The following is a 144179-nucleotide window of genomic DNA, read 5'->3' on the forward strand; positions in this document are numbered from 1 at the left end:
TTGGACCTTGTCGCATCCTGCCCAAGAACCAAATCAGTGTGTGGTTTGAGGACAGAAAAAGCTTTTTCTCATACTTCTTCGTATTGTTTCTGAGCGGTGGTGTTTGACTCTGAGGAACACGCACCTGGCAGGATTTCTGGGGGCTTGTGGTATATCCATCTGCATCTCCCAAGACTTCCAGAAAGGAAAGGGAGAGTGACAGAGCTTCAGGGAGTGCTGGGCTGTGGTATTGCATGTGCACAGTGAGGCCCTATATGACAGAAAAAGAGCCTTTTGTGGAAACTTGGAGAGTCTGCCGGCTAGGTCTGGTGAAATGTGGCAAAATGTGAGTCCTTTTGGGTATTTTGTTAGTGCCTAAACTAGCAGCAAATATGCTTAGTGTTGTTGCTTCCTAAGGAAGAAGAAAATAGAAACTAATAAAGTCTGCTGCAGTTGCTTGTTGTGGTTAGAAGATGTTCACTCTCCACCGTACTAATTCCCCTGACACCCTTCCATGTTAGATCTGCCAAAATAAAAAATATATTTTAAAATTCAGTTTTATCTTGATACAAGCCCTGAATTCTTGTTGTTCCCATCACACCGATACTGAGTCATTGATATTTTACATGGTACGCAGAATGGCTGAGATAGCAGAGGAGCTGATGATTTGCATAAGGATCCTGAAGGCATTTTTGGCTTTCCAGCATGCAAAAGATCTAGCCTGTTGCCTTTACCCTGAGTCTGCTGTAATACTGCATGCCAGGGATGATAATTCATTTTGTGAAACATGATCAGAAGAATCTTTATGGAGGCACGACAGATGCAGCTGTAGCCATCACTTGAAGTACTTTACGGTAACCTGAAAAATACATCTCCTGATTTTCTTTCTTGATGACTCTTTAGGTATCATTGAATTGTAACTGTTGCACACAACAACATGCCTAAAAGAGGAAGGAGATAAAAAGGCTAAAGCGCCCGCAGCCAGAGTTTCAGGACTTAATTGGACACTAACTCCTCCACTGTGAGCATTCCTCCAAAGAATGGCGGAGTTCTTGTAGGCTTCAAACAATGGAGATGCGTGGGTTGATGCCATCTGCAGCCTAGGGCTTGTGGAACAAAAAGATGTTTGAAGAAGAAGGAAATTCTCAGAGATATGGTAGAATGGGAATGATCTGAAAGTAATCAATCATTACGGTGACATAAATCACAACACACAACAGCCCACAGCCAGAAGATGTCAACTACCGCCCGCAGCGCTTCAGTCTCTCTGGCATCATCACTTTTGTGTGTTGTGCCACTGCTCTTTTGTGGGCCATCAATTTTGCTGGGCGGTGAAATGCAAGAATGCCGCTGTTCCTCCTTCCCCTCTAATGTGAGCTTTATGATTGCGCACCCTAACGTGCACTTAAGGCGCATTCATCCTTTGACCCGAACTAACAATCGATTGTGAGCTGGGTGCCAAATCCACCAGATGTTGCTTGATCTCATAATTACGTTAGTGCTATTGCTCCAGCGCAACAGCATCAAAACAATACCAGCCAATCTGGGGCACAAAGCGAGTCTGCAACTCTCATGTGGTCATCTGGTCCACGCCTGACATTTTTGCCTAAAGCTCTCAGATGTTAAACTTAATTTTCCTTCCTTGATTATAAGCAAAATGATCTGTGCACAATATTAAAAAAACATTTATCAGCTGGAAAACAGTAAAAGCCATGGCATAAACTCATATAAATGTTAATGAAAGGCAGACAAAATTAAGCAATGTTATTGTGTTCTTCAGGCTCCTACACACTTTAACTTAAAAGAGGATTTGGTAGGGGAGATCAGAACAGGGTTGGAGGATAAGCACAAAAAGCATTGTTTTGAAATTTACTCTGATTCTCCTTGTGGTTAAAAACGCTGGTCACAAGTTCTGCTAAATGGAGTAAGCACAGCTCTTCTTTAACTTATTCCAATATTGATCATCAGGTCGGTATAAATCATAAGTCCCTTCATCTCGACAGAAAGGCTCCATCTTTCTGCTCTTGCCTATAAAAAGAAATGTGACCTAGCCACTGCATACATCCTACCAAGAAGCTCTGTGGAGTATTAAAGCAAGGAGTGTGGCAGCTGTTTAATGGGGTTTCTTCCCCGGGGCTGAGCAGTGCCATATCACAGGTCTGCAGGGCATTTGGAGCACAGGGCTCCAAACCCCAGCGCAAACGCATCTGAATGCAAAGGGCTCAAGCTCAGTTATTCTCCACCTTGTGAAGCTGAGCTGCAGTTTGCTAAGCTGATGCTGAAATATAACGAGGATGTTTTTGTCCCATTTTTTCCAGCTCTCCCACCCCCAGAATTGTTGGTGGGCCTGGTGCCCTATTCACCAGCCTCCCAGTTTCCAGATCCTGCAGACGAATCCTGAGCACTGGTGGTGTACATGGGCGCAGGATGATGTGTGGGACCAGAAGTTCAGGGGGCCCTGACCACTGCATAGGCTGCTGTAAATTTTGACTTTTTTAAAAGAAAAAAACACATAGGTGACTGTGAAATTGCAGCATTTTCCTTCCCTCTTGGTTGTGACCTATAACACATCTCAAACTAGGCAGAAGGAAAACTGAAGCACAGGACAGTAACTATCAGCTAAAAAGAATTTATAAACAATACAATTTGGCTTCAGCACACCCTTCTTGTATTCTCCGTTTTACATTATTTTCATTTCAAATAAGAATATATAGTCCTACCACATATAAGAGAAATTTTATTTCCTGCCCTGCTACAGTTTTTAAGCATAATGGCCAATGTAGACCAGTGGGCAAATATTATATCCTAAAGTTTCAAATAATTGCCATCTTTATGCTTCATATCTGATCTTTAACAAATGTTATTTTACACAGCGCAATTATACTCCAGGACATAAAACTCTGCGAGTAATCCTGAACCTTTTAGCAGAGCTAGGTATTTTCAGGGTGCATGGACTTCTAGATTCTGATCTAAGTAATGGCACAAATCTGAAGCAATTTCCTTGAAATCAGTACGATTACATCAGCACAAGCCCCATAAAAGTGGGATGAGAGTCAGGCCTTTATTTCTTTTCCAGTCAGCTCTAAAGATATAGTATTTTCCATTTAGTCAAATGAAAAGAACTGTAAAGGGATAGAAAGAAATGATAGAACTAAATTTTATTATTTAACATATGGGAAACTTGGTTATTTTTTTACCATGAGCATATGCAGGAAAAAGAGCTGAAGTAAAATGGAAAAAATTCCTCTCAGGTGTTGTGTCATGAAATCCAAGGAAGTGACATCAAAGATTAAATCTGGTCCATTTATTTTTAAGCTATGTTCTTTAAGTATCAGATTTTATGTCTGGGGTTTAACGTGAATTTCAAAATACCCTTTTTCTTTTGGTAAACATAAAACTGAATGAGGATCCAGAAAACCTTATTCTGTTGCCTTGGTACCAGCGTAAGATCCTGGCAGTGGGCACTGACATTCTATTGAAGGTTTTGGGCCTTGAGCATGGAAAAATGGCAGCGGGGGTCGGGTCACGGAGCACACCAGCCGTGGTACGTCGGCAGTTTTAGCCAAGCAGAAGGCTCTCATTTGCCCACGGACAACCCATGGCTTGCTGACCATCAGAGAAGGCTTGCCAGTCAAAGGAAAGTCATCTGGTGTGCTGGGTCACACTGGGGTGATCGTAATTGTCTGTTGGGAATGGCCAAGAGGCCGTGTAACTTGTTCCTCGAGCGAAGGAGAGGCAGTGTGCTCCCTGCCAGCTATGGCAACCTGTTCTCCAGCTCAGGTGAGCAATAGAAGGCTGCTTCAGCCACAGGAAGACTTCCCAAATTTATGGGAAAAAGAACTAAAGGCCTTGTTCGGGTTAACAGGAGCTAAGAGAGGAAACATGTCAAGCAGAGGCAAGGTGGGCACAGTGGGAGAGGTGCTTCCAAGCTGCTTCATTCCCTGCGGGCCCCAGTGAGGTGCCCTGGAGGTCCTTGGGGCATTGAGGTGTCCCTTTGGGGCACCCTGATGCGGGTGAGCCCTCCTGCAGGCCTGGTGTGCTCTGGAGAATTTACCTTGACCTTTCAGAGCCTGGGCAATTTGGAGGAGTGTGGGAGGCTCAGTACGAGTGAGACGTGTATCCGTCATGCCAGACCTTGTTCCCAGTCCAAAACTGAAAACCTTTCTGTGGGAAGAAGTTAACTGGAACTGCTGAAGTTTCTTTTCATGGGTTATTTAAGCAGTACAAGATGTTGTCAATTCTGAGTTTCTTCCATGTTATTCAGGAAAGTATGTCTGATTATGTAAATTAAAAGTTGCTGCTTAAAAATATTTTGCTTGAGAGATTGCAAAGGCAACACAGTAAATGAATTAAGATCAGAGAGTCTTGCTCAAGTGAGAAGATCGCGTAAGCAACCACATGTGTTATTGAAAAATGCATATTGTTTACAACGTAGTCTTACAAGATCCTTAAATATTTCACTTTGAGGTTTGCTTGATATAAAATATTGCATTTCTTCAAGTTTGTCACACAGGCTGGGCTCTAAGCTGATTTGCAACTACATGCAGAATAAAACCACTATGCCATCCCACTGTAATTTTGGATTTAATTTGGTTACTTTCCGTCTTTTTAAGAGAAACAAGAGAGTTTTCAAACCAAAAGGCATTGACTGCTTACCTAATTAAAAATGTATCCATCTGCTGGTTTGGTGGCTGACTTGTTATTCAAAGCATGCGGATCTAAGTAGGTTGATTTATTTATGAAGACCTTATGACACTGAGAGATATGCGCTCAAAAACATGTAAAAATAAATGCGGCTGCAGATGGGTAGATACACATAGATCTTTATGGGGTTCTAAATAACAGATAGATTTTGGAAAATAGGCTTTACAGGGAAGCTCCTTTTATGATCCTTCCACGTGTTTAACATTTAAAGCTGAAATAACAAAGCAGCCAGCTAACATGTTGTGAGATAGCTCCAGACTAAATATCCTATAATGCCTTCTAAAGTGCAGTGCTGGGTTCTGAAGGCTTTGCGCAAGTGATACTCTTCAGAATATCAGCAATTTTTTATTTAGAGAACACTTTAAAGTAAATTTTAATTAAAGGAGAAAATCATTAGTGCTCACAAGCATCATGGGTTGGAATCAGGGTAAATGCCATCTTCGTATATTTAATTTCATTGGTGTATTGGTAAATCTCTACCAACCTAAGTTTCTTAGTAACTCTGCTCAGTTCTGATGGACTCGTTCTCAGTGCTACGAATATCGCTGCAATCCTCAGGTAAGTAAAGTTTGCTCATCTGTTTACGGGCGCTGGGAAGTTCCCAGTGTAATGAAACCATCATGGGATTTGCACGTGGGGTGTAGAGCTGCTGGTATTAAATCTCACATCATTACTGCTGCAATTCCACTGGCATGAGCTGGCTTCCTTAACATAAATGGAATAATGCCCACATTTTGTATATGACGGTGCAGTGAAGCTGAATTTGTAGGTGGTCTGCATCGGCCACCTGAGAGGTAGGAGGAAAACGGAGAATGACGTGGCCGGGAACAATGCTGGAGTAGCTTTACAGCCTCTCCCTCTGCTTACAGCACAGTTTCAGATGGGTCCTTCTCAGTTTTTCTTCTGTCCATGTGCCTGGCTACACGTTTATTTGGGTTTTGTACATGTTTGCATGTGTGTTCACGTTCATAGGTAGAGCAAGTCCAGAAGCGACATGCGGTAATCCTTTACAGACCACCTGGTCACACTGGTATCCCCTCAAATTGAAACCATCTTGCATCAAGCAACGAAGCTGCTTTCAGCAGAAATGTATTTTGTATTGTACCATGCATTGACAATCGTGCGCAGCTTCACAAAAATGTACTTCTCTAAGCCCAAGGTCAGTTTAAACTAGTTCCCCAGCATATACATTTTTAAATTCCCTGGCAATCTCTTTTTATTTCCATGTCCAGACAAGCATGTGGGTTTCTTAGTGCCAACAAAATACAGAAATACGGTTTGTATGTAGATTTAGCCAGGGAAGGATATTAGACTGAGCTGGCTTTTGGTAGGAAGCCATTCTGGCTTTTTTTTTTTTTTTTTTTTTTTGTTAAGGAAAACTCTAGAGATGTTTGAATAATCCTTACACTAACAGATGTCACCACTGGGAATCTGTTTTACTTTTACAGCTCTTTATTGGAGTGGCTTGCTGGCATTTTGGGATATTTTTGAACAGTGGGTGAAGCTCAAACAAGCCTGCATTGTCTTGTGCTTTGATCTGTCCCACAGATATATTATGATGAAAGTTTCTGATAGAAATCAAGAAAAGAAAAAACATACATTTCACCACGCATGCTCCTTCCGTGCAGAAGCATTGTCTTCTGCTTCTATAAGGAACAGACAAAAAAATTTACCAAGGGCCCTTGGCTTTTGTTTCCAACACGCTGCAAACGGCTCTTTTCCTGGTCCTGGGCAAGCCCCTGAAATGGGGGACAAGGGATCGCAACGGGTCAGGGCAAGCAGTTAGTCACATTCCTCCTTAGAACCGAGCCCGTTGTTCCTGCAGGCTGGGCGAGTTTTCCGCTGCTGATCTTAGCTGACGTGAGGAAATTGTGGCCAGTGTGGCAATGCGAGTGAGGATCGGTGGTGGTGGTGGGCACGGGAGGCTGCTGAGGGGAAGGGTGGCAGCTTTGTGCCTACCAGCCACAGCAGTTGCACATTTCTCCCCAGAGGTGATGTTTTTGCTGTTTTCCTCAGGGTACCGCGCGAGAAAATATTTTGGAAAAAAAAAAAAAAAAGTTGTTGGAAATAGCAGCTACATATGTATTAGGAAAGTGTGACAGCAGAGTGACTCAGTAAAGCAACACCCGTGAGTGATTTCTGATGGAAACCCAGCCTCGGGGTGAGTCCAGAGACGTGCTCCTGCACCCTGCTGCCGATGTGGACCTGTGCGCAGGAGAATCAGCTCGGGTCTGGGGCTGGCTTCCACTGACGGAATGAGGTGCTTGCTGCTAAGGAAAGCTCGGGGCAGAATGGGGCTTGGCAAACAGTGTTGCAACCAAAGAGAAATTGTTGGATGGTGCCAGTGGCGTAGGAAGTCAGAGGGACTGATTTGTATGTCATAAATTAGAAAAATTCCTCAAATGAGGTTCATGCCCGTGTAACACAGGATGCAGGTACAAACCTGAGCGTGTCTGTGTTCTGGTGCTACAGGGATGCTCAGCTCCCCAGGAGCAGGCTTGGGATGTGGTTGTGCTAGAAGCTGTACAAGAGTAGCTCCGTATATGACAAGAGCCAGCAGATAGGTATAAATAAAAAGAAAACAAGGAAATGTAGTGGCTGTGCTGCCAGCATGACAAACTTGTTCTCTGAGCACTTCCAAAGTCTGAGGAAAATAATGGTTGCCATTTTTTAAATGTAAAATCAATTTGTTTTTCCTTTTCATTGTCCTTCTCACAGGTTTTCATTTCTGTATCTTGCTTCATATGAAGTTAATTTAGAATTTGCAATATTCTGCCATAAAATCAGTGTAAATACTGAGCTAGAACACATGCGTATGCACGTACTCACTTTCCCCAGCTAGTGGTTCCCCTGGAATACAACAAATCACTTCTTAGCTAATAAATGACCACTCTTTGGTACCTGCAGCTTCTCCATAACCAGGACAGAGAAATGCAAGCCATGGGTCAGACTGAGCTGAGCTCAGCATTATTGCTTTCAGGTTGGCCAGCCTACAGACCACGGGTATAAGGTCCCGTAGTGCCTTATAGACATTACTGAATGAAGCTGTGCTTCTCCATCTTCTTCACAAGAGTGGAGTGATGCCTGCAGATCTCTCTGACCTGATACTTATTTAGCATCTCTGTTTTAAGGCAGGCATTTGAGGTGATCATCTCCATCCAGCCTCCAAGGTTTTGCTGTAATGGCTGCTTACGATCTCTCAGGGAATGTGTGCAAAAGTCAGAGTGCAGCCCTCCTCCTGGGTGCAAACTCCCAACCTTTATCTACCCCTGTCCTGGGAATGTATCAGTCACTCCTGCATTCATGGCAGAAATGCACACATGCTTTCCACTTTTTAGAACAAAAATCAAGGTGTTTATATTTCGTTCTACAGCAAGACAAAGACTCTGCTCTACTACTAAAGAAGAACACAGTAAATAAACAATCAAAAAAACAGCAGTTGTTTTTATTTCTTACTTTACACACAGAAAAAGTTTTCTTCTATATGGTTGCAAAAAAAAATTTGTTCCTCATAATGGGTGGACTTTTTGAGAGAGCGTGGTTTACTTTGAGTTAATTAGGATTTACACTCTCTTAGAAGTGCCAGAAATCTTCAGGGCTCTGTAGGGAACCTGTCTCTGGTACAACTTGATTGGTACCATTATTGCATAAATAAGCTCTGAAAAGATTGCTGTCTACAAACACACGGAATAACCATGAATTAGAGCTCTGACATGCTGTTCTTTAGAATATTTTACCAAAAAGATGATTCAGAGACTTTGCACTAAAACTATCTTTACATCTGAAGGCATGTGTGTGGAATGTTTATTGGTACAATAGAAGTTACCCTGTACTTTTTTTTTTCTTTTTTTAATAATGCCTGCAGTAAAAATTGTTTAAAAAAAATAAAAGAGATCTCAGTATGATAACAAATCCAGAACATAGTTGTTTTTCATTAATATTAATTTTAGATTTATTATGTTCCACACAAAGGGCCCAATTCTCCCTACCTATGAAAGTTTCATATCCAAACTACTACAAAAATTTGACTTCACCTTAGAACAGGCCAGAATCCAGTTCAGAAATCTTAAACAGTGACCTTGTTCTTGTCAGAGGAAGACTATGTCTGTCTGACTCAGTCCTCTTCCCGCTGCAAAAAATGGGTGCGAGCTTTTAAACAGCTCTGGATGTAGTTTGCAATTCCCTGTGCTTAGCCTCCAGCTTTACCCTTCACGTGCAACCCAGGCTCCTCTGAAATGGCTGCAGACAGATGCCCTGCGCTGCTTGGCCCGGGCTGTTGGGCTCAGCCTTGTTCTGCACGCCCCGAGCAGCTCTTTCAGCCGCCCCACGGCGCCGTGCGAGCAGCCCACCCTGCTGCCACCAGCCCTGCGCCTTCATCCCGCTGTTGGTGCTGCGCCCAGATGGGTGAAGATGAGTACGGAGCACAGCTGCCGGGGGCTGGCAGCACAAAGCTGGGGATATTCGAAAGCATTTTGTAACAATTAAGGTATCTGCAAACCGCCACAGCTTTCAATAACCTTCCAATGAAACGTGCGTGCGCGCATTCCTCTCCGGGTTGCCGAGCATCTGTGCCAGCACAGCAAACAACCGGCAGGGCCGTGTAGTTATTTGCACGGCTTTATTGGTGACACTTTTCCATGAAAAAACTGCAGAGTGCTGCCTGCCTCCTGGTCTTAGTGAGGCTGGCAGCCGAAAGGAGCCAAGCCAAGCCTTACCTTGCAGAGCTGAGCACTTGTATTTATGGTGTTTGTTCTGCTTATTAGGTGAAAAGCTGGAATACCTGCTTTGACATTCTGGGGCATTTCTTTTCTCTCTCTCTTTTTTTTTTTTTTTTTTTTTTTTTTTTTTTTTTTTCTTTTCTTTGTTAGGTCTCTGCTCCTTTTCAGGTTTTACGTTTTGCCAGTGCCCTTTAGTGCTTGTTTATGTTCAGAAGCATGAACTGCATCATAAACACTCCTGTTTTGTAAATATTTTTGGTGACGGGATTTCCTTTCAGGGACCCATAATGGCATAGTGTAAATTTTAGACTAACCGGGAGACTTTTTTGTTTTGTTGTAAGGAGCAGTGTAACAGCAGCTCCTACTTCAATTGTCATTAAAATCCTTTCACTTATGTTTATCTGGCTTTCCTTGGCAGTGCTGGTTAGAAAAGGCAAAAAATCTATGTGTCTGTCTGTCTTGATATTGTCAGGTCGTCACACGGTGCCTTGTCAGAATAAATACGCTGTCACAGTCCCTGTAATCAGCATAAAGGCAGTAATAAATAGCAAACTATTGTGATGATGATCGTGGTTAATGAAAGGAAGTGTACGTAATTTGCAGTGCCTAAAGCTCACTTTTTGCAGAGTGGATTTGCAAATGAACTACAAACCTGATCCTTTCCTTACTGGGGTCAGCTGCAGAACTCCTGGTAATCCCACCCGAAACAAAATCGTTCGGCCAGCCCGACGCGTGTAGAAAGGCGTGCTGCCTTCCTCGAGCTGTCTCCTGCTGCGGCTTTTTGCATTACAGACCGCGGCTCCAGCTAACGCAAACATCACCTGAGTGAGGAACCAACCCTCGCTCACGTCGGGTAACCAGCTGTTAGCTCTGAATTTTGCTAAGCAATTTATCTGCAGATATTTTACCCTCACAGGCGCTAAGAATCGCTAGCTCCGGGCAGGGAAAGGCTGCCCCACCTGCAGGGCCCAGCCGCGGCCGCTGCTCGCGGTGCCCAGGGGGTGCGGTGCCCTTGGGTGCCCAGGCCGAGCGCCTCACTGCCCACCCCGCTCACCCTCTTGTCCACAGAGCCGTGTGGGAGCAGAGTCAGTGGGCTCGCATTTTTTTGTGGGAAAACGCTTTTCAGAGAAGCCAGGTGAATTTTTCCCCACAGGCTGTGGAGTTGCATGCTAAAGGAAGATTGCGCGCTGCCTCCCCCCGCTGCTTCTTTGTCCTCCTTTTTTTTCCCCCATCTCAATGTAGTGCTGGGCCCCAGGAGGCCCACGAGCACACAGAGCTTCCTACTGAGGTTGTCACTTGACTGACAGCAGAAAGCTTCTGGGGAGATGGACGAGCACGAGTGGGTGGACATAGGAAAATGCAGAAAGAAAGGAGAGAAAGGAGCGGTGTCCGGCAGGACCCCGGCCCCTCTGGGCAGCGAGGCATCGTGGTCTGCATGCTGGGTCGGCCACTGGGCCCAATGTGAACCAGCTAACGATACACAACGTGTGTGCGAATCATCTGTCTGGCAGAAAGCACTGCTAGAAATGCTGTGGGGATGTGCTTGGGACAAACCGCGCGTGCCAGCGGCCAACTTTTGGTGCACTCCTCTGGTCCCTGGGTGCTCAGGGATCCAGCAGGACCTGGCGCGAGCTGCAGGCGCAGATAGGTGCACGCAGGCTCCGGGGTGGCAAAGAAATGAATTTCTCTCCCCACGGCAGCTCTCTCTGCCCTTCGGGGCCGCTAACCGAGTGTGAGGGGTGCGGCGGCTGAAGGAGCGATTCGAGGAGGAATTTCAATGCCGCAGCGGGGTTGCTCGGTGGGGCTGAGTTTAGGCTGATGGCATCTGTCGAAACCAAGCTGCGCTTTTACGATCCGCTGGAGTGACGGGGAGTATGGAAACTGTGCTTGTTTTGGCAGGGCGCCTGAAAGACCCTTTTTGTAGAGCCAGAACGCAGTGGGGGTAGAACTGTGGGTAAAAGTGGGTTTGGTAGAACTGCGAGCGTTTCGTTTCTGAGAGTTGTGATTTACTTTGCGTTTGTTTGACGTGAATTCTTCTAATCAGTTAAGGTTAAAGACACACCAGCGATGTCGCACAAAGTGCCAAGCACCTCGAGTCTCCCGGCGGGGGACTCCCCCGGCTCGGCGGCCAGGTCAACCCGGCCCCAGGGCTGCCACTCGGCGGGGGGGGGCGGCCCTCGCAAGATGGCGGTGGGGCGGGCGGCCCGGCAGGTGGCGCTGCTGCCAAGCGGTGGGGCCGGGCGGGGCGGGGCGGGGCGCGGGGCGTGGCGAGAGGCGTGGCTCCCGGCGCGGGGCGGGCGGCGATTGGCGGCGGGGCGTGACGGGCGGGCGGGGCCCCGCCCCCCCGGGCCATGCCGTGCCTATGCCCGGCGCGCGGCCCGCGGGCGGCGATTCCGCTGGGAGGGAGCGGGCGGCGGCAGCGGCAGCGGCATGGCGGGGCTGCGGGGCTGCGCCCTGCTCCCGCTGCTCGTCGGCGTCTGCGGCGCCGTCACCGGCTCCCGGGTGTACCCCGCCAACGAAGGTGAGGCGGCGGGGACCCGGCGGGGAGTTGGGGGCGCTGCTTTGGGGTCTCCTTGCGGGGTTTTGGGGGTCCCGGGGCGCTGTTTTGGGGTCTCCGGGTGCTGTTTTGGGGTCTCCGGGCGGTGTTTTGGGGTCCGGGACTGACCGTGCTGTGTTTGTGCCTCTCCTCCCCGCAGTGACCCTGCTGGACTCCCGCTCGGTGCAGGGCGAGCTGGGCTGGATAGCGAGCCCGCTGGAAGGAGGGGTAAGTGCCGTGCGGGGGGTTTGGGGTGCCAGCTCCGCGGAGGGGCGGAGAAGGGGTTTGGGGTCAGGCACGGCTGTAGGAGCCGCTCGGGACCCCCCGGGCTCGCTCCCGTCGCGTAGGGTCTGCAGGAGGCTGCCGGGACCCGGTGCCGGTGCGGGTCGCTGCTCGCTGCCCCTGCCCCGTCCCGGGGCGCCGCCGGGCTCGGAAGGGGCTGGGGGGCCCGGGGGAGCCCCTGCTGCATGGGCTCTCCCGGGGCTTCCTAATAGGCAATTAGGAAGCTTCCTCAAAGTGAATGATTTAAGGAAAATGCCAGCGAAGCACCCTAAACGGCAATTTAAAAACAAACAAACAAACAAAAAACAAACAAAAAAAAAAACAACAAACAAAAAAAACCCACCCAGCCAAAAACTCAAAAACAAACAAACAAAAAAACAAAAAACTCAAATCCTTTTAATGTGAGATGAGTAGAGCAGCTTGGTATGCTCAGGGGAAAAGTAACGAAGTGAAGCTGATTGGAAAATAAGTGCTGAGAGATCAGGACCCGTGCACAGCAAAGCCCTGGGTTCTTGGGGAAACCTGCACACTGAGAGGTGTGTGTGTGTGTGCACACTGAGTTCTGTGTCTGTCTGTCTGTCTGTCTGTGTGTGTGTCCCACTTGCAATCAGACGGGGAGTGAAGGAAACAGCAGCGGGTGGAAGGAACCCGAGGCTGCGTTGGCTGGCGATGCATTATGCATAAGCTGTGAATAGCCATAACACGGGAGAAAGGGGGATTGTTCTGCGCCCCCATTGTCGCTCTGCATGAACTTGATACAGCCCTGGCTCGGCAGCCCTGTCCCCAAACCTCGGCGCTTGGCAGGGCTGCTGCTGGCGGCAGGCGCTTGTCCTCCTCCTCGGACAGGGTGGGAAGGTGCAGCCCTGCCCTAAGGAGAGCATCCTTAATCCTCTGCCCCCCAAAGGGCAGGCATGAGGACGGGCTCTGCCGTGCGGCTCTCCAAGGGATGCCTGTCCTGTACGTCAACACAGGACCCGGCGTATAAGTTTTATTAAGTCAGTAGCGAATAGATGACCGGGGACAGCTGTATTTTATTAATAGCTCTTGGTTTCTCCCTCTTCCCCCCCCCCCCCAATGTTTCCTCTGGAAGCTCCATGCAAGCTGGAGAAGGAAATGTGTGCTCTTCTTGTGGACGTGACTCGTTTCACTAAACCTACATACGTGTGTTCTATTTTTAAGCCCGTAGTGAAAAATTTAAGAGTACATGGTCTGTCTCTGAGATGCAGTGCTTGGAAAGCATTTGCTTTGACTTCATATGCTGCAGATTTATTTCAAGCAGCAGCAGTGAACTCTTTTCTTCATCTTCCTAGGAAGGCTCTGTCCTTCGGAGCCAGTTTTTCTTGAGCTGTGTGCACCTTTTTGTCTCCTACAAAAGATATTTTTCTAGATCTATATATACCAGGTGGTTCCTGCGGTGCGAGGCTTGTGTGAATGAGAAGGGCTACAGATAAACGTAGTCATTTAGCAGTGACTAACTGTAATCAAATATATAGGAGCCCTGGAGGAATTTGTGAATTGCATTATAAATATAATTAATGATTTACTCCTGCATTTCATAGTTGAAAAGCAGGTTTTGTGCCCAGAATGTTTCACTCTGCATCATTAAACCGTGGGAAGAGTTGAATTATAAAAGTTAACTTTTTCTTTCAAGCTGAAATTACAGCTCTGACCACATACTTAGTTACAAATCATTAGCAGTGGCTGGAAATTTTGGGGCTGTGGTCACTTTCAGCTCTGGCTGTACGATGCGCTCGGGTTTGGTTTGTGGATGTGTGCTGCTGAAATGAGAAACGCTTCTGCTGGGAGCCGGGCGTGTTGAGAACCCGATCCCAGACTTGCTGAATTCAGTCGTAGCCTGCCCGTTGACCTCAGCGGTCTCTATTGAATCCTAGAGCGGCATCCTCCATTGTCTGAGCGGGGCAAAGGAAATCCCATCAACAAGTATTGTTTCCCTCTGCTTCTTCCTTTCCCTTGTACCGCACACAGCACAGGTAGCGTGGGCAGCCCGAGGGTAGCGGGATGGGAGGTGATGGCCCGTCAGGACAGCGCCGTAACAGGGAGCTCTGCTGCGGCAGCTGCAAATTAAACAGCGCCGTCCTCTTACCACAATGTGCTGCGCTTTACATTGATAGATGGCTTTTTAAGGTTTGTTTTTTCCCCTTTTTCTGTGAAAAGGAGTGACACGCTGAGTATTGAGCCCCCCCTGCTTTTGCTTTAATTTGCAGTTATCTCAAGGCAGTAAATAAAATATTGTTCTTTCTGCTCCCAGTGACTCATGGTGCTAACTACTGTCACCCTATAAATGGATTCAGCTAAGCTGGAATCTTTTTAAGTAAAAATCACTTGCATAAGAGCAGTCCTTGCGAGAAGAATGCAGGATATTATACAAGAAGCCCCTTAATGTTAAGAAGGCTTCTGTTTATCAAAGCCACGGCTTCAGTAGCTTTGAAAAGCACTTCTGGGAAGACTCTGAAGTTACTGCTGTTTTTTTCAAGGATAATTTTTACATGCTTTATTGTATAGCTTGCAAACCCAGGCAGTATGTAGACATTCTCTAATACACTTTTTTTTTTTTTAATTAATAGGTGTTTTTGTTTTTTTAATACCAAAGCACTGTGGGGGTTTTGCTGGAAAGCTCTGTCTCTCTTGCTAATGCCCCCACTGCCTCCTTTCTTCCCACTCCAGGAAAGCATTGTAGTAAACTTTGCTTGATAATACTAAATACAAATAAAAATAATTAAACGAATCAAAGCTTTTGTTTTTGTTTTCTTTCCCTTTATAAGTTCATCATCTTGAAATGCTGATTTAGGGCCAGATATCTTCTTTGCATATCTTCCCTGGATTGCTGTATTTTTGTTGTGAATTTCCTGTTAGTTTCACGCTTCTGAAGAAGGTGCCTGAACTTGATCGAGAGGTGCAAGAGTTTGAAAGCGTGCTGCTGTCTTTGAACCTTCTGGTTTATTTCAAGCATCTAAATTTAATGGTACTTCCTGAGACTTCTGGAGGACAAAGGTGTATAGTACACCTTCTCTTCCCACCTTGCAGCTTTGTTTGGGTGGCAGTGCTGTGGCAGCATGCTGGTAGAGCAGTGGTGTGGTCTCCTTGCCTGTCCTTCCACCCACAAGTGCCACCCAGGCCAAGGACCCGGTTCTGCAGAGAGCTGCTCTGCCCAGCTCCACAGCAGAGGCTGCTCCATCTGCGTGCCTGGGACGTTGCTAGCCCAGCTTTGGAAGCTTTCAGAACTAATAAGGGGTGGCTTAGCAGCTTAAGGTCCGTGGTAGTGACACCAGAAATGTGGACATTAATTTTGCTGCGAAGTTCTGCTACTCCATTTAATCCTGATGTGTTTTTCTTCTCCTTTCCCTCTTGGCAGTGGGAGGAAGTGAGCATTATGGATGAGAAAAACACTCCAATCCGCACCTATCAAGTCTGCAATGTGATGGAGCCCAGTCAGAATAATTGGTTACGAACTGATTGGATTCCCCGTGAGGGGGCTCAGAGGGTATATATCGAAATCAAGTTCACACTGAGAGACTGCAACAGCCTGCCAGGTGTCATGGGAACTTGCAAAGAGACTTTCAACCTCTATTACTATGAATCAAACAACGATAAGGAGCGTTTTATTCGAGAGAGCCAGTTTGCCAAGATCGACACCATCGCCGCTGATGAGAGCTTCACCCAGGTGGACATTGGCGACAGGATCATGAAGCTGAACACAGAGATACGGGACGTGGGACCTCTCAGCAAGAAAGGGTTTTACTTGGCTTTTCAGGACGTCGGAGCCTGCATTGCTTTGGTGTCCGTCCGTGTTTTCTATAAGAAGTGCCCGCTGACAGTTCGAAACCTGGCACAGTTTCCAGACACCATTACCGGGGCTGATACATCCTCTCTGGTGGAGGTTCGCGGCTCCTGTGTCAACAACTCGGAAGAGAAGGATGTGCCAAAAATGTACTGCGGGGCAGATGGTGAATGGCTGGTGCCCATTGGCAACTGTCTGTGCAACGCTGGCTATGAAGAGCGTAACGGCGAGTGCCAAGGTAAGATGAGCCATATTGTACTTTTCATTAGGGCTTAGGAGAATGCATAATTGAATCGGAGATGAGAGTAAATGGAATCAAGCCAGTAATTAGCAGCCCCTATGGGATGCAGTGGGACAGAGGGGTTTAATGAAGAAGTCCAGTAGCTCCAGGTGGCAAGGCTAAGAATCATACAATGCAAAGCAAATGATACTGCTGATAGGCAGAAGGCAAAATGCTCTTTCTAGCAGGCACCTCAATTTGAATTGGCTCACAGCGGTCACCAAAATGTGAATGACTGCAGAAACAGCTCAGCTGAGCTGCCGTCCTTTAAAGAGAGAACTCTTAAGTTTTATCTGGAGTGAGCTTTGTTAAGCACAGGAAATTCTGACAAAGTTTCCCTTGGATAATGCAGTGGGGTGAGAACAGAGTCGGGATGGGGGAGTAGAACAGGGAGTTTTAGCTGGATTACTTTCCCCCTTTAGGAAGGGGAAGTCTTTGGTGTTTTACTTGTTGCAAATTTTTTGAGTGCTAAATAACCTTTTGATATTTGACACCGCTGCCTTTGTTAAATATTTTAATTTCTCAGAGGGTCTCCATTGTTAGCTTAATAATGGAGGTGCTAGGATACTCTTAGAAATGCTAAAAGCCGCCCTCCCTCCCCCTATCCTGTGTCCTGCTGAATTGGGGATTAAAGTTTGTAGAAAACACAGATTATCCTAAAAAAAAGAAGGGGAGGCAGAACAACACCTTAAAACCTGTGTTCTATTCACTTCCCCTTCCTGGAAAAATAAATAGTAGACGGTTAAGGTAGGAGAGAAGAGTTTATAAATAAAATATCTTTGTCCTCAGTGACTGAACTCTTGCTCGTGTAAGCATAAATTAATATCAAACTGGGATGGCTTCTTGCACAGTTCAGTGGCCTTTAACTTTCCTGGGTACCAAATTGGAGGTACTCAGCTCCTTAATGGGTTGGAGCCTGTTTTTTGTTGTTGTTGCTTGTTTTTTTGTTTGTTTGTTTTTTGGTAAAGGTGTTTTGGATCCTAGTGTTCCAAATGTATTGGCTTCGCATCCTCTTGGTGCATTTTTCACAGGTCAATGAGTCAGAGAACAAGGTAGCAGAGCAAGCAACTGACCGCCTTTGTGCTAGACTCCCAAGAGAACAGAGCCTTTTGAATGTTCTGCTTGGTTTCTTTTAAATGATAATTTACAGTCAATATGAAGTTCCCTATTACGCCTTGAAACTAAGCTTTGGCAGGAAAAAAGCACCAAGGATAAACCTCAGCCTCCGTTTGAGCAGGATTGCCATGGGCTGCAGGGAGAGCTGAAAAATGAGCAGCGCGATGAGGGGGCACCCTGTTTGGCTTAAATCATTACCCATGGAGTCCCGCGAGACAGAAGCCTGGAAAGAAAAGCTGTGTACGATGAAAGATGCAAATCCACGGACGTGGTACTGAATGGGTGCTGCTTAGGAGAGCCACGGGTGGCTGAGGAGGTGTTGCTAGCTTCAAATAGATCCGTAACTTCCAGCAAAGCTTCCCCACACATTTACAGCCTGGGAAGTGAGAGGAGGAAGTGAATGGGGGGATGTGCTTTGGTTTATTGCTCGGAAATTGTCCTGCCTTCTCCTGAAGGCTTGCTGGGTCAGCCCTGGGCACACTGGCTGACACAGATCTAACACTTCTCCTCGTCAGTGGCCTGAACGTGATGAGCTGATGGCGCACACGGGGTTTGCTAGTGGGCAGAGGTGCTAGCGGGCTGCTTTTTCACTCATCCTTTTCTGTTGTTGGACTGAGAAGTGAGCGTGTCAGGTCAGGTTACCTGCTGGCCCGTAGCTGCAGCCCGGCGGTCGGGTTCCCAGGCTGGAGGCAGATCAGGTGGCGTGGCTCCTGGAGCAGGGGAAGAAACTTTGTCTCTTGGATCCATTCTCCGGAGCGGAGCCGGCCTGTGCCAGCTCTGCTCAGAGGATTCGAGCCAGCAAGTAATTGCAAAGCGCTAAGCCCATTTCATCAGCGGTTACTTGTGGTTTCCTTTCCCTAACATCTGCCGTTCTCCAGCCAGGACGGCTCCCCAGGAAGCTCCTTGAGCTCCTCAAGCCAAGCAGGCTTGCTCGGGCCTCCAGCACGGAGGTGATGGCGGGGCGGCCTCCGACACCGTGGGGTGAGCCTCCCCACGCCCTGCCCCGTGTCACGGCGGGCGGCTGGAGTGAAGCAAGGAGGATTCCTGTGGGTTTGGAGCACGGACGGGGTGGAGGAAAGGGGCCGAGCCTGTGAAAGGCTGTAGAAGGGTGCCGGGCTGAGACCCGGGGCTGGTGGGCAGGTTCCACCCCAATTGTTTTTCAATAGGCTGACTGCGGCAGGATGAACACAAGGGAAGGTCAGAGGTTGTCCGTTCCCTCATCCATCTTCCCCTGTGATCCCCGGGTGGGAGTTAGGATTTATTAAGATCTTAAAAGTTTGACAAGAGCTTGGTGGGCAGGAGTGGCAGGGGCCGAGGGAGCAGGGACTGTGCACCCGCGGCTCCCCTGGGAGCAGCCTCCAGCCCCGCAGGCCCCGGTGGGCTCCTTCCACCCCCCGAGTGCTGCGTCAGGCGCTGCCCCTGGAGCTGCTGTTGCTTAATTTCTGCTGCGTGTGGGAGAAAAATAATGGGAAGCACTTCACTTCTGAAGTGGCTCCTGTAGTGGGCATTAATGACTCTCTGACCTTGGCGAGGATTTATTTAAAATAAAAAAAAAAATGCGTGGTATGGAGGTGTTTGATTACACACAGCCTGTCCTTCATTCAAACAGCTGCTGTTTTTTTTTCCATCAGACTTTGATCATCTTACTGAACATCCATGTATCTACGTCTATATGCATGCGCATATATGTATGTGTGCAGAAAAGCAGAGCAGGAAGGGAAGGAAGCAAAGTATTTAATTCATGTTTATTTGAGAAACTTCACAGGAGTAACAGGGATGGTTCTGTAACATTGTCTCGATCAGTAAAAATGCTAAACGAGCACTGATTCTTTTCTTACAGCTGCATTTGTAGCTGTGAACTCAGTGCAAAAAGAGAACTAGAGAACTTCCTATTGTTCTCTTTTTTCTGTATTTTTTTTCCCCAAAGTTCTCGTGCTCATGGCTGTCCATTCAGGAGAGCATAAATGTGGGATAGCGTTGATGGAATGAGAAACTATCCTGACTAGTGACACATCTCCAGGCTAAGGCAATTAGTGCTTTAGGGTAAAGTTGAGACATGAAGTTATTCTAAAATTTGCTTGTATGTATCATTGTTATGCAGATCATTTTGTTACACGTTAATATATTGTGGTTTGCATTTAGTTATGATTTCCTCATGATAAACTGCGTATCTTTTTATCTCAAACAGTGAAGGGGGAAACAAGCAGGAAGGGAGAAAAGACAGATTAAAGAAGCAATAGACTGTAGCCATCTGTGATGATTTTGATGCTGTGAAATTACAAATCTCAATTTTAGAGCTGCCATTTAGTATAAATATGTGAGACAGTTGAGATTTTTACTGTGATATTGTAAAGGTTATGAGAGCCAACAGCTTTGTCTTCATCTACATTTGCTTTTTTGAGTTGTGAATTGGCCAATTGGCAGAAAATCCAGTGTCATTTAAAATATGGCTCAATCCCGTTCTCATATCGCTGCTGTTTTTAGAATTTTCCTTCTAACTTCGATAAAAGCATCCCTAAGAAGTAATAATTTGAATGATAAGATGCTTTTTATCTCAGAGGCTTTGAAGAGTGACTGTGATCATTGAGAGCAGCAGTTCAGTTTATATCAGAAGACTCCGGTCTAATTATATTCTTTTCTGTGATAAGATTTTTGGATGGTGGGTTTTGTCAGGGTGGGGAAGTGAAGCAATTTGTGTGTGCTTTCCCATTTTAGTCATAGACAACTTTTTTTGTCAGAATAACACTGATGAACAGTCTGGCTGCACAAAAGGGTAATCAGAAGGGTGACTAAAACTGCACAGATTTGAGATTCCAGAAAGATTGTTGGTTTTTTTTTTTTTTTTTTTTTTTGGTTGATTTTTTTTTTTGGCAGGGGGAAAAAAAATGCACAGACTCAACATCTGAAGCTTTAAAAGGAGCTGAGAAGAAGGAAGCTACCAGGAGGGGCATGAGAGCAATACTGAAACACAGTCTGTCTGAAACAAATTTAGCTGGTGCTTATCTCCTCAAGAAGTGATTTGGTTATATTATGTTCTGGTGGAGCTCAACAGATCTTCCAAGGGTTGCTCTCTGTGATTTATTTTTTATTTTTTTGTTACCAACTAGGGTGTTTTAAGATCCTTCATTTAAATGTTATGCAGGTTCTGTAATGCTTTTCTTCCTCGCTGGCCCCTTCAGAAGTCAAGCCACTGCTGTTGTCAAGCAATTGTTCCTTTAGATATTCCTTGGAGAAAAGCTCATGCTTCTTAGCTCTGAATTGCTGACAAAATTGCTGCTGCTACGTAGGAGAGCAACACCTGCTCATTATTCTGCACATTTTTGGTGAAGAGGCAGCTCAGTCCTCACTGTGGAAGGCAGGTGAGCTGTTGTACTATGAATTTCATGGTAGCTCTGGGTAGTCCTTGATGGGGCATGTGACAAGGTTCCTTTTGGTTGGTGTTGGATTTAAAAACAAAACAAACTTTCCAGACAACTTGTCTTGTGTGTGATGACTTCAGGATTTAGATCTTGGCTGCGTAAGGGTGATTATCTGTCTAATAACATGCTCCACTGAGCTTGGTCTTTATTGCATTAGTGAGAAATGATTAAAGAAATGCTCAGCAGTACACTTCAGTCTTTGGAGGCTGCATCAAAAAGCCCCCCAAACTCGTGAGATGGGTGTCTTATCAGGTTTCATTCCATTATGCCACATCCTTTTGATATGTTTTGGGGAGCAGGTGAGGTCACCCAGTTTTGTGAATCAGAGACAATTACCACTCCCACGACTAAATGGACACTTCATGAATATTCAGGGCCTGTTTCACCTCCCTGGGAAGCAAACACTTGGGTTCCCTTCTCTTTCCTCTGGCTGGAGACTGAGGAAGCTCTCCCTGTGAAGGGGGATTGGCAGCTGTCAGGCCACTTCGTCTTTTGCATGCAAGCAAACTCCTCATTTACATCTTTTGTATACACCCTCATGCAAAGTAGCACACCCATTTCCCCATTTCACAAAGGAGATAAGAGCTTCCTTTGGAAACGCCAGCCAAAATCTCCTTCTGTTTATGCAAAGCTCTGAGATCTGGATTTTATGCAAACGCATCCCGTTTTGATTTAAATTCTTTGTTTAAGAGATAGTGTAATATTTGCACAGCGTGCTCCTTGTGTCCCGGTCTCCTCCTGACGAGGACTGATTGTGGCTCTTCCCCCAGTCTCTGCAGCCCACTTCCAGCCAGCCTGTGGGAAAGTGCTGTGCTCCAGTGCCCTGGGCTTGTTTGGGAAACGCTTGCTGGAGGTGCTGGCAGCACTGTCTGTCGTGGCTGGTGGGGCCACGGGCTCCTGGCTGTGATCCCCTCTAGCTACTTGCCAGGAGCCACAGGACCCTTTTGTAGCTACAGCCTCAGCCTGGGGAATGACCTGCATCAGGCAGCGGCATCCCCCCTGCCCCAGCAGTGTGCACACACACACATGTATGTCCCAAAAACATGCTTCATGGCCTTTTCTGTGCCGTGGGTTGAGGCTGGGCTCAGCCCTGGTGTGGTGCTGTTCTCGTGGCCAGCCTGGCTACAGGAGTGGGCTCGGCCTTTGGTGGTGCAGAGGGGACGAGGCGGCTGGTAGCACTCGGGTAAACATGCACAAAGGGAGCTGCTGTCTTTATTTATCGCACAAAAATAATCTGTGAGAAAAGTTCTGCTTTCCTAAGCCTCACGATTACACAAGAACCCATGTTTTGTTTTATTTTTGGTTTTAGTGGCTTTCTGTTCTTTTTAACTTTTCTTTATTTCAACTTTACTGAAAATTGCCTTTGGCTTGAAATAAAGCTGAGGCTCATTAAATGCTCCCAAAACACAGGCTTGTTCAGAACAGATTTGTTGAAAGGTTTATTGATATAAGCTAGAACACATGCTGCATGAATGTACTGTATTTCTTTAAAGGACTAGTTCTCATTTTGTGTCTTTATAAATCAGTGGTATGAAATTAGGACCCTGATTGTGTTGGGGCTACATCCTATAACAAACCAAAGGGAAAAAGAAGGTTTGGGGGGTGGTGGTGTTCTTTCTTTCCTTTTTTTTTGATGCCCCATTAGTGTTTAACTTGAAGGTAATTTCACAGGGGTAGTAAAGTGCGCAGTGTGAAACCTGGTGGCATAATTAAATGGAGGAAAGGCTCTTTAAAACAACAAAGGAACGTGCAAAAACTTTGGTTTTGCCCTAATAGTCACCCAGAAGGGGAGACCATGCTGTTTAAAGTACAATATGGATGGGCTATTAAGGTTTTTAAAAAAAAAAAAAAAAAAGCCAGACTGTACAGTTGTTATTTGCTTTAGTTCCATTAGTCGTGGGTGCCTAGAGAAAGCCCAGCTCTCTGGTCTGTTTTTGCTTTTGTGTTTTTGGGGGTGGGTTTAGATCTCAGTGTGTGTATGTAGACCAACTTAATCTCTCAGAGTGTAGTGGAGGGGGTGTATTTACTGGGGGCCTGCTGCAGGAGGGCATGTTGCAGAGGTTGTGCTTTCAGCAGGCTGGGCAGGGGTGGCACTCCTGGGGAGGAGGAGGAAGAGGATGACTGATGGTCTCCTGCTGGATGGAGGTCTCCTGCTGGAGGATGGAGGGAGGAAGGTGAGGTGCCTTCCCCAGAGGCACACAGGGTGGCTGTGGCTGAGACAAGGCCAAAGGGAAGGTTATCTGGTTCTGCCTATACACAAGAAAGCTTTTTTTTTATTATTATTTTCTTCCCCCCCCCCCCTCACTCATCAAAAGGATTTGGTCACCTTCTCCTCATAAGTTGCCAGTCTTGCATGCTGGAACTCCTTAAAGTGCTGTTTAAATAAGGCAATCGATAACTATCATTTTTCCTTGTATATGTGGATACTTTGTACAGCCACAGTTCAAAGCTGCAGTACAGTGTCTTAATTACCCAGATAATCCTGTTTGCTTGTATTTTTAAACTATGAAGCGCTGGGTAATTATTCAATTCTTAATAGAAGGCAAATGGCAATGTAAACAATAATTAGGATGTTAGACTAATGCGCTTCAAAGCAAATTGGATTTTTTTTTCATACCGTTCAGCATGAAGTCCCATAAAGCTAACAATTTAGTGGCAAGGAAACAAGTTCCATTTTGTTCATATTTTATGGCGTTATCTCTCCGCGCCGCGTTCCTGTGAGTAACTGTCTGAGCCAGCACGGGCCGGCCTCCTGCTGCTGTGTGCGGGCCCCATGGGCCAAGGCCCGGCATCCCGGCGACCTGACATCAAGCTGGAGCTTTTTGAGCTTTGGGGGCAGGATCGTGTGCCATGGGTAGAGCTACAGCCTCTTGCCTCCAACTTGGAGGGCTCTCCTAGCTGTCACGGCTCGTCTCCAGTTTTACTTGGAGAGTAATGCGGGCTGCAAATGCTGACAGAAAATACTTGAGTACTTGAATACTTGTCTGTAAGTCTTGTGGGTGGAACATGTCTGGCTTGGTGTATCCACAGACTGCTGATTAAATCCTGTTGTATCCACACCTGGCACTACACGTAGCTAGTGATCGAAGCCTGTGTGACGGTAGCAGAGGCCTCGGTCAATACAGCTGCTGCTTTTCTGAATATTTCCCTTCAGACTTCACGAATGCCCCTGTCACGCAGAGGGCTTTGTCTGGCCTCCGCTGTGCCTCCTCATTGCTCCAAATGGCTTCAACAATCAGCTTTATTTTCTTCATTATCAACATTAAGAGAGGCCAAAATGTTCTTCAGCACTGATGCTGGAGGAATTGAATTACAGAAACTTAATTTTTCAGTAGCCTTCATTTTTATTCTGAGAAGTGAGCATGTGGGGGGGAAATCAGTGGAGTACTTGAAGAGGTTTTGGTTGTGTTTTTTTTGATACTAATGCAGGCTATCTTTATAATAAAGTGTTTACTTAAAGGGTGTGGATTTCTTTATTTTAAGTCCCAGAGGCCTCTTGCCAGGCCACATTGTAATAGCGTTAATTAACGAGTCTGTCTTTCCGTACATAAAACATCTCTGTCTGGGGAGCAGAGGAGCACTGTCAACCAAGGCTTCTGTGAACTTGGTGCTTGAATTCATTTGTTTTTGGGTTTAAGTGTTTTCTGTAGTTGAAAAAGACATCGCTGCTTTGAAAACAGTTTGCTTTTGAAGCTCCTGGCCTGGCAGCACCTGGAGCAGCCGGTAGGCAGGGTTGTGTGTTGAAAGGACTGGATCAATACCTTCCTCTCCAGCTCCTGGGCTGGGCCGCGCTGGTGGCTCTGGGCCCCAACCCCAGCCTGTTTTGGGCCACCATCCGTCACAGGGACACCCAGCTGGGACAGCGTGAGCCAGTGCCTGGGCTCTTTTGAGGGTGGCCATTGGAAAATGGATCTGAGGAACTGACAGCTTCGGAAAAATCAATTTTTATTTTTATTTTTTTTACTTTTTTTTTTCTTTCACTGCTCATGTAATTATGGAGAGGATTAGAGGAGGAATGGAGGGCTAGGAGATCAATAGGAGGGCACAAGTTGCCTGAACTCCTCTTCAGATGTTGGAGTACTGCGTTTTGTTGTACTTAGCCAGAGCATGTAGAAGATATCTTTTGGGCTTTCTCAAGAGACAAGTAAACAGAAATTAAGAAGGTGTGTGGGTAGTCCCTACTGTTTCAGAGAGATGCTTGGGGGCAGCGGCTGCTGGATAATTACAGCAGGAGGTGCTTAGATGCACCGTGTTTGCTGACAAGCTGAAGAAGATGGTTCTGGCTTCCCCAGCCTGGTGTGTGTGTGCCTTAAAACCCATGCTGGTACCTGCCGGTCAGCTCCTCTACCCCTGCCCTTGGCTTTCTGCTCCCCAAACTTCTGTGTGCTGACAAAAGCCCTTCCAAAGCCTTTGGGCATTGCCCCAAGACTGTGACCTAAGTGCCCTCCTGCTGGTAGAGACAGCCCCTCCTTGGGAGCTGTGGTGAGAGTCCAAGACTCCTCCTGTATCCAACAGTTGTTCAAGCAATGAACAAACAATTGCAGTGCCCCCAAATTGCACCTGAGCTATTCTGAAGAGGAGACAATTTCTTGGGAGGCTTCCTGTGGTCTTGTGCAGCAGAGATGCTAGGAGATTAGCTAAACTCTGTTGCTGTTTCTTTTTAGTGGCTTTGGTATTTGCATTTTGCACACCTGCCAACCTCCTCTTAATCTCTGAAGTACCATAACACAGTTATTAGGTTGACACATTTTGTCCACTCGTAATTAGTTCTTGGATTTCCTCGTTTATTTTTGTGGTGATCAGAAGTGTCCAGGGTAGAGCTAACAAGACAGTTGAAATCAGGACAAGGTCCCTGTACACGCTCCACCTGCTCGTTAATCAAGGATTCTGCAGTTAATGAGTACTTTCCAGGTAATATTTAATCTCAGAGTAGCAATAGTTACATTTAATGCAAAGTAACTTATTTTTTTGCAGTTTGCTACTGAAGTCATTCCCATGGCACGCTAGAAACCATCTCCTGCACTGATCCCAGATACCCGCTTCTGTCACACTGACTCAAGTTTAGATGACGTCTGAAAATGCATGCCTAACTGTTGGTTCCAGTACTGAAGGCTGGACACAACGTTTTTGTGAGTGCTGGGTGAATGTGCATACACATAGACATGGCTGATAAAGTACATTGTGCAGTAACACTTTGAGGTTCAAAGGCCTGTCTAGGTAGGGGAAAAGCTGAAAGGAATCAACAAAGATGTGAAGGCAGCATGGATAACTTCAGGAGCGTCATTAATCACCCGTGAGAGTATTTCCATTCTTCTGGCTGAATCTGCCTGTGTGCAGATGCTTTATCCATCTAGGTGATTCACCTTAAAGTTCTCAGTGCCTCTTTGAAGATGAGCGCTTGGTACCTGGTTTTAATGTACCCAGAATTAATGTACACAGTGACCTTGAATTCAGTGCACCTAATAGCTTGGGAAATTGAGCTCAAAGGGATTTGGGCACTATGAAAGCACCCATTCATAGCTTTAGGGTGGATAAAGAACTTTGATTTATGAGAGAAAGGAGAACAAAATCCTGAATGTCACCTGCAGCGGAGCTCGGAGCAACAGTAGAAGGGACAGGAGCGTTGAGCAAGCAAGAGGCACTGAGGGTTGGGAGCAGAGAGCAGTGCTGGCTCCCAACGGAGGCTGAAGCAGGTGCACGGCAGGTCTGATCCAGCACTGCAGGGCCACAACCGTGGGGACCTGCTCTTGTTTTAACATGACTGGTGCAGTCCCAGAAGCAGTATGTGGCCTTACTAAGCATCATGTCTCCTTCCTGCAAGGCTGCACTAGATCAGTGACTGTGCAGAGCTGGTCTTGTGGGTTCAGGATGAGCTGTAATTGGTGTATGGAAGTGTGAAGGAAGGTCCCCTCTCCATCTTGCCTGTTTCGTTGGAGTTTGGTTTGTTCTTCCAAGCAGTCAGAGGAGCTCTGTAGCCCTAACTTGCACCGAGTTTTTTAGCTGCTGCCTGCTCACTGTGGGTATGTTCAGGAGGTGGAGCTCTGCCCACCATGTTGCTTTGCTTCTTCAAAGGTCACTATTAACTCCTTTCTTGTGGTTGTGCATTTAGCTAACCTTCTGCAGGGATCATGGTAATGTGACCTCTCTGTATACCTGTATTAAAGTTGTTTGAGTTAAAAATGCACTGTAGCAGAGCAAAGAAGAGACGTTTTTCCGTGGGATTGTTGAGCTCTTTGCGAATGCCAAATGGCTAAGTTAACTCTTGGGCAAACACTGCCTTTTATTTGACTTTGTAGTTCGCCCTTTGAAATACATATTTGTGTCAATCAGCAAGTCTCCCTTCCGGACTTCTGGTTGACCCTGCACAAAGAAATGTGACTGTGCAATTATTAAAGGTGAGGCCTTCTTTTTAACAAATGCTGAGTAATTGCTATTCAGTTGTCTCTGTGCATCCGTCACAAATGACAGCAAACTGCCCTTCAGCCAGCTGAATAACAAGGAAGATAGGTGTTTGGAAGGAACAACTCTTCAGAAATTTGCAATATGTCTTAAGTATTGTGTCACAGTAACTTGTGGGTAGGGCAAAGAAGAAACTTGCCTGTCTCAGCGTAGAGTGTGAGAGCCTTATTTGGGCTTTAAAATGCAATTGGGTCAAATACTATACCTTCATCTCTTGGACGGAGTCATTGGGGGTCATCAAAGTGCAATGGAGGGCGGGCAGAGTTTGCCCATTATAACACAATCTGAAGCAAACACGTGAATATAATACCCTAACGCTCCTTACGATAAAAGAGGCAAAATCTTGCTGTGCTCCCCTGCCACAACATTGGAGCATTAGCAGCTATTGGGGAGAAGAAAGCTAAATATTTCCCAGTTGTTCTGCGGTCTGTAGACTTGGAGCTGGCTGGTGCTAGCACCTTGATGGATTCTGTACAGGGAAGTTGTCAGCTGCAGCGGTGGGGATATGGATGAGCTGCATGAAGCAAGCGCTCAAATCACACATCACAACCATGTTTGGAGAATATCCTCTATTCTTTTACAAGGTTTTTAGTCAAGATCCTTTGAAGAAACACAAGCTTGGTATAAAATTAATTCTGGTGTGTATGCACTACTGACACTCTGTAGACCTACTGCCAAGATTGTCCAGTGTTGCTGTGACCTGCCTTTTCTTTCTGTGTTAGCTGTTAATTCCTGTATCCTTCTTTCAGCCTGTATGTGATTTCTCAAAAGAAACTGTTTAATGCCATGAATTCATCAGTCATGGGTCTTGCAAGTAGACCTTTGATAACAGACAAATACACTTGATACGGGGAACCTAATTTTCTTTAAGGAACACTATCCTTTTTGCTACTCAAGAAGTTTTTTTTCTGAAGGTCGTGAATTCTGATTTTCTTATTCACATCACCTAGAATGTTTTTGGCTTTATTCCAGGAGGAAATACTTTAAATACTAGGCGGTGTCTTTTTAGTTAGTTCAGACCTTGATTCCTGGATACACGGGCAGAAGGGCCATGAAGGCTATGTTAGCACTTACTGTTCAGATCTCTTCAAGGAGTTGGAAGTTCATACTTGCTTAGAGCTGAAGAGATCTTGAAATGCCTCTTTCCTTTAAGCAGAGGTGTGTATGAATTGGCTGTGAAGAGAGCTGGTAATAGGGCAGGAAATAATGGGCTTAAATTGCAAAAAGGGCAGGTTAAGCTAGACCTGAGGAGAAAAAAAAATCACAATTGTAGAAGATCGTATTGCCAACACATGTTGCCCTGGGACATGGAGGGATATCTGCACTGGAGAATTTTCAGAACAAGACAGTGGAAATCTGGTGGCATGGTTTAGATACATGTTATCCTCCTGTGGGGCAGGAGAACAGACTAACTGGGGGGCTCACCCGACTTCTGCAGTAAATGCTCTTGGAGGGTTGCTGTGGGATCACCATCTTCTTGTAGCTGGCATGTAGCCCCCAAGCTTTGACCTGGAAATAGAGACCTGGTCTCACTCTCTCGCGGCTTCTTCCCTCCAAGAGAAGCTGTTTCAGTCTGATGAGGTCTCTGGGCTCAGAGAGCTCAGTCCCCACACTTCAGTTTCCAAGTTTGCCAACGTGGTGGTTCCAGCTAACCAGGGCCTCGTCAGGCACCTGGCAGTGCCCATGCCTCCCTCAGGTTATTCAGAGGTGGGGCCGTGTGCCTTGCTGTGTGAGGCTGGGCTGTGTTTTGGCTTCATTTCCCATTCCCTCCCACGCAGCTCAGGTATTTGGCAAATTCCTCTCAGCTTGTTGAAAGATGGCCTCCTGCGCGCAAATGGCGACCTTTTCTTTGCATCCAGGTTGGTTTTAATGGGCAGCACGTGCTCACGTACAAGCTGAGTAAACAGGTACCTCCTAAGGAGATACTGGCTGCTCAGGTGCAGCCCTGTATCTGTTGGGGTATGGAGAAGGGCGTTAAAATTGTTTACGAGGTCAGAGCTATAGCGATCTTTACACCACCTTTGAATTACGATATCATTACCTGAGCTGTGGGAACCAAGAAATAAAACCTCTTACCGTGAAATATGAGGAGTGCTTATGACTTTGAAGTATAGAGAAGAAGAAAAATGCACACTACATTCTAGTGCATTTTTTGTTCTCTTGCGATGGGGTTGATTTTTTTTACAGGTGACATGTATAGGATAGATATGGCATTCGTTAATAGCATTTTTCCTAGAGAAATGCTCCTCTTACTAGTTCATTTCATTTTGGGTCATGCCAGGAAAAATGTTCCTTTCTAACATGAATAAATTATTCAAGCTTATTTAAATAAACATGGCATTATTTATCTTCCTGGTACCTGCATTTGTGCAAGCTCAGTCCCTTGTTTTATTTTACCACATTCTGCTTCCCATCCTTCACTTGAACAGTATTTCTGCCCTGTTGTAGAGGGCATTGTTATGTTTAAGCCAAATGAGAAGATGCACTAAAACATCGATCGAATGGGACATAGATCACAGAAGCAATATTAAGCTGATTATTCTCAAATAAACTGCTAGCTGTTCTTGTCTATTTTTGTCAGGTAAGCCACTAGTAGTTTTTCAAAGATGGAAAGCAGTTGATATCTGTATGCTCTATAGTTAGTGATCTATCAAAACATATTTTGGCAGTTTTAATGTTGTCCTTTATAGGTACTTGTCTCATAAGTCACTTTTGTGGAATTAGATAACGCTATTAGAAAGTTAGGTATATGTAGAGGGAGAAAGAATGTAAAAGCCATTAACAACAGAGAAAAGTGTGTAGGTGTAAAAACCGGAATGAATGTGGGGTATCCAGATAGAAAGAAGCATTGCAGGCAGCAGGAGATGCAGCAAGGATTGTCCCAGATGAAGCTGGGAGACAACTGCCATGACAAAAACCAGTAAATCAGCATTTATCGATGTTAATGTTGAGTTTCTTCAGAAAATGGATTTTGTGGTCTTGCTGGTCTACTGTTATGTCAATAACTTGCATCAAAACTTCCTCGAGTCAGAACATCTGTTGCGGCCAATGGAAAGACTCCCCTTGACTTTAATGTGCTTTGGATCAATCCCAAAATGCAAATAGTTTTTCTCTCATCCTTTGAAGTCTTTAACATTTCATGGACTCCCTTATGTTATTGGTAATTTGCACCAGAGGTATTTTGCATGCAAATGAAATTTCAGCAGTAGCAACAACTGCATTTGTGAATATGCATGTAAGCACGCGCACACAAGTATCAGTAAAGCAGATTTTACTTTTCAGCACACCAAACTAGAAATTTCTTTGTAGTAGTGGATTGTACATAGTAACTAGAACTGCACTATAATGTGTTGACAAATACATATAAAAGACTGCATAAAAGTGCCAAAGTACTTTTTGATAAACCTGCATAGAACCAGTTGACTTTCCTTGTAGCTTGTGCATGTTAATGCATGTTTTCTCTATGAAAGTGGCATTTGTTGCTAACTTGTTGCAGTACTGTGGCTGTCATACGTTTAAACGCTATAATTGAACCTGAATTCACTATGGATTTATTTCCCAGATCAAAGAGTAACTTCATTCTACAGCACTCATTTGGTTTGGTAGCATAAACTCATGAGCTTAGTGAAGTGCCAGAGAAAGATTATTCTTTTGAATTAAGTGAGTTCTAGCAAATGATAGGGCTTTAGTTTTAAATGTGCTGGCAGTGTATTTTGCAGCCGGCAGATCATACTGATTTTACTATGAACATTTTAAAGTTTCTTAACTCTTAAAGACTATTCTAGAGTTCTGAACAGGCTCAATGTGTTATTTTGCAATACCAGAGCAATGATAGATGACACATTTGCAGTGACCCTGTTTGCCTGACAGTAAAACCTCACTGTTCTGTGTAAATGTGAAGGGCTGAAGGTGCTGTGTGCTGAGTACCTCTCCCATTAGTGCTGCCTGAAAACCCCCAGACACTGGGGGACAGCATGTGGACCTCTCAAGCTTTCTCCTGTCCTGCCTGCTGCAATGTTCTTCCTTGCATAAGCCCTCCTCCTTCAACTAGCCCTCCTGCCCCAGCTCCCACGTGCTGGTTAATGCCAGCAGATCCTGCAGGCTTTTTCCCCACTTTCTCTGGGGACTCCTAAGGTGTCCCTCAGCCCCTCACATCTGTGGCTGCCCCAGCCAGCCTGGGGCTGCAGGAGGGGAAAGGGGAAAGCAACTTAGGTTTCTAATTGCCCAAAGACACTGCTAGAAACACCTTCCAGAGAAAAACGTCAGCGATGCAGCAATGCAGAGTATTGCGGGAAGGGATTGCAAGCGCTGTTGCGTGTTAGGGGATCTCCGTGTACAACATGAAACGTCAAGAATTAGTCACTGTTCTGTACCCGAGGCTGTTCTTGGGAGCTCTTGCTGGGAATCTTATTCCTACAAGGAGGTAGTAGCAGGAATCGAGGGCTGGGGTTAGCACCTGCAGCAGCACAGAGGGCCTGGCATGGCAGTGCTGGGCCTGGCATGGTGGTGCCGGGCCTGGGCCTTGGCCGTGAGGCGGGCATAAGCAGAAAGTCTGTAAAGGAAAGAAATGTCTTTCTGGTTCTTTGCGTTTATTTTGCAGTGACTAAAAATTTCTTGTTGAGGAGGGAGGACGAGGTCTGGCTGTGAACACACGAGGGGTAAGGTTGCAAGCCCTGCATGTAGCTGCTGGCTGTGCTGGGGCAGCACCAGCTGAGCAAATCATTATAGATAGCAAAGGTATTTGGCTAATACTGGTTTGGTCCAAAAATCCTGAAAGGGAGGGATGGAGGGAGTAGGGCTAAGGACCAGATTTTGATAAACACTAGGTCTGGCAGCACTGTAAGACTGTGTGTCTACCACAGGGCTGTCCCCCACACGCAGCCCCGAGCGCCGCAGGGCCAGCACCTGCAGCCCCAAGGCTCGCAGGCTGCCACTGCCCTCAGCAGGTTTTCTGGTCTGAGAAGCCAGTGCAGATGAGCAGAGACCAGGAGGAGCCTGAGGCCGCTTCCTTTAATGCCTGGAGCCTGGGGCTCCTTGAGCAGCCCCTGACTTCAGAGGTACCGTGCTCCCTCCTGCTTGGCTCAACTCTGCTTCCTCGGCTCGGGGCGCAGCCTCGGGGAGGGCAGGTTGGAGCTGCTCGCCTCAAACCCCAGCTCTGGAGGCTTTCTGATTCACGGGCTGCAACATTTGCTTAAACATCCTGCCTGCCTTCTCTGAAGGCAAGCGGTGCCCCAAATTACTGCGTAGCATAGACTCTTTAATAGCATGAGTTTGAGGGCTAACTTTGATATGGGCTGTGTAAGTGATGAATAATAGCTGCTTCATTCCTGGCAGAGGCTTTGGTGACAGGTATTGACGGAGCATTTAGTTAATTTTTGAACTCTCTTCCTCCATCCAAAGTTAAAAGCTGATCTCAGGCGGTCAGTGACATCCAGCAGGTAAACTAGATTGTTAAATCTCAACCCAACAGCTTGCTTTATGGTTCAGGAGCGCTGCTCAAACCATGCTGTGGCAACTAAGCGTGCTTGAAATTCACCCTGCAAACGCCTCATTATGTTCCTCCTTCACTGAGAGTTAGCAAATGGCTGGTCAGTGCAGTGAGAGGCAGGGCCTTTCCAAATTAAAAACAAACCAAAACCCACATAATTGCGAGGCATTGCCCAATTAATATACCCTGTCCCCAATTAATATACCCTGTCTTATCTAAGATCATGAAGAGCCTCTCTTGTGAGGGCCAAGGTTGTCTTCATAAAGAAGCATTATATAGATGTGCTTAAATATGCATAGAATGTTTATTGATTATTTGAAACACCTGAAAAAAGCCTTGCTTTTGTTATCTGGGAGACGAGGACAGATGTATTGTGTTCAGACTTGCAACATCTTTGAATCTTTAAGTCTAGAAGTAGAATTATTTTTCAAGTCTGAGTTGCATATAGCAAGGTTTAAGCAATGTCACTTGCCAAATGCTGAAAGGGGGCAGAGCAGGGGAGGGCTCTCCTCCCTAGTAATGAGACAGATCTAAAGTACAAAAATAGGAAGTTTACATGCTGTTCTGTCCCTCCTGGCCTTGTATCTTCCTGTTGTTTTTTTATTTTTAACCCCCCTGGAGAATATTTAGGCCGTCATTCCAGGCTTTTTTTTTTTCCTCACTGCCGGGGAGGATGTGCATGGGCTCTTAAATGAGAGTGACAGTGCCCACTTAATTGCCTTCAGACAGATTTCGATAATGCAGCACCTGCTGCACAGACCTTGCAGCAGGCTCCTGATAGCTGGCCCCATACCCGTGCGGTGCCATGTAGCACAGCCGTTCTCCGATATAGCGCCTTGCACAAATCTGATTTCATGTCAGTCTTCTCTGTGCACAGCCCTTGAGTCTGATTCTCCTGTCTTACAGCTTTTACATCAGTGAAACTCCATTAATTACGAGAATTTCAATTTGCTACTTAAATTTATGTTGGTGTCGATGTGGAGAGACTCAGACCGTATGTTATTAAGCTGGTTTTATGAGAGTAGTGATCAGGCTGTTGAGTCATTACATCCATTTTACATTTTGAATTTTAATTGGTTTATGGAGCTTGTTAATTTTTGTTTAGTTTGTTAGTAGCTTATAAATGATTATCTTCTCTATCAAAAAAAGCTGCCAGTTCTTTCATCACTGCTTCTGCATGGTGCGACATCTTGCAAATATTCAGGAAGGATTTTATTCTAGATAACTAGATATTGTAGCTTCAAAAATACCGTCAGGTTTGTTTTGGTTTGTTTTCTTCTCCTTGTTACTAGGAACAGATATAATGCTCAAACAATGTGAGTAATGATCAAAACTTCTCAAACATCAGCTAATGTGGGAGATAAAACTACCCAGGTGACGAATTTATAAGCACAAGCATATAAAGCCATATGAGAAGTCATTATGGCCACCTTTTAAAATCATTTGTTGAGAGGGGTTTTAAAGTTTGTTTAAAATATCCTTAGCGTAAAGCTCCTGGGAATACGCAGCCACGGCGTGGTATGCAAGTGACTCTGCGTGGGGTTTTCCATAGGCAGCTGTTCTGTGACCTTGCCCTACATGAGAAGTTGAAGACTTTCATTTCTGGATTACTCATTGCCCCCTCTGTATCACACGTTCACCTCAGCTTTCTAAAAATGCTGTGGCAAATCGCATTGCACTAATGGAAAGCGCTGTGGCCTAGAAAACAGCTTTTACTGCTGACAGAATGGGCTGACGAAGGCTGGGCTGGTAAGGTATGCTATTTTTGACTGTGAAAAGTGGCATATTCTAAAGGTTTGCTGAATGCGGTAATGTGATTTCATGTTCTTCTTTGTTAGTCATCGCTGGCTGCTGGTGATGGTAATGGATGTTGTTAATGTTAAACATTTAATCAGCTAAAGGATGTCTTGCTTTTCTTTCTCAGAATTTGAGAGGATTGTTATCAGTTCCGTATATTTTCTAAAAAGTCAGCTCAGAGAAGGTGACAAGAGATCTGCTAAATCCATTTGAGAAACTGTGAGTGCAAATGAATGATTATGTGAAAAGAATTCAGTCTTTTCACCAGCTAAGGAAGGAGATGCCTGCAGTAACCACTGGCTTGTACTCTCTTTCTCCAACCTTGCTGTGACCATTTAATGAGGTCTGATTCAGACTAATTCCCACAATCTGTAGGTTTTATTCCCTGCTGAGGCTGGAATATTTGGATGTCTGCTCAGACATATATTTTTCTTTTTAATTAGCACATCTGATTTTTTTTTCCAAGGCCACAACCTCTGTCCCAATCCAGGCAGGTGAAATTTCACAAGCACTTTATCATTGCTCATACCTCAAGCATCCGGACACACCTTTATAATTGTCATTTGTATCCGCCTGTCATTGCCTCTGGCATTTGCTGAGTTCACATTTCCATGTGATTTACTGCAAAACATTTTGTTTAACAAGTCGCTAACACACACTGACAGGGAAGTCCCCCTCAAGAAGCTGAAATAATGCTCGCCTTCATAGCTGCTTTCCTGAGAGAGATGGTAAAAAAAAAAAAAAAAAAAAATAATAATAAGTCATCAATCTGTTGGGATTGGTGCTTTAGACTCTGCACGTATGAAGAATTCTTGAGACTGGAAAACCCTGACCTTGAGCCTGTGAGTGCTTTGACTTGCAGATGCTTTCTGTCGTCGGCTTCACGTGTAAGGAGGGGGACGAGCTCGGAGGCAGCGCTCCTAATCCCCGATTGCAGAACGCGGAGCGCAGCTGGGTCCTGAGTCAGTGTCAGCTCCGCCAGTGCTCGGTAACTATCGGTGGATGCTGAGGCTGCTCCTTCGCAGCAGTTCTGGGAAGGCTCTTGGTGCAGCAGGCAGCTCTTCTGCCCTGTGCACTCAGTGTCTTTGGTCGCTGTCTGGGTGTCCTGTGCGTTACAGGGGTAGAAACTGCCCTGGGTCACCCTTGCCCATGGGACGGGGACATCATGAGCTGGTTTTTAAGGCCAGGGATGAGCCCAGCGTGACTGCTCCCACATGGGAGCAACTTTCCCTGTTGCTTGAAGGCAATCTGGGGTAGGGGACTTCTAGTTTAGGTGTGTCATTTCCTCTCCTTCAGTTATATGTTCAAACGTCATGCCCTTCTGAAGCCCTAAAATGACTGCGCCGGGGAAAAGGCGTGTTTGTGTGTTTCTGAGTAATGTCACCAAGCATTCGCAATGTCAAAACCCACTTACTGTTGACAAAGGTGATTCATATGGGTCTTTCAAAAGATTGCTTATGTACCATGATGAGTTGGGCACAACTTAAAAAATAGCTCTCTTTAAGTGGCACATCTACAAAATGTAAGCAAATGCATAAAAATAAAATATGGGGGAATATCCATCTCCCCCCTCCCCCAGCTAGTGGCTGATCTCATGCAGCCGGAGCTCTGCCTGGCACCGTGCAAATTTACTGGCCCATTAGTGGCTGCTGTTTGACTGCACCTTCACAAAGGAAAAATACATCTAGGGAATAAACCTGACACATCAGACACGCCATAACCAATGCATTGCAGCCCCTGCTTTTCTTCACTCTGCGCTGCTCAACTGCCCCAATTTTTCATTATGAACAAATTTCTCCGTTTGGTTCTGTTAGCAAACCCCGGGTTTGTGTGTTTGAGTGTATATCTCTTAACAAAAGAATGCAGGCAAGAAAAAGTTTGAAGTAATTGCATATAATGAACAAGGAAAATCAATACACTGGTCTGAGCACTAGCATCCAAAAGTACAGATTCTCCTGTGTTTTCCTGATAGGCTAAGACAGATTTTGGTAATCTCATGATGCTGTGTTTGAAAATTCAAGCAAAGGGCAGTCCTCAAAGGAGTTCTGCCTGGGAAAGCCTGACAGATTTGGCAGTGACTAGCTGTTGGGGTCAGAGGCAAAGTGCAGGTCGTGCTGTTGTGGGGTGGGCAGGGGGGAGAAGTCCCTGGTGGCCATCGGTAGCCATGGGGCTCTTCTCGAGGGTTGTTCATGGAAGGTGCACGCATGAAGCCCGACAGGCACAGGCATACTGGGAAGGCAGTGAAGCTTTGCACGGGGTTCTCTCGTTTGAGATGTGCTGACTAATAGCTGACAGAGGGAGAGGGAAAAAGGGGAATGTTTCTGCTCAGCTGGGGTTTGGAAGCAGAGGTTACTCGGTGTGATTTTGGGACCTCAAAGGAAAGTGAGATGTGTGCGCTGAAAAGAGGCGGCAGGTGTGCGGTCCCCTTACTGACCGTATTTTTAAAACCTCGCTCTCTTAGACTATCCCAAATGCAGCTGGGACACCACCGGTAGCACCCTGTGTTAACTGCCGAGGCACAATTAAGCCTCGATATGGTGTGGTGCGTGAGATAAGTCGTGCTCAGAAGAGCCGCGCGCTGATAGCGCTTATCGCAGCGGGAGGAGCGCGGGCGATGGGCGAGGATGTGAGTCACGCGCCAGGCCTCGCAGAGACTCGGGGCCAAATTCCTTTCCTAGGGTGAATTTTTGTGGCCTGGATTGAAGTCAGTGGTGCTTTTGGCCATTTCTAACTAGCTGTTGCTTACCACAATGAATTTCTTTGTTTATTATCTTGCGCTAATTTATGTATCGTGTGGATATTTGAATAAATAGATCCGTCATGTCAGCTACGAGGGCTTTTGAGCCAAAAATGTGATGTTATTGTCAGGTTTATTTGCCAATAGTTTCATAGGAGATGCTTTTCCAGATTACAAGCAAAATGATGTTTGTTTTGCCACTTTCTCCTAACCAGCAGCCACATGACATCATGCAGGAATGGGAAAGGAAGCTTTCCTCTTACCCCACTGCCAGGTAGAGGACTGCTCACCCAGGGCCAATCGCAGCAATCATTGTTCATGTCAAACATCAGCTTCTGCAGCTTGCTTCCCTGAGATTTTGTTTAATTTCATTTATTTATATGCCTTCTTATGCAAAACGAAGCTTCTCTCATCCCAGAACTCTTGAAGAAAAGCTTGGCTTAAAACGTTCATCAAATGGCTGCCTCCATCTCAACAAACAAACAAGCTTTCAGATATTACCAAGCAATATGCATGCTGAACACCTGGGCCAAATCCCGTGCTCTTAGAGCAGCAGCTGTGCTGTAAGTCTGTGGGTTATCTGGACCCCGAAGATGGACGGGCTGCGTCGCGATATGAAGATGCCGTACATCAGCTAAAATGAGTTAGTGCCTGGTGTGTCTCAGGAGTTCATGATAGGAGAGGATTTAAAAGCTCAGTTCGGCTCATGCTGTAATTTCCCCTATCCAAAACTCCTGTCAGCCACCCATGAAACCAGAGTAAGCCTGGTTGGTTATTCTCTTTCTGAACTTCATTTCTGCTGGGGCTACTTAAGCAGGTCCTGCAGGCCAGCCCGAGACGTGCAGCACCCATCTCAGTGGTGGCGAGCTGGGAGCTGTCCTGCAGCGCCTGCCCATCGCTCCATCGCTCTTCCTCGCTGATCCCTCGGGGCGTCGCGATAGGCAGCCCTGCACTGCCAGCCGGCACCTAACCCTGGGCACCTGTGCTCCGAGGGATGTCTTTCTCCGCAGATAATTCCCTCTCTTGCTTTTATTTATTGGTGATAAAAGACTGTCACAGATAAATAAGCATGTTCTCACTTGACTTGATAATTTACATGGCATTGCTGAAGGTGATTTATAATTTATACATGGAAAGGATTTGCTGATCTCATTAATAACTTTCCAAACGCCCAGATAAACGTGCTATCGCTCTAAATCAAGTCAGCTTGAAACAGCCAAGGTATTCACCTGCAAGGGCTTTTGGCGCTCCGCTCTTTCCCAGACAAGAGATGTTTGACAAAAGAATGTGGGAACTGCCAAGATGCGTTTCCCCTCGCAGCCACCCAGATCACCCTAAGGTGGGAGATTTCATCTATTCCCGCTAAATTATGCACTCTCTGTTGAAAGGCTTGTTGACAGGAGCAGATTCCCGGCTCTTTTGATTTTTAAATAGGGACAGCGTTTCACAGCTCGGAGCATCCAGCCCATGCTGGCATTTCTCTGCTTTCCCTCCGACCATCCTGCCAAAGCCAGTGATGCAAAAGAGCAGGTAAACAACCTCCGTGAGGCTCCTCTGCCGAGGCTGGAAGAGGGGAGCTGAGACAGCCCTGGATATTCCCCGCTGAGGCTGCCAGGCTGTTGCCATGAGATTTTGTTTCATCAGAAGTAATCACCTCCTCTCTCGTGCGGGCGCCTCGTTATCTGGAGATCTCCGAGTGCTCTGTACGCACTTACTGCTTAATTAAACCTCACAACAGCTTTTCAACGCATCTATTGTGAATTTTATTGCCACTTTGTAAGTGGATAAACTGAGGCAGGGATGCTGAAGTTTACGCTCTGGGTGTCAGTGCAGTTGCTCCCTTCAAATAAGGGGCCCCGAGGAACAGCCCTGCTTTCCCTTCCCTGCTCTCTGCTGCTCTCCTGCCCCTAACTCTGGTGAGAAGGAGTTGTCCTCACCGACACCCTCAGGGAGATGGCCTGGAGGTTACTGAGCAGAGGCTGAGGCCAGACAAGCTGGAAAGAGAAGATCTTACCTTGCTGCGAGGCACCAGGCTGCAGTGAGAGCAAGCGCAGAAGGACGGCTTCCAGATGCCTCCCTGAGTATTTTTGTGAATTGGACCAGTGTGGAGCAAATCCCCAGCCTCGCTGTCACATCTAGGCTAGAGTTGTGGAAAAAAGAGAAGCAGTGGGCGGTTTTAGTCACTCTCCTCCGCGTTCAGAACATCTTTGGTGGAGAATGCCAAATCTGAACAAATCTGCACGGCACCATGTCGGGCACCTCCTCAGAAAGGTGCGATCTGCATAGGATAAAGAAACGTACAGCTTGGGACGTAGAAGGAGAAAAGGACAAACAATCGAGCTGCTGTTTTCCTCGCTTGTTGAAATTAAGCTCCGTGATGATCTTTGCATCAGTAATGAACTAAAAGTGGTCGTGCACTCCAAATAGCAAAGGGCAAAGAAGAGAGAAGCAACTCATCAGTGTATGACCCTCTCTAAAATGTCAGGGGTAATCAAGTGTGAAGTACTTAATGGATCATGATTTGCACGCCACCATTTTGATTGATGTACTACTTAGGAGAGGATTGATAGTTTTTTACAGTGATGTTGATGGGAGGCTCCCAGAAGTACCTCTGCCTATTTTCTCTGAAGCGGGGCAGAGCCACGCATCCAGGGTCCGTGTGAGACAGTCAAAAATAGTGCAGTTGTTATCTGGTTGCATACACCCTGATCTCACCAGAACTGTCTATATTTAGGCATCTTCCAAAACCTTTGTGTCAAACAGTTCTCTGGGGAGATAAAAATAGCTTTTCGTTCTTTTTTAAGTCGTGTGGCACAGCCATGGAGAGAGGATGTGACGATTACACCATATTAAGGCATCTTGCTGGAGCTGCAGAGGGATCGGCTCAAACTTTGTTCCGGATGGTCCCCAGTTAACCCAAGTATGAAAAGGAAGAAGCCGCGTGTGTATGTGGATGTGTGCGTGTGCACTTGCAGAAGCAGCTGGTTTCTGGTTTGCTGGCAGGACCTGGCTCCGTGGCAGTGGTGGTACAAGTTCAAACAGTAGCCGAAAACATCCCAGCTCTGCTGCAGCGAGCGGCATTCCTCCCGCACAAAGGAAACAGCATTAAAGGATTTATAGGCAGGATGAATCCACAAATTCTTGTCAATAGACAATTCCTTAGAGGGGATTAATGTAATAATTACTCGCGGCAAATTGCAATTCCTCATTAGCATATATAAAGTAAAGGCACCTTTAAAATAACTGAAAATAACACGTTGGATGCGCGTTAGCACCTTGGCAGCACTCGTTCTTTTTTAGCACAAGGCTTCAGCTGATGACAGCTGATGCCCGGGTTGGGAGCAAACAGATGCATGAAACAGTAATGCTGGGGCTCCGTGTTAATAGTGTTAGGTCTTTCCATTTCAAGCTGCTACTACGCTGTGTCGCAGGCTTTATCTAATTTAGGAAATTTAATTGCCTTTTTACGGAGCTGTTAAAATTCAGGAGATGAGAGGTAATCCCAGGCTGGCCGGACAGTGCTCTGAGATACAGATCTCTGCTCCCTTCAGTGCTGGCAGGGCTGGGGAGAGGCGCTTGTAAGCAGGTCTCCTGACAAGGGGATTAGGGTTTGTTAATGTGGAGATTTAGGACAATTAATCAGCTTTCACTAGAGCAGATTGTAAAACCTTAGTAATAATGTGATTTTTTCTGTAAAATTTAGTTTCTTAACAGAACAAGAAACCCATTATTTTTCTGTTTCTTAAAAAAAATAGATCTTAGATTGGCTTAAAAATCTGTTAGAAATTCTCCTCTTGCTGCTTCTGTTCGGGGGAAACTGTCAAATTGTTTTTCTAATTGAGTAATTATTTGAAACTGATTAGTTGACTCATCCCCTAAACCTCACAGCTTGGAGAAAGGTGATTAAACTTTCAAAGTTGGATGAAGTCTGCGCCAGAGCACGGCGACAGCTCGAGCAGAGGCGCAGAGCGTCCAAGGGCTGGGCTCGGCAGCCTCCCAGCGCTGCTCGCAGTGAGGACCAGCAGCCCGATGCCACCTTCTGGGGCGAGGGGACTCACCTCACCAGGGCTTATTGCTTGAATACACTTTTAAGCAATGCCTGAACTCTGTTTTTGTCGGATTAATGAATGAATGAGAGTATTAATTCTTGCCAACACCGTGGAGGTGGTGAGTGCCTGGTTCAGCAGTGCGTCCCTATTCGCTGAGCTGTGTGAAGGTGCTGAAGTTGTGCGTGCTGCACGGCCTCTGCCGAGCCGCAGAGGACACCTGCGGGTGGCTGGGGTGTCCTTCTGCCTTTTTGTTTTAATTTCAGACAAAAAAAAAAAATAAAATAAAATGTGGCAGATATTAAGTCCAGGGGCTGCTTTTCCTTTTGCAATGTCTTGATGCTGGAGCCGAGCCTCCCAGCGTGGAGCTGGGAGCAGCTCGTGTGGGCGGTGTTGGCGGTGCTGATGGAAGATCAGGGCAGCATCAGAGATCGGCAGCGATCATGGTGTGGAAAACATCCAACTGACAAAGCAGAGCGAGTAGCATACAGCAAGAGCAAAGATGGGCACTGCATATGTAGGCTGTTTTTGCTAATTCATAGAAATATGATATTTTCGGTGTGTGTATTTTTGGAGAGTTTTTTTCGCAGTTGATCTATCAACTGCATGGCAAGCTTAAGAATAATTCTTAATAGTTTTTAGAATAAAAGCTAACTGAGGTTCGCTGGATGCTTTGTTTGGCCTTGGTTTTACCCATCGTGTTGGCTGCGCGGCCCTCCGGGTGCAGCAGGGTCTGCGAGCGGGGTGCTACAGGAGGCTGAGTGGGGGGGCACCCGCGGAAGTTAGCGGGACGTGGGCAGGTCTGTGGGACCTGGTGGGACGGTGGGACCTGAGGGTGCTGAGGGGTTTGGCTGGTGTCAGTGCAGGGCTTTGGAAGGCCGTGGCAGTCAGTGGCTTGCAGATAGCAGCCAGCACCTCATCCTTTGATCTGCTGGAGGCTTCCACGTGCTGCTGTGACCCTACAGCCACTGCGCCTTCTGTGCTCGGGACACTGCCTTCTTCCTCATTCCCGCGTGGCAGTGCCACAGGGATACGGGCTCAGCTTTTCCCCTTGGAGATAGACAGGAGTTAAAGCCATGGAGCTCATTTTAATTTGTAGAGATCATACAGTCATTATTAATAGGAGGCAAAATAGGAGGTAAAGATCTTTCAGTATGAACATCAAAGGAATCTGACTTTACTTGGGAACAGCGTTTGGTGCCTCGCATCTAATTCTGCAACCTGACTTTTAAGAAATAGAAGCCACTTTTTTTTTTTCTTTTTTTTTTTTTTTCCTTTTCACCCGCTGGCTTCTAAGGATCTTTATTTATCACCCTCAGGGGCATTACAGTGAGTAATTAGATTGGACCAGGAGAACGACTTAATTTTACAAGAAACTCATTAATTCATCCTATTTAAAATCTTCTCATTTCACCCAAAAACCAATTATGCTTGTAGTGGCAATGATCTGGAAAGGCATTGTCTCGCAGGCATGAGGGGGGCCACTGGGACTCCCATGGTATTCATGTCGGGGAGACAAGGGTGACTCCCTTTCTTTGACTTTTAGGTCAAAAGAACTAGTCACTGGGACAGCTTGACAATTAGAAAACCCTGATGAGCATTTGGAACTAAAACAGCTGTACAATAACAGAGGGGTTCATGGTTCGGGGCAGAAAGCTCATCAAAAGAGGCTATCCAAACAATTGAGTTCTATAATTAACACACAAAAATCTGCTCAGAAATGGTAATAACAGTAAAAGAGAGCTGAGAAGATGCTGCCTACTTATGTGGCAGATGTGGTTTTGTTACAATCTGAGAGAGAAAATCCATCCTTTTAAAGAATAGGAAGAACATTAGAGGGGGAAAATAAAACTAACTTTTTATTCCTAAGGGCGCAATTAAAGCAAGAGCTTAAAATACTTTCACACGGGCAGGAGCTGTAGAAAAAGTAACCACTGATGAAAAACATGTAATGTGCTATCAAAGCATTTGATGCACAAATTTCTTTTCTCGATGAAATTTAGGAGCTCGACACTGACGTATCTGTTCTTACGTTATTTGCGCTGTCCTTCAGTTAACCAAGAATATTATTCCAGGATTTTTCATCAAAGTCGGCTACCCTCGTTGACTTTAACCCCCCAGATTGTTAGCTGTGTTACTCACTTGCCTGCCATAATAAATGTTGCTGGTGGTGCGCCGGTGCCTTCTGGGCAGGGGGGCGCGGCGGGAGCCCATTTCTCATTCAGCTCTGCTCCCACCCTGGGCTCCGTCCAGGCTGCGGGCGCCCCCCTTGCAGAGAACGCGCTTGGAGGTCGCAGATTCGGCACCGTGATTTACAAGGGGGCGGCTCTGCAGCCCGGGTTTCCTGTGCCCAATTTATTTTTTTTGAACAATTTTAAATATGCAAGAAGAATGCTTTTTAAAGATTTTTTTATTCCCCCAAATCAGAGAAAAATCAAAGCCTATTTAAAAAAGGGTTTACGATTTATTTAATACTTAGATTTTATTGTAGCTGTGACTAAAAAGATATTACTGGGACCACATCCATTAGGAGATAGGTTTTTAAATTCTGAAATTGCTGGCTGAAATTTTCTAATGGAAAATTCAGCATTTGGCGAGAGCAAGCAAGCAGACTTTCCAGCCCACACATGCATTCTTTTTTTTTTTTTTCTTCTTTTTTAAAGAAAACCATAGGAGTCAGAAAATCAGCTTTTAATGAGAAAACGGGGTTTGAAAAACAGCTTGAGAAAAATTTGCATAGAGATTTGACTGAAGCTCCATGATTCTTTGGAACAGTTTTTGCAATTTTAACATGTATCACTGGTAAATTAAAAAAATAAATAAAAAATCACCCAGCAATGTTTGGTAAATCCTGTCTCACTTTCAGAGAAATATAAATTAAATAGATTTATACGTTGGAACTCAAAGATATCAGCGTAATTACTTCATGCTGGTGTCCATTTAGAATCAATGTGATTTGTTCTGAGAAAAAGCCGAGAGCTTTCTCATATTGAAAATATTTTTGTTTGACAATTTTCCTTGGAAATAGTGCAGATGGTTGTAACCTTGTTATGGTTGTGGGTGATCTGAATGTGAGAAAAGATTTCTCCGTGGGTTTTTTTTTTTTTTTTTTTTAAGCTAACAGAAAGAACTAATTAAGGCAAAGCTAAGGAATTGAACTCAAAGTTTGTATTGCACATGTGAACTAATCTTTTTACAATGGTATCTTTCGAAAGCTGTGTAAGGACGCCATTCATGCCCTGTCTCACCCGGCAAATCCTTCCCAGAAAAGCAGCAGAATGGAGATTTGTCCTGAGCGAGCCGTAAGGAATTTCAGGGACAGGTTGTGTCCAGGCTGCTTGTTTGCCTGCTGAGCCAGTAACCTACCCAAACGCCCGGCCGCAGCCTGAGCAGAGCGAAGCTCTTCATGCGAGGAGCTGCTCCTCCAGGATTAGTTTCAAGTTTTTAGGTGACGGTACCACGGAGATGTCTTGGTTTAGCGCAGTGTTTTCCAATCCTGTTTTGTGCCACGTGCTGCCATGGGCACACTAAAATGAAGAGGGCAGCCGCTGATTTTGTGCAGCTGAAGCAAAATGGCTGTGTGCGCTTTAGGAGCAGCCCCTGCCTTCAGAGAGCTTTCTTCAGGTCCTGAAATATTAATGATCTTGGCTTAATATAGTAGAAAACAAAATACAGCGCATGAAACAAAGGGGAAAAAATCCTTGGATTAGAGTCTGTTGACCTTGCAGTACCCACTGTATCCGTTTGGTCCCTGTAAAGAAGAGGGGGAGGAATGGTCCCAAAAACCTCTGACATTTCTCTACCTTTCCAATAACACATTACAGCTGGTGCAGGGTTGTTTGTCTCTGAGTACTCGAATACTGTGAAAAAGCAAAAGGCAGCTCATCATTTAATAATTTCTGTGAACTGTCATGCTCATGTTCAAAGTAATGTTAGTTTGCGTGTTTTATTTTAAAAACCTTGAATAATGGATGGGAGCAGTTAGCTTGCTCTCCTCTTGTACTGTTTTTTTTTCCCCATCCCTTCTCTTTATGTGTGGCCGTAGGGTCCCATCCATGGGTACCTGCTCTGGCTGTGCACGGGCCTGGCCATGTTTCTGATCTGAGCTGCAACCACAAAACCTGGGAGTGAGATCTCAGATCAGATCCTGCCACTCGGCTGGGCCATGCAGCGGTAGCACAGCTCCCTCTCCACATATTGCAGTCGTAGGATGAAAGGAAAGGTAATTGTCCTCCCTGCGAATCCTCCCTCCAGAGCTCCCCTTGCTTTTTTCATGGGATCCCCAAGGCCATTGGAAGCGTGGCCAAAAAGCACCTTGCATGTTGAACCTGATCTGCTTGTGGGATGTATATAAACTCTGGGAGCATGTCCTAGTCGTTCGGGCGATGTGTTTTGGTACGATCCTCTGGTCCAGGGGCAGCCAAAGCGGGTTGATGTCCCAGCGCTTTCACGGGTGGCGCACGGCACGTCCTAAAATCAGGGCTCGGTAAGGAAGTGCCAGAAATGGCTTTGGTTAGCGTGCGAAGGAACTTGCCTCTTCATAAATGTGTTCCTCAAATCCCTTCCCGTTCCCAATTTGGACAGCTTCTTAAAAGAAAGAGGGAAGAAGGAGAGGGGCTGGTGGAAGGCAAAGCAGGAGAGGTGGCCCAGGGTGGGCTTGGGGCAGGTGGGAGCTGCACCTGGTGAGCCCTAAAGGTACTGTAGGTGATAAGTGGCAAGAGTGAGTCACGCAGCAAGTGCTGGGACCACCTTTCCTTTTTGCACGATTGCGTGCTCACGTCTTCCCTCGTCTCCATAGCGCTGAACGCCAGTGGTGACGGTGGGCTTTTATCTGTAGCCAAGGGAGTTGTTTCTGGGATGCCATACCTGTTAGCCGCTATTAAAAATGTGTTATTAGTGATACTAATGAGTTTTTTTCCAAGTGATGTAGAAGCAGCCACCCGTGTAAGCATTGCATTTGTGAAGATGATGTCACGGAAAGCTTGCCAAGCTGCACATGGGTCCTCGTGCCAGCGGTGCAGTCACTGATGGGCCCTGGCTTCGGGGAGGGAGAGCATCACTGATTTCCTCCCCGGGGGGGGAAGGAGCCAAACGAATCCTGCCTTGCCAGGAGGGAGATGAGCTGTTTCCGGGCATGGCAGGCTGAGGGCCTCGCTGCCAGTCGCAGTGGATTCCTCTCCCACTCCCTCTTCAAAATTGGCAGTGTCTGGCTGTCAGCTGCCATTCCTTAAGTGGTCACAGAATAAACCAATCGCACCCCTTTTGTTGTGCTCCGTGTGTGTGTGTGAATGCAGGTGGACATGGGTTAAGTGATGTGTTAACTCCGTGGTAAGCACAAAGAGGCAGCTGATTTTCTGGCAGTGTCAACACAAGACCATAATTTTTTTTTTTTTTTTTTTTTTACCATCTCCAAGCCAGCTTTTAGAATGGCTCTTGTTGGAATTAGAAATCAGTATATCCTGACATAGGAGTACTCATTAAGAGTGTGATGATTGTTAATTCTTCACCTGGGGCTAAGAGGACATCATTAGATCTTTTTGAAATGTCTCCTTCCTCGATTTTGAATAAGTAAGCCAGCAATTTATGATCACATCCTGGGCAAGTAACACTCTCCCTTCCTGTTCCTCCATGTAGCTTGCAAAATCGGATACTACAAGGCGCTCTCGACAGATGCTGCGTGTGCCAAATGCCCGCCTCACAGCTACTCCATCTGGGAAGGCTCTACCTCCTGCACCTGCGACCGGGGCTTTTTCCGAGCTGAAAATGATGCAGCATCCATGCCCTGCACTCGTAAGTTGGTCTTTAAACAGTCTCTTTCCCTTTCAGCATCTATTTCCTCTGTCTTTCTCCAAATGTGCATAGGTGGCATGTTGCCTGGAGAGCTGTGTCCAGGAAGTGTCCGATTTCTGACAGCAGTGGTCGGTAGCTCCTGCAGTCCTTTGCAGTTGCAGTCTGCATTTTGGATCATCTTCTGGGAGAGAAAACGTTTAGTTTTCAGCCCAGAATTCCTAACAGTGGCACAATTGCGCTGACCCTTGAGAGCTTACAGTCTAAATAAATGAGGAGCTGCAAGAGGAGTGACTTGCAGACGTCTGTAACAGAGTTGGGTCTAATTACGGGTCTAATTTCCAGTCTGAGCACCTGTCCCATAGATCACATCACCTTTCATGGTCTTAAATGTTGATATTTCTAGAAATTGTTTCAGGTTTTCTTATAATTATGTTACATAGGGTAAATACATAGTATTTAATGGAATTGTAAATATTAAGTTTGCTCAAAATGTTGCTGGTGATCCTTAGGAGCATAAAAACGTTCCTCTGAAAAGAATGGTAATAATAAATCTGAAACCGTAATGAAACAAACCCAACAAAATAGGGTTTATTTTATCCTTTGTATATAAATACATCATGCACAGCAAATGGAATTATGCTTTAGTTCCACCAGAACGTTTTCAGCATGGGGAATAAGAGGCGTAGCGCGCTGAGCGCACCCGCAGAGTTACTGGAACAGCTCCTTCTCCTCTGTGTCAGCTAATGGTTTAGGCAGCCAAAGACCTGGGATTCTAGACATGCCCTGGTGTTAAATCGTGATCATCTAGAGCTTTGGTTTTCGTTTCTATAGGAGCAGAGCAGTTTGAAACAATAAGTGAAAGGGTTGTGTTTTGCTAGGGGATATCCATGTGTGGCTTTCCCTGAAAGCCATTGGAAATGCTTCCAGATTTTTGGAGCTCAGCTGTATATTTATGTAGTGTGTGTGTGTCTGTGAGGGAAGGCTGAGATATTTCTTTTGTAACGTTTTAATATATTCCAAATTCATTTTAGAGAGATGACTCACATTTGTTTAAATCTTAATTTCTCCCTTACAAGGCAGAAACAAAGCATGTCCATAACTCAGCAGCACTCATCCTTTCCCCACACCCCCTTGATTTGAGCTCTTCCTCAGCAATCTCCTTCCTTTCAGCTGTAAGCTCTGCTGGGTGGTGGTTAAGCAGGTCTGGGCATAGGCAGGAGCAGCTGCTTTTGCTTAGCAAGAAAGCAGAGAGGTCCCTGTGACCCTTGCCAAACATTGACTGGGGATGGAGGTCTAGCTGTGTTGTGAAACCTCGCTGAAGTGGGTAAGATCATGCTTTTTATAACACAATTTACAGTGGAAGATGTAAAGCCTGACAATTTTGTTAGGGAAAATGTCTTTTTGCAAAAATAAAACTGTTGTCACAAGATACATCCTAAATAACATTATAGCAGCAAAAGTTTCTCATAAAGCCCTGGTTGCAGTGAGTGATATCCTGACCAAACCGAAATCAAATTAGTAATCAGCTGGTTGAATTTAACTAGGCATGTGCAGGGACCGAAGTCTGAAGGGAGAGCAAAACACTTCCAGATGGGGGAATTGTGAACAAATGATATGTATGTTTGCTTGCAGCATGCTCTCCTGCAAGCTTAGCCCTTTTTTGTCAAGTCTTGGGCCTGCTGCTGGCAGCCTTCCCCACTCTGGTCTTTGGAGGTCAGTCAAAGTTGAAGTCCCCGATCTCGGTCTTTTACACTGCAAATATGAAGAGTGAAAAAGAGAGGGCAAGGGCCACGGTGCTGCTCTCAGTCTTCATCTCTGCAGCATCTAGGAGGACTTGGCACGCAGAGGCAGGCCGACAGCACGATCCCACGGCCGTCTGGCCCTGGGAAACAGGCCTGTCTCTGGAGATCCCATTTCAGAGCTTGGAATTCACCAGCAGCTTAAAAGCTGTTTTTGCTGTGATCCAAGGTGAAGGAAGTTATTTCTGAGCTGGCTCTTGGGGCGGCTTTGTTTGCTGCCACCTTCTCTTTGAGGTTGCCTCAGCAGAGCTTGAACATGGCTATGGTGGTGCTACCTGCACGGGCACGACACAGCCCATGTGGCGCAGGCCCGCGGCACACGGGGGCGGTGGGGCCGCTGCTTGCCGTGGTCCCGGACCAAGTGGCCATCTCCCTGGTGTCTGAGGCAAGTGACAGAAGCCGTTTAAAGGGCTCCTGCTGAAGGAAGCCCCTCCGGAAGAAACTCCCTGTTTGTCCGCCCTTCCTGACAAGATGCGGAGACGGAAGGGAGCATAAACATCAAAGGTTCGTTCAGACGGATTCAGACTCTAATCAGTTCTTACCAGTTGGTTAAACCAGGTGACAAACCCAATTCCCTTGTGCTGACAGCCATAATAATCAGGCACCTTCTTTGTTCATTATGGTCTCTTTAACCCTGGTATTCTCATTCAGCCCAGCATTTAGTAATCACTCAGTGTGACGGCACACTAATGAAGAAATAAAACGCAGTATCTGAGATCCATTCTTCTAGCAAAAAGATAGACTCTGCTCCACTGGCCTGTAAAATCAGGTTTCTGTTCACTTGGAGAACTATTAGACCAGGTGAATATAAGTAACATCAGGTAATTTGGAGAGAACACCTGGAATAGACTGAGGATTGATACTTTCTTTATTATTTCTAAACAATTTTTGAGATGAAGAACTTCAGGCTTCTTAGGATGTGTTTTTGTAGAGCTTTGACCCTTGGCTATTGATTTCCTTTAGTAATAGACTGGCTGGCCTCGTCACTTATCTAGCCTTGTGGGTTGAGGGAGGAGGATTGTTAGGGCTTTCCATTAGCCTGACTGTGCTGGTGGATGAAGGGGAATTGGAGAATTCCCCTTCCTTTCCCTTCTCACAAATCCCATGGTAAGTACTGAGCAATACCCACATCCTGATGCGCTGGTCAGAAGAGGTGCTCCAGCGTTTTCCTGCTCCTTAACACCACGATCTGACATCTCTGTCCCTTGCTGAGTTGTAATAACTGTGCCTAACCTTCAGTTAAGCCAGGCATACAACCTCAACAAATAACTTGTGCTCCGTTTTTAGCATTCTGCTCTATTTATCTCTGCTGAAGTGAGTGGTTATGTTTGCCTTAAATCTCCTACGAGAAAGGGCAGAAGATGGCTGGATGTGAACATAGGAGACAGTGGGCTGTGTCGGAAGGCCGGGCATAGAAACCCTGACATACACATTTACCGATGCCTCTTTTCCCTCACTCTTGCCTCATGGGGATATTCATCATTGTGTCTGTCACCACCGAGGAGCAGAGCCGCCCTGGGTCTGCCTCCTTGACCTAACTCGGGAATTTAGACTGAGTTTTGAGGCACAGTGGGCTTGTCAGCTGTGTGCTTGGGCATGGAGGTGGTATGATTGACCTGTGGTACACTCGAGCATAAACTTAGGAAAACACAGACGTTTTTCCCTTCTGGAAGCACTGCAAAAGTTGCATTAAGACAAATACTCAGACCATCATTACGCTTCAGTGCTTGCTGAGGGGATGGGCTTTTCATAGGGTTAGCAATCTAATGGGGAATAAATTGCCTTACCAGCACACACATCCTCAAGACTGACGAACAATCAGTCTCAATCATGAGCCTCGTTCCCAAGTTTCCTTCTCCATAAGGATGTGGGTAGGAGACCGAATTGCAGCCTGGTGCAGGCAGGTGCAGCTCCTGCCCAAGCTAATGGGCGTTGGTCCCACGTCCCCACCATTAATGAGTCGGGTTCTCAGACTGTGTCTTACCAAACAATGCTCACATTATGAGCAAGTACGGGATGGTTTTGTATTGTTTATATTGTCCGTTTGGTTCCGATTATTAATGATTTTTAATTGGAAGCCCTTTACAAAAGAGAGATTACCAGCACAGGCTGTCCAGCTTGAAATTTGTCTCAGTAAATGACCCTGAAAAATTTAGTCCGTTGTTGCCACCCAAACAGTGACTGGTTGATTGGTATTTTGGCGTGGCCTGAAATATTTCTGAAACGGTTGCATTTAAGACAGTTTATACCAGAGAAGCTTAGAGATAATGAGGGCAAATTCAGTGAGATGCAAGAGAAAAGTGCCTGCTTTGAAAGGTCTTTCTCCAGTTTAGGTTATCAAGAAATCGAAGAGCCTGACTTGAAACAGCAAACGTCACTTAGTTGTCTTTACATTCGCCTCTTCTAATTGAATTTAGTGCACTGCTGTATTTCCTCCAGAAAGTATATTGTTTTTAAATTACCATTTCAGTGCTATTACTCAAGGCCCCTGCTTCTAATGCTTTCTGACAGTTATCAGCATAATGAACCATAATGAAATGATGAGCAATCTACAGTGGAAACTCGATGTGGATTCCACTAGAGCTGTGTGACTGTGTTGTTAAAATTTGAATGCACATTAAAATAACACTGTCCTTATTTGTTTCCAAGGTCAAGGTTTTAAAAGAGGTCTGAAAGGTCTAAACACTTCAATTTGGTAAATATTGCACTCTAATATATGCCCTTAGCTCAATCTTGTGTTGAATTTAATGTATCTCAGAGATAAATATTTGACCTGCATTTCCAAAAAAGACTGAATTTACCTACCTAATAACTATGCCTGCAAATGAGTAATTACACGGAGCTGATTATTTGAGCATATGTTTATTATGATTGCTTAGACTTCTAAATAAACAAGTGTGCTCTTTTTCCTTCAACTTAACTTGTGCCTCTTCTGAATTTCCAGACAGACGCTGATTATTAGTGCTGTGCCTTTTAGAAGAGTAAGAAAGTAGGATACAGCACAAGGTCATATAATGGCTGGTAGGTTGTAGGTAGCTTTGCACTGGCTTTGCCTTGCTTCCTTCACAGAGCTTTGCACGCTTGCTCTGGCCCTGGTTCTGTAGGAGCCCCCTGTATCTGCCAGCACAGCCCCTCATCTTCAGAAGTCAAATGTACTGCGTCATAATTCTTCTGCACCTTTCTGTATGTTCATGCCTCCAGTAAATGATTTTGTTCTTAAAACATCCTGGAAGGTTGTTCATTGTGTAAACAGTGTGTCCGAGTGCCTCGTCAGGTGCAGTATGGCAGTTGCAACGTGAGAGAGCAGTGGGTGAGCGGTATGGAAAGAACAATTCTTCCAGGCAGGTTGGGAAAATAAATCCTCCATCGCTGCCAGACCCAGGGGAAGGGCTGGGACTGTGACTGACGGGGATCTCAGAGGAGAAGGCTCTGTCCCGTCGTCTGTGGAGACAGTCTGAAGGAGCTGAGGAAGCACTGAATAAGAAGGGGAGTGGTTATGGCTTTAAGAGAGGAGACGGGCGTAATTTGACCATGTGTGTTTATAATCAGTAGATTTAAAATCGTCATTCCTTTAAATACAGCAACTGTTTATTAGCTGTCTTCTGATTTTCTCTGTTCAGAGCCTTAAATTAACTGAGACATTTACTCAATTAAGTGGGGGCTTTGATTTGGTTAGTCAGGCCCTAGTTCTGCAGAGTCACTGGAATAAATTAGAGGACTAACAATAAGAAATCCAGCAGTCGGGCCAGTGACAGAATGACATGTTTCTCTGGTTGGATTTCGTTCTTGTCAAGCTGTCAGATAACCTTCTGGTATTCACAGTGGAATTTTTCTTTTTATCTTGCAAGAATGAGTGGACACAGCACAGCATATTAGAGAAGATGTAACGTGTCTTAGCATATGGGGCAATGCAAAGTGTTCCTTTTTGGCAGTTCTGGGGAGAGAAACACAGAGCCCACGGAGCAGCACCTGCAAGCATCAGTTTTCCCATGCCTCTGCCAGCAGTAACTGGACCTCTCTGCTTAACTCCCTTTGCCTGGAGAGAAGAGGAAATATCAATTGCATTGTTCTCCATGTAAAGGAAACAAAGCCCATTGTGAAGCTGGTAACCAGGGTTCTTTGGCAACTAAATAGGAAATCGTACATGCCAGTGAAATGGGCATTTTATCATTGGCATCGGCCCAAGATCCCTAGCTTGGCAGAACTCCTGCTGAAGTCAAAGGAGTCTTGCCCGAGTAAATAAATTAAGAATTGTTTACCAAATCAGATGCCTTATTAAAACCCCATTGCAATGCTAACCATGCACAGAAAGGAGGGAGGGGGAAGCAGATGACTGATATTTCAAGTGGCTGCTGCGCCTTGCAGGCTGTTGACTTTAGTCTCACCAGTTGTAAAAACACATGATCTGTAATGATAAATGGTCAGGGGTAGCCAGCCAGACGAGAAGCGAGGGTTTCCCCAACTGTCAGCACTTGTGTAAACCAGCCCACAGCAACAGGAGAACTGTCCACAACTGCTGAAAGAAGCAATTAGTGGCCACGAGATACACAACTGTCACGGGAGAGCGTGGGCTTTACTTCTGAGACCAAACTGCACAGCCCGGGATTTTGCTCTGCTTTATAACTTGTCTTTCAGATGGGTAGAGATCAACAAGAAAGGTTTATCCGAAGGGCTTCACGTCTCACCTGCTGAAGCTTTATTGACTGCACCACAGTTGTCCGTGTTTAATGAAGCTTTATGAAATGGAAAGAGGAGGCTGAGGTGCTTTTTCTTAGAGGCTGTGCCTGGCACCGCTTTGCCAGACATTTCAGTAAGGCAACTTAAAGAGTTTAATTGATTATTTAATAATTACTTTCTTTGTGTCCACTCCAAAAATAGTAAACTCTTTATTTCACACTCAGCCTTGCCTCCGGGGAGACAAATGTTCGGCTCATGATTGAGTTACCGTATTGATTGGAATTGTTCAAGGCTCGCCCTGCAGTGACGGCATGGTGAGCTCCATGGAGAGAGCCGCAGTGTGGTCACACTGACGAGGCTGACAGGACAGCAGAAAGCCCTCGTGCAGCCCTGTTGTCTCTTGGAGCCCCAGCTCACCCCTGCAAAGGGCCGTGATGTACTTCACGTCACATTTCATTGCTCTCTGTAGATATGCTCCAGAGATCTTTGGAGTTGTTTGCTGTATGGGTCCTTTCTGCTGCACACCTCTGTATCTGCTCTCCTTGTTCTTGCTGCACACTTTTGTATCTGCTCTCCTTGCTCTTGCTGTGTTGTACACAGCTGCTGGCTTTCAGATCTTGTATAGCAGAAGATGGGCTGAACTTCTCACTGTTTCTGATCCTGCATTTACCAGTTAGGTTTTCCTGCTATTAGGCAGTTGGAAGCTTACTTCCAGGTTACTGCTGTTCCTGTAACTTATCGAAGACTTAACTTTTGACTGCATGTCTGTAGTATAGCCAGAGCCAAAGTTGCTGATTCAAATCAGTCCTGTTCATACTAGGCTGCTTCTTCAGTACAGTGAGTCATATCAGTCTTCCCTGTTGTACGAATCTTGTTTATTATATAGCAAATTAGCTCAAGATTTCTGAATACCCTGAGTTCCCTTTGAAATTATTGCAGATGAAGAGGGTCAGCTTCTCTCTGCTGCAGGCTTGTAAAGAGGATCCTTTTGTCAGTCCTGGTCTGAGGCCCATTGAAGCTTACTTGTCCGTCTGATTGATTAACAAACGTATAATTGGCACTCTGCTGCACTTAACAGTACATTTATAGAGTTTTCTCTGTTTGAGGGTGAAGTTAAAAAGCTTCCAACTGCAGCAGGCTATCTTATTATTTTAGTTTTAGAGTAATTTTTAATCCTTATCAAGCTAAGGTCTGCTTTTTCTGCCTCAAAAAAGAGCTGATATTTTCCTCAAGGAGAGTGCGGGAATGGTTAAAGAAGATTAAAGTCTTTTCTACATGCTTGAGGTTTTCTGATGTCTGGTGGGAATTGCCAATGAAGCTTCCTTCCGATTTCACACTGTCAGGCAAACGCAGGCTGAATGCAGGGTGACAACCCACTTGAAAATAATTATCCATTGCCCTGGCTGCAGAGGCATCCGTTACCTGATAGAGAAATATGCTTTTACACATATGCACATACAGACTAAATTATTTTTTTTAATCATTTTCTCCTTCCAGGGCTGAAAAACCTCATCTTGCTTGTTACTCAGCTGCATACGTAGGTTTTGAAAGCATCTTCCTTTTTTTAAAAGAGACTGCACTTTAAATGCACTGATCTGGTGACTGACAGGATGCTCGTAACGAAGTCTTGGCTTCTTGAGGGTATATATTTGAAATATCTCCATTAGCACTTCCGTGGAGAGTGTGGGTTTCAGCATGTGTTTTTAATAGATGTCCTCCCACAGATCTATCTTTCAAGGTAATAAATATTAACCATAACACAGGTTAATAGTAAACAGATGTGGTTACAGTCCAAATACTGATAATATCTACGTAGTCCTTAATGGATAATGTTTCTGCCAAAGTAATCCACCACCACCATCAGTGGTTGAGGACGCAGTCAGCACAAAGAAAGGAGTCCCCTCTGCCAGGGGCCGGGCCGGGACAGCTGTGGGTAGCTGGAGAGAGCCTTACTTTCAGTGCCAACACAGTGGGTTTCTCAAAGTTCTGAATTCACTTTAAGTCAGAAAGTGACAGAACCTTCTGCTGAAATGCTTTTTTGTTTGTTTTGTGATGTTTCTGGTTTTCAACCTGAGAAAATAGCTTGTAAGGTTACTCAGGTCCATTAAAATTGGCTAGGCCAAAGCCCTGCAGCTTTGTTGTCTTCAGTGCTTTGTCTATGGGACCTCTGGGAAAAGAAAAAAGAAAAACAAACATTTTTTTTAGTCACATACAGCTTTGGTGAACAAAAGTTGTTTGTCACCATTGCACTTCACAGGGGATGAAATCTGCTCTGGCTGCTCTAAAGGCCTGACCAAAATCTGGGGCTGCTGGTTGTCAGCGTTGGGGTTCAGACTTGTGTCAGCCTGGGCCAGCACAGGGCCCAGCTGCAAGTTCTTCCTCATGCCTTGTCGTTTTGTGGGACAGCGAAGTCACTTGGGAGGTGTTTTGCCTGGAATCATTTATTTCTCGTCTCCTCTTGCTGCCCTTTAATCCACGCCTTCTAACCATACACTGCTGCTGAACTAAATGAACTGGTTTAGTGAAGACAGTATTCTCTGTGTCAAACAAGTCTGTCTGGTCTGGTTGTAGAAAACTGTAATTGAATTTACTGCATACACCCACAGAGGCTTTCAGAGAAGCACAGTGCTGGGCAGATCAGTAAGAAAAAAATAAAAAAGCAAGATGCAAAACCAGTGATATTAAAACCTTTGTTCCAGCCATTTAAATGCAGTCACACAGCACATTTACAGGTCTGCCCTCAGATGCCAGGGCAGTTCTTTCCACAGGTATTTGCCAGCTGCCCATGTTTGCAGCTGCAGGAGGGGCAGGTTGTGCCTGGCTGGGGGCCCAGCTCCAGCACCCCCTTCCCCACAGCTCTGTGGTACACCCAATCTGCTCAGGGGAAGGTTTTCTCCTTCGGGCTCAATGCTCACCAAGATTTAGTGAGTGCTGGGGTGCCTGTGGCTGCTGTGTCCTGGGGCACACTGAGGGTCCTGGTGTTCCCTTTGGCACGCTTGGAGGTCTGGGCGAGACGGATCCCCGAGGGCAGGAGGAGCTTTCACTTGGTTGCTGCTAATCTTGTTTGTGCTGTTTGCCTCTTGAAATTGTTCGCTGCATTGAGGATGGGCTTTCTTCTTCCTGCTACCTCCACTGGGTTGAACCTCCCGTGGCTGTTTGGTGGCAGGAAGAAAGGGACTTAGGGATGGCTTCCTCGGCAGGCTGCTGTCTGAACAACGGGCACACTTTGAGCCTGCAACCTCCAGTGGTCCTGCAACGTATAGGGCAGCTGTCTTAAAGGCTGAACATTATTCTCATGCGAACAAACAGCGTAATGAGATGGCCTCATGTCTGCACCCTGCTTCACTTGACAGCAGTTTCCGTGCTGCAGAGGGGCTCCCTTAGTCCTGCAGAGCTGCCAGTCCCTGGCACAAGGCAGAGGGGGCTCCTCAGGTGTGCTCAGGGAGACCTGTAATCCTCAGAGATGGCTCGGATAAGGTAGGAGGGAGCTGGTCAGGTGATGATTCCTGTCTTTGTCATGGATTTCAACAGCCTCATATCAGCCTTGCAGTGGCTTGCAGGAGGCCTCTGCCTGGGAGTGGGACCTGAGTACCTTGTAGGAACGGGGGGAGAGAAATAGTGGTGGATAGAAAAGTTAAAATGCAGGTAAGACTGCGAAAATATATCCTTAGTGCAAGTCAGTGCTGATGCTGTTAACTCCTTAAAGACTCTAGTCTTCCTGAATATTCATTTGAGATGGGGTACGTGTCCTTAAGACAGACAGATCTGTCTATCTGTGGATGAAAGGGAGATAAAAAGATATAAAGCCTGTAGCTTATTGCAGCAAGGGAAAGACATACACAATCTGCATTGCCCAATACATTTAAGTAAATCTAATAGGAGGGTTGAGGAAGATAGCAAGATTAGCTTGACAAAGATTATTTGTTGCTAAACAGACTCTTCGGTGTTTCCCTGAGCTCAGACACACACAGCGAAGTTGCTCCACCCAAGGCCTTTCCATTTGCTTCATGGCTCAGTTGATTTCGATGGGTTTATTGTGAAGCAAGATTTATGGAGTCTCAAGAAGGAATAAAATTAAAAACTTCCGTTCCCCCGTGTCTGCTCGTGGTGCTGCTGAATAGGTGGGCGAGGGATCCTGCTCTCAGGCCCCGTGGTCAACCCGGGGCCTCTTTGGGGTCCCCCCAGTGCCAGAGTGGGACAGCTCCGCAGGTCCCTGTCTGGGTGCCCCCATGCTGGCGTTTCCAGCCTCCCACGGCCATGAAAGGGTTTTCCTCTCCTCTAGCAGCAGTGGCTCTGTTGTCAGAAACAAAGCAAATCCTGATCACCATTGAAGGAGCAGATACGCCCCGTGTTTCAACATCTGAAACCAGGCCCATCAATCTGAAACTATTCCCCACTCCCGGTGCCAACAGCTCCATTAACAACTATGCTCCAGAAAGAAAGGAAATTGCTTTTCCCCTCACTGCAATGTCAGCCCACCATTTGGAAACTCCCCCGCATCTTCCTTTTCATGCTGGAGGTGGTGCGCTCATCTCTGTGACCTGCAAGCATCTGCTTCCCTGGTTTTCCGCTTCGGTGCGTCTCTGTTTAGACACTGCTCTGCCCTGTCCCACATACTAATTACTGACTTTTTGCTTCTGAGGAGCTTGATTCATTCTGGCACATTTTCCCACGTGAAACTGGACCTAGAGCCTTGGAAAATATCTTAATGGACGTCAGAGCAAGTCTGAGATTAACCCCAACCCGGCTGCTGTCTGTGAGCTAACGGGCACGCCAGGGCCGCCCTGGCAGGGGGCATTGGCCCCGTGCTGTCCCAGCCCTGGGCAGTGCAATGCAGCCATGTAGCACTCTGCAAGAAAAAGCTGCTTGCTTTTTCCTCTCAGGGTCTCGCTGTGCACTAGCTGACCCTTGGGTAAAAGGGTTTTGTCCCTGGGAGTCCCGTGTGCTGCCAGTGCATAAACCAAAGTGCAGGCTTGCAGCCCCGTGGTGTGGCAGGCAGGAGGAGTCCCTGTGGCAGGGCCTCCCTGTGCTCTGTCTTCTCGTGGCACTAATTCTGCCTGCCAGCTCTGCTTAGCCCAGAGACTGTGCTTCAAAGGTTTGGCAGGAAGGGAGGATTTCCCTCCTCTCAAAATGAATATATTAATTTTGTATTTGTGAAGTTGAGCACAGAGACACAGTCCTTGCTCAGCCACTTTTGCAGCAGAAGCCTTTCATCTAGGTGCTGAAGATAAGTAGGTACATTTGACCTCTGTGTCTTTTCAGACTTTTTCCTTACGTATCTGCTTCTTAAAAAATCCAAATACTCTGTGTCCTGCTGAACGTCTGTTACGTCCTGGCAGCTTCAAGCACAGACCCCAGGACATGATGCAGCCCTCAAAACCTCCACCTCCGCAGCGTGCTCGGATCTCAGCCTTCCATGTTGTTGGTGGAGTCACCATCCTTGGAAGTCTTCAAAAGACGTTTAGATGTAGAGCTTAGGGATATGGTTTAGTGGAGGGCTGTTAGCGTTAGGTTGGAGGTTGGACTCGATGACCTTGAGGTCTCTTCCAACCTAGAAAATTCTGTGATTCTGTGATTCATGTTGAGGCCCTGATGAATCCAGGCAGCCAAAATTCATCTTCACCACAGTCACCTTTAGACAGCTTAACATCTTTGGTGGTATACTTGAATCACTTCATGGTTTCAGCAGAGTTTCACCACAATTTATTCAGTTCCCAGCTTAGCCTGGTGGGTGCTGTTGTACCTTTGGCATACGAGAGATTAAGATTAATTTATTTATACGCTTAATGAAACTATTGGTGCTGGCTGAATTGTTTTCGAATTTCACAACATTTAACAAATAACAAGAACGAAAAACCTGGAATGAAAGTAGTAAGAACATTATCTTCCCTTCCTTTCTGCCTGCAGATCTAGTTGAATGTTTTTGAATTCCAACCATCAAATATATTTTGGGAAATTTAAGGAGCTCTCCTGTGTCTTGAATAAAAATTGAATTTATGGCTTCCTACAAAATCATTTCCAGTGTTTTGCCAGTAATAACATCTGTATTTAAAGCTCTAGCCATGCGTGATTACTAAGGACTGCCATTTTCACTGCATTCTGGTTGGGATCATTACATTTTGCATGCTCCATTCTCACTCTGCTTCATTTCTGTTCGGGACAGGACACAAGGTAAAATATCATACCTCAGTATTGTGCATGTAGTCAGAGAGCCATTGTGCTCAGCCCCAGAAGTGGCTGCATTTTGATGATCAGCGAAGCTTTTGTGTTGTATAAAATCCTTCATCTATTTCATGGGGTTGCTCTGAATCATTCCTGTTAAATTTAAGGATGGAAAAAGTGTGTCTCACCTCAACTGTATTGAAATTAGATTAAGGATCAGAGGATTAGCTCTTCTGCATTTTTGATGTGCATATTGGGCTGGTGCCTGCGGGGACTGAAGCATGTCAATAAGGTTTCTGCTTGTGCTTTGGCTGTGGAGTGGGCAGGGTGGTGCTGGAGGCAGTGTGCAGGGCCGGGCAGAGCCGACCCTGAACGTGGCAGCAGGTTCCTGACGGGCAGCGTGGGGCTGCCCTGTTGCAACCTCCTCCCTCCTTCTGCCCAAGAGCTGTAGCTCTCCTTCTGCCCAAGTCTTCCTCCTGCGCCCCACAGGTTGTATCTTCTCAGAGCGCCACGTCCAGCCCTTTGCTTGATTGGCTTCACGATTTGCTGAAGGTGATCTGACATCAATTTGTCTGGAAAATATTGCACTTCTATTGTTAAGAAAATAAAAATATTGGGAGATCAAGATTTTGAGTGGGTGTATGCCTGTATGTAATGGAGGACCCTGAAAATTTCAAATAAAGCAGGAGTTTTGTGCATTTAATGCTTTGCTTGAGAGATCATGAAAAATGAATGTAAAGTAGACCAAATACGTATTTAAGATTTCCTAAGGAGTATAAAGAGCGCAAGTGAAGAATACAGTTCTTGTTTGATTGCAGTACTGGACTTGCAGGTTAATTTTGAGCTGGAAAATACTGTAACTTCATGAAGAGGTTAGAGTTTGACTTGCTAGTTAATTTTTCATCTTCATGAAGAACACAGAAATAAAATTCTGCATAGTCTCCGCTGACATTGACTTCACTGGGATTGTACACACAGTCTTTCCAGTTACTAATGATGTGGATGTTTTCTTTCTAGGCCCTCCGTCTGCTCCCCAGAACCTGATTTCCAACGTCAATGAGACATCGGTGAACTTGGAGTGGAGCCCCCCGCAGAACAAAGGTGGTCGGGAGGACATCTCCTACAACGTGGTGTGCAAGAGGTGCGGTGCGGGTGACCTCAGCCGTTGCCGGTCGTGTGGCAGTGGTGTGCACTTCAGCCCGCAGCAGAACGGCTTGAAAACCACCAAGGTCTCCATCACCGACCTCCTGGCGCACACGAACTACACCTTTGAAGTCTGGGCAGTGAATGGAGTGTCCAAGCACAATCCCAGCCAGGACCAAGCTGTGTCAGTCACTGTGACAACGAACCAAGCAGGTAGGAGCCTAAATACAAACTTTATTCCTGTCCATTTTGCCTGTTTTTAGGAAAGCTGTGGTTTCCATTAAATTTAGCACGAGCAAATGAACACAAGGATGCATAACTGGGTCAAACCCGTATTTTCTGGGTTATTTATATGGATAGTTTAAATTCTGTAGAGCTAGAAAAACCGAGGAGGGTTTGACTAGCGTAGCTGGTTGCAGAGCTGCGCTGCAGCACACTGCGAGGACACTGGGAGGCATTCTGCAGAAGCAGAACAGCACAGCTGCCGTGGGCGACGCGGAGGGGACAGAGCCAGAGCCACTCAGCAGCTCTGCCCTTTGTCAGGGAGACACCGCACGTGGACGTGGACGTGCCCTTGGAGTTTGCAGAGGGACAAATACGTGGCTGGGGAGCGCAGCATTGTGCTTCTGCCTGCTCCCAAAGAGCTCTGTACCGTTCAGAAAGAAGAATGAGTCCGCTCTCGCTTGCCTTCATGCTAGCGCTCTTCTCCTTGCAAAGTCAATTAGATTCTGTCCTGTTGTTAAATAAATACCTCTTTAACCTGCTGCTAACAACATTTCAATTGATCAGACCTGGCATTACTTGAGAAATCCCATATGAGCTTTCATCTTCATGCTGCCTGATTTTTACATTTCGCTCGTCTGGGAGAGTGAAACACTATTTGTGTCTATACCTGATTATTTCAGATATCCTAAATGCTTCCATTTTTTTCAGTTCCCTGTGTTTGTCCTAGCAAAAGCTGCAGCAGAATGGGGTTTAGTGCTGATGATAATTTCTTTTTTTTTTTTTCTTTAATTACATGAAAACTTTTATTGTTTGCAGATAGGTAGGATTTCAAGCACAGGGTTCCAGTTCAATTTTTAATTTAATGCACAAAATTATGTACATTTGAATATGACACTCTTCTATATGCAAATTAGATATCCAGACTGTCAGACTGGCTACAAGACTGTCAAACCTGTTATCTAATCACTTGCAGCACTGATTGCCTTCAAGTCCCGTAAACATTGCAGGCATTCAGCACCTTAAAGCCTAGCTTGTGGGGTTATCTTTTATCTGTGGAGTTCTGGTGTATGGGACAATGTGAATATTGTATGTTCTGAGAGTACTGGACTACATAAATATTGTGAGTTCTGTTTCCTAGTAGAAGCATGTGAAAAATAGGTACGCGTAATCAAAACTTGCAAATCCTAGCTCTAGTCCACTGCACTTCAATATTAACCGTGAGAGGTGTGTTTATTTTTGCAGTCACAGTTGAAAGTAAAATTGTCAAGTCCACACTGAAGCTCCTTTGCAAATCTGGTCCTTTTTTCATTTGTATTTTTGTTCTTTATACATAAAGATGACAGTAAAGTGATACAGAATCCCTTTTAAATTATAATTCAAAAATCCAAACTATTGTTTTGTCCAGTGAAAAGATGATTAATAGAGAACAGGAGCTATTACAGAGATGTAGGAGAAAGCTCCGGGAGAATGCTGTCATATGCTATATGAAAAGAGAAAAGGTTGAGAACAGCAGCAGGGACAGTGTTTTTGTGCTACGAATGCCTAGCAAAGAGAGTATTTCTGACTGATTTTGGCATGTGTAGGGATTAGTGGATGCATATATGCATGAATAAGTGAGTGGGATCCATCTACTGTGTGAAAATTCTACCATCTTACGCTTTAATATGCAAACCGAAATCTGATTGAATATGCAAATAAGAATTGATTTTGTTTATTATCCATGAGTAGCAGTTCTTCACATCAGGAAATTTGTATTTTTGCCAGCATTTCCAATTATGAGACATGCCCAGTCTATCAAATGCTTCAGAGGGCTGGAGAGAGCTGTACCGGTACACATGAAAATTAACTCCAAGGTGCTGCTGTTCTCCTGTTCTTCATACATCTTTGTGCATTCTGCTGCATAGAAGATCTAAATAGAAATGTGTGATCTAAACGTATAGATCTCAACTAAGATAAATAGCCCTTACATATGCAAATAATCCTATTGATTTCAGTGGAACTGCTTGGCTTGAGTATAGGTTTATAAAGTTGGACCCTTGGGTTTTACAAGTACTGATCGGTTTAATCATTGTAAATGTGTGTCTGGGGTGCAGTAGAATTCCAGTGCCACTCATTTTCTTTCACTATATTTCATTACAAAGAAATCATGTCATGACAGAGCACTGCCATAGGTATGATTTCGATCTTGCACCTTTCTCATACTAATGTAAAGCTACCTTGGTTTCATTGCAGCAGTTTTTAATTTAAGAAAGATTAGAGCCAAACTCCTCCTTTAATAAAATTCTTTCCCTCTTTTGCTAATAAAAACAAGTCTACCAACACTGAAAATCTATAAACTGCTCTACTGTTTTTGCTATCTATGGTTGTGCTTTCCAACATTTGATAGAAATGAAATGTTGTTAGCATGGTTCTTTAGTGATGTGAGCAGTGCTTGTGGGTCATATCCCAGGGAATTGCTTGCAAGAGGTGCATTCTAGAGATAAAATCAATAGGGATGATTGGGACTAAAAATGCTTCATTTTACGTACAGTCTCAAGCTGACCTCCCAAATATGCAACCATGTAATCTGAAGAAAATCTGTGGACATTTTAGAACACAGTTTTTTAATGTTGGAATCAGAAATCCTATTTTTTGTATGTTTGCACGCATTGGTGCCAGCCCCTAAAGAAGGCATGCGCTTGGAGGCAGACAGAAAACAATGAGAAACCAGGCACTGGTGTATTCAGCACGAAATTGAAGAAATGTGTTGCAGTGACATAAAAGGTGCAGTTGAAAAGCACAGGTGTTTTTGTGTTTGCTTTTGCTGCTTTACTCCTGGAGATAATGAAATGAGGCTGTTTACTTTCCACCTTTGTTTAGAAACTCTTTTCAGTTTCCAATTCTGTAGAAAAATGTTTAAATGAAAATAAGCTTTTGCCATTCAAAGTGGAATCAAAAAGCATTTGAAAAAGTATTTTTCCTGCTTGCTTCGAAAAGGTCCTGGTTTTTATGTGTACGTGTATATATATATATGTATGTATATATATTTAAGAGAGAATCTAAATTTCAGGCTTTGAACCAAGTAAAAATTTCTATCTCCTAGTGAAACACTTCAGTGTTGTGACATTTTAAGAATTTTAAATGGTGAATTCAGCTCGCTATTATTATGCATGTTTATTAGAATAATTTTTTGATTTTTTTGAGACGGGAGCTGCCGTTCTTTTCCCATATAAGATTAAAACAAAATTAAAAAAGCAAAGGATGAAGCCCTGAGCTGTAGAAACTTGCAGCCAGCACCTCATCACAGCGAGGACTGGGAAATACTGATACTGAGGGTCCCTGCTAGCAGTGGTGGCTTTTGTGGCTGGCTCTTTTTGCTCAAATGAAATCAGCACTTTGCCCATCCCTTAAAAATGTGAAACGACTTGTGGAAGAGCTGCAAACCAGCAGTTCTCATATGGTGCTGAGAAGAGGCTGGTTTCAGTGCGAATCCCTGCCAGGCAGCTGACTGAACACTTCAAAAATCTCCAGGCTCTTTTTTTTTTCCCCCCAGTAAGGATAATGCTGCGAAGCTGTTCAAAATTAAAAGTAAATCTCTCAATAAAGAGACCTTGTTCACAGCAAGCAGGAAGCTTTTTTTTTTTTTTTTCTCTCCTTTTTTTTTTTTTTTTTTTTTCTTGAAGAGTCACTGCACACTTTATATTTTAATAAAGACTACAGCCTGACTTCTTAGGTATCTTCACGGGTTCACTGTCCAGTGAGCCACACAGCTGGGACCGCGTCTTTGTACGGGTGCTAAAGGAGCTCATAAGGCAGGGGAGCAATGGTGGGGGGAAACCTAAGCAAGCTCTGAAAAAGATTTAAAATCCCAACTCATTCTTCAGCTTTCTTTCCTCCCTTGTTTTTGTTTGTGTTTTGTGAGGGATGGGCTTCCTTCTTGCTCCCTTCGTGCGGGAGTTAAACGCTTGATGTTTCTGAGTAGGCAGGCTGCCTGGTGATTTGTTGCCTTGTTAGGTACCTGGGGCTCGGTGCATCTTTAAGGAGACCATCTCAGCTCGGTAGAGGAAGGATGTGCCAATTCAGATGAAAAAAAGAGGATAAATAAAGAAACTTCCTCTTTCTCCCCCTGCATAAAACTAGAAATCTACGCTGCCTGTGCTCAGGTTCAAGAAGGGATCTTCCTTATGAATATCTCAGGCTCCCCGTCCCATTTTTTCCTCTTTCTCTTCTCGCTTCCCTCCCCGCTCCTTTGTCTCTGATCCCCCACACCTTGCCTGTCTAGCTGTCTGTTCGCCTGTCTCCCAGCCGCTTCATCTCGGCGCGGCTGGCGGTGCCGCAGTCCTTCCCCCTCTTTTGTATGCTCCCCTGGTCCCTCACCGTCACTCAGAGCCCTGCAGTTGTTCAGCTGCCACTTCCAGGCAGGGCTAAAATGGGTCACGGTGCCAGCAGGACCCGCTGAGAGGACCCACGTGAATCCTGTGTTCTTCTGGGACAGGCGGCGCTTGCGATGACCGAGCTGCGGTGAACCCGAAATTCAGTGCGGGGAAGGGAAATGTCAGCTGCTGCTCGGCTTTATTCGGCCTTTAGGCGTGCTTGTTTGTGGATGTTCTTAATTCCACCGGCAAAAACAACAAATCCGAAACCCCCTTGGTGCAGATCATGTTTTAGGTTAGAAATGAAGGGGCGAAAAGTGGGAGCTGCGTGCTTCCAGGTGACCCGCCAGCTCCGCTGGGCCCGGTGGTGGGGGAATATGTTCCCATTTGGCCTTTCGGTGGGTCTTTGAAAGCCCACGTTCCCTTTCAAATGTCGATTAGCATTCCTCACGTGTTGTGCCGAACGGCACGGAAAATGCATATAAGGTCTTGCATGCTGCCAGCGTGGTTTAGCCCGTGCAGAACTGGATTTGCAGTCAGTAAAAATTCATGGCCGTACATTGCCCTTGGTCAGTGCGCGCTGCGTATATCGACAAAGTAATAGTTGCTCAGGCAGATCAAAAGCAAAACATGCCAAAGCCAGTAAACCTCAGGCTTTCAGTATTTTTTTTTTAAATGTGTTACTTTCCTGGATATTTATAGCTTATCTATGAAGAACTGCTATAGAGCAAAACATCAAAAGCCATTGTTAACTAGATTTCAATTGCAGAGTTCTCTTTATGTGGCTGCATGAATACCATTAAAACTGCTACTAGAAAAGAGAAATTAGCAGATAGTCTGAAGATCAATCCGTCCATCTGATTCTGGAAGCTCCATCGTGTTCTTTGAGTACAGTCCTGGTTTCAGTAGAAATAACAGCAAATAATTTCTTTACCTGGAGAGTGAATATAACATTTTTTGACTTTTTTACAGAGGAGGACAGAGATGAAGCAGAGTCGAGCTATTGATACCTATGTGCACCTTGAGAATCTTACCAACAGGGAGGTGGTCCAAGAAATTAATTTTGCTTGCAGGAACAGCAAGCTCTCTGCTTGTTCAGAGTCCTGCAGTTTTACGCTTAGCCCTCGCAAACCTTTTCCCTTTTTCCTAAGAAATCCTGGGCGCTGCCACGGGTGGCCGAGGGCCCCCACTGCTGGTCCCGGAGTTGATGTAATTTTCCTCAAAGGACTTGCATCCAGCACGGTCCCACCCTTCCCCGTTCCTTGTTCCCTGCGGCCAGAGGACACAAACAGCCTGTTCCAGGAGGCCTCTCCCCGGGCACACCCCCTGGGGGGGCTCCTGGTGCTGCTGTCTGTGGGTGTGCAAACACTCGCAGTGCCCTGGCTCCCTCCGTTCCCCCAAAGCCTGATTTAAAATAATCTCTTGGCAAACAGCGGCGTCTGTGCCAGATGTCCAGAGCTCTGGATGTGTTCAGCACTTCTGGCTGCTGTGGTTTTTTTTTGCCCGCAAAATGCCAGGGTGATGGAAAAGGGGAGTTGCAAAGGGGTGTTTTTATTTTGCTTTAAAGGTGTTTGTACTGAGGATGATGGATCAGCAGTCACCTTGTTCCTCAAGTGGAGCTGTGTCAAGCATCTATTCAATAGGGAAAGAGATTCAAAACTCACAAGCAGAGACTTAAAAAAAGGGGTGATACGTGAGCGTGACACTCCGGGTGATTTCTTGCAGCATCTTGCCGAATTCCGGGCTAATGGTATGCAACTTTCTCAGTTTGAATCTAAACCAGTGTGCCTACTAAGGCTTTGCGCTGGTCTGCTAGGCAGAATTAGCAACCCCTCCCCTGCTTTTCCAGCAGAAGGGCTGGGGCGAGCTGTCAGCTGCGGTGGGGTCTCGCCTGCTGTGGCCAGCGAGGCGAGGTGCCACGGTGCAGGACGAGCCGTGTCCGGGGGAGCCGAGCTGTGCCTGCCCCCTGCAGATCTCCATCCAAGGGAGTTACCGCAAGGGCTTCTGAAGCAAACCAAACCACGTCTTTTGGGAAACCACAGACCTTTCAAACAGAGCCGTGGTGGGAGGGAGATCCACAAGGAAGATAAGTGATCCCAGCACAGGAAACTTGGGAATTGCGTGGAAGCGAACGGTCGGGAACACTTCCAAGTTGGAAGTTTTCCGTGTTTAGCGTGAGATTTCTTCGCGTCTCGGGGATGTCAAGAGCTGGCCATTTCAGATCTGTCCTCCTGCACGTTTAATGCTGTGTGTAAGGTAATGTTTCTGAGTAAGGAGCTTCTGCAAGCTGGCAGATGCAAGTGGGAGTTTCTTATGAACGACTCCGTGTTCTTGGGCAGGCTTTAGCTGATGGCCTGTAATAAATGCCTAGCTGTAAGTATACGTGCTGCTGTCTTCAAAACAAAACCGGGAAAGCTATTGTTGGGAGGGATTACATTATTATTTTAAGGTAACTGCAGCTTTCCACAAAGAAATAATAATTAAAATAACAACTGCCTGCTTGCTGGCAAAGCCACCTGCACCACCCATTTCCATGAATTTGTATTCAAGGTGGGGAATACAAGTCTTGCTCGGAAGGAAAAAAAAAAAAAAAGTGCTTTCTAAAGATCCTTAGTAAATAACCAGCTTCAGGGTTCAGCGAGCAGCTTAGACAAGTTGCGTGTCAGATAGTGCCAAGAAGTAATTGCAGCATTTAAATAAAAGTTGGTCACATTTTTAAAAGGATCTCATGGTTTGCTGTGGAAAATAGGGCTTGTTACCTCAGGAAAAAGGTGTTTAATTTCAGGACTGGTTAGCACTGAACATGCTTGTAATTATATGAATTAACTTTTAAGAGGCATCAAATCTGATCAAATTCTGGTCTCGGGTCTGTAGGTACAGATGAGTAGTTACTAACCTGACAGAGATCAAGGCACGGTCCTGGAGCGTTCATTTGCAGAGGATGATTTAACTGCTCGTTTCCTTCCCCCGGCAGCACGCTGACATGCCGCGTTCCCCCAGCTTGCCGCGCAGCCCGGGCGCTCCCCGTCAGCAGTGTGCAAGGAAGGACTTTCACATGGAAGGAGGCTTCGCCTCGCAGTATTCGAGGCTACCAAATGTTTATCTGGGCTTCTAACTCTTCTCGTTCTTTTTGCAGCTGACTAAATTAATTAGTTGGAAAGCAGCCAGAAAGACAGCAGAGTCCAGTCTGTAGTTGAGCAACAAGAAAAGGCCTCGGAGAACTTTATCAAAGCTTCCATTAACCCCCTGCTGATGTCCTCAAACAGGATTTTTTGTGAGAGAGTGGAAACACAAAAGCTAGGCTGCACAACTGTCCCTGTGCGTCCATTCAAAGGTTTTAAGTCCGCACAGTTACTAATTAAAATGCCACGCAGAGGAGCACAAATAAACACAGCTCGTCCCCGAGCGCCCAAGTTTCTGCCCCGGCGCACGGTTTGAAGGGCAGGACGCTGAGCTGGCCTGGCAAGGGTGGTACAGCAGCCCAGGGCGCTTCAGATATTCCGTCCTTGTTCGAGGAGTTGCAAAAAGTGTGTCAAGGCCATCCATATGCATGAAGCCCTATTCCCAGAGTGCCATCCCAAGGCAGCCTGTGATTTTTTATTTATTTTCTGCGTGGCGTTGCGTTGAGCTGTGAGGACTAAATAGAGCTGTGGCACGGCTGCCGGATCTCTGTAATCATGTTTGCCAGGTTGGGGCGGACATCAAAATGCTGAGCACACGAGTGAATACTGCTCCTTTCATCGGGAAATGTCACTTCAGATTTAGCCCCACGTGTGAACTGGCATGCAGGGAGCACTTTATTATTGCGGCAAGGCTCCGCTGGGCTTCCCCTCCCAAACAAAGCAGGCAAATGTCTAGGCTCTATCTGCAGCTACTTGAAGGATTTCATGGCGTCTCCTTAGATTAACGTAATCTGCCCTCATTACTAAATTCAAGAGCCGGGATCCCAGCAGTCTTACAGCGCACTCGAAAAACAGGTTCAGGGTCTATGGAAGCTGTAATTTGTGAACTGCTAATAACAAAAGTTACGCGGTTTTAGATTTTTTTAATACAGTCTGGAGAGGCATAGGAAGCTACAGCATCTGTATTTTTATCCCCATGGTCATTTACATTTTAAACCATCCCTTATAGAAAAGTCCCTTATGAACTTAAAAGGAAATTGTAAGCTCTTTCTCAGCTCTCTGAACTGTTCCTCTAGAATTTATTAGGACTTTTATCACCGCTATTGAATTCTATCACCTGGTCTTAAAAAGAAGATTGACTGATTCTGATTTTTTATTAAATGCTTTTCTTGTGCATGAAAATCTCTCTGGTTTTTTCTACATTAAAATCCATTGAAAGTATCCGTGGATTATGACAGAGAGAAAACCCCTTAAATTGTAATGTGCTGTGGATATAAATGTCTTGCAGTTCAGAAGATTTCTGAAGGCTAAAAGGAAAGCACTGAAGTTTTTAATTAGCTTTTTATTATTTTTAATTTTCTATATGCTATTAAATGGTCACATCAATAAATAATAAGACAAGACAGTTCTGGCTAAGTAAAATAGGAAGGAATAGCGGGCTGGAAAGGATGCCTCCTCTATGAATTGAATTTTGTGCGGTGTCCATTTATTTTAGCTAACAAATAAAGGCATGATCTCGAGACAACCACTACAACAGCTCCCTGGGAAGATTGCACTTGTCTAGATAACATAGTGCGTTCTTTAAATCTGTCCTCTGAATCAGCCTCCATTTATCTTTCTTAGCATAAAAGGGAATGCAGATGGAATGGCTGCATCCTCCCCTCTCCTCTATCAGGCTCCCGTGCGTGTACATCAGTAAGGCAGGAGGTGAGAGCAGCATGTGAGGGGCTGGGTGCTCAGTCCCACGGTTTTGGAGCTCGGGGACAAGGTGGCCAAGCGCGGGCCTGGGGAGCTGCAGAGACCTGGGGGCTCTGCGTCGTACCTGAGGCAGGGCGTGCAGACCCAGCAGTGTGTTTCCAAGAGCATTTCAGCCTCTTAATTACACGGCTGCTGGTGCTGGAAGTTAAAGCTGTGACCATGCACGTGCTGGGAAGGACTGGTGTTGAAAGGAGTGGACTGGGCTTGGAGGGAGGCTTCGTTAGCTCTGCTTGCACGCGCACAGTTTGTCTTTAAGCGGAGGGTGTTCTTGTACACGGAGCTGCAAGCGTCACTGGCAAGAGGGGCTCTGCAGCACAGGAGTTGCCCAGCTTATTTAGAGCCAGAATGGGCCTTGCTGGAGGTTATCAGCTTGGCTTCACCTGGATCGAGTACGAAGATAATCAAATTTGTGGGCCTGTAGATGATGAAACAGACCAGAAAGGAAAAGGATGAGCCTTGCAGGGAGGGCACAAGTAACGCTGCAAAGTGCTTTGCATGCTGTCAGCAGAAGAAATTCCTTCTGAATTGAAGATTTGGGCTGAAGATTGTACTTCTCACTGCAATCCCCATCCCGACCACCTCTCAGTCGCACCCTGTGAGAACCCTCCGAGGCCCTGCCTGCCCCAGCAGCACCCCGGGGCTCTTCTGGCCAGGAGCCGGGCAGGGCTCTTGGGGTCCTGCTCCCATTGTACCACGGCTTTGGCACTAAAAATTAGTGTTTTCACAGGCTTTTATTTGCCTGGCGTACTCAGTACCCCTCTAGGAAATAAGCGTGGCAGATCTCTTTGTGCAGCCCCAAATCTTCATAACCTCCCGAGGTTGATTATTTTTTTATTCCCTTTTTTTCGGGATTGAAACTGTTCAGACTTTGTAATGGCACTTGCATTGCACAGGAAGTTTTACCAGCCGTCTTTCTGACCATTTTCCACTGAGGCAGCCACTTTTAATATTTAATTGCTTACTCCATTTGGGGTTTTTCCAATTGACACAAGTTCTAAATGAATAATGCACTAGTTTTCAGTATCCGGCATAAACCCAAAATAATGAAACCCCTATGTAAGTTTAATTATGTGCCACCTATGATGTAATCAGTTACTGACATCATGAGCTAAGATTTTAATTTCAAGGCTTGTGTGTTTCAGGAAGCTGAAGGCTCTTCCCCAGTTTGTCCCTCATCACATTATTTGTTTTACCTGCACAACAACCTTCAGGTAGCTCCGCTTTTCCAGCAGCACCGTGTGCAGGATGTAGTTCTCTCTCTCAGCAGCTCTATTTCGGATTTTTAATTTCCTGAAGAAATCTGCCTGTCGCAGATGAAGGAAAATGGGCTTAATTCACTTTCGATGAGAGGACCTGTGGTTGGGAATGCCCGGGAGAGCTTGGTGTGCTGCTCACTAATTCTGATGCTTTTCCAACAGCACAAAGGATCTTCTTTTTCCCACTCAAGAAGAGAGGCAGTTTGGTGGCACAGAAGGGTTTGTTGCTGCATGGAGAAGAGCTGTGGGTCTCCAAGTGCTGTCAGAGCAGTGTCCTTCACAAAGTGCTACCAATGTGAGCACAGAAAACCTGAACCTTGAGAGTCAGCAGCCCAGAGACAGAGGTTATATCGTGTTGAATCCATCTAACTTTTGTACTGACGGTGCTTTACCGGAGTTCCCGTGAACTCCCTGAATGTCAGGTATAATTAAAGCGTTAAGGTCATCCAGCAAAACGTTAGCGCATAAATGCTTGGTGCTTCTGCACCGGCTTCTTCTGCGTGATGGACCCTAAAATGCGGTTCCTTATATTGGGTGACTTCAAAACAAGTTATACTCAAGCATTAAAATGGGAATTACGGTTTTTGTTGTCAGGTGAGCCCTGGGTTTTGGCTCTTTCAGGTGCCACAGGCTCAGGAGGGCACATTTGAAACCCAGCCTGCAGTTGCCACTAGAGCCTGTCACTGAGGTGTATCACCGTGGGAGGAAAATGTTTCTGATTTTATTATCTTTTCTTCCGTGGCATTTCTGATGTTGGGTGATTGATCTGAGAAACCCAAATGGCAAAGTCAAACTCTCTGCTATCACCAAAGCACTTCAGCAGCCAGGATGAGACAACACGGCCAAATCTATTTATTAAAATAGCAAATGCTGCTTTGGGAAAATGAGTCATAGCTTTTATTTATTTATTTTGTTTAGAAGGTACTTCAATATTTCCAAAGCATGTAAGTGAGTAGGGACAGAGGCTTTTATTTGTCTGGGTTTCAAAGAGGCTTTTGAGCAGTTCTTTTTACACAGTCTCATATTCTCAATGCTGTGAGGAAGTGACAGAGGAAGTTATTTGACAGCTGTATATCTAGACATTTCACGTTTCCAGTACATAAAAAGGAACTGTGTGGGAATGAAGGAGATGTGTTGCCTTAGGTACCGAACCCCCCATCTGCCCCTCGGTGGATTAAGCTTGATGCCGTGACTGCTGAGCTAACCTCCTGCTCAGGTGGCTTGGGGTGAGAGCAGGGAGTGGAGTAGCCGGATGCTTGCTTGACCTGGGGAAGGGCTGGGGACATGGGCATCATTCCAGGGCACCCAGTGCATCCTCAAGGGTAGCTCTGGTTTCCTTGTGGAAGGAGCTGGAGAGGAGCTTGTTCTGCAAAGGCAGCTCAGCAGTCCCCTCCTCTGCAGCACTGTTGCCCTGTAAGGATGGTGGTAAGTGGGTCAGATTGCTCCGGACCGCTTACTTTGAGAGGCTGGGGAGTGCCCTGCTTCCAACAGCACAATCTGTTTTAGTAACGGGAGGTTGTGGTCTCCAGTCCTCCTCCTGCTTCCCCCAGCGCCGCTGCACCCCGGGGCCGTGCATGCTGTAGCCCTGCCAGAGGCTTCTGGAGGTGCCTGTGGGGGGATCAGCCTCTGGGAAGTAGCCAGGTGATGGCACTGTGTGCTTCCCAGAAGTTCTCAACCCAAATTTGGGTTGTGGGACCCTGCCTCCAGCTGCAACTGCTCCGGGCCCTAAAGGAGGGCTCTGAGAGCTGCAGCACGCCCCGACCGGACTGCGTGGCTCTCCATCCAGCGTAAGGCAGCGGAGCATCGCTGTTAGCTTCTCTGGGCTAAGGGATTTATTTTTGTTTATGCTGGGTCAGGCTCTAACCTCAGCTGCAGGGAAGGCTAACGGCACCGTGACCTGCTTTGTGGCCAGCGGCTCTCAACCTGCTCAGGTCAGAGCACTGCTGACTAATTCCAAATCCTAACAAATTGCTTACAGCAGTAGAATTTCTTAGGGCAATTTACGGCACTAAGTACGTTCACGCTCCTTGTGTTAATCATTCTGGTTTAAGCATTTAGAAATGCTTCTATGCTGATTTGTAAGTGATTGTAATGTTCAGACAGATTTTTATAAATTGCCTTCCAACTGAAAGCCTTGTTTTCCTGTTTGTTTTAAACTGGCATTCATACATACAGGAAATACACACACAGTATTATGCCATGTTTCTGTTGGCAACTATTAAGTTATCCTTGTCAGAACATGCCAACAGGATTTCTTAGCAAGCTAGCAGAAAGAAAACAAGCAGTTCTCAGACTAAACAGACCCCATGCTTGAGCTGCAATACGGATCTCTTGCTAAATACTATGTAGATTCTTCTGCTTTAAGGCAATCTTTGGGGTTGTGGGTTGCAGATTCAGATCTCTGGAGCTGCTCCAGACCTGCATTGCACTAGCTGACATCACGAGGTGGCCTCCACAATCGGAGGGCCGGTACCTGAAAGCGATGCATGGGTGGGTGTCAAGAGCTGGTCCCCAGAAATGGACTGCCAGGGTGAGCCATCTCCTGGGTGTGCAAAAGCTTCTTTGTCACCCCTGTCTCACTGCAGTTCCTGATGTGAGCCGTGGGGAGCTGTGCCCAGACCTCAGGATTGGGTTCGGTCTAAATGAGGGCACTTCTGGTATGCTGAAGTGCTAACAGTGACACGCTCAGCCCAGAAGATGCCCTGGCTGTTTGTGAATCCTCAGCAGTTGCTGCATGTCTCCAGGAGCTAAAGCTGGAGTAAGATGGTAAATATAAAGTACTCTAATAATCCTCAACTACTACTATTTGTTGCTGCTAACAGCCTGCTTTTTTCTGCGAGCTTTTGATTTGATGCAAGTCAGAGCCAGCTTTTGTGGTTTGGCAAGATTTGCAGTGCAGGTTCTTTTGGGAGAGGCAAGAAATGAAAACTTTAAAACAGAGGAAATGTTTAAAACATAATAATGCAGTGTTAACAGTCTTTAAAATCTCATTTTCAAGCCCCTTCCTTTATGAACACATCATTATAAACATAACTGATGAGGGCTGGTCCCTGGATTTGAGAGCTTGTCCCTTGTTTTTCTTAGAGCTCCTAGGCTCTGGGTTGTGGGCCTGGAAAGAAAGGAAGGATGATGTGTGCTGTTCGTTTGGGGATGGAGATGTCGTGTGAGAGTGGTTGAGCTGAGCTGGATCTGTTCCTCAGCAGTCCAATTTCTAGTAAAAAGGAAAGCAAGTGGAGTAGAGAAGTGTTATGGCTGACTGGGAGGGCTGGGAGAGGCAGACCATGCTCGGCTGTCACACCGCTCCGCGTGGCGTTGCCAGGACTTTCCAATGCGGGTGAATAACCTTAGGCGTTTTTCTCCAGTGGTGCAGACTTAAAGTCTGTGCTTTAAATGCTAAAGCTTGAAAACGCTGGCCTGAGTCCTGGCGCATCTCCATTTCCAAGCTGGGAGGTGTTCCTCGCCAGTTGTCCCTCCCTGGGGAGGGAGAGGCAGACGGTGGGAAGACAGCGGGCTGGGGAATGTCTTGGGAAGCTTCCAGGGGCTCGGCTGAGCAATCAGGCTTCTGCCTCCTTGGCCAAGTCCTGTCCCGGTCCAGTTATCACTGGGAGAAATGTTTGCTCCGCTTGTTCACAAGGATTAATGACAAAAATCGAGGTGTGTGCGCGGTTACTCGCTGAATGCACGGCCGGTCTGCAGGCTCCTGCCGGCCCCTGGGAGAAAGCCGCAGCTGGCGGCGAGGAGCAGGAGCACCAGGATCTAGCTGCGATCCTCAGATGCGTGTCTGCACCTCAACTCTGTGTGCAGATAGGTTCAGAAACGCCAAACCCTTCCGTGTGCTTGTCCTTGGGCGCCTGTATGGGTTACACGCATGCTGTGCATATGCTTGGGAATTTGGTCATGGCAAAACGCATCCCTCTTCGTTTGCAAAGGGGATTGCTGGGAGTACTTGGGGCTTGGGGTGGTGGTACCCCAAAACAGGGCTCCTTGAGCAGTTCGACTCTGCCTGGGCAAGAGAGAGGAGTGGGTGTACGGCCCCGGGGACTGAGAGGCTGGTCCGTGTGGCGCCGTGGGAGTGGGTGCTTTGCCCTTCACTTGAACTCGGCACAGCACTCACTGGGGTAGGTTGCTCTCCTGCGTGAATAATATTATCAGGATCTGGCCTGGAGAATGTTGCCTTTAGAAATTATTAAAAGCATATTTGATTCCCTGTGTTGTATATCCTTTTCCTGCTGTGAGATTATTTGATAATATAATTTACAAAATGCCACGTAAAAAACCCACAATATTACAAGGTAAATATTTAAAGAGAAAACTTGAAATGTGCCAGGTTTCCCTAAATGTGTTTTGTTCCAGTTAATAGAAGATCTTTCATTTTCTTGTTTGGATTTCCAAAAGGACTTTTTTTTTCAGTGTTAGATTCCCAGAAATCTTTTTTTTTTTCTTTCTTTCTTTTTTTTTTTAAAAGTAATTAATAATGGAGCAAGCTTTTAGTATCTACCCTGGAAGGTAAAAACCCTTAATCACAGTAACATCATTAGTGCTTTCAAGCATTTAATTTTGATGCTTGACAAAACGCATAGCCATTGATAAGAACAAATAAGTGTTGTTGTGTGCAATTGAGGGAAAAAAGAAAAGCATGAAAACCCCTAAGCTTCAAGTAATTAAATTTAAATATGTTATTTGAATTTAGCTGAGATAATGTACAAACTGTGGGTATATTTTTCAATCAGCGGAAGACCCCTTGAGTAAACATGATCCATTTAAATTCAAATCATGGGGAGTGGAAAGTAAACCCTGCTGTGGTTAAGAAGGCATCTTCCCTAAAACACGGGGCATTGTGTATCTTCCAGAGCACTGATGTTCCCTGCTTTTATAAAGGGCTGTTTTCACTCATGGCTGCCTACATGCCAGAGACTTTATTGCATCTATTTATTTCCTGTTTTTTTCTTTCTCCCCCCCTTCTTAATTTGAACCAGTAATGAAAAACTGACACTCTGCCTCTGCCATCCTTTAAAGTGCCTCAAAACTGTTATAATTCAGCACTTATTAGCCTTGGGATATGGCTTTATGGCATTTGGGTGAAGTTTTTGTAGTACATCTGTGCTCCTTCTCTCTCTGTACGCCACAAGCTCAGAACTGCAGTAATAAAACTACTAGTAGGTGTTTAATGGTGGGTTATTGAGGAAGTAGATAAAAGAAAATTGCAACGTTCACATCAGTAGGGAGTGAAGTTTTCTGAGGGAGAGGAACTGCTGAGCTTTGAACTAAGGAAAGTTACACTCGGTGCTTTTGTTCAAGGGGACCACTTTTTCAACACCAAGAGGCCTCGTCCTTCTCACCTGTGCAATGGGCTGTGCTGGTGGGACGTGGTGCGTGGACCTGTGTGCGTGGGGCAGAACGTGGGATGCTCAGCTGGGCACACTGCTTCGGGTCGAGCCATGCTCAGGATGTTTCCTGCAGTGTGTAGCAACCAGCTAGCCCCCGCGTGTATGAGGGACGTTCCTGCCTTTTGTTCTGCTCGTGATCAGAGAGTCATTTTACAGTCTGCTACATGTTTATCTTCATGTCATCTCTGAGGCAATAGAAAGGCAAAAGGCAGGAGAAAAAAGAAGGTAAATGCTGTGCGCACGGTGCTGCCCTGTCTGTCCAGCACTCTCCTGCCTGGCTTCTTCGTCCTCCTGCGTGCGGATGACCAAGGAGACCCAGAGCTGATGTTCTCCCAGCAGCTCTGCGCCCTTCAGAAGTAATTTTTACTGGTCACCTGGTAGATCTTGGAAAACACACACACACACACACAAACGTGAGTTGCAGGGCTATTTGCAGGTGTCAGAGTTGGTTAAGGAGGGTTTTATCTGCGCAGTGGGATAGCTGTAGTACTCCCTGTGGCTGACAGTCCCGTTCCTTGAGGTCCACAGAGGTGTGGGTGATCATCCTGTTGCATAGACCCCTCTAGGTTTGTGCTGCAGAAATGCTAAGGAGCCCCCAGACTGCTTCACGTCCTTTTGGTACTTTGTCCTGCCCTTGGCCTTCAGCACTCTGAGGATTTCTGTAATGCGTGTGGAGAGGCAGGATATTCAGCCAAAACTAAAAAATAGGCAGCACGTCTTCATCCACACAATGAGAGGCAAATGAATAGATTGAAAGTTAAGCAGCACAGAGTTGCATAATAGTTAGTATTTGACAGGAGGGGTAAAACTAGGGCTGTTCTTACAACTCTAATAGTAAGAATTAACGAAGGAATTGATGTACAAGTCCTTTTCTGTCCTGGAGGCAAGGAGCAGGTGGTTTATTCTGGTTTGGAGCACTGCCTGAGATCAACTGTCCATTTTTGAGAGACCTGAGAAAGCACTTCTGAAACGGTATAAAACCGAGCATCTTCCACAAGGGCTGGAAGTTAATGCATATTCTGCTGCAGCAAGTAGCCACTTTGCAACGGAGGAGAAATGCCTTTCCATCCAGCACTCACCAGCCCAGCATCGAAGGACTCAGTAAATTCCAATATAAATGCCTGAAGAAATGAAATGGGAAACTGAGGAGGTTAAAAAGAGGATGAAGCAAGGAAAGTGAACTTTCTCTCTGCAATTCTTGAGGTCAGACCAGCATAAGTGAAAGATTCTTGGTAATATGAATTGCCTGTCTGCCTGGCATGAGGCATGGATTAACTAAGCAGATTTCTCTCTGGTTGGTTTATCAGTAACGTCATGTATGTTTTAGGGTAACAAATCTGATCTGTAATTTATGATCTGTGTGGCATTCTTACTGCAGAGGGGGAAAAAAAAGTCCTGTTCTCTGTTGAGGAACGGTGAGGTTATTAAGCAGGTTTGCAGTCGTGCCGCAGATACAACTTGATGGAGCACACCTGGATCCTCCCCGTTGGCTGTGTTTATAGTCTCCTCTGTCAGCCAGCGTTTGCCTTTGCATGAGACAGACAGGGAAAAAGAGAGAGGTTCTGGAGGCATTTCTAACAGAGATGCCAAACTGTCAGATAGTAAATCAGGAAGCAGCTCCCTGATGGTTTCACATCAAGAGGAGACACCCTTTTGTGACTTTGTGGCGTCTACTGGTTATTTTCACTTCCATCAGAGCTGTCTGATATGGTCAAGTAGGTTTGAGGCTTTCAACATTCAATTTTCCTTTCATTTATTGTGACTGTTTTATTTATTTGTCTTTCTTGGTAGTTTTCAAGGATATGTTTCAAGGATACTTTTTTCTCTCTTTCACGCTTTCATGGATCGTCATCCCAACGTTAAGGGTAGAAAAAAGCAGCAAAAAGAAAGGGAAGGAGGCAAAAAAGAGCAACGTGTCTACAGCTTCAGGGGACAAAAGAAGAAATATATTCAATTTAGGAAGACCTCTAATCTCTGGTTATACAGGACAGCTTTGTTAGATAAGATTAAAAATTTCATGAATGTCCCTTTTTATCCCTGGAGACTCCACCATTTATTCCAGCTATTGTCAGCATCAAAAGAGCTTGATAACAGCTGGCTAGAGACGTGACCACACAGCAACACAACGGCAAGAAAGGGGCAGCCAGGTTCATAAATCTTCAGAAACCCCGTTCCTCCTGCACTGCCATGGATCTGCTGCGATCACAGTCAAAGGGAGAACGCATTGTCCTCCGGCCAGGCAAAAACCTGAACTTCAGCATTAGCAGGGGCTCTATTGAGCAGGGCGCACAATGAGATGCTTCCCATTATCTTCTGCATGGCAGCCCTTATTACTGCACATGGATACAGTTTAAAGGGTCTTGGCGTGCAGCTTGTTGCTCGGTTGGGTTTTTCCCCAAGCCAGGCAGCCCTTACCCACGTCCTGCTTTTTCTGCTCCTCGCATCTGTACAGCGCCACGTGGGACAGGGTCTGGTTGTGCCAGCTGTCTCTGCTATCTCCTGGCTGGGAAGGAGCTATCAAAGGCCGAATCTGGTCCCCGGGCGCTGAGCTTCCTCATTCTCCAGGCACTGCTCACAGACATGGGCGGGTGTAAGCAGGGCAAGCTAGGAAGCACAGGTTGGCTCTGACTCCTGAAATACAAGTTTTCTGGTTTTCATGGGAGGGTCCCAGTTCATATGTATTCAGCTTTATTCTGCTCTTACTTAATTCAGTGGCAAAGTTTTCTCAGCTTTAGAGAAAACCAGATTGGTCTGTCAGGAATTTCATAGTTCCTGTAGAGTGAATAGCTAATGAAGTAACACCAGTTAATTTTAGGACACGGAAGAAGAGAATCATTATGGACCAAAACACAGGGACAAGTCTGTGTGCTGTGTCTAACAAAGGTTAAAAAAAAAAAGCAGAATCTTTCATTGTCAGCTTGTTGTGAAGGTTTGTACCTACGAATTAAGAACATTATGGTGTTTAGGAAACTGCAGTGTTACTCCAAATCTTACCTGTCCAGTATGGCCCAGCATCTAAGAACAACCTTTATTACAGAGAAATTAAATGCAAATTTGTTAGAGAAAACAGGAAAAACACTTAATACTTCTAACCCCCACACAAGAAAAACACAATTTCTGAAAGTGCATATGTTATGCTGTCTTATTAAAACTAAATTATTGCTTATATCTTTTTTTTTTTTTTCTTTTTTTTTCTGGCAGCTCCATCCCCAATTGCATTGATCCAGGCTAAAGAGATAACGAGGCACAGCGTTGCCTTGGCCTGGCTAGAACCCGACAGGCCAAATGGAGTCATTCTGGAGTACGAAGTCAAATACTATGAAAAGGTACTGCTCAAAAATAGACAAGCGAGGAGCTTTGTTTGAATTTGGGAAGAGTTTTTTTTACTTCATTCCATTTGGTTTATTTCCAGGTAGGATTCCATCATTTGAAACTGAATAGATTCAGGTTAATAATATCCAATTAAGGATTTCATGCACTTGAACGGTTGCTTGAAATAGTAAGACTTATAGGCTGTTCCAGCTGCATGGTAGGAATTTATTCTGCTATTTTTTTCTTACCTTGGAACTGAGCTTTTGTAGCAAGCATATTTATAATGAGAATCAATAATGTTGGGCAGAAGTGAGACATTAGCTTTACATCATAGACAGAAGTATAATAATGAAGTATATAATACGGTAATCAGATCTGTTTGCCAATAGCTTCTGCTTAGAGTGATGGTGTGGGCTGGATGGCTTTTAATAGAGAATAAGGAAAGAAAATTACATTCTTCATACTTCCCAAGTTACACAGAGATGTTATTCCTGCAAATAACTTCTCAACTATGGAACTATGAAACTATGAAGAAAGCTATTTTCCTTGAAGGTCCTCTCTAGAAATGGACAATTACGTGGTCTTGCTTGCACTCTCTCTCATGTATATGTGTACTTTTCTTTTTTTTTTTTCAATAAAGATAATTGTGTATTTGCTTCCCCAACACATACAGAAGAAGGCAACCGATTTTTCAGGGAAACTTGATTAATGCATTTTCTGATGCATTTTCCAGCCAAAAATAGAAAAATTTTAAAGATCGGATTTGTGGAAGACATTTTCAGAACATTTTCTTTTTTGAAATACATTACCATTTTTTTTTTGATACAGCTTCTGGCTGGTAGGAAGAAAAAGAGTGCCAGGATGTATGAGTAAAATGTTTGTTCATCAGGAGGATCATATTTGAAGGCTTGGCTATTTTCCAAAGGATTTCATTGTGTGATTTCTTAAGTAATCAGTGATATATGAGCATCATACCTACTGTCTCACCACCCTTATTTGGCTTGCTCAAATAAGGGTGTTCAGAGCCCCATGCAGCACTCAGCGCTAGGGGTATTGAGCAAGGCAGACAGCAGAAGCCCTCGGGACGTATTTTGAGAATTCCATCAGTGTTACTCATCTTCTTTCATCATAACAGTTTTGGCAAGGAAGTGGGATTCCATGGTTCATGGTGCAGTGAGGCATTTTTACTTGATCACTGCAGTGTTCTTTTCTTGTTAGGACCAAAACGAGCGCAGCTATCGCATTGTGAAGACAGCCTCCAGGAATACTGACATCAAAGGTTTGAACCCTCTGACTTCATATGTGTTTCATGTGCGGGCCAGGACAGCAGCAGGATACGGAGACTTCAGCGGACCGTTTGAGTTCACAACTAACACAGGTAGTAACATGCCCGCTGATATCTTTCTTTTCTTTGAGTGAGGAGTGAAAATGTAACTGAGCTGTGTGTTGGGAGTCTCCTGTTGGTTAATTGGACTGTGGTGTATCTATTCTGGGAAAACGTTCCTCCGTGGCTGCATGACTATTAGTGGTGTGATAAATCTGACCTTAGACACCTATGTTATATCCTAGACACTAACAATGAAAACGCTTCAGAATGGCCCAAGGAGACATACAGCTTACAAATGCTTGGAAGCCACTGATGCTTCAGAGATACATGCACCTATTTTGTTTAATGTATGCAGATGTTTTTCGGAGCATGTCATTTGCAGGGGAATGGAACCCTGTTGCTCTCCTTTGCAAGCTATTGACAAAGATCACTTAGGTGTCCTATATCAGCTCAGATATTTGCACTTTCCCTTACATAGTCATATAAAGACAGAATGTTTGAACTATGTTGTTAGTACGGCTTCTCCCTTTGTTCAGGGTAACATGCAAATTTGCCCCCCAAAATGTTTGCTTCTCAGTGGTAGGAAGGTGGTGTGACCAAGCCTGTTTTATTTTGGACATAAAAGTCTGTTTAAATCAATTTAAGGTCATGCCAGTCAGTGGCAACATCCTTCAGGATGTTAACAGCTGAAAATAATCAATCCAGCAGGAAGACGGAAGACATTTTAAAATGACTTACTCTTTGTGTCAGTTGGGGAGTGATCATCTGGCCCCACTGAGGGAAAATGAAAGAGGAAAGAAGAGTGGAGAGCAATTAGGAAGGTGAAAGAAATAGCCATTATACCCTCTGAGGGGAACACTGAAGGGGAGAAGGAGAGGGAGTCCTTGTTCCCAGTGAACTGAAGTTCCCCAAATCATTATCAAACATCACGTCTTCAGCTAATTAGGGCCCTCTTGGAAAATTGTGTGAAATGACTATATAATAAAGGCCTGAAAGTAGATTTGAGCCCTACTCTAAACTACCTTCACAAGCCAGAAAGCCTCATTGAGTGCTGCCCAGGTTGATATTTTGAGGGTGTCTGACGCTAATGCTCTCTTTTCTGTTTCCAGTTCCTTCCCCCATCATTGGCGATGGTACCAATCCCACAGTGCTGCTTGTTTCAGTGGCTGGCAGTGTTGTTCTTGTGGTCATTCTCATTGCAGCCTTTGTCATCAGCAGGAGGTAAGAACTTAAGCTTCTCTCCCCCCTTCTCTCTTTCATGAGGGAGCTTTTTGTCTCCTCCAAACAAAGCTAAATTCTTTGATTAGCATCATAAACAGTGCATTTGCATTACAAGCCTTCTCCCATGTAGCTTTGATCTTCTCAACATTAGTACCACAGCAGCATGTGATGTAATGGCAATAGTTCCAGCTCTATTTGCCCTTGAAATGCAAAGCTGGTTCCAATAACTGGCACTGAGAATCAAGCCAACTAGAGATTTGTGGTTAGTGTAATTTGAAGTTAAGTTTAATGGGTATGGGTACAGTAGACTTTCTTGGACTGACTCCTGATACACAGGGAATAAACAACCACACTGTTATGAACTAAGCTATCAGACTGCTGTGCTTGTGATTTTGTCTTAGGCTGTATGAGTCTCCATTAGTCTTTGGGTTAGTCCTTCCACTGTGTGTGGAAATGACTGTAAAGTAGAAGCTGCAGTCATTCAGCATCATACGCAGTAACACAGCAGAATGGGTTGATGGTTATTCGATCAGAGCAGAACCGTAATCTTCTACCAAGTACTTGTTCATTCCCAAGTTCAACCAGTGCATCAGGAGCAATCCTGCAAATGGGAGGACAGTGTAGCAGAAACACAGTGTGAGTGTTTGTCTCCAAGTTTATGTTCAGTCTCATTTAAAAAGATCAGCATGATTTTGCCTCAATGTAATTCAGAGATAAAATTGGACATATCGTTACTGCATCTGAAGCGTGGGATCTGAGGGATGCAAATTTTGTCAACCTCTGTTGATCAGTTTAATGGCATCAGCCATAAATGCACACAAATTTTCTTGATTTACTTTCTCACTTCAAATTGTCTTAAAGAGCAGTTAAGTCACTATAGCTGTAATATCTAGAAAGTAGTCAAGCATTGTTACAGCTTTCTGTGGGTGTTCACCTCAAAGCCTGCATGCTGGCAATAAGAAAGAACAGGCCATATGAAAATGTAATGTGGAGAGACAGGTTTATTAAAAGCCATTGCAACAGAAAATAGCATCACTGAGCTTGATGACTTAATCTCCTCTCCACTTTTATTGATCACTTTATTATTTAAGGCAGGATTGATAGCAGGATGCATTGGATTTCTAATTATGAGTCGCCACCTTGGAGAATTGAGCCTGTCGAGTTGCTTTGAGATGATTCCTTCCCCTCCTCCCCCTATAAAAAAAATGTCACTTCCCAAGGCTGATAAACATTGCTTGGTGATTGGCCCTCAATGGATCACTTTTTAGAAAATGAAATGTCAGCCCCTTGCCCTCATATTGATTCTCTTTAGTATCAGCCATAAAGCTGTCAAAGGAAAGGCTGCCTGGAGCCAGGTAGCTGATAGACAAGCTGGTGTGGGTGCCTGCTCAGCCAGGTCTGCTCCCTGCTCAGGTTGTCTGTTCAGTTATCTCTGCCCACAAGTGTTTAACTTGGACCGAGTAAAAAAAAAAAAAAAAAAAAAAAAAATTGCAGGTGGGCTTTATAGACAAGAGGTTGGTCCAAGCACTGGTCAAGCACTGGTGGGAATGGGGGTGGAAGTAGTTTGGTGGCAGTGGGTTCAGAGATGCCCCGCAGTTCCATACCAGTAGGTCTTAGGGAAGCTGTGGAAGGGGAAAGATATAATAGCAAGATGAATGAAATACCAGGACAGTGAAACTGCTCTGTGCATACTAATGCATGTGCCTTGTTAATTAGCAGCCTTCCTCAATACACAGCTCTCCAGTAGCTGGAAGTAGTTCTCAATAAACAGAACCGACTTTAATATTCACTATTACACAAATGATTTTAACTACATCACCAATGTCATTTAGAGGTGTGGGCTTTGGGGATATTTCATGATGTTCCTATACCAGCTGAAGTTAATAGCAAAATAATTATACTTTGTTCCAAAATTACTTCAGCTGAGGAAATGCTTCTTTGTCCATAGAGTCCCCACGAGGAGGTTTTGTAATATAGCTGTGACCTAGTAAGTCATATTTGTACAATCAAAACTGTGCTTTGGCCTGCGGACATGGCCTCTCTGCATCCATGAGCCAAGTGTGGGAACTGGACATATGCTGGAGGTGCCCAGTTTTGAACTCTAGGTTGTTATTACTAATGTAGCATTATGTTTTTTCAAGTCATTACTCAAATCCCCAAATTCATCTTCTCAACAGAATTTGTCAACAGACTTTGCCTTCAGGCAGCTCAAGCTGTTTGGGTCTGTCCTGCGACCACGGTGTTTGTGTCAACGTGAGAAGTAATCTGCCTAAATGTTAGTTTAAATTTACTGAGGTTAGGACAGCAGGATGCAGGAGAGGTAGCAGGAGCATTTCTAAACCCTACCCTGTAGGAGCACAGAGTAAAATTACAGTGACAGAGTTTAAAAAGATTTGGGAAAGTGTAAAGCAGTAAGCTGCTTTCTGAAGGGGTTTGGCTGCAGTAAGTTGGCCCTACAGATTCCTTTGGTCATCCAAGAGTTACCATCAGAAATTTTTCTGGCAGATAGATTGCTTTACCTTCTGCACTGCAGCACCCCCAGCCCTCTTCTTTGGGGTGGAGAAAGGGGCAGCATGGGCTGTGGGGGCGTGGGCTCCATGCTGCTTCACCTCAGTGCGTGCTAATACCCTCTGCTGCTACCTCCGGCTGGGCAGAGACCTTCCCCTCCTTATCTCCAGGCCCCACCTGTGGATTTCCCTATGTCTCTGACCCCTGCAGCTTCTGAAAGCTTCTGTGTTCTTTTCCTGAATACGGCTATTTAATCACTCTTGCCCAAATCCCTGTAATTACGGAATTCAAGCCTGTGACAAAGGCTCCCTTCTGCCATTCAGGTGAGGTGCCCCGAGCAGCCAGGGGACAATGGCAGGCAGGAGTGGCCTGCCCCAAGCCAGGCAGGAAAGGTCAGCAGGTGACAGGGGCAGAGGTGGAAGCAGGTAGTTAGTTTGGAAGGTATTATTTAACGTTAATAAGCTACAATTATATTGCTTGAACAGCAATCCCTTTGTTTCCCTCTGCTTTTTGCATGTCTTTGGGTTTTAGTGGGGGAAGGTTATTTGTATCTGTTGTTAGGGTGATTTTACTTTTTAGAAATAAGATTTAAAGCATTTTTACGTACTTAAAATGCATTCATGCAAAGCCATTTGTGTTTCATTTTTCCCATCTGTATCTGAAGACTAATAATATGAATTTGAAGGGGTCCTGCTTAAATTGCAGGATCTTTTTTTCTTCTTTTTTTCCTTCTTTTTTTCTTTCCTCTGAGAGAAGTTACGTTGTACCTGAAACCCCCTAAGCTGACTTAGCCCTGCATGGCACTGGGTGAGATTTCTCCTCCTGATTCAGGTCAGGCACCGGGAGCAGAATGTAGTCCCTCAGTTTCACTCAGCTCTTTTATACCAGAGCCATAAGTCCTCAGGCAAAAAAATGGTTTAAATTGGTGTTTGGATCCAGTGTGGTTTTTAATAAGGGTCTTGTTATGATTTGGTGCCATTTGTGTTTAATTGACTTTCATCAAGAAAAAAAGCTCCCAGCCACTTATGGTTGGGTATGTACCTGCTTCTTGTGTCTGAACACAAGTCCTGTTGGTGATGCTGGGAGCTGCGAGGCTTGGTTCAAAGATCAGGTAGTCTTCACATGTTAAACTGGATTTTTTTCCTTCTGTTCATGTGCAATTTATAGCTTTCATTACTAGAATAGTATATTTAATCCCCAACACTAAAGGGTTGCAAAGACAAAAGCTAGGACATGGCCTTTCAGCTGGGAGTGACGGGAAGCTGCTGTTCCCTGCAGGCCGGGCAGAAGGGAAGGGAAACCAAGGCTCTCAAAGTCATATGTTTTCTCCAAATTTTAACCTCTTCATCTTGCATCTGCTGGTAGGTCTTTCTCTCACCCATTCTCATTTATCTCCTCTGCCTATTCACTGTTTTCAGAGATCTAACCCAGTCTCGGCCTGGTGCCCCAGTAGGCCTGGTCAGCTCCTGCCCCGCTCCAGGCAGTGGCTTGCACGTTGCAGGCACCACCAGTCTCACCACCCTTCCTCTGGGCTTGGTTTCTCTTCCTTCCCTCTTCCTCACTCCAATTCAGACTCTTGACAGTGACTAACTGGGGTCTGATGTGTTGGGAGATTTGCTGCTGACTTCCATAGGGACAAGGAAGCTGAAGAGTAAACAACAACAAGCCCTTCTCTTTGGCAATGTCTGCTTTTGTGCCTGGTTCTGAATTTTCCATGAATACTCGAAATCAAATCTCTACATCTACATACCGTTAGATTTTGGGGAACTTCAAATCCCAATGCACATTTGGGATTTACATATCCTCTCTATTGGATTAACCTCTTGCATTAACTTTTCTGAATACAGCTTGTCCATTGAAGTTTAAAGCTGGACTAATTAAATTTGGAACTGGATACAAAATCATGTGTGTACTTGTAGAAATAATAATCTATAGAATTAACATACTAAACTGTATTATTGTGTCCAACTCGGGCTTAGTAGAGGACCTCTGACATCAGGAGTTCTTTACTCCCCTCAGTTGTACAGTGATTAAAAGAATAAACAAAATCCTCAGGATCTGCATTTTTGATGGTCAGGTCTTTTTTTTGCTACCACCCTGATTTATGCATTAATAGACTGCTTCCACCTTTAAATTTGTAGTTGAAGAAGAGTGTTGGTATTGGCATTTGCCTAATTGGGTTTGAAAATCAATCTACCGAAACACCTCTGTTGTAGCATCTAAATCTATAGAAGTTCATGCTAAAAAGCAATTTAGTCCTTTTTTTTTTTTTGCACACTATTGCAAATGTGCATTTGAAGAAAAAGTAGCTAGAACACAAGCTTTCTTTTCTTTGTTTAAATGCCGAGATGCAAATACGGAGATCTGTGTTTCCCCTAATGCTTTGTTGATGCCAATAACACTTAGAGCAGTTTGAGGAGAGGAGTCTCCTACCCTTCTGGAAAGTGTAAGTTGTGTCACGGGCTGTTGTAGGGGAGCTGCCAAGCACAGGTCGTGGCAGGTGCAAACAGCTCGAGTCTCGGCAGGTTAAGAAGACAGAGCTTGTCTCAAAGTAAGATATTTATTTTGAACTGTAATGTTCTTTTTTTTTGTCTGACAGGCGCAGTAAATACAGTAAGGCTAAGCAAGAGGCAGATGAGGAGAAACATTTGAACCAAGGTAAAAGGCAGTTGTGCTTGGTGCTTTTTTTTTTTTGGTTCAGTTCACAAAACATGTTCCATGTTCAGATGCTTGGCAAATAAGAGATGACATTCCTCATGAGATGAATATGTTTCTGTTTTCCTTGCTTCCCACCATCCTCCTTCCAAACTAGGCACTTTAGTAACAGGGGCAATAAAAGCATCTGGGTAAAATTTTTGAGTTGGGAGAAAGGTTCATGAAATTTTTCAATTATTCCTTTCCACTGAAAGATTTCTATTTCTATGAAAAACACGCTATCTAGGCTGTCTAGGCATGACTTTTCACCACAATATTCTGCAGAGGCAGTTTTTGGATGGACCTGAGGCAGTCCTGCAGGAAAGTAAATGTGAACTTTGCTGCCCTGTTTCTAGGACTGAATCCTACCATTACTTCCATTCCACTTATCCACTTACTAAAACGATTACCTGAGCTCTTGGATCCCAAAAAAGAAATGTGATGTCTTTTATTCTCACCGGTCTATGGCCAGGCCGTTGGCCTGGCAGTGATTGATGGCAATGACTCTTGAAATTCATTTATTGGCAAAAGTCTGTTTCCTTACGTCAATATTGGGAAATATTAAAGGATTACGTTAAAAAAAAATATCACGTTGAGGAAAAAATACATTAAGGCCTTCCTTCTTTCATCAGTCATTCCTGGCTTACAGTACATTTTTATTGTGCACTCTCTTTGCTGTTGTATATCATTAAGGCTTCAGTCTCATATGTTATGTGTTCAGCAGCATGTAGATCAGTGACTTCAAATAAAACATTTCTGCCTTGCAGGTGTTAGAACATATGTGGATCCTTTTACATATGAGGATCCAAATCAAGCTGTGAGGGAATTTGCCAAAGAAATTGATGCCTCCTGCATAAAGATTGAAAAAGTTATTGGTGTGGGTAAGTGCCAGAACTTTTGCATTTTTTGCAGTAAATATAGTTTAAAATTTGTTTTTAGGAAACGTGGGATCCTGTGATCTTTGTATGACAGTTTCCCAGAATGAACCGATTTAACATCTTGACAGTACAAACATGTGCTCCATGCTCATGATCATGGATTCTTTTGCCTTTTTGCTTAAGGGGAATTTGGTGAAGTATGCAGTGGACGTCTCAAAGTACCAGGAAAAAGAGAGATCTGTGTTGCTATTAAGACCCTAAAAGCTGGTTACACTGATAAACAACGGAGAGACTTCCTGAGCGAGGCCAGCATCATGGGACAATTTGACCACCCCAATATCATCCACTTAGAAGGAGTAGTTACTAAATGTAAGTAGGTCATTTTCATGACAAGGCCAATTTAAAAGTCACTGAGAAATAAAGTCTGTGGGTGTTTTTTTCTTTTATTTTGCTGTTTTTTTACCCTCTTTCCTGTGAAATGACAGATGGAACAGATCCACTGATAGCTAATAGGAGGAAATCAGTGTGGGACAAGTCATTAATCTCGTTGTCAGCTATAAATGGGTTTATGGTTTCAAATGATACTCTATCTGTAGGCAGCTTGTACAAGATTTTGTAGGGGGAATTAATACAGCAGGGGTTCACTGTGTTTTTTTCCTTTTTGCTATGCCAAGCAGGCATCTTTCACATCTTTGCTAGTCTGAGCTGATTGTTACAGGATAGGCAAAAGCAGATGGTGAGCAAAGAATTTAAAATAGTTGGGAGAAAAATCCCAAAACAAAACTATGGAGTCATATGTTTAAGGTACAAAGCACAGATGTAAGGAGCAAGCCTTTGAAATGAAGTATTCTGTTTTAGTATGAAACTTTCTTATTTGTTTTTTTTTTTAATGATTTACAGGTGTGATAATTGCACTTTGCAGAAATTACCTGGCTGATTTTTTTGTTTGGTTTTTGGTTTTGTTTGATTAATTTTTTGCTTTATTTATTTATTTATTTTTGTTTAAGTCTGTTAGCATTCACTGTGCCATGAACCCTGCCTTAGAAAGACAAAGACAGAGCTTACCGGATGCTGTTTCCAGGCTTGAACTGAAAATACACCTGTGAGACAGATGCACTTGGGTCTGACTTGATGAAACACCACTGAAATGATGTAGTTGTTGTCCCTACTCCAACCGTACTAGGTGATGTGTTGGCAACGCCTGACACTGGTTGCTAATCCTAAGGGACCCTTTGGATATAGGGGTTCGTTCTCAGGGCAGAAAGAGCAAAAATGAAAGCAGACAGTGAGCTTGTGAGCTGCTGTTAGAGCAGGAGCTGTATGCTTATACTACCATGTAACGTTTCTGGACATCTCACCCCTCTAACAGTTGTGGGATGGGGCTTGTATTGAGTGTCACTGTTGGCTTTTCAGGATAAATTCTGCTAGGGAAAACAGGGGCTTGGGTTTCTTTTGCCTGTCGTTTACTGAAGGCCTCCCTCAAAACTGAAATTTAAAGTAATGCTCTGTTTAAATTTTTCAGGTCTGATTCTCGTCTCTCTTGTGTTGTTGTTGCTGTAACAAAGAGGGGGTGTTTGTGGTCAGCTCACAGTGCTCGCTGCAGGCAGTAATTTTTGAAGCACCTCGGTAAAAGCAAGGCAACATGGGAATCTTTATGTTGAAAACCTACTGAGGCTTGAACCCCCTTAGCTATTACGGCTTTAGCAGTTATAAATGGCTGTCTGCATTTGCATAATGCAGTTGTCACTGAATTAAAATGATTGGAAATTTTCACCGAGGAAGTAGCAGCCTGACCCAAGAACGCTTCATTGCCTGGCTCACAGTGAGCACTGCTCCTGCAGCAAGCCAGCTTGCTTACCTCAGAGCTCGCGTGTTTGGTAAACAGGGCTACTTAAGAAGACATTTATCTCAATTTCTCCATAGGTTTTCTGAATGCTGTGATAAATGAATGCATTTAATAAACTTAAAATTAAAATGTGAGATAAATAGTGGAGTAGGTGGGGGTTGAGGGGAGAGAGGCAGCAAAAAACCATGAATACATTATTGGCTGCTAGTCAAGTACTTTAATAATTGACTCACTGATGGTAACTTCTCCTCTCTCTTTCCCTCTTCTCTGCTAAAGAAGTGCCTGAGTAATGAAATTATGTGTTAATGCACTGAAAGAGTCTCCCTTTCTTCCTTTCTACGTTGACATAGTGTCTTTTGATTGAGGAAGGTTAATTAAAACTCATTTAGCTCTATTTGTTCAGTGGAAGCATTCCGGTCACAGTTGCAAAGGATAAATGAAACAGTGACACATGCAGATTTGGTTGGAGTTTTCTTTCTTTTTACCAAAGAATGCTGGCAAAGGTGAATTAGAGAGAGGATATTATTTTATTACATCTCTGTCCGTAAGGATGCGAGTACTCAGCCAAGGTCACTAAGCCCTACATCCAGAATAGTTTGCTTTATGCCATACTGTCTCTCCCCTACTTTGTTCATGCAAATCAGAAAGGGTTCAGCTGCCAGGCTGGCATTTCAGAGGCGTGCCAGTTTGCTTGTGACCAAAACACTAAGATTTTTGATACTGGTTGGAAAGGGGAAGGAGAATCGGAACAGTAAGTGGCCTGCAAAGGCTAGATTGAAACTGGAAAGATGAACTAAATTAATGATAGGTGAAATAAGTGATGTGTCTCACATATAAGTTGGTCTAAGTGAAATGATGTAAAACCAATCAGTAGTCCTCGTAGTACATTGTTTTCTAACCCCCAAAAAAGAATAAAAGGACTGCTTCAAAAAGGGAAATCCCTGAAAAATAAAGGGAAAATCATCTTGATGAAAAACTCACTGAGATATAAATGAGGATGGGAACTTTCGGTGCTAAAATATTGCATGTTTTCAAACCATGTTGTTCTGGAGCAAAGACTTGCTGGTGCAGTTGCTCAGCAGTTCTGAAATGTGACACCAAGACAGAATTGAGCTATGTGCAGTCTGTGATGTGTCCGTCGATCCCTTCTGTTTTCACAATGTTTTTGTCTTCAGAGCTGACACAGGAAGTACAAGAGCAGCATTTCTCTTGGTCAGTGCCTTTTATATAGGAAGAAACTTGCTAGTTCGAGTAGCTAAAACAAACAGCTGGGTTGCCATGCCAGCCTGGTGTTGATGATAAGGTGATCCCCTGACTTCAGGTGGGCTTAACAGTGCTCATCTTGGCACTGGGCTCCTGCCATTCTGTCTCTGACCTTCTCTCCTCCCATTGCTCACTTTTAGAATGGAGGTGATACTGGATCCTTTTCTGCAAATACCCAGATGCTGAATGTGGAGCATAATGAACCCCTTGAAATAATTAGTGTTACTTGTATGTACCTAAATGCTTCCAGTTTCAGCTTTGTATGACTTTGTAAAGCACTTGAGGCAACATCAAGCATTACTTAGATATCTGCTGTTATTTATAGGCAGCAGAGTGCCTAGAAAGCATCCCCATGTCAGCAAAGTTGCATCATATTTCTCTTCAAGCTTGGTTCTCTGTATTGCAGAGGGGAAAGCTGAGTGCTGCTGAAGCATCTTACCTCATGTGACACAATTCATTGAATCATTTATCCTGTAGTTGAATTCATGAGGCAAATGGCTTTGGCTCATTTATAAATAACAAGAGACAAAGGATTCAGACTCGAGACAGAGAAAGTTGAGAGGAACAGTTTGTATTTTGCACTCTTGTCTTCGAGTACCTTGTAGCTGCTGACAGCTTCTAACTCGCCTAAAGCGTTGATCTTTTGAAAGAGAGGGAGACGAAAGCGTTCATGAATTCCATTTTAGAAAAGGAAAGCTTTCTAGTCTGTAAGCAATTTAATTACAGTAAAGATTTTTGTCAAGTTTGAACGGATCTTTTTTTCTGAGCTCTCTATTATCAATTCATGTATTCCTTAGAGACCAGGAGCCACTTTAGTTAAAGACCTTGTCAATGAGTCAGACGAAGGGTTAACCTTCCAGATGGGGCTCTTTGAATGTTCCCAACCTATAATATTTCTTCCCTTGCTCCCCACAGCTGAGGCATAAGCTCGGTGCTTTTCAAATTAAATGAGATTGTGCAAGACAGGTGTCTTGGCAGTAAAATCATGTGCAACCCATTTTTATCCCATTAACATTGGCGTTCATCAAGAAATTGTGTTTTTCTTTCTGTGAACTCTAGGTAAACCGGTAATGATCATAACTGAGTACATGGAGAACGGCTCCTTGGATGCCTTCCTCAGGGTAGGTGATTTCTTCATAATAAGCTAAAGAGATTTTATATTGGGAAATGTCTTATGGTTTCTTTTTTGGTTCTGGTTTGCCGAGGGATACTGAAAATTCAGCTTTCTAAAAGAAATTATGGTTGTACTTGGGAAATTCTGTCTCTTTTCTGGTGTTGTTCCTATCAAAAACACAGAGTAAATGCAATGTGGATGAATACAGAATAAATGTGATGTTTAAAATAGCAGGGTCTTAAATAATCCATGTTTAATGGGAACGGATTTGATTTTCTCCATTTTTGAAAGCACTGCAATGCTATAGACTCATTAAAGCTGGATATATAGCAACCCAGATACTGCATCAGTGGAAGCTGTGACAAAACCTCTAAGTTTGTACTTTACAGGTGAATTATAGACGCTAGTCAGGAGAGTGGGGACATAACATAGCATTTTATTTGAGAGAAGATGGGGATCCAGCGATATTCTCTTGGCCAATTTCAGCAATGGCAATAATGTAGCTTTTAGCTTAATGCTATGTGATTTTCTTCCTTTCCCCATCCGCAGAAGAATGATGGCAGATTTACAGTAATCCAGTTGGTAGGGATGCTTCGAGGCATTGGCTCAGGAATGAAGTACCTGTCTGACATGAGCTATGTGCATCGGGATCTAGCTGCTCGAAACATACTAGTCAACAGCAACTTGGTCTGCAAAGTGTCTGACTTTGGCATGTCCCGTGTCTTGGAAGATGACCCCGAGGCAGCTTACACCACACGGGTAAGGAAGGAGAGAAAACGTCCAGTGGATTTTCTTGCCTACCTGATGTTTTTGTGTGACTGTGTGAGAGGTGACAATGGTTTGTTTTGAAATAATCTCAGTCATAAAGTTAAACCTATATCACAGCATAAAAATCAACATTGGCCCAGACTCCGTAACTGCTATAAATTGATGTAGTGTTATTGCTCCATCAATGGCTACATCAGTATTTCTTCTCTGAGATTGTGACCAATGTACTCCTCTGGTTTCCTCAGTGTGCTAGGAGTGCGTGACAAGAATCTGATGCCAGAAATGAGAGCCTGGGCTTCTATTCCTTCTGATATCTACACATAAGCATAATTATTTGCAACTGGCTAGTCCCAGTGAGGTTTCGTACAGCAAGTCTAGATATGCTACCAAAAAAAAAGAGTTAAAAATAAATAAGTAAATAAATCAACTTTTGCTCATCTCGTAACTTTGTCTCCAAATAATTTGGGCTGGGAATAGCATTGGGCCTGCCTTCCCAAGCTTGGAGGTAGTAAATGCTCTTGCCTCACTTTTTGTTTGTTTATTTATTTGTTTCTTTCCTGTTTTGTCTATATTTCCCTGCATCCCACTAATTTTGCTCAGCCATTTTAATATGCTGCATGTGGAATAGTGCTAATGCAAGTACTTGTGGCCACGGAACAACATCTCGACTGTTACCAACCTTTGTACCAATACCTCTGTAATTAACATGTGCGTGGAAAAAAATCTCAGTTTATAAAGTCTCTTTTTTAAATTGCTTATTTTCTTCATTTTTAAATATCTGCCATTCTCCATCTGTTCTCCCTAGCGCAGAGTTTGTTTGCAGCGCTCACATTTTGCAGTTTAATCCCAGCACACATCCTTTAATGGATTCACATTCATTACAGGGAAAGATAGACTTGGATAGTATTAAATGCTGGGCAACCTTCGTGTTTCTCACTTTTAAGGATGGCAAGTGGAAAAAGCAGAAGCAGAGGTCTGGAAAGCTGCATTCAGGGAAATCAAAGTTTAGGCAACAAAAAGACAAGAAAGAAATGATTGAAAAGCCTCCCTTTGAATGTAGTGAGTGCAGATACAGTATTATGTTTGTACTCGAGTAAACTAGAGGGAATCAATGCAATTTGCATCACAGTGTATTGTCTTCATTTGGTATCAGCAATGAAGGATCAGGAAAATTTGGATAAACTCCACTGTACTCAAGCAGCTAAATAAAAGGAGCTTATTGACAATTTTTAGAATGATGACCATGTATAAACAATGTTTACGCATCTGTGTCTGAAGGGGGGAGTAGAGCTTTTTCATAACCAGAAATGATGCAGTCAAATGCAATTTTTAAAGCGTCCTTTCTTAAGAGAATGGTGCGTTCTGCTCCCCGTTAGTAACATCTCATTAAAGTGAAAGCATCCTGTAGCCCCATGAGGCACTTACTGCTGCGAACTGATTCACAGAGGGTCTGATGCAAAGGCCAAAGGAGCCAGAAGAAGGACCCCTTTTGATTTCAGTTGGCTTTGGAACGAGTCCATGTTAAACACTTGAGAGAGATACTAGGACAATAAGCCATTAAGCATGCACATGCTACACTCAGTTTTGGATAAAAACTATCTACAGGATTGCTGAGGAAAAAAATTACCAAAATAAACTTAATCAAAAAAGCATAAAAGCAAATGAAAAAAATAAATGAAATCTTTGTTCGGCTTAAGTCATTCCCCGGATGAAACTGCAGGAAACCAAAAGCTCAATTAAAAACACCTTGCATATTAGCATAAACAAGAGGAGAAGTCTGTGGCCTGGGATCACTCAGCTAACGCAAAATCAGATAAACAGGATGGAGAGAGCTCCTTTTAAAGCAGTGCAGGACCACAGTGGCCTGGGTCAGGTGCCCAAGTGTCCTTACTTGTGTAGAAAGGAGTATTGTAACAAGAGGCAGCTCTTTCCAACCGGTACCAAAAGCAACTCTGCAACCTGCTCTGGTGTGGGACTGGGAGAGCCCAGGGGTTGCTCGCCTTCTCACATCTCTGGTAGGAACTGGGACATGGCCCGTGGGAAACACCCCAGTATTCATAAATCTTTGCAGTTTATCCTCCCTTTATTTTACCTTTTTGAAAAGCAAAACGGTTATAATCCCATTTCTTTCTGGAACAGGCCAAACAGGTCAGACAGGCGAGCAAGGAAATAGCAATTAACAGCATATACTTACTTGGTTTGTCAACCAAATCTCCGAAATACACTTCGTACAACTCCTGGCTTTTTCTCATGCTTCGGCATAGCCCTGAGCAGAGATCTTGTAGAGGACTGATAAAAATACACTTAACAATGTCCTGGTTCCCCTCCATGTGACTAAAGAAAACAGATGGGCACCATTGCCTCCTGGTTGGATGTGACAGTTTTATGGCACAGAAAAGGGAAAGTGAAGGCCTTTTAAAGAATAATCTGGAATTGCATACAGGAAACCATTTTGTATTTGGAATGGCAATGTGGAACAGTGTCAGCCACGCACGTGACGGGGTCAGTGACTCACTAGCCTGCGTTTTCTTTTATTTGTGACAGGGTGGCAAGATCCCTATCAGGTGGACTGCACCAGAGGCGATTGCCTACCGTAAATTTACATCGGCGAGCGATGTGTGGAGCTACGGCATCGTCATGTGGGAAGTGATGTCCTACGGAGAGAGGCCTTACTGGGATATGTCCAATCAAGATGTGAGTTTCCCTCTGAGGCTTCGTCTTCTTCTTCTCTCCCTTTCTTCCCCCACACCTTTATCTTTTTCTGTAGATGTTCCCTGATGTGTTTCTGTGTCTGTTGCTGTGCTGTTATAAAACACTCCAGGTTTTTAAAAGGTTATCATGAGTGGTGGATTCGTTTTCCCAGGGAACCTCTCCAGAGTAAAGAGTTCCCTGAATACTTCAAGTGTCACCTGTAAGGTAATGGGGGATTCTCTAGTTAGGATCTAACTTGTGCGCATATCTTTCTTCTTTTCTTTTTTTTTAAGGAAAATTATTAATCAGTTAAAGAAAACAGAGGACAGAGGAGAGTGGAGAAAAGGGAAACGAATGTGTTTAAACTATTAGATCATAACACTGTAAAGAGAAGGAAAAGTTGAATATTGATTTTAAATCTCAAGTTTATTGAAAATCTATATGAAAAAACACTTGAATTTAATGGGGTTTCCTATTAGTAGTTAATTCTTCAAACCCCAGAATGCTTGTAATTCTTCCAGATAATTTTATTTCTTGTAGGAAATCTGAAACAAAACATCCAAAATCCAATTCTGATTATCAGAGCATCCTTGTGACAATTGCATAGGTGCCCCCTGAGGACATTAAAGAGCAGCTTTCCTAAATGACCGTTCTTAAATTATGTATGTCCTGTTTAAGTGTACCATCTGGACTACTTCAGTGTATTCCAAGAGGGACCGCACACAACGGCTGCTATTCCAGAAGAATATTTAGTATTAATACTAATAAGAGCTTTTGCTAATAGATTTTTTATTAAATTAAAAAAAAAAATCCAGTGGAAACGAGACATAGATTATCCATAATACTTTTCCCATGGAATTTGCAAACATACAAAGGAAGAAAAAAATGTTAATCTGAATATATATGGTCATGGGAGTGGTTAAGTCATTTTACAAGTCATCTGCTTTCTTATGTAGAGCCGAAACATTTTCAAAGAGTGTCTAGATGTGATGGCATTTAATCTAAACAGGGGGATGTAATTTTAATTTCCTTCTGATGTGAAATGTCTCTTCTGGCACCCAATCTTGCCTTCCTTTGCTAAGAGGAAGTCATCAAGACTTAGCAAGAAAATAAAACACCAGATGTGTCTGAGTTATATCAGGCATGTCTACACAACACAGCGAAGCTCAGTGCAAAAACCACGGAGCTGACATACTAGGCTGAGACACACTGCAAATGTGCAGTGCTAGACCATGTCAAACAGTCTGAACAGGACAGTCAAAGCCAACAACACTGTCTCTGCATCCCCTTTTTAGTACCTGGCGTAGACATACCATGTTTTTTCTCCTTAACAGCAGTGAAAGCCGTGCTTTCACGACAAAGCAGAAGTGGATTTGAAATTATTCTCCATGTCTGTTGAATAAAGAGGAGGCAAAAGGATCTTCTTACTTCCTGAATTTGTCAAAACCACTTTGCGGTCACTGATTAGCTGCTAATAGTGCAAGCATTTTCCCCCCACTCTGTTCTCCCAGTGGGTTTTAGCCACTAATTGGACAAGACAAGAAGGAGGGAATTTAGTGCAATTCAGTCCCTGTGCACTCCTGGTCTTTAGTCTCTTGGTGAATCCTGCCAGGAAACTCATATTGATTAAGGCCTGAAGGCTCCTCAGCAAGTCCCTGTCATCTCAGAATGGAGCCCTGGTCATGTCCCTTTCTCCTGAGAGAACTAACACGCCATCAAAGTGCTGAGCTCTGGAGCTGTCTCTGGAGGGTTCAAAACGCCAGCAGCTTGCAGTTTTTCTGGATCCTATTAAGTATGAGTTGCGTAAGTGAGCTGCTGCATTGGACTACAGTAACTTTCTTTATAAAGTTGCACCAAAAGGTTCCTATCTCTGAGTTTCTTTGAAATGCACAGTGTTGAGCGAACAAGTTCTCCACAGGCCTGTATTACTGACAGAGACGAGCTAGCCCAGGAGAAGAGGAAGGAGGGGATGATCTGCTGTCCCCTAAAAATTATGGGAAAATGTTCATCACCAGCATAACTATGTACCCCAAACTGAAGATTCATTGTAGATCTATTGCTTTGCCGACTTTCTGTGCATTGAGGACAGTTTTGCCTTCTTTTCTATTTTGTCTTCCCTTTATCCCATGATGCTCTTTCATGGTACGTTGCTGTGTTGTATCTGATGCCTGCTTTCGATGTTGTACCCTTTTAGTTTTGAACTGTTGAGGAGAAATGGCAGTACTGAGACCACCAACTGCTTGAGTCCGAGTGCTATCTTCCATATTGTTTCACTTAATCGTGGATTTGTTTCCGTATTTCAGATTGCCCTAGGATAAATGATACTCAGCTGGTAGATGTGAGTAGTCTCTGATGTTCTCTAATGTCTTCCTAATTGTGCCATTTGCAGGTTATTAAAGCCATTGAAGAAGGGTATCGGTTGCCACCCCCAATGGACTGCCCCATTGCTCTCCATCAGCTGATGCTAGACTGCTGGCAGAAGGAGCGCAGCGACAGGCCTAAATTTGGACAGATCGTCAACATGCTGGACAAACTCATCCGCAACCCCAACAGCCTGAAGAGGACGGGCAGCGAGAGCTCCAGGTCAGCTGTGCCTTTGTGTCGGTGATGTATGGGGCAGCAGAGTGGAGGTGACAGGCAGAGCTGCAAGTCACCCCGGCTGCCGCTCCGGGATCAGAGCGTGCCCTGCCCAGCCAGGCTGCGCAGCAGGCGCTGCGCTGTGCAAGAGAGCACAGGGCTTCCTGGCACGCCGCCGAGCCCAGCTGGGCACCTCAGCCTCTCCTCGCTCTGTGAGAAGGAAAGTCAAATGAGCTGCATCGCACCAGCGCTGGCCAGGTTTTTAACACAGTCTAAAGTAAATCCTGGAAAAGTTCTGATGCGGGCAAGCCCTGTTTGCGGCGTCTTCCCCTCTCCCACCTCAGTAAAAGGGCTTGAAGGGGTTTCCTTAACGCAATGTAGGTAACAAGAGTGATGTGGTTTTCTGCAGGAAAAGTACATCATCAAGTTTTATAAACCCTAGATTTGTGTAGGATTTGCAAATGAGCATTATGGCATTACAGCCAACACCTTGCGGGCATTGGGAAGGTGTGGATTAATTTTTATGTGAATTTGAATTTAATTTTGTGGAAAGCCAGTTTCATGTCTCCACTGATCCCACATTACTTTTGTGTTTTGTTTGCTGAGCATGGTATACCTGGTGCGTGCAAAAGAAGCACAGTAGGAAGGAAACTCCCAGAGTTATAGAAACAACAAATCTTTGTTGGGACAGATCAGCAGTTTGTTTGAGCTGATGAAACACTGCTGAAGTAATAGGAGCCGAACTAATTTACACCAAGTTTGCTCTGTTGTTTAAATGCCTTTGGTTTGTAAGGTGAATTTGCTTACAGCAACTGTGGAGAAAAGCTTAGCAGGGAAGAAACAAAGGGAAGATAAGAGAAGAATATTTTTCAGAAGAAGAGAAGGTGCAAAAAAGACTGTTGGGCAATACAAAATTCAGCTTCTTGATACAGTGAAGGAATAACAGGGGCCAGAGAGGTTCAGATTCAGCCTCCAACAGAAGCTGGAAAACATTCTGGAAAAGGCTATTTTATTTTTTTTAAGTCCCAGGTCCTTTTGGGACTCTTACCTACAATTAGCATTATCTGAAGAGGGATTATTAATCCCATGAGGCCAGTGTCACCAGATACATTCCAAACAGCCCTAATTGCAGTGATAGCCTGGCAAACATGTATCCGCCCTCGAGACTTAAATAATTGACATGGTGAGAATCACGATATGATCTGCTATGATAATCTGAGCATTGCCGTATCAACCTTCTCCATTTTGCTTTGCTTCCAGCTCACAGGTGCTTTCTGTAAATACATGTATTTTGCAAAAGTTCAAGACCTGTTCAAGGCCATTCCACGTGCACGACTGTTTTTGGATGCTTTTATTTCTTTTCTTTGGAATACGGATTTTGAATTTGCATAAAACTTTATTAATATAATATATGACTTTATAAGTGAAGCATAATTGTATATAATTAGGTTGCCATCACCGGTCTTGTGTGAGATAGTGTAAGCGAGCCGTACCAAGCCCTGCCGCCACGCACGCAGTGCCGTAGGCAGCACTTAGCTCTGCTGTTGCACACCTCATCTTTGATGATGCGCGTTCCCAAATAAACTGCGAGATGATAATTGTTGGGGTTAGATAGACAGGAGTAATTAATAATGGCTTAATGAGACGGTGTGATTTACAATATACATGAAAAATTAAATGAGATACTAATAAGTGGAGCGAATTTTGTGAAAATAGTTATTTGCAAATCTGTGCAAGGCCAAACGAGAAGCACATTCCATGGTGCAAACAAAGATCAAAGCCCGCGTCAGTCTGCCAGTGCTGGCACACGTGCTGGTCAGGAATGGGCTGATTAAAGAGGGGATTAGCTCCCTGCTGGCCTGAGTTTGATTGAATGCACCCAGCTTGCCTGTGAACCTGGCTAGGAACAGGGCTTATCAGAACCCGCCCTGAGTTCTGCTCTCCAAACCCGTCTGTGGGGTTGCGAGCTCACCCTGCCCCTGCGCACACTCGGGTGGGGTTTCCATAGCTGCTGAGCTGGGGGCTGACACACGCGGGGCTGGCTCTGCCTTCCACTGCTGCCACTGAGACGCGGAGCCGGTCGGCCGAGCACGCCACGGCAATGCCATCTTTCTGGTGCCCGCAGCAAAAGCGTTTTCTAGGACCTTTGTTGCATCTGAGGTGGAAACTAAGCAGCGTGGTGGTTCAAGTTACATATGAAAGCAGAAATAAAAACCTAAGGTCGAGTTCATTCTTGGCAAAAGTTGGCCCATTACCTTGCACTTGGTTAAGTTCCTTGCAGGTGATCTACTTGGCTGTCCAGAGAGCTACAGGTTTCGCTAGGCACGACTTGTCGCCCTTGCTTTTCCTAATAACTTAGAATAAGCATTGCAGAGACCAAAGCTGGGTTTGAAAGTCACGATGCGGCTGACGCAGTCTGTCTGTCCTTTCGCTGTTTGGCATGCAGGCCCAGCACAGCCCTGCTGGATCCCAGCTCCCCGGAGTTCTCGGCGGTTGTTTCTGTCGGTGACTGGCTCCAAGCCATTAAAATGGAGCGATACAAGGATAACTTCACAGCTGCTGGCTATACCACCCTAGAGGCTGTGGTGCATATGAACCAGGAGTAAGTACTCAGCGCTATAACAAAAAAACTGGTAAATCTGGATTTAATCAGCCTCCTTTGCTTTGTGCTGCATATCATTACACTCATTAAAGGAATGGAATGCCTTTCATTTGGACGGAGTATAACTTTAAAATGCCTCCACAATGCCTTCACTTATTTAATTAAACATTTCTGTACATCTGCCTTGCTTTTGCTGTGTTACTTGTGGCTGACTCTTAATATTTGTCTCTGGATCAGCATCTGACCCACAGTTCTCAGCCCCCTGCTTCTTTTGCTTCCCGCAGCGACCTGGCCAGGATCGGGATCACTGCCCTCGCGCACCAGAACAAGATCTTGAGCAGCGTTCAAGCCATGCGCACCCAAATGCAACAGATGCACGGCAGGATGGTGCCAGTCTGAGCCAGTACTGAATAAACTCAAAACTCTTGAAATTAGTTTACCTCATCCATGCACTTTAATTGAAGAACTGCACTTTTTTTACTTCGTCTCCTCGCCCGTTGAAATAGAGATCTGCAGCATTGCTTGATGTACAGATTGTGGAAACCGAGCGTGTGTGTTGGGAGGGGGGCCTCCAGAAATGACAAGCCGTCATTTTAAACCAGACCTGGAACAAATTGTTTCTTGGAACATACTTCTCTGTTGATCAACAATATGTAAAATACATGTATCTATATAAATATAAAGTCACATTCGAGTTTTGATGCTATGTTTGCTGCCAGATATTGTCCTTTAAAAAAAAAACAAAACAAAACAAAAAAAAATTACTTTCCTTCTCCCTGTGACCTGTAGGATTACAACCATAGTGTTTTATTTGTGGGTGAAACCACAGTTGTGCATCTTTCACTGGAATGAAGAATCTGCCCTAGGATATTTTTTGCAGACTTGATGCATCACTAATACCTTGCAGAAACCTCAGTGAGAATATCATCTGGCTAATCAGTGCCTGTCGATTCGTGACCTGCCCACTCACGGGCTTGAGACATGAAATGACCCACCTTGTGGATTACTGGGCAAAACTGGACTTCTGGGGAGATTGCTGGCTGTTGTGCTGTGCTGAATCCTACCATGTAGAGACTTTTCATGAACATCTTGCCAGTAGTCAGCTGTGACAATCGTGGCTGTGGAGCTTTCGGACATCTTTGCTCTTTCAAGAAGTGATTCCCATTGCCACGTGGAGAAGGTCAGTGGAAGTACAGCATCCAACATGTTTGTGGTGCTTTATTTCTTAACCTGTGCTAGTATTTCATCACTGTAAAAACACAAATCAACCAACCTCTGTGTATTATTTGGGGATCCAGAACCCAGTCTGGCTCACAAGCTGTTGCAGGCTGGGATGTGCAGACCAGGTGCAGTAAAAGTGTCGTGGGCCTCAGGCCGTGCAGTGCTCAGAGCCTGATCCCGCTTCTCGGTGTAAGCAGTAGGGATGCCTTTATTTTTGGGGGTGGAAAAACCCACATGTGGATCCCATAAAAAGGAAGAGCAGTGTTTCAAAGTACATGTACAGATAACTGTTCACAGAAGGAGGACCAAGGGCTTTTCCTGCCTATAATGGCAGAACCAGTATGTGTGCTGCAGGAAGATCAGCCTCAGTTGCTGTCACTGGTTTTATCTGAGTGGGAGTAGAAGGAAATGCGAAGGGCTCCATGCACAGCCCCCTTTAGGGCCAGCCCCATAGCCTGGGTTATCAAAGCATCTGTGGGTCCGAATGCCTGGCACATGCCAAGTTTGAACAGAGGAATATTTCTCACCAAGTGCAGCCTCAGTTTCTTCTACCAGTGGCTGTAGGCTGCATGGCCGAGGTCTAAGCAGCCTTCTGTGAGTATGGCCAAGAAGGTGGCCCATAACTACTGGAAAAGCTGCCTCCCTCTGCTCGGAGCAGATGGGAAGCCGAGTGAAAGCATCCCCTAGCTCGCTGGGTGGAGGTGGCTGCTGTAGGATTGTGCTTGTCCTCGTTAGATCACATCGGACAAAGCGTTATCCAGCAAAGCTCTGAACAGACCTGGATTTTATTTATGTTGAGGCTTCTGTAACTCTTTTTGATCAGTGAAAGGGGACCAGAGATTTGTACAGATCGGATGCCTTTTAAACTCCTTTTGTGGACTGTAGGGGTGAGATGACCTTAGAAAAGTGACAGGATCTTATGCTGTGATGGGGAAGAGGGGGACTTTTAGGATACATGGTCCTGAAGAGACACTGCATTTCAGCTGTGCCAGGCACAGTGTCAAGAAGGTGAGATTTATATTTTGATGGTGCTAAAACTGGTTCTTTGGTCTGCAATATTTTGGTCCCACTTTGCACCTGACAGCAAATTCAGAAATAATTTAGCAGCTTTATATGTCAGATTCTTTTTAACGATTGCATTTATTCTAAATCCAAAACAGCTCAGTCAGTTGGACAAGTCACACTTACTGCATCCACAGCGCTGCTCACATCATTTTTGTCACTTTTAACAATAACTTGCTGATTTTAACCACTAACTCTCCCTCACCCCCAACTTTCTCAGAAAACAACTTGTTCAGATTATGGGATGCTAAATTCAGATCCTGTCATGTCATGACAGCTTAGTAAAAACTGTTCTGCAGCATTACTTATAAAAGCTTTTCCATTTGAAGAACTTTAATATTTCTTTTAAGAAACTATTTAAACCAGCATGTTTTAATGTCATGTTGCCAGGCGACATAAGAAGCGGTTACTCATTTTAAAGACCTGACACTTGTACTTCCAGCAGCAAAAATTCTTTTGCTGAAGTGCAGAGATACATTTAAGTTTCCCCTTGCTGTAGATCTGTTGCAGTCTGTTGAGATCATCTTTTATATTAAAACAAAATACACCCAATTTTCTGGCCTATTTGAAAAAATGTTTTCTTGCAGCCTAGTGACAGTCATTCAGAACACTCCAATATTTTCTACCCAAAATGAAAAATTGTGTCCATGTGAAGTGAAAACTCTGAAGGCAGCTCCAGTCCCTTACATAGCCAGTTATAAGGTGTGTCGTGGAAGCTTGACCTGCTCCCATGTCAGCGCTTCGCCAGGCAGGAATGAGTTCAGCTCTTTTCTGAGGATGTGAGTGAAGGATTGCAGCAGCTTCTAGAGGGAAACCTCAGAGGAGATACTAGGGCAGGAGTAGGTGTCTGTTGTGTTGCACGTTGGTGAAATATTTGTGTTTTCTTTTTGTGCAGGGAAATCAGATTTTGCTTTCATGGCCTCATAGCCCGTCCTGATGATCATATTGACCGCGGAGGAACACAGACCAGACACGAAGCCTTCTGGATCCACGGTTGTGTCTTCCCTAGCACTGATCCTGGAAACCACGCACTGAACAGTCATTGGGACCTGAAGAGAGCGTGACTTTTACTTTCTCTATTTTTTTCCTTGCCACTCCATTTTTGATTCATTGAAAGATGACTAACTCGATGAGATTCAGCGCCCAGTTGTCACTGGAGGAATGTACTGTGTCAAAGCCCTGCAGACTTCTTGATTTTTTTTCCTCCCCTTCTGCTTTCTCTTCCTACCTTGGACTTTATTTATATATTTTGTTGTTTTCTCTTCTTATCCCCTGGCTGTCACTGCTGCATCGCAGACAGATGCAGGTGGCAGAACACTACACATCTTACCATGGACGCCAGGCCAGGTGCCGCAGCAAAGAACCCAGTTCCTGTGAGCTGCCTATATACATTGCTGAAGTGACATTTTACACGAAACGTGCCATTGCAGTGATATAAATATATTTTTTTTCCTTGAATGGATAATGGATTATTATCTCCTCTGACAGGTGCGTATGTGTGTTTGTGTGCGTGTGCGTGCAAGTCGCCTCGTGTAGAGCTGCCTGTGAATGTGCCGAAAGCACCCCTGGAAGCGCAGGAGCCCCGCTGCCACGTGAGCACAGGCCAACAGCTCCTGTCTGCAGTGGTAGCAAGAACACACACATTTGAAAACGTTGAAATTTCTGTGTCTGTAGATGTATTTTTAACTGCCACACTACCTGTAATGAGTAGTTCTGCGGCCTAAAAGAGGGACCATTTCAAGTTAGTTTTCAAGCTGTAGATTACAGGATCCGTAAGGGTGCTAAAGGTTTTCCTAAGTGTTGTTTATTCTTACTAATGCCCTGTTTATGATAAAGAGCAACCAGTTTCTCAATGGCAAGTTGATGGAGGCAGCACCTGCACATCCATCCACTGGTAACCCCAAACTGCATTCTTAAGTAGCCTTTTTTATCTGCAAAGGAGGGTTTTAAAGACTTGTTGAATGCAAACAAATATATGCAATTCTTCCATTCACAGGAGCACCTTGCTCTGTGTGCAAGCTGTGAAAACTTTAATAATCAAAACACTTCATTTGCTCCTGGCACAGTTAAGGATCACAGTCACGAGACTGTTAAGGTTACAGTAGAGAGCCGGAGAGTTGCAACGTGTCCTGTTCCCAGCATGTGGTGAGGTGCTGGAGGAGGCGCCTCCCGTGGCCCAGGGAGCAGTGCTACGGCCTGCTGGTGCTACCTACAGCAGCTTTCTGCCTTCAGAGAATTCACTGCTAACTTACAGTAAACTTACAGAGTTTCTGAGTGGAGCCGTGCACCTAGAGCCCAGGGAGTGTGCGGGCTCTGGGCATTGGGAGCAGGGCGCGAGGTGCCACCGCGTGCCCAGAGCAGCGCAACAAATGTCACGGGATGGGGAGCGCTCCCCTCGGGGGGATCCGGGTGTGCTGCACTGGAAGACCGTCCCCACCAGTGGCCGTGCTGGAGGAGGAGGAGAAGGAGAAGGAGCTGGGCTGGGGGCAGCCAGGGCAGGCAGTGAGGGGCTGCAGGCTTCTGGCACCGGGGGCCATGGCTCCGGAGGCAGCTGGGGTGAAGGGGACCCGGGGCAGCTTCCCCACTGCCCAGGATGTCATCGAGAAGTCTGGCCGGCACCACAGGCCTCTGCTCGTTAAGGAGTTGTCCTGCTCGCACCCCACTGGTTGATGTTTGTCCAGGTTTCTTGCTGTACTAATTTTGTGATGGATCTATGTATTAAAAAATATATGTATAAAATACAAAAGGCTGGTAAGTAACCAGTAAAGGGGACTTAAAAAGCAGTATTTTTCTTTTGTGACATTTTCATAACCAGAAAAAAAAAAAAAAAAGAAGAACTGAAATACTAATCAGACAAATAAAAAGAGAGTGCATTTATTTTTTTGTATCACTGCAAGTATGTTGGAATATGCAAGGACTGTGGTTAAAATTAGAATGTATGAGGCATATTATAATTTAGTTCATACTGAAAAAATCTAACAGCATTTCTTGGTTCGTGCATTTGAACGATCTCTGGGTTAGATATATAGATTTTCTATTTTGTTTTAATTTGTAATGTTTTTCCCTTCCATGAATTTTAGGTACACATAACTTATGTCATTTATTTATGGTCTTTTATACCTAGTTTGTAAAATTGTAAAATAGCAATGCAAACATTTGCATTTGAAAATAATAAAGTAGTTGCTGTACAAACCTGAAATGGACTCTTTCTAATTATTGCATCTTTTTATTACTCTTTTATTACTTAGTGCTTATCCACAACAAATATGAATACAAAGCTCGAGGTAATAACCTTGCTGTTTGCCTTGAGGGGATCAGTTTTCTTCGGGAGATTTCAGAGGAATGCACTCCCAAAGCTCGCTTACACTGCGCAGCTCCCAGCTGTATCTTCAAGCACGTCTCATGCTCCTGTTACTGCCCCAGGTTGTGTGGTGTGCTGAACATCAGAGAATCACCTAGGGTGGAAAAGACCTGCAAGATCACCAAGTCCAACCATCAGACATAGCTGTGACGTGGGAAGGATGCTGCAGGCAGGCTGGCCTTGTGAACAATCGCAGTGATTTTTCCTTGGGGACTAGGTCCCCTCTCTGGGTGCTATCCCTGACAAACCAATTGCAGGACCATGAGATTGTTTCATTTGTCCTCTGGGGTAGTCTGAGTTATTCTGCACCCATCTCTCCCATTGCCTGGGCCTTGGCATGGTCTCTTCTGGCTGAGGCAGTCTTGGAGGTTTCACAGCTCCCTTTTGCAGCCTGGCTGCTGACTCGTGGCACTGCCAGCCATGCTGGGTGTCCTGGGGCTGCTGTAGGAGACGTGGCCAGGGAGGGAGGAGAAGCTGGGGGGTGAAACAGGAACCAGAGGTGTGAGTGTCAGGGGGAGCAGGAAACGATGGTGAGGGCTCGGAGCAGGGAACGGGGTTGTGGGTGCTGTGTGTAAAGGGTGCTGCTGGGCGATGGCAGCACCTGGGCAGGTGTGTGCCAAGGGTGCGATGTCCTTAACCACCCCTCCTGTGTGGCCCTGCTTAACTGGGGTGCCCAGAGCTCCTCCCATTGCACCCACCTCGTTATGGGTGTACACGGTTCAAAGGTAGGGCAAAAAGGATGCTGGCTCTTCCAGAAATGGTGCTTAAGCTTTTGACTTGTCTGCCTGACAAATACTTTGAACCCAGCTCTTCTTGGGAAGGGTTCCAGTGAAGCCAATGGAGCTGCAACATGCAGCCTTAGTCCCCAGGAAGTCCTGCTGATGGCACTGGCTTAGCATATTTCAAAAGCTGGTTCATTGTTTCCTTCAGTGCTTGAGAACACAAAGGCAACAAACTGGGTGTTTCTCTGGTGTCTTTATTTGGCCAGGCGGTGTGTTAAGAGGGAATGTGTCTTGGCTGGAAAAACAGATTCCATTGCGCACACACAAAGAAAAACTTGTACAAATAGTTCAGCCTTATTGTGAAATGAAAGCAAAACCTGTACATCTTTTTAAGAAACAACTGTCGAATGTCCAGCGAGAATTGGGCACCGTCATTTTTCTCTCTCCGATTCCCCGCTCAGTTTCCCTTCCAGTTCCCAAATCTAAGGAACCATCCTACTGAAAGTTTTTACCACAATGGTTTTGTTTTCTTGAAATATATGGATTTTACTAAGATATTTCCTTACCAACAACACACTTGTTCTCTCTCTGCTCCTCATTTTGTCCACGCACTTGCACTCTAGCATGAGGCAAGGGACTCTGACTGGGTACAAAGCACACAGGCACCGCTCCTCCAGCCATGCTGGGGCTGCTCTAAGCATGTCAAGAAAAATTAAATGGGTTTTGACAATTGAAAAAAAAAAACAAAAAACAACATGTTACAAAAAGCTCTAAATCAACACGATTAAAATTAGAGCTGCGTTTGAGGCCTTGACCTCAGTTATTTCACCCTCTCTGTGTTCAGGAGTCCCCTTGGGCCACAGAATGATTCTCCACTGAATGGGTTACAGACCTCGGACATACCTCGTTTCTGGCAGCGGCCCTGAACATAATTCTTTGTTTACAGCAGCCTCTGAGGAAGTTATATGAATACATAGAAGTTTTCTTTGAAAAACAAAAATTAAAACCTGAAGTATTCTTTTCCAATCAGCTTAGTAAATGTTTTCTCCCTGGGCGGACGGAGAGAGTAGCCACAGGACCATGCTATCATAACTTACTTTTTATATGTTCTAGTTAAATTCCAGCAATCTGCTGCGGATTACTAGCCTGTATCCAGACCAACAAAAGATAATGAAATCCTTGTTTTTTGGTGCTCTTGAACTTACTCCAGACTCTGCTCTATAAAACCTTGTAACCAATTAAGTGGGCTGAGGCATTTCGGTGTTCATTTTTGGAAGACTTTTTTTTTTCTTTCCTTTTTTTTGTTTGTTTTTGTTTTGTTTTAAATGGTCAGAAGAACAAAGCCACCATTAGGAGCCCCGTTCTCCTCCCCTCTCTGCCACAGTGCCTTGCCTCCCCTGGGCTCAGTAACTGAAGCCCCAGGGCCAGGCGCTCGGGGGTTGTTCGGCAATTACAAGCACGGGTCTGCGCCCCCTGCCCAGCTTGAAACAACGGCGTGGAGCTGCTCACAGAACGGGCTCCCACATCCCAGCTGGATTTTTGGCCTTGCATTCAGCACCTTGCTGACGAGGCTCCCCAGATGTCTCCATTATAATCACCTGGGGAGGGTTGGTTCAGCAGCAGGCCAACACAGCGAGAAGCTGTATAAAGTGAGAGATGGGTGTTGTTGGATAGATGAGGGCACGGGCAGTTCCTGTCTTGGGGGATGTTCTCTGAGCTTTGCTCCAATAAAGGCCTGGGGCTGCATGAGCATTTAGGGTGGTCAGCAGCTGTGGCTGGCCAAGTCATAGATGATTTGAAAATGCAGCCATCTGGGAGGTGAGGGAGCATCGGAGCTAGGCTTTAAATCCCCAAGTCCCCTAAAAGCTCAGTCCTCAACTGGGACTTTCAGCAGTGCTTTGGTTCTGGGTGTCATAGCATGGCCATGTGTCAGTGGGATTACCTGGAAACTCAACACTCAATATTTCAGTACCAGAATCCCCAGGGAGGCAGGGGATTGTGCAGCTCACCTGGTTAATCTGTCTGAGAGCTTACCCATGACTTTCCAGCCTGAAGATTTGTATTACATGACAAACATTATAGAGCATTGACTTCTACCTTTTTGAAAAAATGGTTAAAATTCTCCTATGGGAAAAAAAAAAAAAAAAAAAAGAAAAAAAAAAAAAACTTTGGAAAAAAAGATGGGAGGTTAAAATTTCTCCATGCTTAAAGAGGCTGTTGAGTCGACTGCAGCAGCGTAGTGTGAACGGCCTAGAAAAGGTGGCACCAACAACAGTAAGAAAGTGAGGATAAAGGAGTCGATCTGGTCCCTCACGTGGTATGAACTGATTTCACTGGAACTGTCTGGATTTGCATCAGCTTAAAGATCTAACCCTTAGCCATATGGTATATGTGAAACTTCAAGGTAATTTTATTATTATTATTATTATTTTTCCTCTAAAAAGATACTATATTCATGTTCTGGCAAAGAGTTAAGTCGTGATAGCATATTCAGGTTGTCCTTTATTTTTTATGTGGCTGTTACTCATGCGAATATTTGAAGGATATGTTTAACAACACGAGGTAACAGTACCCAACAACAGACAGAAAGGCTTCTGTGGAGTTCCACAGCTCCTCTCTGTCAGCTTGGTTTCCAGGTTTATATTATGACTGCAGATAGGTTTGGTTTGACCAAATGCTTAGGACTGCAATGCAACATTGAACCTCAGAGACCTTTCCCATCATTTTTGCAGAATTCTGGCTTCTGAAGAGACAGGCCATCTCAGGACACCCACGCCTCCTTCACCAACTTCTGCTCTCTGGTATGCACAGATGGAGGAAAGAAATGGGCAACTAACCAGTCCCCACATGCCATTAAGACAATTAAGACATGACATTAAGGCATTCCTAAGACAAGTGTTACTGGCTTCAAAAACCATCCAGAAGTTTTCCTTATGCAGATGTTGCTTCACTTTTCACCTGCTTTTGCGTTCGCACCGGGCTGCAGCCTGCTAAGAGCAGCTTTCCACTCACCCAGGGTTTCAGAGCTGTTTTTTTGCAGCCGTTTTATTGTCCCAGCCAGGTGGAAGAGATCATCAACATTTTTTAATCAGCTTTGGAAGTGGGTGTAGTTGATCCAAGAACAAAACACATTCACCAACTGCTAAATCCAATCGTCTGTGGGTGACTGATTACTTTAAGCTTTCCTAATTGACTGACTGTGGGATTTCTGTGAAGGAGTTATTCTGGCACTCAGGAAGTCCACACAACTGTTTCAATCCTGGGAATAACTTGCAAGTTGTGTACTAAACTGTGTTTGACTTCAATGGTGCTGAGTGTTTGAGCAAAGTACACAGGTGGGTGTGCCAGAGCTGTGCTGGATTAGAGTGGGTGGTTTTCTCTTGTTAGTAACAAGTTGAGTGATGAGAGGAGTAAGTCTGTGGAACCCTCCAGAAGAGCTTGAGGAGTCTTCCCCAGTACAAAGCTCCTGTGATACCTCCCAGCATGGTACTACACAATGTATCTGCATCCATCCACGTGTGTAAGAACTGTCTGCACGCACACACACACGTGCACAGCACAAGCCTGATGCTGGCCGCCCCGCGCCGCTGCTCTCAGCCTCCCCCTGCCCACAGCCGCTGCTGCCGTGTGTGACGCTGCACAACTGAAAATGAACCTGCCAGGTGCTGAAGTACCATTTTCATGGGCAAATCATTATTTTAGGGCAAATCATTAATGCCAACATTGTTTGTTTTCAACGCAATAGATGACTCCAGCTGGGGATGGATGTGCATGGTGCACAGGGATATTTGGGGTACGATACAGAGCAACTGCTGGAAGGCGGCTCAGATCCAGGTGAAGGTGTAGGTCCACTTCTGCAGTCATCACCCTCAGCTTTTGGAAGTCTCTGGTGAAGGACTGGGACCAGGGCTCTCAGGGGATCAATGGAGAACATCTTCAGACACAGTTCTGTACCTGTGGAGGGTTGTGCCATGAGCAGTCAGAGCTCCTGGGAGCCTACCCTGCGAAGCACTCTTCCTGGTTCAGCCTCGCTTCTCTGATAACAATAAGAAATATCTTGGAAAATTTTTAATTAAGATAACTCCTTAGCTCTTCAAAAGAACATATGTGAGTCACACCAATCTGTCCCCGAGTTACAAGCTGGACTGAACAGTTTGGGTTGGGCTGACAACTGAGTGAGAGGAACAGGGTGCCCAGGTAGCTGAGAAGGAAGAGATGGAGATGGGGGCCCTGGGGACGCCTGCAGGATCACACGTGTGAGCTGTGAGCTGTGGTGTCAGGATGATAAGGGGGAAAAAAGTCACTTGTGTTCCCTGTGCCCCAGAGAAACAAACATATGTAGCTCTACTGCTAATATATGTAATGAACTACAGAGACAAAAAGTTCAGGGCTTGACTTCAGAAGCACAGGGGATATCTTTTTGATAAAGTATTGTGTGATTGCTTTTCCTGTAGTTGCCCATCAGGAATCCTTTGGCTGCTTTGTTTTGTCCAAGGCAACTTGTGAGAGTGTGACTTCAGTCACAGAAGAGCTTGGTGGTGCTACATGGATATTCGATACTTTGCTGGGTAGAAAATTACACGCTCCTACATTCCTACATTACATTCCTACTATTATCAGCTAACATTCCTGGAAAAAAAAAGAGAAAGTTGAAGACCCATCTATGAGCTTGTTGGGGGAATTCATCCCCTGACATGAAAGCTCCTTTGTGCAGCTGTGGAGCTGGATGTCTCATGCAGTGCTATGAGCTTTGCCTACTGGTGGGTAACGGTTCTTTTAGTTGTAACTTTTATCATTATTTTTAAACAGTTTCTCAGCCGCTGCACCTTCATGTCATCTACCCTCAGGGTATCTTTAAGTGAACCTTCTTGTGAGCCTTCAGTCCCTTTCTAAAGCATAGACGTATTTTGGGCCATGGATGAAATCGCTACACGTAACAATTACAGATATGTTTGGTAACATGATTTAGCCAGGGCCACTTTTACTTGTTCATTGGGCCAGTGTGATTAAGGAGACAAGACAAACACACTGTTGACATTGCATCTTTCTGCTACCCTGACTTCAGCCACCTTATTTTTGCCTCCATTTTAGGTAAACACAACTGGTTGCCTTCAGCATTGCCTTTGAATAAGACCACCAATGGTCCCTGTGCATCTAGCCTGCAGAAATCTAGCATCTGTGCATCCAACCTGCATTCTGGCTGCAGAAATTACCCAAGGTGTATCCCAGCTTGGGATACCAGCCATGGCGGCAGTGCTCCTGGCTAGCCAGCAGCTGCCTGGGAGGGCAGAAGGAAGCCGTGAGGATGGAGTTCCTGGTGGACTCTCAGATCCTTTTCTCCTCAGGCTGGGGGTTGACTGTTTCTGTGCTGTGGGAGCCCCGCCAGGCTCAGCTGGGGAAGCACCTCAGGGACCCAGAGGGGTGGTGTTTCAGGGCTTAGAGCCAAGGAGGAGCAGATCTGGTGCTTCTGCAGCGGGTGTGTTTTGTATCGCAGCAAGCCGTCGGATTGCTGCTTATTTACCAAAGGGGTTGGGGCTGGGTGAGAGCAGCAAACAACAAACAACTGTGGTTTAAAGCAGAAACACCTGTGAAATCAGGCTAAGTTTGTGTATATATTTTAACTGACTGCAGGGACAAATTGTTTCTTCAGCTTGTAGTTCTGCAGTGGGTTGAAAAATGACACAGTCTCCGTGCCCTCCTCCCAAAGTCAATTGTTACCGAGAATTGAGCCAAGTGAAACAAGCTTTTGTTCCTTGCAGTGGAAGAAGAAAAGCTCAACAAAATGGTTTTGTCTTCCAGAAGCACATATGGTCAATTCTGGGCCCTGTGCTCAGATTTGTAGGCCATTGACCAAAGCAACCAGATAAAGCGATAAATAAAGCAAGGACCTCGTTTGGGTTGTCAGAAGAATCGCTCTGCAGGTTTTACTGGAGTTTGCTTTCTTTCCCAAGAAGCCTGTATATTTTCAAGTGGAAAAGTACATTATCTAGTAACTACTCCACATGCAGTTACCAGCAGTGCCTGTGCTGGGTTTCTACACCTATGCTTGGCTCTTCGGTCCCTCGGCATGCTCGCTCTTGAAGCAGACAGTCTCAGGTCAAGGTTTGTATTACAATGCCCTGGTTTATTGTTGATTTTTGACTGCTTCCTTCCTGTGCTCATCCCATATTATTCATAGTTCCTATTCTCCAGCTCTTGGTTATGTCAGTTTCATCCTTTTCCATCATTAAACCTCCCTCATCCCCAACTCTTGAATTGCCACTGGTGAGATTTTCCTGTTTTCCCAAGTCCTGCCTGTGCTGCACTTCCCTGGCAGCTGTGCGCTCGTTACGGGACTGGAGAGACTCACACTTGCCATGATGACACGCATCCAGACAGCTTAACAACACTATCGACTGCAGATGCAAGCATGCTTCAGGAATAAATGAAAAGCAGTTCCATTTAAATGATTGAGGAAATAGACAACATGCTATTGGGTACTGGAAAGCTTCCTCCCATTGTTCACAATGAGAGCAGTTGTTGACCATCACGCATGTTCCTATCTTCTTGTTGTGAGGACGAGCCCGCCCCTCAGGTGTGTGTGGGGAGCTGTACGTGGTGGTGTCTGTAGGCACGGGACTGCCCAGGCAGTGCAAAGCATCCAGGTAACCCAAACAGCTTCCCAGCACAGGACTAGACACCAGATGATTTTATAGCACTCAGTCTTATTTCCTTGCTGGAATATATAAATCTTTTGTTCAGATTTTTGTTCTAATTTTTATTTACTGCCAAACAAACTTATGCTAACGCTAAGCCTTTCCTGCTTGTATTAAGGAGGGATTTCCATGGACTTATAAGCTTACCTTTTTGAATCAGAATGACAAGTTAGTTTATCTCATAATCTTTAAAATCTCATTATCAGCAGGAACAGCATATGGAATCTTAAACTGAGCAACTGGAGGTCCTATTTGTGAACAAATTGTGTCCATGCTGAAGGCTGAGTCTGTGCAAAAAAGCCTGCCTCTCCCATATGTAACTTCACGCATGAGCATTTAGCCCTCTAGATGAGGTGAGCCCTGTAGATGTAGATGAGCTGCAGTTGCTTATTTACCTAGGGCAGTATTGGGCTGGTGTGATCTGGGCTGCGTTGCTTCATTTGTTTCATTTTGTGGCTTTTTCTTTTCTCTTTGGCCTCGACGTTGCATGCTGGGGCTTCAGTTCAGGTGAACCCAGTTGAAGCAGCCTAGTTTCAGCTGTGCTCATTTGTAGACAGTATTTGATATATACGGTGCTGCTCTTTTTGTTTATGTATCATTTTGTAAACCAAACTGGATTGTTTTAATGAATTTGCTGAAGAGTGCAGTGAAGCATTCAGCTCATGAACTGTCCTCTCTGATTCATCGCTATTTGACAGCCAGTGTGTGACTGGGCAACCGAGTTGCATGGGATTTTTTTAGGTTGCCTCAGTCAATCAAACTTTCTCAGCAAGAAACCACCACTTATATAAAAGAAAAGAAAACAAAACAAAATGTTCATATTCTGAAGGCCATATTTCTGTAAGCACAAAGCAGCCTTTAAATGGCTGAAGACATCTGCTGGGGTTTTCCTGGTATCGAATACCACAGAGTGAGCATGGTTTGTCTTACAGCACTTCGGTTCAGACCCAGCATGGCAAGCAGGTGTGAATCCAGTGAGCTGAGCTCTTGTCCTTGCTCTGCTCTGGGCTCCAGGCTGTGATGGGTTTGCCTGAAAGCAAAAGGCAGCAGGCAGAGAAACAAAAGGGGAGATGAGAAAGAGGAGGGGAAGAGGAGGAGAGGGACAATTTTTAACACAAAGCTGTGGAAAAGAGCATACCACAAAGTGTTTTTCAGAGAGGAGAATTTGCTCATTTTTATAGTTTTCATAAAGAAAAGTGAAGTCACAAATTAACAATGTTCAGTCTGTTCTGATGAATTAAAGTCACACATTGCTATTTACTAATTATTGAAGCAAAAAATAATCTAAGAATGCAAAATCTGTTGCATGTTAAAGAGTTCAGAATGTGGACAATGGCCCAAAGAAGTCTGGATGTGGCCTGAGATGCAGGGCAGATGTTTGTAATGCATTGCATACGTCCCCCCATGCACATCTGATTTGGAGCTGGCAGTCTGCGATGTTATTTCATTTGATTTGTATATTTGAAAAGCCCCAGCTCTTTCCTCACTGAAGATGAGGAGATTACTTTTTATCTTTGTTTTAATTGGACATAAGTGAAGCAGATTCCTGACAAAGCAAAAATCCAAACATTTTTCTTTCTGTTACATTTTAGAGAACAAATATTTTTAAGGCTTCAGATGGCTCTGTAAGCCAAGGGTCACAAATGGGAAACTAGAAAAGGTGGGAGATAGAGGGAGATTGTGTCAAAGAAGAATGGCAGAGCGCTGGCTGGGAAACACAATAATGGATATTATTGCTTTCTGGGTAGAATGAAGGGGCTGTGCCCTTGGCTGGTGTTAATTGGCCTAACTCCACTAAACCTGGTAAAGGATTGATCCACAGCAGCTGTAATCCTTGAGTTAAATCCCAGCCCCACTGGGAGTTTTATCATTGCCTTCAAAGGAGGAAAGATTTCAACCTGCGTGTTATTTTATTCAATCACCTAGTGAAGCTCCTAGCAGTAAAGCAGCTCAGCTCAGTCCCGCTCCCCTGTGGGAGGCATGGGCTCAGACTGCTTTATCAACTAGGAGTGTGGAACTGGCTTTCAGGAAAAAATGGACAAAACCCTTTTGAATAGGCCTTTGTCTCATTTTAGTAATCTATGTTTTTTGTTTGTTTGTTTATTTTTCACAGATATAACTCAAAACTGTTGAATTTTCAAATTTTCAAATCCAGGCCTGGCGAGAACTTTAGTTTTTGGCTTGTTTCATAACAAAACTTTGTGGCAATGTACAATTTGGTTTCAAGTAATCATGGCAGACAACTGAGCTACTGCTAAGCAAACAAGGGGACACATGCATGGATCTCATTTTTACTCCATGCCACGTGCAGGATGCAAGTGTTGATCCTTGCTTATCACAGGATAGATTCAGGGAAGCCAAACACTACACGATGTGAACCAGGACCCCTGACTCTTTTGGGCCTGATAAGATTTACTGATAGGAATGACAAAATGTACAGTCCCCAGCTGGACTAAATCTCCACCTGATGGAGTCAACGTGGAATTGGCCTTCAACTGTCTTTATGAATGCTGGTGTGAGTTCAGAGCTGACTGAGAGCTACCACAGAGCAGGCTGTATGAATTCTGAGAAACGGGAAAACACTGTGAGAAAGCTCCTATTTTTGCATCCTTTATGTTGTTTTCACAGCTTGTAACTGCTGAGCCATCAAAAAGCTGCATTTAGGTTTGTTTCTGTTGTTTCAACCATTGCCTCCTTTTTTACTTAACGGTATGGACCTGTGAGTGGTGTATACAGAATATTGGCACCTTCCTAATGATCTTATTTGTGTGGTGAATTTAAGATACTAAATTCAACTTCCCTTAGAAGTAAGCTGGACTTTCTTCTTTGGGCTGTGAATGAAATAGTGTAAGAAACATAAAAATCCCTCTGTCAACACTGTAGAGATGCACACAAAGCCAAGATAAACTCCCCTTACAACACAGCAAATATCCGTGCACTGGTGCATGGGAAGTAGAAAAGGAAGAGCAGCGCGTGAGGTTCAAAGGTAAGGATATCCGCAGCGGGGACCAGTTTGCTTGTTCAGATTTTTTTTTCTCCCCAAACAGTTGTTCAATTTTTGTTATTGAAAAGAGATGATATGGGAAAAAGTAGCTCTTTTGCCATAGAAATAGGGTCTCTTTAGGCGCTGTTGTCAAAATGCCTACCTTTGGGAGATGGCTTGTTCAAAAATTGAATAGCAGTTTTGGGGAGGATCTCACCTGTTTGGTTTTTGTCAGTAAGCCAGAAGAGTAGCTGCTGTGTCAGAATGGTGGTGTTTTAAAGACTTTGATAAAGCTATTTATTTATTTATTTTCTTTCTCTGTGTTTTCTCTGTCCTGTGCTGGTGAACCTTTCACCTGAAATCATTCCTAAGCTACTTTTTGCAACTATGGTCTTCTCAGCTTCATGCTTATTTCTGTTTTATTTATTTTTCCATGCAATGGCTTTATAACTAAATTCTTATTCCTTTCTTTATCAGATTGCCACCAATCACTGGCAGCAATGATCTGAGAGCAAGCTCACTATAGACTTCATAATATTGACAGTGCTTTTGCAGTAGCGTTAGCACAGGTTCACATCTCCAGCTGTAGCCTTCCAGCTCCAGCCACATTTGGTGGGCAGGAGAAGGGTTGGGGCTAGCCTCTAGCAGGGAATTAGGGTGAATAATGACAGTGGGGAGTGCTCGGTTGGGGTTGTGTGTTCGGGGTAGGCTTTCCTTTTGGTCAACTTGAAATGAAAGCCTGCTTTCTCTGTCAAGCCACATCCCTTCTCCTTAAAGCTCTAAGTGGCTAAATATGCTCTAAAATGAGGAATTGTTTTTCTTTGTTTGTTTGTTCATTTTTTTGCTTGGATGTTTAAAAAGAAAAAAGTTTTAGAGATACCAAAATGACATGTTCCGACTCCACTTTAAGGACAGTTTTGGGGCTTTGGCTGTGTAACAGATAATCTGTGCATCAGATGAACTTGCAAGACGCAGTTCAGGCAACAGATGTGAAGAGTGGAAAGCATCCAGTATCAAATTGCCAAAGACTTTCAGAAGGACTAGCAAAGAGTCAGGAGGCTGTAACAGGAGAGTAGCTGGGCATGCTGATACTTCTCATGGCTCTCCTATCAGCTGCATCTTGAGAAATGGCTCACCAAATGCTGCGAAGGCTGCTGCAGCTATCAGTGCTAGTAAATAGCTGAAGCCCACTTAATTCAGGCTTGCTTAGGGTAGCTGGAGAATTCCATCACATCGCACCATGGCTTTGCACAGGCACTCCATAAATCCACATGGTCGTCTCCTTATCTGAATTGCAATGCAGTTATTAAACAAATTGCAAGTCTATTTCATATCCTTTTTAATACTTTGAAAACTGCACAATATAAGGCTTAATAAAAGCTGAATGCTCCAAAACTGCTCTTAGAACTGAAAATATGACTACATCAAAAGACTTTACAAGGGCAGGATTTTAATGGCTGAATAATACGCTGGAACGGAGCAGTAATTTCTTCTCGAATGCTGGGATGAATTATTTATGCTTTGACAACATTATGTGTCTCTAAAGCAGCTTTTAGTTATTCGCCTATTCGAGGACACAGCTGATCCTGCTGCCCGCTCTTGTAATTACATTAACCTCTTGACACTACATGACAAGCTTTTCCTGTGAACTGCGATCAATAGCCCATAACTGCTACCTATTTAATAGGGCCATGGTTACACTTCAGTTCAGATATAATTAGCTCTTTTCCCCCTTCCTCTTTTAACAGAGCGTGGAAAAAGCCCCATGTTGTTTAAATTAAAAACAAAAAAAATAAAAATAGACACAACAAAATAAAGGCTGTTAAGGAAAAGAATAAAAGCATTCAGATCACTGAATAGGCAATATGTTCCCCAAGTCTCTGCTCAGAAATGCACAGCCCTTCCATTAGTTCACATCTGCATTTAAATGGAACTGGAAGCCATAGGGTATGAGGGCTTGTAGGAATCAATTACAGAACTGTTGGTACAGGTGGGCAAGGCTGCGACCTGATACAGTTGAAGCACATGCTCATAATGAGATAAAGTAGGTTCATTTCTGCTCTGTTTTCACCCAGCTTTAATATAAGCATAGCACTTTGTTGCCTCTCAAGCCTCTTCATTTCAGGGATGTATTTGGGTTTGGATAAATACATACAGGGCTGAAAATGAAGAAGTTCAACTAATTGTGTTAACACTTTAAAATGAGTGGTGCTTTCTTGTAGCTAATCTTTTTGCAGTTTGGCCTGTATTACGGATTATCTGAACAGACTAATGAATACCATGTGATGGATAAAGACTTATCTTAGACTTGATGTAGCAGAAATTACCTGTCCAGGAGCAAATAAAACAGTTTTCCATTCCTTAATCTGTAGGTGTATAGCCACGATCATGCCATTGGCCCAAAGAACATTGCTCAAGTTGAAATTTATCTGCTTATATTCACTACTCCAAATAGGTGTTTGTGTTTTCATGTGTTACTTTGCAAAAGGGCCTTTTGTAATCGAAGGTTTGTTTGTTTGTTTGTTTGTTTGTTTTTGTTGTTTTGTTTTTGCTTGATATTGGGGGCCTGAGTACTTTATGCTGCAGCCCATTTTTAAAGGACAGGACAAGCACTTGTAATAAAGCTTAATAACTTTTTCTTTATAGGCTGTTTGCAAGAGATGTATTCTTGTGCTTTATGTGACCCAAAGAAATCAAGTCCATGATGCTCCTTCGAGGGATCTCTGGCCAGGTCTGCACCAAGAACAGCTGATGCTACCAAAGCATTACAAAGCAATGTGGGTAGTGAAAGAACCTAGAGGGTTTCTCTCATCAGAAACGTGTATTTTTATATCTATGAGCACTTGAGGCAAGGTTCCTCCATGTTTTTTAGGGACATGACCTGAATTTCAAACTTTTTGTGGGTTAGATGTTTAAATTTGCAGTAAGATCTGGGTCTTAGGTCTTGCTTTCCATTCACAGAGGTTACTGGAAAATATTCTTTATTTCCTTTTCTTCAGTGGCAGAAAATTGTCTTTTGTGAGTGTAACGTTCATGACGGCAATTTTGAAATGCAAAAGCTGCAGACTCTACCTTCAGCTTAAAAGTGGCAATTCTGAAAAGAAAATGCATTCACTTTAAGTAAAATAATAGTTTTTGTTTACTTGTGTTTGTATATTTTACTTACTTAGACAATGCTGCAGACTGTAGATGTTGCAGAGGTTATAGAAGGACTCATGGACCTGACAACGCTTTGATTTCACGGAAACAGAACTTCAACTGCTTTGTGACATTGATTTCCCAGAGTCAGGGCAAGGTTTGATAATAAACAACATATATTCTCTGGAAGACTTACCTTTGCTTAGTAAATATTTCATTTCCTATTTCAAGGCTGTAACAAAGCCACAGTTTTACTCTGACCTTGAAAATTCAGAATGGGATAATAGATGTGTAAGCATATTTCTGCTATAAACTCTTCCTTATCAGTACGTGTAGTTACTATCTGGATACTTTTTTATTTTACTTTATTTTGTTCAGGACAGACAGATTAGCAGAATTGTTAATACTACTATAAGTTGGAGTAATAACACTGTTTGAGATGGTAACTAGATGCTCCTGGGAATAGCAGTGAAGTAATCAACCACAAGGCATGGGTTCCAAGGAAGCACTGAAATGCCTTCCCATTTCTCCCAAAAGACAAGAAAGAGAAGAGCTGAATTAGCAGTTAATAATATATAATGAGTTAGAAGTTTGAAGTTTATGATGATTCATAATTATTGTAAGAAACCAGTTTGTCAATTCATGAATTCAAGACAAACTTGTTTTCCTGCACACTGACTATTGCCATTTGTTGTAGTTGTGGTGTTGTATGATCTTTCAACAGGGTTCAATTTTTGGAGATTTTTTTTCCTTCCTACAATAAATAGTAAGTAAGCAAAGGGTTTGGTGTCTCTGGAAAAAAAAAAAAAAAAGAAAGAAAAATAGGAGTCCAGTCAGATTTTCAAAGACATTTTTGGTAACAGCCCTTCCTTTTCACAGATTTGTTGATCCCTGTAGCTGACAAGGTAGGTTAAAGCAAGTTCTTATAAAACCACTGTCCTAAGAAAAACGATAGATTATCTGCCTCTCTGCAGAAGGGAGACGTTCTCTTTTTATGACTTCTGAGAACATCAGGAGTTTGCCAAAGTGAACCTCTTGTAGCCTTGACAGCCTTGAAAATAGAGCGAATGACAGGGTAGGAAGGAGACAGAGGTAAAGGACCTGAGGGGAGGGCAGGGAAGGAAGAAGGGAGAGGGCTGCTTCTCAGAGCAGCTCCCAGGCACAGGGCTGAAGCAAACACCCCGGCAGCAGAATGGATGAGTGTGCCTGAGAAGATGACATTCAGGAATGCACCAAACAAAAAAAGTCATTTAGCAGTTCACTCGCCTCCACAGTTAGCAACCCCTTGCCCCTCAGGTAAAAACAACACTTTTCTTCCTATTTTTATAGGTTAGTCATATTAGGATAATGTCAGGAGATCTGCCTTTATGGTGTTAAACACATAAGTGACAGTTCCTGTACCAAATATATACTTGCCTATTTATAAAAAGGGAATGTTTCATTATCCCCAGTTTACAAAGTAGGAGCTGAGGCACGCTGAGAGGTAGTTTTTATTAAAGGTCACACTGACGTTATGTCACAAAGCCAGGAACAAAAGTCAGATCATCTTTAGGATCATAAACCTGTTCCTTAACCACAAAGATATCTTTCCTCCTTCATTTTTACTGTTTGAAATAGGCTGAGAAACCCTTCTGAATGTGGGTTTGTTTAATGGCATTACAAGATTAACAGTAGTCATCTGGCCGGAATTTTCACTAGGAAGTCATATTACTATGTATTTATTTAATACAAGATAACCTTTCATTTTCCTGCTGGCAAATATTTTATTTCAGAAATACTAAGCTGACTAAACTTACAACTTGCATGAGTGATATGAAATCTGAAGTTAAACAGCAGACTGTTTGTTATATTTATAACTGATAGGAAAAGGGATTTCAGTTCATAATTAAAAATGAAAAAATCAACAGCTTGTCAGCATGAAAGTGAAGGAAGTCTGCACTGGAAAATGCATAGCATAGCTAAAGAATTTATGCACTTACTTATTTTCTTGCACACCCTTGTGATTAATCTATATGCTATCAGCCGGGCTTCCGAGCAAGTATTTCCTCAGCATTGCGTTGCAAAGAGCAAGGTAGGTCTTGAGAAGAGTTGAGAGCTGCTTCAATTTTCTGGGCTTTTCTTCTTGCTTCTAGAACCAGCAGGCTCTGGATTGTTGTGAAGAGAGTGTATTTCATTCTGCCAGGCCCTTTCCTAAAGCCCATGACAATTTGACCTCATAGTGGGGTATACTGGTCTTTTAAGGCTGAATGAGCTGAGAATTTGGTTTGAGGGTGAGAATGTGGTTTCGTTTACTATCTTTAAGCAGATTTGGCACCTTCATCTGACGTGGGGAAGTAGAAATGAAAATCAAACCTGGAATCACCTGTATGGCAATGCAAAGCACTCCCACTTGACTGGCAAGACATAAAATCACAGGACACATCTTGAATGTAGGCACAAGTCCATTAAAGCTGGTATTACCCTAACTCAGGAACTTCTTTTCCAGAGCACACTGGTTCGTTCTTTTCTCAGTTGGGGTTCAGGCACTTCCTAAAAACAGCTAAGTTCTTCAAGTGTTTCTCTGAGGCAACACTAGAAGTTATAGAAAAAATACCGTTCTTGTATCACAATCCATCTATTTGCCTATACATTATTTAACAATGGTCATGTAGGTATGGCAAGAAAGTCATATCTCATGACCCCTTTGAGATGCTACAGGAATAGTATTCCATTACAGTATATAGTATCCATAATGGCTTGACAGATACATTTGCCATATCCAGTGTCCACTTTAAAAAGGGAAGGAGAACAATGGTAACACGATCAATCTATCCATACGCTGCATCTCAGGATACAGCTGGGCTGCTTCTGTTGAAAGAAAACCCTTGAATCTGACAAACACTTTGCTTCCAAATTTGTTTTTCTATTGCGTTATTTCAGGAAATAATTGTTGCTTTAAAACAGAATTTCAACTGCTGTGAAGCAGCTGTCTGCAGTGAGTAAGCTATGAACTCCCCTGGCTTGATGAGGTATGCAGAGCACAGGCACCCGGAAGAGAAGACGTTGGGAAATCTGGGCCTGCCATCTACAAAGAACTTCAAGATGCTTTCATCCAGAGCAGGAACTATGCTCATTCCTATGTCTGGGACAGGAAGCAAGGTCAATGGAAAGGAGTTGCACGATCCCTCCAATGCCAGTGAGGCTTGCTGTGCTTTAGGCGTGACAGCACTTGGCTGGGCATCTCCTATGGTTATATAGGAGATATACAACCTTGCAGGATTGCTTGCCCAGACTTCTAGTAGGATTTTCCCTCCTTCTGTTTCTCCTCACTGTCTTCATCCAAATCAAGTCAATTAAGATACTTGCCCTCAACCTTATCTTCTCATAAGACTTCTCACCTGATTGTTGTGTAATACTCTGTAGCCCAACTTAATCTCAAATGTAAATTGTAAGCAAATTTCCAGTAATAATATCTTTCCAGTGTCTTTTTTTCTTATTTTGTCTGATTTTTTTAAAGCTCATTCGTATTTAAAAATGATTTGACTAAATGTTTCATGAATTTTGCTTGCACTTAAGTTAACTATTTCCATATTTAGCAGTCCCTATCAGACTGCTTGTTCACTTTGTATTCAGTCCTGTAGTCAAGGGAATTGACTTCCACACAGCTCTGCATGGATCTATGGCACAGATTACCACAATGAGTATGGTATTATATTTAATTCTTAACTGGATGAACATAATCAGATACCTGTATGAATGATCACAAGAAAGTTCAGATGTTCTTTCCCAATTATTCAGAGAAAATATAAAACTCAGTTTCAACAGTATTTATAGAAAGCAAAGGTATCACAGATGCTAATATGACTGGAGCATCTTTGTGTTTAAGTTTGGATTATTTTTCCCATGGGATTTCTTGAATCCTTTTTACATTATCCACCCCACTCCAGCCCTGCCTATGGATGAGTACTGCCACCTGTTTTCTGCTAGATCAGCTACCCTTAGTCTATCATAACAGCATGTTGGGTTCTTGATATCTCTGCGTGTATCCTCATGTACTTGTGTTTGGGATAGAGAATTTACTGTAAAGATCTCAGAGACCTGATAAATAATAATAGCAGAAAAATAAATTGGACTAGAAGGACTGCGGTATAGAGGTAAACATACAGTGTTCTGGTAAATATTGTGTGCTTAGTGAGGTACCTGCTAAGAAGGGTGTGAAAGCAAAAATTTGTAATTGATGGATATAGAAAGTAAACAAGGATTCAGCTACTCTATAGAATATGTGATATAATTTGGAGCAGTAGGATGAACATAAAAAATAAAAACTAATTTCAACATTAGCAAAAAACCTTGGCACTGGTGTTAGGCTTTCAAATAACATCCTGAGGTTGTGATGGATTCTTGAAAATTGATCCTATAGGTATTAATTAGAGAACCAATAAACATGCAATAGGCTGAAATGTTGTTTCTTCTGGAGGGATTGCCCTAATGATCTATGCAGTAGTTTTGGGCCATAACACCTGTGATTTATGGAGACTGATGAGAAAAAGCCCTAGCAATGTCTGTAGGATGACCTGGCCATCGATAAAACGCCACGCCAGGCAGCTCTGTAAAGGCTGAAGGGAACGGGTAAAGAAAAGAGGCACCTGGAAGGGTGAAGAGTAAAACATACAAATGTAATGCTCTTCTAAGAATTGTATCAAGGAAAGAGAGTGCAGTGGAGCAGAGATGGTGGGCTTCAGGTTGTCTTGTCCCCAGGCCCTGAGGCAGCAGCCTCATGGCAGCTTCCTCCAGTCAGGACAGGACAGTGACAGACAGACCAACTTGACAGCAAAAAGCAGGAGAACTGAACACAGCCTTTGGCGAAACTGAGAGAATTTTGTTTTAACCTGATGAAACAAAGCTGTGGGGAGCAAGTTTCCAGTCAGAAAAGCAATGGTGGAGACCCTGAGCAGGGCAGATCTGCTGGGCCATGCCTGAGGCGCAGCATCCAGCCTGGCCGTTGAGAGGGCCCGGTGCGTCCCACAGCACCCTGTGAATTGTATTTTAATGGCCAGTGGCTGAAGCCTTTTGGTTTGGTGTCAATGTGTACAGTAAGCACATACAGTAAAAAGCTGTTGGAGGCAGGAGGGTGCACTCTTCAAAAATGAATTCAGAAGGCCTGGTCCAAGTTGCTAAGAAGATATGAGATGGAAAGGAAAGGTGAATGGTGGTTTCACCTGCACAAAACATCCATCCATCTGCCTCCCCTGGCATAATTGTTTACTTATTTATTTGGAAACCATTTAATTTTAGTCAGTAATGTCTATTTGAGAGGTTAATGGCATTGTTAATGCCACAATACTGTCTTGACTCATGGGAAGCTCATAGCCCTACAGCAAAACAAACTTCTGCATGGGAGCAAGTGGCATTTGGCAAAGTGGTTGGACACTATCTCAACCTAAACGGGGTGCTTCCCTTCCCTGATTTCAGGTATTTTTGCTGAGTGAGTGCACAGGCTGCTGTGGAGGAGTACTGGCCCCCCGCATCCCTCTGGGTCTGCTGCCCCTCCAGGGCCAGGCCTTGCCTGGCAGTAGGTGCCTCTACCCTGGCTGCAGGGACTAACTCCTGCTAATTCCTGACAGGAACGAATTCCTGACAGGGTCAGGTGAGAGAAGTGTTGAAAGTGAAGAGGTGTTTGCAGATATATATACAAAATGTATCCATGGGTGTGTGTGAGCATGTGTTTGAGGGAGTCATGCTGAGAGGCATGAGGATAAAAGGTGTTTTCTGTGTATATAACAGTAAATCCGACAAATGTATTCCCAAATGTTATGTTAAGTAAAATCAACAGCTGAAGCAGTCATTGTATCAGCTGCTGGTTGATAGGCTCATCAGGAGTCAGTGTTCCCAATGTCATTGTGAAGGAAAATGTCTGTGTAGCTGGAAGCCACACGCTGCAGCTGATCCCAGGGTTGTGCATCACATGTAAGTTTCTGTCTCAGCAAACACAGAAAGCTGCAAGGTGTATGTCTCATAACCTGCAGCAAATCTTCTTCCTGTTTAGAAATGGGATTATTCTTCCCTTAAGAAACACCACTTCCAGCTCCTGTGTTGCATATTACAGAACCTTCAGTTACTGAGGAAAAGGTTTGCTGTTTGTGTATGCAGATGAGCCTGCTCATGGAAATTTCTTGGAACTACAAGAAGATAAACATCATTTTGCACAACAACAACAAAAGGTATATTTTGTGAAATGATAACACTGTTTTCCTATCTGTTCAAGGCTTTCTTTCCTTTTTTTTTTTTTTTTTTTTTTTTTTTTTTTTTTTTTAATGCACAGAAAATTGCAACTGTTGGTTTATTCTTTGATTAGCATTATAGTTATCTTTAATCTTCTCTGTTTTATTTATTGCATCTTTCCTAGTGTGAAGGCAACTTGAGCATTGTACTGTCCTCTTGTACCAGAGCTTTGGGTAAGTGGATAATATAAATATGTGGACAATATAGAAATGCTACTACTAATGCAATATTTTTTCCTTCACAACTATTTCCTGAGATTTTTTTCTCCTACTGATATCACTTTCCTTTGTAATCACATTGGCAAGTGTTTGATGGTGGGATGGGAAAGCTTTTAAACATGTGAATTCTCCAGTTGGCTATGAGTATCTGTAGTGAAAGTGCTTTTGAGGTCATGCAATGATAGATCAGCAGTACTACACAGTAACTTTTCTGACCAGGCAGCAACTAATTAGTGCTACTTGTACAATGAGAAATGACTTTCCATAGTGACTGATAGCAATCAACCCATAATGTTAAATGAAAGAATTCTGGGAATTTGCCAATGAAGTGAAGATCATGCACTCTACAGATCCTTTGCAACATAAAAAAAAAAGAAAAAAAAAAAAAAGAAAAAAAAAAGAAAAAAAAAAGATTAAATTTCTCAGATAAATGACCTTTGAGTTATTCATCTAGCCCTCATCAGAGTGGATGCTGTAGTTCTCCTCTCTTGATATTCCCCAGAAGAAATTTGCTTTGTTTTTGCCTACCTGATTGCTATATTCCTTTAGAAGATATTTATTATTAAGCCATGGCCTCTGTTATTTCCTTTGCTGCTTTAGCTTACTCAGAACTCTGTGTCTCAGACATGCAATAAAGCCCAGTAGCAGAGGAAATAACAGTGCAGTTAACCTCCTTAACACTGATAATAAATAAGCACTAATAAGATATGTACCAGGGTAGCAATTGCCCTGACATAATGAAATGCACTAGTTTTAAATAAGTGGTAGCTGGTGTCATCATGCTTTTCAGTAAGGAACCTATGTAGGCACTATATTTCCTGGGTAATTTGTGTGTCAGATTTTCTAGGAAGCTCAGCTGCTGTTAAGACATTTAGTCCAAGTGGCCTAGTTTTCATAAATTCTTGATGCCAAGCAGAAACCTTTGTTTTTACAGGTGCCTATCTGAGATCCAGGCTGTTTCTTTAAAAATATTACCTCAGGTGGGGGTGCTGACCATTCTTGCAAATCTGGTTAAATCTCTGTGTTAAAACTGCATTCACTGCCGTCTTGATTGAGAATTTTGCTTTCCAGTAGCCACTGTGACTCTTGATTGAACATGGTATCTCTGCTATCAATTTGCCCCTGTGGGCCAAATAGCTCTCATCCTACTGACAAGCTATCATGACCAGCTCTGTGGCGAATATACATACTCTGGAACCGAAGGGGAGGTTTGCTTCATTGTAAAGCAATTTTTCAGTGTAGTTAGTAATATTTTGAAGAAAAAAAAATAAGGTTCTCTTTGCAGGAGACCCAAACTAGGAAAATGCAAAATGTAACCCCCCCTCCAAGTACATTTAACTACATCACGGCTTGGGAACTGCTTAAAACAATCCATGCTGTAACTGAATTTCCATACCTACTAAAAAATTTAAAAAAATTATAAATGGTTGTACTGAATAACCGGGAGATGCTTCTAAGTACCAATATTAATTAGAGAATCATAGTTTATAAAAGCCACACGAGGATATGATTTGTGAATTGTAACTAAGTCTGAGTGATTGTGCTAATTTATTATGGTTTGAAAACAGAAATGTAGATTTGTAAGCCTCATGCCTCATTATTATGATTATTGTTTTTTTTTTCTTTTTCTTTTGTCAGTTCCCATGACACTTACTGTGTTACTGAAGACAAGAATAGTAATAACAGAAAGTGGTTGTGTTTTATCTGTGTAATATTGCTGGTAAATTGAGACTGCATGGTAGCAAAATCATAGAGGAAATTTTCTCTGAAGTGCCCACTTCTATGGTTTATGGAACTTGTCAGATTTTCGTCATTGCTTGGTTGCAAAACCAAAAACATCTGTTCCTGTTTTTGAGAAATATTTACATCAGGATTTAATTACTGCCAGTGAATAGTGGTTGGGTGCCATACAGTACTAACAGATTTTCAGCTATACCCGTTGATATCTATGAAGTGTAAATGACAAATAGGATCACTATTTAACTGTGACTTTAGTAACAAAGGCTATTTGCAGAAGAACTATGTGGTGAGAGAGTTCAAATGATGGGCAATGCTCAAAGGATTTGGTTTCAGAGCTGCTTACAGAGTGATGTGATTTGTTTCTTCTTGAGCTCCATATCAGAATGCAGCTCACTAAATACTCAAACTGTAAGCCACGAGAGAGTCTCTTATGCAAACCTTGAGTGAATCTGAGATACTGGGAAACTTTGGAGCAGCTGCAGTTATGAATGCTTATGCTTTTTTAAAGTGCTGGCCACTGTGAGCTCTGAGTGTTCTGCTTCTGATGGAGTTTTGTTTCAATAAATGGTTTGGGCAAGTTTTAGTCATCCATCTGCTTTGGGCTGTTTGGGAAATATCTTCTTAGACATTTATGTTACTGTAAAGACACAATCTGATTTTTACACTGCCAGAAAGGAGGGCATCTCACTCATCTAGAAATATCAATGCATAAATACATGTATGACTGCTGGCATTTAATGGGAAGATTTTCTCTGATAATGAAAGAGGAGCACTATATCTGAGGCAGCAGTAAGGCCAGCTTTGGCTCCCTCCCTTTTCTCCCAAAGCTTATGCTGTTCTGGTTTTTGAAAGCCAACGTTCTTCTGTTCTATTAGAAAAATGAGCCTTTGCCCACGTCGGGTGACTTCCCTCATTTACATTGTCCGTGAATTCTCTGAACTCTTCAGCCTTGTCCGCTGTATTAGCTCTGGAAAAAGATAACCAAAAGCAGGCCTGCGTTTTCATCCGCAGTGTGCATCTTCAGCTAAATAGCGATGAGGGGAGTGGTGCAGGCTTGCAGCCAGGGGTTGTCACACACGTTAGTGAAGTTCCAGTTTGGCCTGGGGAAGCTGTCTCCTGTGGCTCCCTGCTCTGCTCACACCCTTCCCGTGTAGCATTTGCATGAGAAGGAAAGAGCCCAGCTTGGCTGGTAGTGGCAGGCCTGGGAATTTGTGGGGAAACTCTTCAGTGCTTATATATGGGGCATTATATATGGAAATCATAATATTATTATAGCTTATAAAAACATTTATACTAGGGTGGCACCCACATACTCTGCTCTACATTTATGTATGTAAATAAGTGACAAAGCATTTGCAGTTTGCAACTGGGAAATATTTTTCTTTCCCTTTAATCTGAGCCCATGTTCAGTTCCTGCAATGATCTACCCATGGCAAAGGTTCAGGCTGTGGTATTTGAAAATGGTTTCAAGCACCTTCAATGTTTTTAGCAACACTGACATGCCTGTACAGGCATACAGACTTAGACTGGACTTTCTTTACACTTGCAGAAAAGCGCATTTGCCAGTTTATCTCGTGTATGGTTCTTGGATTGAAACAACCTATAGCCCTAGGGATATCTTACCATGGGTTTGTACGGGGCTTGTCTCAGCACAGAAAATGAGAACCCCAGCAGATACTGCTATGCTGGCAAAAGGTTCATGTGTCAGCCTATATTTTCTTTAAAAATTCTTGGAATTCAAAAACCAGCCATCTTGCCTTCTCCCTTGCTTTTGGCTGCTAATGCTTTGCAGAAGGTTTGGTGATGGATTCGCTTGTCTAGGTGTTTGTTATACTCTGACATATGATAGTGTATGCAGGGTTAATGCCATAAGTTTCAGAGAGACTGAGAAATCCTCATTCAGCTTTCTCCTGAGCCCTAGGAACTCATTTCACATCTCATTCATTAGACAAACTAGCTGATCTGAAAAAAGCATGCAAAACACTCCAGATTACTCTGATGCAAAGGTTTAGTAACCTGTTCCCCCAAGGGGTGCCAATAATTCAACCTTTAAACCTCAAAGAAAACCTGATTCTGAGGGTTCAATTTCTAGTGGCTTCCAAATGAATGTTGGGTAGTGTTTGTGAGGGACTGTAAACTAAAGACAGCGAGCGTTTTGTTAGTTTAAAATGGCAGGCCTGCCCCCTCACCTGTAATCTCTGAAGATTACCGGCTCCTACCACACTCACAGAACTGACAATGCACTGTTCATAGCATGCTGGCCTGGGGGAGATGCATAAAAATTCACATCTCTGCTTAAGGTATATAATTTCATTGCTTTGACACAAGCAGTTTTTTCAATAGCAAAGAATGATGTTTTTGCTCTGTCTCAAATGAGTGACAACTCTTGTTTTCTCTCTCTCTTTGTTGGGTCTTTTCCTATCAACTCTAATATGAATTTTCAGCCTCATGTACATGTATTTTTAAAGTTAAACTAGCTATTTCCTCGTATGCGTGGAGACTACTGAGGAGAGGTTTTGCTAAAGTGATGTTGAGTATACATCACTTATATATCACCCTGAAATCAGCTAGTCACACAAAATGTGAGGCAGTGTTCAATCTATAAAGTTGACCAGAAAGTTTTAGGTAACATTTTCCTGCTTGATCTCTGGAACTTCACTCGGGAGTCAAATAGGAAATTCCTATTTCTGAAGTAAGAGGAGGCCTTCATGAACATACATCTGGCATCAAGCTGATGTAGGTCAGAGCACCTGAACTGGCATTGTTTTGGCATTGACTGCCGCCTCTGCTTGAGTGATACTGCAACTGGAAAGATTTGTACACAGGGAAATGTATTAGAAGTGTATTCAAATGTAAAGAGTTCAAAGACTTAAGTGACTGAGACTAAACCATTCCTTTGGTAATGTCTTCTAATGACTTAATTAGCTTCTCTATTTTAAAATACACATTGTAGTTGTAGTCTGAATTAAGTGAATTACTAGTTTCTAGCTATTGCATTTCACTTTTTTTTTTTTTTCCCCTGCTCAAATAACCACTGCTTTTTTAATTAATTAATTAATTAATTTTTACTTGGTTATGCCCATGCATGCTTCAAACTCTTACCTGTTTGTAGTGTAGACAAACACTGTTTCCTCTCTGAAGAAGTACCAGCCTCAGTAAGCAGACCCAGGGCAGGTGGGGATCCAGGTGCAGGGAGGTTAGTGACGCTGCAGGTGTGACACCACATTCTCACCTTGAGAGCTCTGGGCATTGCTCTTGCCCCAAATCATTTTGATCTGTTCCCAATGTAGCAGTCTCTTACAGATGAGATTGGCATCTATGAAACCTTGCACAGTAAAAGATTCCTTTCAGTACCTGTAACAACATAGGTTTAGGAAAATGCCGGGGGTAAATAGATTTTATTCCACATTGTCTAAACGGGCCAAACTCTCCCACTGATTTTAATAGCTCTTTTGCTGAGTAATTGTTGTGTGAGCAGGTCGTGATTGAAATGGCCTAATCCCCATTTACAGGAAATGTGTATGAAATAGAACAGAAATATCCAAAGAATGCAGCGAAGTGATCATCGTGCGTGAAGTAAAAAGAGGTTGAGCATGGTGGAAAGTAGTTTTAGCTTTAAAGATAAAGCTACTGCACTGAATAATTTGCCTCTTTTCATTGCCTTCCACCATTGCCCTTGCTGCTTTTTACAGATCTTTTTCCTTCTGTCCTTGTCAAGTTTTTCCAGAGACTTGGAAGCTGAATGTTGATTTTGCCTACAACTCTGTCCATTATTAGAGTTGGTAAAAAAGATATTTACACAAATTCCTGAATACATTAAACAATTTTCTCTTCTAATTAAACAAAAACCAGCCAAGAATCGAAAGTCCCCTTAGTCACACTCAGAGGCCTTATTTTCTCAAACAGACTGAACAGGCGAGATTTAAGAAGTTTGGTAGGTGATTTTGATTTTTTTTTTCTTCATTGGTCCCTTGAGTTGATCAGATTAATAAGATAATTGTGCTGTATTTTTTTTTCCCTTCATTTGAACCATTTTTCATAGAGCAAATGCAATCTAAAGCTCTTGACCACAGTGGCAGAGCATCATGGCTAACACTAGCAGATGTCTCTGGTGGTCAGCAGCTTCATCCTGCACTTGCATAAAGTAGACGTACCGGTAACAACTTCTCCCAGGTTCTGTGATACAAGACAGCACTTTTAGCAATCAAGGAAGCACTTAACTGTAGCTGAAGGATTTTTACCCTAAAATTCTTGGTGCAGAAAAAAGGTATGTTAAGATAAATATTCCAATGCCAGGTGTATGCAAGGAGGCCTCTGACTTTGTTGACCAATGTCATTAGATTAAAAAAAATAAGACAGTGCAGCCTGCCCACTGTTACTCTGCTGTAATCTGGTATCCTTTGTCTGACTTTACAGAGAACTGTTCCAGCTTTTTGCCAAGGCACATGGCAGCAGAGTTTGCCTTCTGTTTTCTTGGTATTATTTAGGCTATTTTATGCCTATATGTTTATTGCATGAAACTTTTTTTTTTTTTTTTTTTTTTTTTTGATAGTAGGAATGAAAGTTTGTTTATTTCCTTCAAAACTATAGTTTGAAGCTAGGACAATCAAATTCCAGGCTACTGATACGTGTGAGCCCAGGTATAACACGGGCACTTCGGTGTGTGACCTATGTGTGAACTTGAAGGAGAGAAAGAGAGAGGAGGGGGAGAGATGCGAGAGAGAGACGGCAATGGTTAAGGGAGGAGATGATCCTGTAAATGGAGTAACCTTGCCTGATCCTCACAGGAGAACAAATTCTCCCAGGGCCAAAGGATTACTGTGTCTACAAAGGTCTAATAAAGGGGAAGGCTGGGCTACCCATAGTGTCATCATAGTCGTAATTTTCAAGCCATAATAAAACCCTGTTACGTTATTAATTCAGCTGTTCTGGTTGCTGTAGAGATGATATTCGAGTACTGCCATTAATTCATCTTTTTACCCACTAATATATTATTTTCTACAGGGATTCATTGTTTGAACCCTCAAAGTGAATTAGCCTGTGGCATATTTCAAAGGTTTCTGCCCAATTAAATCAGTCTGAGGACATCCACGTTGCATCAGAGCCACTAGCATTACATTAGCAAAGATAAAAACCCCAGTCAAGAGGGTAGGATATCTTTAATGGGACTTTATCACTGAAACTTGAAGTTATATATATGTGAAGCAAAACGTGCTTGGCTGTTCCTACAGAGATCGTGCACTCTAATATTGCCTTAAAATGCACAATCACTAACAGCAGTATTTGTCACACTCATTGCTCATTAGCTTAGACTGGAAAATTACTTCAGAATAAATGCTGATATGCCAAAGAAAATATATAAAGCAGTAACATGCAACTAAAAATGATCATCGAGCTCCAGCATTGCTGGAACTTTTTTTTTTTTTTTTTTTTTTTTTTTTTTTTAAGACTTCTGGCTGATGAAGTTTTTTTAGCATCAATAGCGCTGATACTGAGAATGGGGGAAAAGTAAGGTGGGATGAACCTGATATGGGGACTAACTGAGCAAGAGTTGAGCAGCTTTGGTGGACCTGAGCTTGTCCGGGGTCTCGGTACTGTGTTCTGCAGAGTATAGCACCTTTATTGTTCATGCTTTTCCATTATCTACCGTGTCCAGGCTTCTTGCTCCTCTGAATTACAGAGAGCATTTTGTGTACAGTCCTGCCACTAAATTGGTCTGTTCCCTGAACAGCAGGCTGCAGAAGATAGCAAATAGGAGAAGCCATCCCAGATCAAAGGCTCTTCTTTTCTTCTTTGCCCTCTGGGTGGAGTGAGCACACCTGTGTGTTTAATTTTTGCTTATTATTACTTGCAGAAACTGGGATGAGGATAGGTGTGAGTTTTGTATACCTACACTATTTAAATATCTGCCCCAAAATTCAGAGCATGCCGAAATCTCTTGGTCTCCTACAGGTCAAGTACTTACAACTAGTGGTGGTTTCTGCAGGATACCACCTATTCTTATTTTCTTATTGGTACTTTTTTTTTTTTTTTTTTTTTTTTTTCTTTTTTTTCCCCCCTACAAATTAAGGACAAACATTTCAGAGTATCCTTTGTTTTCATGGCATTAGTACCTGTTTCTATGACAATGCTGTTTGTAAAGATCAGACCCTGCTCAGATACAGAATTCAGTGGTAAGAGAAAACAACAATGCAGAACATAAAGACAGGACAGATTTTTACTAGGTATTACACCACACTAGGGAAGGCATTTAAAACACACATAGACAATGTGTAACACATGTCCTATTAAGCTTTTACAGGGCATTATTCCACTCAAGGGAGGCTTGTGGTGTGAAAAGAGAGAAAAACAACACAGGACACAGAGAGCAAGACAGATCTTTATAGGGAACTATCCCACGCCAGGGAGGCTGCTATTGTGAACAGAGGAAAGAAAAACAAGACAGGAGATAAAGACCAAAGATTTTTACTGGCTTTATTGTTTGCCCCTGTGTGATCTAAAGGAAAACCGGTAGCGCTGGGTGAAGAATGCACACCGAAAATCTCATCCTGAGATCTCATTCTGTTGATTGCTAATTGTGAAGGATTGCTAATTGTGAAGGTTGAGCTTGGCAATTTTTTCACCCACAGAAGTTTTTCCATGGATATTTTTGTCTCAGTCTCTTGGATAAAATGGCCTGTAGGGCACTGGTGACAGTACTGAGAACAGTGCTTTTTCTAAATTGAGGTTTTTCAAACACTGAAATAGAGATGTACAAAACAATAAACACCAGTGGGATTTTGATGAAAAAGGGAATTCAAAGAAAACAGAAATAGTTACTGAGTAAGGGTCAAGTTAGGTAAATAGTTTCAGACAAAGAAAAGTACAATTTCAAAATGCCACGTTTGTTGTGAACTTAGATGTGAGTTACAGAATGTGCTTGCCCTCTCAAATATCTCAAAATCAAAAAGTTTATTCTCAGTTTGACAGAAAATATTTTGCTTTGGTCTTAAATGGATTTTCTTGTTTTGTCAGTGAGAAACCTTAAAGCTGCAAATTTACTTTTGAGTCATTCTGAATTACTATTTTTTTAAACTTTGCTTGTTCAGGAACCAAGCGTGCCTTTCTTTGCACACTGACACTAGTAAAGTCTCATTCATTCGTTATGGTGTATGATCCTACGGTTTCCCACACAGGTATTTCATGTCAGTGTTTGATATTTGAGAGGCACGAATTCTCCCCATGTCTGGGCATTTTTAAAGTTTCTGTGCATTCCCTGGTGTCTAATAAGGAAATATCACGATGTGGCCCTTCTCAGGAGGACTCGTGACATCCCTCTTCTTAACCTGACTGAAATCTGCAGGAAATGCTTTTTTATTTTATTTATTTTTTGAGATACCTTTCTGCTATAACAAAATGACAGTCTTTCAACATTTCAACTCATGAAAGCGCCAGCAGGGAAGAGAGCACGTTCCTGTAGCCCTTTTCTCCCAGAGCGAACCAGACAAAGGTTGGTCATTGAGCCAACTTTACATGGTGGCATTACTCGTGCCGTGTTCTCCAGTGGTCCATCCCATGGTCTGAGGAGGAATGCAGGTATCTTAAGAGTCCTGTCAGGAAAGGAGACCTGGCAAGGAGGGTCACTGTTCCATTGCCACAAACCCCAGGGTGACAAATAGCCTGCCTTTCTTGCAGCTGCTGCATCCTCTTTTCTGCATATAGATCTACCTCTAAAACAGGGGTATTTGCTTGATACGTGCCGTGCTGCATGCTAGAAATACATCCTCATTATTGACTAGAAGTTGCAGAGATACTGTTTGGAAGAAGGTGATATAAGCTGTTTTCTACAATTTAGTAGACGACTAATGTTTAATTTGCTTTCCAGGTCATTCTGTAGTATTTAATAGGCTATTGTGTCAATATAAGACTACAATTTAAAACAAAATAACAGAACCGTACCCTTAAGAAATCAAACCAAAAATCAGAGTTTAGTTTTCTGAAAAAGAGGAAGAAAAAAAAAAGCAAGTGTGTGAAAGTCACAAGGGTAGGAAGAGTTGACAATTAAAGTAAGATCAAAAGCAAAGGGAGGGGATATAGAAGGTGGCTTTTTCAAAGAAGTTGGACAAAGTCCTCAGCAGTTAAGAAACTAATACCAATAGGCTAAAGAAATACTAAGGAGGGTGGAAATGAGACGGAAACCCAGAATGTGGAAAACATTCAGTGGGTGGGGAAGGAACAATTGTTAAGATTTATGTGCTTTGGCTAGCACAAACACTCCGCTGTGCAGTTGAAGTTTTCTAAGACTCCTGTGATTCAGTAACTTATTTGCTTTTCCTTGATTTTGAGGGAAAAAGCCTCAAATGTCAATAACAGCACCTTGGCTGATTACAAGGGCAAGCTGGAGTATACTCCACATAGGTATGAGCCAAGAACTATATTTCAGTATTTATTGTTATCAACATAGCATCTTGCCCAAATGTTTATATGCTACCGATCAATAATGTTTCTGTTCAGATAGCATTAGTCTGTGTATATACATAATCTGTTCTGCTCAAAATGAATCTTGTTTGCCTCCAATTATTGTTTTTTTTTTTTTTTTTTTTTTTTTTTTTTTTTTTTTTTTTCCCTGTGATCCATGCAAGGGTTCCAGGAAAGAAGACATATAATCTTCCTTCTTTCAAACTGGCCAGTAGAGCTCCCTGAAGCAGGCTACTCCTGGGAGGTCATCAACAAAGAGAATATGCCATTGTCCCAGCTAATGAAATCAGGGGAAACCAGGAGCTGCATCTTGCATTATGCCTTGTAAGTGGTACAATTTAAGCTTTGTCAGGATTTTTTCTGGTGTCATTGTCCAAGGGACCACTCCTGACAAAGAGAAGCTTTCCTTAGCCATGCCTGCCACTGCTCAGCGCCCGTGTGAGCACAGTCAGAGCATTCCCACCTGACTCAGAGGTGCCACAGGGCAGACCCTTCCTCTGACACTGGTACGCCCCAGCTGCTGAGTGCTTTAGCTTAAGTTCTGGACTGATACAAAATGAATTGATTGCAGAGCTTTCTCCTAGCTGCCCTGTTACTGACTGCCAAGTGTTAAGAGGTGTTTGTCAAATCTTGCCGCTGAGTAAATAACTATACTCTTGTGAGTAGACATGTCTGCAGTGGAACTATTCACAAAAGCATCTGCTCTAATTCTCTCATGGCTGTGCTCTGTGAATTATGTTTGTCCGTAGGAATGCCAGAGGTACCTGGCAGTCTTGTTTGCCCTCTTCTGTGTACTTTCATCTAGAGACAGAGTGAGAGGCTGTCAGCAGCCTCATGGGGCAGCTGGAGGCAGAGAAAAGACTGCAAAAGTAGTGATGATGAAAACTCCTACAGCTTTCTTCTGCTGGGGCACAAGAATGCTTTGTGATGGAAAGTGTATCTGTAAGAGCCAGAGAGATGTGTACAAAAACTTTTGCTTTTGCATGGCCATATCTTCTGGTATGTAACTTGTTCCTTCAGGAGCTATTACTTTTGTCCTTAGATCCATGTTCTTTGTTCTTAATGCAGCTGGATCAAGTGTCAAAAATATTAGGCATAGGCCTAAGAAATTTGAAGATCATGGCCCTAAGAATCTTATTCTACCAAGAATGGTTCTATGTGGTTGTGTAATAATATTTCTGACTTAAGTCAGGATGTGGCTGAATGGTGCCTGATGTCCAGCAACATCTTTTTGGGGCTGCAGCTGGCGCACACCAAGTTTTGGTTGTGTGACCCATTCAGTGTAACACATGATTAGCTCTCTGAATCATTGTAAGTTTTGGATCCGCTTTGTCCCCTTTGGTGAAGTGTGATACAAGTAGCCTTTCAATCAGGATAATTTCGTTCTTCCCTTAAGAGAGAAAGAGGGTGCCGAGCCTCCCACCTATCGTGACCTGCTCAGAAGGAAGTGGTACAGCATGCCTCGAGGAGCAGCAGTTGTGAGCCTGGTCTCTGCTACCACCAGGGGCATGGGATGTGGAACAGACCATCAGGCTCTAGGCTACACCGTGATGGTGGGTGCATGCACTAATTATCTTGCGTGTGGTGGTGGGGCCAGAAGCTGTTCTCTGTACTTCCATGAGCAGAGTAGATTCTGTGTGTACATGTGGTTTTATTTACTAAATTTAAGATTTAGGCTCCCACCTCACTGTGGAGGTGGGAGAGAGAGGAAAAAACTTGTTTAATATTCAAATGCTCTAGGTCTACTTTGCCGTTTGTAGCTTACTTGGTGTTTACACATTCTCTTATTGGTGACTACAATCATTTTTCTATTCTGATAGGAAAGCATTTATTCTCCTTGTTTTGTTATTCCATATTTTTTTTTTCTTTCTACTTAATGTGGAGCTCACAAGTAAACCTCTCTAAATAGCAAACGAGCACCTGAATATAACATGTCTTCCCTCCCTTCTCCTATGGGTTTGGTAGAGAGCAGGTCTGGGTCCCTGTATAGCACCACTTCTCAGTACATCAGCTCAAGTGGAAGATCTGTGAGCTAAAAGCAGGCAGACATCTAATATTTCTCTTCACTTCCAGATTTTCTGTGCTTACAAGTATCAATTACAAGGTTTGTGTAAATTATAGGGATGATGAACTTGGAGTAGCTACAGTATGTTTAGAACGTCTGTACAGGGATAATAAGGAGATTGTGAAAATCTGCTCTAGGAAGTCTCAGAGACGTTTCCAGATAATTAATGCAATGTGTGGAAACCTGAAATCAGCACTGTGTGTTTTTTTTTTTATAAACTAGTAATTTAGGAACACATTACGGGAGCACATTAAATTAACCATTATTAGATGAGGAAATGTTAAGATTATTAAGATAATAAAAACCAATTAGTGCAGGCTTTTTGTGTATAATGTGGCTCACATAGAAAACCTATTATATTGGAGGGACTACAAGTATTTGGGAGAATTTCAGGTACAAGCCAGAGCTTAGGAGTCTTGAGCTTTTTGTTGCAGGAATAACATGCTTTATGAACAAAATACTCTTTGAAACACAGTGTTGTGAGGCCAGGATTGAAGAAGTGGTTATCCCAAGAGGATTTCAGCTAGTAGGTAAGAAGTTTGTCCATCAGTCTCATATCCTTTGAGAGTAAGTTGTGGCAGCTTGAAGAAAAATATGTTTGTTTATTTGCGTACTTCAGTTGAAAACAATTTCTCTTGTTTGCCCATGTTATTTATTTATATATATATATATATATTTAATGGTTATTGCCCCTGATTTTCTTATTTTCTTCTCTACAAGCAGTAAATTAGAAATGTTTCCATTGTCACTTCCTAGTCAGTGCCCCAATAAAGGAGGACGTGATTCTGTGTAGTCTTTACAGTGACTGATGGAAGCTGTCTTTAATATCAAGGCTGCACCTTTTCATAGCTGTTACCAAGCTTCTCAGGCAGCTTGTGTTCTCATACTGTTTTAATTTTTCTCCTGTGACTGTGGTAAATGATTAGTAGCTTATCATGACTTTGCGCAGAAATTATACAAGGTCAATAATTTCTCCATTATAAATTTATGACACCAAGCACCGTCATAATCCTTGCATCAGATTTGTTTGGCTGTTTCCTGGGCCCTTATTTGAGCCACCACTATTGATTCTTTTTGGTTAGTTTGTTGCTGTGTCCAAACCCATTTTTTCAGATTAGCCTCAAGCTGGAGCCAATTAAGGGGACCTTCATAGCAAGTGTGTTTCCCATCTGGTATTTTATTCAAATGATCTCTCTTCATTTACTAATCCCAAATGCCAGTTCTTCATACGACTAATTCTTGTCCTTCAGAATGACTTCCATCCTTCAAAGCATAGTTATCAAACTGAATTTCACATAGCTTTTCCATATGACAGATCTCTTGGACATACTGGCCACGATAGTATGGCCTTTACACACCTCCTACTTCAGGAAGAATTAGAAGTAGTTTTTGTTCTGCCATGACCTACAAATATGATAACCCCAGCTTTGCACAGAAATGCATAATGGTGCATCCTTTTGTCTGTATCAGTTTGTCTGCCTGTTGTTCTGCTGGCTGTATTTCTATAGCACAGCTCACCCAACTGTTGTTTTAAAATGAACACTTTTTTTCAAAGAGGAAGCTAAATTCCAGTGTCCGTCTGCTGTGCATTGTCTTTTTTTAAATCTTCCCTGGACTAGAGGTTCTCATTTTGAAATACTCTCTTCAGAAAGACTCTCAAAGTAATTTTTTATTATTGTTGTTGTTGTTTATACTATTTTTTCAATCTTTCTCTTTTTTTTTTTTTTTTATATGCCAGGGCCACAGGTGCACCAATAGACCTTACTTGTCCCGACTGGCCTCACCTGGGACCTCCATCTACTCCCACCCCTCGTGTATCCAGCAGCCTCATTAAAGCTCACACCTGGGCTTTCAGCTCTGGCCTGAGCTGGAAGAACAGCGTAGGGTGCTAATAGCAGCAGTCTGGCCACCATCGAGGGAAAGAAAGGGAACAGCAGGTTTGGTCCATGGTAAGCCTGGGGATTTTAAGCAATAGCTCAGGAGCTGCAACGGAAACAAATATAATCTGTGATGTAGCTTGAGCCAGGACTGCAGATCCAGAGATGAGTTTAAATGATGCTCCTTGACGCGTGGGCAGAAGGTGTGGCAGTGCAGGTCCCATGTGAGGCTAGCCATGGCAGGCAAGACGTACTGGTGCAATCAGGGAGCTGACTGAAGGCAACTAAAACTCATGTTTGTGGGAGTTTCTGTGGGGTTTTGTGTGCTAAAAATGGTATCTTGCTGTTAGTGCTAAAGAAAATCTAAGTCTGTGAGTCTCTGGGCTCTGGTTTCTGTGGTGCCTGCTTTTTTTCTATTATTTTTTAAATTATTATTTTTTAAAATTTCTTTTTAGCCTTCTTGTTTTCAAAAATGATTGTGATACTTCATGAAAATTTTGTTTTATCATGACTTTAGAAGAAAATGATTGGAAAAACCATAAATCAACATTTGTTTTAAATAAAAATTGAACCAAGTGTGCCTGAATCTCATGTCCACCATTGAGAAAATCAGGTCTGAGCTTTGTTCTTCTAACAAAACCTTAAATGAGGACAAGGCTCTTACTGTTCGGCTTCATTGCTGACATCTCGCAGTGCTCCCTTACGTATCTCTGTATAGAATATCTATGGCAGTCATTAACGTGGGCTCATTACAGCCTGCCATCTGTAGTGGTGACAAAATGAGCTACGTTATTGCCTCAAAATGCTGTGATCTCAGAACAGTTTTGCCCTGCATCTTCCTCAAAGTATGTGTAAAGAAGTCAGGGAAATTAGCACTGCAAGGAACACTAGGTTAATATAAGGAGTTGTGGTTATTCTCATCTCTTCTGAAGTTTTTTTGTTTGTTTGTTTTTAAATAATTTTAATTTTATTTATTTTTGGCCATGGGTGACAGTTTTTATTGCCGTACTTCTTAATGTGATGCTGTAAGTTGCTCAGGCTTTGAGTGAAGGGTGGGCTACATATATGTGCCTTTGGGTCAATACCACTCACAAGAGAAAATACATCGTAAGCCCCTGCTCAGACACAAAACAATGCATTTCTTCAGAAAGGGTGAAGACATGAAAGAAAGCTAGGATAAGGATACAGACAGTTTCTGGGCATAAACAGGTAACCTGATCTTGTAAGATTATGGAAGATTAGTGTTCTGTCAAGGAACAGGGAATTCCTTTTGGGAGAATAAAACCAATGGATTAAGCAGAGTGGTACTTGGCTCTGGCTGGGCATGGTAACAGTGTTAAGGTTCTGCTTAACAGGGAAATTATACAAAGACACTGTCTGCATAGTCCGAAGTTTTCTGTGTTTGCTGGCATTGCAAGCCTCAACAAAATCCTGGATATCTCAGAGTTTACAGCCCCACCAGGCTGGGGGAGTTCCTTGCTCTCCGACATAGTTTTACAAAGATTTTTAGATTTACAAGGAGTTTTAAATCCTTTATATTTTTCTTTTTTTTTTTTTTTCCCCAAGCTCAGAAAACTTCACCAGATCTATTGGTGTCCCAATCTCTGAACTCTCTTCCACGTTTCTTCCTTTCTTTCCTGGAAAAAGCATACTAGGTTCTCGCTTCTTAGTACAAGTGTACTAAAATTCTTCTTTTTTGAGTTTTAGGATACAAATACTCATTTGTTTCCTTTTCCTGTGCTGTCAGGCTTCCGTTTTCTCCAAGATGTCTCACAGTCCTGGTATCACTGCTTTTTCCCAGAAAACTCTTTTGTGCTTGTCTGCTTCACTGCAGCTTTTGCTTTAGATCTGAAAATCTGACAGCTAAGTTCAAAATATAAAATTTTTGATGGTGCTGTGAAAATTATAAAAAAGGTAAATTAACTTGCTTGAGGTACATGGGAAGGGGTTAAGCTTTATATTGCTACAATTAGAAATTGGTACATCTCAATATCTGTGCAATGTATCGGTTATTGTCATCATAACTGGCCCTACTGCTGCTACTCTTTTATTTATTGTTATTTTTTTATTTAAGCCCTCTTAGATTGGTTTTCAAAGCTTTTTCTCAAAGAAAATTAAAGGTAAGGTGTAAATTTGCCTTTGGCTGTTATCTGAATACTCTAAACTCCTGTGTTTCCATGTTTCTTTAAAAAAAGAATTATAAGACCTCATATAAAAACGCGGTTGAGTACGGTAAAGTCCTTCATAGCTTCACTTACTATGGAGTAACGAGCCATGTGGAACCGAATCAATGTATATACTGAAGTTATAATTGCTTTACTTCCCATGTACCTATCCCACAATTCCTGGAAATTGTTATTGAGTTGTGTGGTGGGAAGGTACATTGACAAGAGATACCAAGTCAATGTGTAGGGGGTACCTACTCTAGGCTACAGTTGGATCATACCCTACATTAATGGCCTAGACCTCACTGGAGAGCCTGTCAAAATCTGAATGTAGTGGATGCGTTGTATCAATTTGAGGTTGCTCTGGTAATGATTGACTTTT

The 144179-nt window shown here is 43.9% G+C and overlaps 1 protein-coding gene across 1 annotated transcript; it reads left to right on the forward strand.

Annotated features, from left to right (window-relative positions):
• Nucleotides 1-12108: 12108 nt before the first annotated feature.
• On the forward strand, nt 12109-106938 carry EPHA4 (EPH receptor A4). The gene is made up of 17 exons (XM_032193439.1): nt 12109-12165; nt 15593-16256; nt 46995-47150; nt 60806-61144; nt 80233-80357; nt 81562-81721; nt 82780-82891; nt 87999-88057; nt 88861-88974; nt 89155-89340; nt 93140-93201; nt 93744-93953; nt 96507-96656; nt 99043-99236; nt 101677-101832; nt 102117-103012; nt 105011-106938. The coding sequence occupies exons 2-16, from the start codon at nt 15611-15613 to the stop codon at nt 102229-102231; spliced, it is 2784 nt and encodes a 927-aa protein (XP_032049330.1). The 5' UTR covers nt 12109-12165; nt 15593-15610; the 3' UTR covers nt 102232-103012; nt 105011-106938.
• Nucleotides 106939-144179: the final 37241 nt, after the last annotated feature.

The sequence above is a fragment of the Aythya fuligula genome, chromosome 9 (genome assembly GCF_009819795.1).
Source record: "Aythya fuligula isolate bAytFul2 chromosome 9, bAytFul2.pri, whole genome shotgun sequence".
NCBI classification, from domain to species: Eukaryota; Metazoa; Chordata; class Aves; order Anseriformes; family Anatidae; genus Aythya; species Aythya fuligula.

Excerpts from the sequence above, each read along its gene's own strand:
- EPHA4 (XM_032193439.1), top strand. The coding sequence starts at position 15,611 with ATGGATGAGAAAAACACTCCAATCCGCACCTATCAAGTCTGCAATGTG. Across the intron at positions 16,257-46,994 it reads GCGTAACGGCGAGTGCCAAG|CTTGCAAAATCGGATACTAC; the intron begins GTAAGATGAGCC and ends TCCTCCATGTAG. Across the intron at positions 61,145-80,232 it reads TGTGACAACGAACCAAGCAG|CTCCATCCCCAATTGCATTG; the intron begins GTAGGAGCCTAA and ends TTTTTCTGGCAG.